The sequence below is a fragment of the Chanodichthys erythropterus genome, chromosome 16 (genome assembly GCF_024489055.1).
Source record: "Chanodichthys erythropterus isolate Z2021 chromosome 16, ASM2448905v1, whole genome shotgun sequence".
Classification (NCBI taxonomy): Eukaryota; Metazoa; Chordata; class Actinopteri; order Cypriniformes; family Xenocyprididae; genus Chanodichthys; species Chanodichthys erythropterus.
The window spans coordinates 625,313-769,190 of NC_090236.1; the positions used below are offsets into that span (position 1 = coordinate 625,313).

General features: G+C 36.9%; 5 protein-coding genes and 3 long non-coding RNA genes across 9 annotated transcripts; 4 read left to right on the forward strand and 4 right to left on the reverse strand.

The window, feature by feature from the left end:
* Positions 1-1,305: 1,305 nt before the first annotated feature.
* On the reverse strand, positions 1,306-54,593 carry LOC137003048 (zinc finger protein 678-like). Its single transcript, XM_067363065.1, has 3 exons — positions 54,509-54,593; positions 53,677-54,355; positions 1,306-1,906 (listed from the first exon to the last, which is right to left on the reverse strand). Exons 1-3 carry the CDS (start codon positions 54,591-54,593, stop codon positions 1,306-1,308), a joined length of 1,365 nt encoding a protein of 454 aa, XP_067219166.1.
* Positions 6,272-12,588, reverse strand: LOC137002519 (uncharacterized). The gene is made up of 4 exons (XR_010891884.1): positions 12,534-12,588; positions 7,817-7,865; positions 6,775-6,813; positions 6,272-6,680 (listed from the first exon to the last, which is right to left on the reverse strand). It is a non-coding gene; the product is annotated as an uncharacterized lncRNA (long non-coding RNA).
* On the forward strand, positions 32,910-36,846 carry LOC137002515 (uncharacterized). Of its 2 annotated transcripts, XR_010891881.1 has the most exons (5): positions 32,910-33,084; positions 33,186-33,249; positions 33,503-33,591; positions 33,907-33,981; positions 36,786-36,846. It is a non-coding gene; the product is annotated as an uncharacterized lncRNA (long non-coding RNA). The 2 variants fall into 2 exon arrangements; XR_010891880.1 differs by lacking the exon at positions 36,786-36,846 and having other exon boundaries at positions 33,503-34,156.
* Positions 39,452-41,200, forward strand: LOC137002518 (uncharacterized). Its single transcript, XR_010891883.1, has 3 exons — positions 39,452-39,509; positions 40,091-40,163; positions 40,579-41,200. It is a non-coding gene; the product is annotated as an uncharacterized lncRNA (long non-coding RNA).
* A 4,320-nt stretch (positions 54,594-58,913) lies between the features above and the next one.
* Positions 58,914-63,555, reverse strand: LOC137003049 (sterile alpha motif domain-containing protein 3-like). The gene is made up of 8 exons (XM_067363066.1): positions 62,355-63,555; positions 62,125-62,275; positions 61,059-61,268; positions 60,880-60,967; positions 59,617-59,775; positions 59,473-59,529; positions 59,195-59,392; positions 58,914-59,111 (listed from the first exon to the last, which is right to left on the reverse strand). Exons 2-8 carry the CDS (start codon positions 62,229-62,231, stop codon positions 58,914-58,916), a joined length of 1,017 nt encoding a protein of 338 aa, XP_067219167.1. The 5' UTR covers positions 62,232-62,275; positions 62,355-63,555.
* Positions 63,556-88,937: 25,382 nt separating this feature from the next.
* On the reverse strand, positions 88,938-101,900 carry LOC137003054 (zinc finger protein 665). The gene is made up of 3 exons (XM_067363070.1): positions 101,162-101,900; positions 100,004-100,957; positions 88,938-89,951 (listed from the first exon to the last, which is right to left on the reverse strand). Exons 1-3 carry the CDS (start codon positions 101,244-101,246, stop codon positions 89,014-89,016), a joined length of 1,977 nt encoding a protein of 658 aa, XP_067219171.1. The 5' UTR covers positions 101,247-101,900; the 3' UTR covers positions 88,938-89,013.
* An 8,818-nt stretch (positions 101,901-110,718) lies between these two features.
* On the forward strand, positions 110,719-114,588 carry zgc:113293 (uncharacterized protein LOC550593 homolog). Its single transcript, XM_067362214.1, has 5 exons — positions 110,719-110,750; positions 111,145-111,489; positions 112,256-112,558; positions 114,042-114,152; positions 114,490-114,588. Exons 1-5 carry the CDS (start codon positions 110,744-110,746, stop codon positions 114,504-114,506), a joined length of 783 nt encoding a protein of 260 aa, XP_067218315.1. The 5' UTR covers positions 110,719-110,743; the 3' UTR covers positions 114,507-114,588.
* A 2,076-nt stretch (positions 114,589-116,664) lies between these two features.
* On the forward strand, positions 116,665-142,707 carry dhx30 (DEAH (Asp-Glu-Ala-His) box helicase 30). Its single transcript, XM_067362183.1, has 20 exons — positions 116,665-116,854; positions 116,948-117,075; positions 117,764-117,874; positions 118,590-118,750; positions 119,397-119,505; positions 122,141-122,290; positions 123,139-123,291; positions 126,185-126,655; positions 127,834-128,217; positions 128,339-128,414; positions 132,548-132,652; positions 137,654-137,829; positions 138,125-138,331; positions 138,471-138,552; positions 139,023-139,216; positions 139,339-139,489; positions 139,806-139,963; positions 140,374-140,477; positions 141,510-141,649; positions 142,138-142,707. Exons 1-20 carry the CDS (start codon positions 116,680-116,682, stop codon positions 142,425-142,427), a joined length of 3,525 nt encoding a protein of 1,174 aa, XP_067218284.1. The 5' UTR covers positions 116,665-116,679; the 3' UTR covers positions 142,428-142,707.
* Positions 142,708-143,878: the final 1,171 nt, after the last annotated feature.

Below are 143,878 nucleotides of genomic sequence, written 5' to 3' on the forward strand. Positions count from 1 at the left end.
AAGTGGAAAAAAAAACCAATTCTTTCTGAAAAAAAAAAAAAAGAAAAAAAATTAGGGTTATGATCCTGTTCCTAAATTCCTTAATCTAACCTCCCTTTTAGTATTAAACATATATAACCAATGTTCTTCTTAGGCAAATCAGACATTATATCGTAGTTCAGTTGATGTTTTAATATTTTAACACAATAAATTGAAAAAAGAATAAGACATTACTTTCAAAATTAGCAAAAACCTTCACCTGATGGTGTTAAATACTGACGGAGTTGACAAAGGTCCAGATAGGGCCAAGTATACAGTATATGTAAATATAAACATGAAACAACATTATAAGAATTACCCATATGCAAAGAAAAAAAAACATTAAATCACATTATATAGACTTTTCGAGAGCAAACAAACCATCAGTCATAAAACCTGAAGGAGTTGACAAAATCTAATTTTTTTCCACCTTAAAGGGATAGTTCACCCAAAAATGAAAATTTGATGTTTATCTGCTTACCCCCGGCGCATCCAAGATGTAGATGACTTTGTTTCTTCAGTAGAACACAAATGATGATTTTTAACTGCAACCGTTGCCGTCTGTCAGTCAAATAATGCGAGTGAATGGGAACTCTATCAATAAGAGTCGGTGGCCTGTTACATCATAACTGATTTTATGGAGTATATCATGCACATTTGAGTTTTTATTAACCAATTAGCCTATAAAATGTAGATGTTTGAAAACTGCCGAACTGACCCCAAACCAGGCCAAATTTTGACCACCTGCCCAAACAAATTTTTCCCCGCACAATCAAATTCAAAACCTGCCTAATTTGGCATCAGTGAACACAACATAAAATCCAGGCCTGGTCACTCCTTTTATCCCTCTAGATCTCCTTCTGTAAGGCCTGTGTGATGCGCAGGTGACACTCAATAGCAATTGTGCCACCAGCCTCGTTCCATTGCCATGGCTCTCAGCCCTGCCCCGCTTGCCAAACACCTCGCCCCTCACAGGCTGGGGGTACCCTCGGGACTGCACTCTACTCCCCCTGCCCTTATATTTCCACCTTTAAACCATTTTAATGCATGATCATAAATGATTTTGTATTTTATATGAATAAAATTCACTCTCTGACAGTAGGTGATGCTTATAGAACTGCAGAAATAGAGCAGTTACCCCTGCCACAAAGCAGCACTGCACTTCCAAACATACTTTATTATAAATTTTATTCAGAATTATACAGAGGTATGAAGAAAACACCAGTCAATTCTCACATTTATAACACCCCCTCTCAAATAAAAATACTAAATATTATTATAAATTGCTTAAAATTGTATTGACATTCCATTTAATTTTGGGCAATGCTTCCTTCTGTGAATCTGTGTAGTTCTGAAACAGATGAATCTCTTTCCACATTGATGGCATTGATATGGCTTCTCTCCAGTGTGAATTCTCTCATGTCCTTGCAGGCCTCCTAACTGCTTGAAACTCTTTTCACAATATGAACACTTGTAAGGTTTTTCTCCGGTGTGGATCCTTCGGTGCACTTTTAACTGAGTGGCTGTAGTAAAGGCTTTACCACAATCGGAGCACAAATACTCTTTCACACCAGTGTGTATTTTCTCATGGTCTTTAAATTGGCCCAGCCATGAAAATGCCTTTCCACAAACAGAACACAAGTAAGGCTTCTCTTTTGTGTGAACTTTCATGTGGTCCTTTAGGTCCGATTCCTTAAAAAATTTCTTATCGCACTGATCACAGTCAAATGGCTTTTCTCCAGAGTGAATGAGCTTATGAACTCTGAGACTATTTGACCATTTGAAATTCTTTCCACACTGATCACATGTGAACGGCTTCTCTTCAGAGTGAATTTGCATGTGAATTTTAAGGTTTTTGTAGCTCTTTCCACATTGAGGGCAGGTAAAAGTCGTTTTGGCTTCTGCTCTTTGTAGTTCTTGTCCTTTTTTTTCTCCAGTTATGTCATCATGAAGTTTCTTCTCCATTTCATTCAATTCTTCACTTTCCTCTTGTACTTTCATTAAGTGTAAAATGAGAATATAATGCTTTCAGACATGATTTTCAAACATCACTTCTATTTGTCCTTGGCTTATTAACAACAATGCTATTTTTGCTTCTATGAATCTTTAACAACAGTCTACTATTCTGTTAATCTGTCAGGAACATTAGCTTCTTTCATTTTTTGAACAGTCATTAATGAAGAATCAAGAACAAACACCAACCTCTTTGTTCCTCAGTATCTTCATCTTTAACTCTGCATGCTTCTGAATTTCTCATATTGTCATTCTCTTCTTTAATAATCTCCATCTTTACAACAGCTTTCAGTTGGGAATGACTTGAATGAAGGTATGAGCAGCGAGGTATGAAAAAGGTGATTATGATATAGATTACTTCGTACAATGAATGCCACTTCAACCTTATTCAGTGATTCAACATAAATCAAACACATTTTAAAGTTTCTTAAATGAGACCACTGTGTCTGACGCTGGATACAAAAATAAAAGCTATGATAAAATAATTGTAACCTTTGGGTGTGTGATATGTATCTTCTTACATGATAAGGTAATTGTCACTTACATGATGAGATCGACCAATAGCAAACCACAACCATCCAATCAGTTCCCCATGGACAAAAATCAATATAATATAGTAATATAGTCGAGAGCTCGTGTGGCAGGGAGCAGATGAATTAAAGGGGTGGCACGCTGCCAAAATCAGTGTATAGTTAATGATGCCCCAAAATAGGCAGTTAAAAAAAAATGAATAAAAAAAAATCTATGGGGTATTTTGAGCTGAAACTTCACAGACACATTCAGGTGACACCTTAGACTTATATTACATGAAAAAGCATTCTTGGGCACCTTTAAAGCAATATCACACAACTATTTGTGCTGTTTTCCCTGAACATCAGCACGATTGAAACAACTCATTATATACAACAAATAATTGCTGCATTTTTCCAACTCATGCAAGTATGGTTATACATTTTGATCTGTTTTCTTTGTTATGTGTGTTCAAAATTTAATTGGTTATATGAATACAATCAAATGCTGGAAATGTGGGTAATTGAAGAGGTGAACACTTTACAATAAGGTTTATTTGTTAACATTAATTAATATATTAACTAACATGAACTAACCATGAGTTATACATTTGTTACTGTAGGCCCTATTTGTTAATCTTTGTTAACGTTAGTTAATAAAAATACAGCAGTTCATTGTTTGTTCGTGTTAGTTCACAGTGCATTAACTAATGTTAACAAGATTTTAATGTTGAAAAAACAAAGATCAATAAATGCTGTTGTTTTAAAGGTGCTAAAGAGGATCTTTTCGTCAACTGAGAAACCAGAGACTGTTAGTGAGTTTTTGAAATGAGCGCATGCGTAAGAACAACCCTCCTCCTTCACAGCTCATTTCGAGGGAACGCCTCCCAAAACTCGTGCACGAGTATTGGAACACGAGTGTTTACCACCGGCATTCGCTGTGTCGTGTTAGTGGATTCATTATGTCGGACTCACCGCAGGTAACTCATAATCTGCAGTTGTTACTCCTGTCTCCTGACAAAAACATTGCATGCAGCGCCTGTGGAGTGTGGAAAGTTACTGGAGCGTGCAGCCGCGCACGTCTCTCACAAGGAACGTCACGGCAGTGATTGACGAGCCAGAGGGCCAATTGTTTACGCGATGATTGCGTAAACGATTGGCTGATGTTTTTAAGGCCCTACCTCGTGCACAGATGATGTATATTAATATTATTCCGTTAAGTGCACCTAATAAATAGTCTTTTATCAGTTAGTAAAGACAGTTTTAAGTAATATTGCAAAAATGTATAAAACAAAACATCCTCTTTATCACCTTTAAGGAGATAAAAATGGCCCATATCAACCTTGATTGACATGGCAATAAAATTCTATCACATTATTTTGTCAGTTAAAGTTTTGGGCTGGACTTAAGGAAATGAAGCATTACTGAAAAGTATGGAACTCAACCAATGTGAAAAACATAATTTGCAGCATTGTTGCATTTCAGATGCTGAATGCTGATGTTTGTGAGTGTAAAAAAACACTGTCATTGTTAACTTTTTGTTTAAAACATAATTTGTGCCATTTATACACTCATAGACATCAACATTTGACTTATGAAACACAACAATGGTGACATGCTTCATGCCAGCATACAAAACATATTCATGGTTCCCAGCATGCATTGCAGCATGAATAAATTATGCAGCTGTTATTATTATTATTATTATTATTATTATTCCACCATTGTTGAGATTTGTATGATGAGTGCTGATATCTAAGTGTGTTGTATTTAATTTCTAAATAATTCTGGACAATCTTACATAAATAACTTCAGTGTTAAAAATTATTTTTTATCACATTTTAATTTAATACATCTCATATAACATTCCAAAAGTAAGCAAAAACTACAGAAAAAGTAGTTGTTTAAACCAGTTGTTTCCCCAGTGCAACTCATTTGACTGTTAAAACAGACATGTTGATCTGCTTTATCAATAAAGAAATGTTTTCTGAAAACACCTGCAATTGATGAAAAAAAAGCAACTCAAAAAAGTCAAGGGTCAAGAGCCCAACTAAACAAACACTCATCTCCATGATGGTGACCTGAACTGAAACATTTTAATAAGACATCAACATCCAAACCTCTGTTAATTCTCAATAAGAACTGCTAGACGTCTTACAGAAATAAAGTCAGTTTGATTAGTAATAAGTGAAGCTGGTAATCCTGTTTGTGGAGTTGTTTAATCAGATATTGAGATATTCCATCTCAATATCGATATTGAAGATGTTTCATCTTCAGTTCATCTAAGGCTGCACTGTTAACGATTTTCTTGTATTTTTACAGTACAGTACTGGCAGCAGGGTTGCCAGCAAGTTACTGTATTGTGATTTACAGTAATTGTACTGTAATTCAATTTACAGTACAAAAGAACAGTACTGTAATTCTACAAAACAGTACTGTACTGTATTTTTACTGCATTTTCTACTTTTAGTTTGCTTCTGCTGTAATTAATAATACAGTATTGTACTGTAATATCAATATTGATATATCACTGCTAAATATTACTGCAATTTTCAAAATAACTAATAATATTAATATTATAATTACATAATATGTAGTTATTACGGTATATAAACTTATAGGAAGTAATATGAATGATGACAGAATACCTGCAAATCAAAAGACAATCCAAACAATGTTCTTGTCAAAAATATGTTTTATTCAATCAAACTATTAAAACCATTGCATGTTCAGTGAATCAGCAATTAACAGGTATTAACGGCTGTTAAAGGGACAGTTTACCGAAAAATTGTCATAATTTACTCTCCCTTAAGTTGTTCCAAACCTATATGAAGTTCTTCCTTCTGCTAAACACAAAAGAAGATATTTTAAAGAATGTTGGTAACCAGACAGTTGATAGAAACCATTGACTTCCATAGTGGGGGGAAAAAAATACTATGGGAGTCAATGGGTGCGGTCAATTGTCTGGTTACCAACATTCTTTAAAATATCTTCGTTTGTGTTTAGCAGAATAAAGAAACCTATACAGGTTTGGAATAACTTGAAGGTGAGTAAATTATGACATAATTTTGATTTTTGGGTAAACTGTCCCCTTAAAGGGTTGGTTCACCCAAAAAGGAAAATTCTGTCATTTATTACTCACCCTCATGCAGTTCCACACCCGTAAGTCTATCATTAATCTTCAGAACACAAATTTAGATATTTTAGTTGAAATCCGATGGCTCAGTGAGGCCTCCATAGGGAGCAATGACATTTTTTTCTCTCAAGATCCATAAAGGTATTAAAAACATATTTAATTCAGTTCATGTGAGTATACAGTGGTTCAATATTAATATTATAAAGTGACAAGAATATTTTCGGTGTGCCAAAAAAACAAAATAATGACTTTTATAGTGATGGCCGATTTCAAAACACTGCTTCAGAAAGCTTCGGAGCTTTATGAATCTTTTGTGTCGAATTATGATTCGGATCACGTGTCAAACCACCAAACTGCTGAAATCACGTGACTTTGGCGCTCTGAACCGCTGATTCAATACACTTCGAATCTACCTGAAGCAGTGTTTTGAAATCGGCCATCACTATATAAGTCGTTATTTTGTTTTTTTGGCACACCAAAAATATTCTTGTGGCTTTATAATTTTAATATTGAACCACTGTACTCACATGAACAGATTTAAATATGTTTTTAGTACATTAATGGATCTTGAGAGAGGATATGTCATTGCTGGCTATGCAGGCCTCACTGAGCCATCAGATTTCATCAAAAATATCTTAATTTGTGTTCTGAAGATGAACGAAGGTCTTACGGGGCTGGAACGAAATGAGGGTAAGTAATAAATTACATTATTTTCATTTTTGGGTGAACTAACCTTTTAAGTGTGCACAAATGTAAAAAACAAAAACATACAAGAAAAGAGAACTTGAGGATTGGGTTGGGTAAATGAATGACAATTGAGCGAAAAAACAAAAAAAAACAAAAAAAAAAAAAAACAAGTGTGTGTGGGTGCAGGCATCATTTTGAAGTTTTGTGGGTTGATGGCTGTCACCTTCCTCTGCACCACCCTTTTGGTCCCCTTGCTGACTCCCTGTCTGGCACTTTGTCTTGCATTTCCATCTTCAGGGTTGATTCTGACCAGGAACCTGTTAGCAATATCATACCAGTTAATAAATATGCTTTTCATTTTTGGATGAACTAACCCGTCTAAAACATTGTATTAAAATGGCTAATACTTACAGAAAACGTATTCCCAGGCTGCAAAGACACACCGTAGAGCTGTAAGAAATCAAAATACATTTTATTCAGTTATGCGTTACTTGTTGAGGACGTATAAGCTAACACATCACTGTATTTCATACACTCCAACAATATATCTTTAGTAATAATAAAAAAAGCTTCTGCTTCTAAAAATTCTAAGTTGCTTTTTTTTTTTGGCATACATGGCATGTTGACTAATATATAAACTCTGATATATATATACATATATAAATACATACATATAAAAATACATATATATATATATATATATGATTTTTACCTTTATTCATACATAATTTAATTTAGGTGGAAGACTCAGTTAGCGTTGTGATTGTAATGACAAATAATGATTAAGTAAAATGCTAAACTGGTACCAACAGTCAATCTCTCTAAGCCCAAATCACCTATTTACATTGCAAAGGAAAGTTAAGTATTTTTAAGCCTTGTTTTCACGTGTTTTCCTGTCTAAACGACTTATTCAAATAGGTCCAGTGTTGACCGCGACAGCTGCAGCCGTCATCCGGGAAATAGACTGCAAATCCTAGCAGTTTAAGCCCTGTCAATGTACAAAACTAAAAGTTTTTGCTGACAGGGTCAGATCGGACATTATAAAAACGATCCCTAACGTTACAGAGATAACGTTAGACATTTTTGTTATCATATGATCATTCAAACTTAGACTCCATTAGCAAATGCAGTAAATTTACCTCACAGACCATCGTAAAACACAGTAAATTCAAATTCGACAGAAACAAAATAAAACTTACGAAAATCATCTTGATTTGTCTTTTCAGCGTTTCAACAATCACAGATCTGGTTTGGTCGAAATAAACCAGATGTAACGTAATTCACCGAGTTAGAATTTAAAATGTCGGGACAAGCGTGAAACAGACACCTAAGTTAACTCTATAACGGTGTTTTTGCAACGTTCGCTGGCTGAACTTTCACTGTCATTTTACAAGTTATGTACACTATAGCGTAAAATCCTAAAACCTAATTATAAAATGTAAAATTAACTTACCAAACTTCCAGATATCGACCGAGTGAAGCATCCAGATATCCATCGAGCACTGTAAAACTCAATAAGTTCAGAATACTCAAAACAACTCGGCGGGGCCGAGAGCCATGGAAGTGGAGCAATGCTAGTGTGGTGCACAGGTGTCTCTCATTAACAATCACATCACTGGCATTCCTTCGCTCCCACAGTTCTCAGCCTCGCCCTACTCAAGTACATATAGTTAATTTACATAAACATCACATTCAAATCTTGGTTAAATGTTAGTAAGCAAAAAACACATGCTATTATAATTATCAAAGAGACTGTCAATATATACTTGCATGTATATAATCAAACAACATACAGTATATGTGGTCTTAAAAGTTTTGCAGCCCATCCTCAACCTAACCACACGGTCTACTCTTCACCAGAATGGTAACCCTACAAAACTAACATAACAGAACCCCCTGTCAATCCCAACATAACACAACATTAAACACTAACTTATGTCTCCCTATGTTAATCTTATGCAAAAACACACAAAATAACACTTTATTTCAACATTTAGACAGTCTGATGCAAAGCATGCTGGGAATTAGAAATCTGCTGCAACTAAAACAGTTTAGTTTACTTGAAATATGTCAGTGCTGTGAACTCAAAAGTAAAAAAAAGTTTTAAATACTCATAACTGTTAATTTAACTGAACTAATTTGTTTAATTTAAGTTTGTCCTACTCAAACGAATTAAGTATTTTGAGCGTTAGGGTTTACAGTGAGTGAGTGAGCTGCCGTTGTGTTCTGACGTCAGTCGAGGGGCGCTGTTTACAGCAATCCTGTATTTTTGCCTGGCATATTACAGCCAAGTTACAGCTAGGTTACAGCAACACTAAAATATACTGTAAAATGTTCCCGCTCAAACTAAATTACCCAGAATGCAATACAAAATACAGTATTGTACTGTAGGTTTTTACAGTAATGTGCTGCTAAATCTACAGTGACATTTAACAGTGTGTGGCTGAAGAAAGTCGTAGTTTGTGTTTTTATTTCTCTTTCTTTCTGTGCTTGTTCACAGCATGTGTTTGAATGATTAAAAGAATGTTTCAGGAACATCATACATTTTAAAATATGACATTCTTCTAATGTCAAGAAAACTGGATATTTTTTACATTCCCAAAAGCAACACTGAATATTTGGAGAACATTCTTATAACAAAATTCTGTTAACCAAATAACCAGGAGAGAGAGAACCCAGTTATTTCTTAGGCAGTGTCAAAGAAGCCAGAGTCTCAGTTGTTGTAATTGTTGTATGCAATGGTATGATTCTTTGGATTAAAAAAAAGCAAAACATAAAATAAACAAAGTAAAGATGAATTTGACTGATAACATTGTTTTTTTTCCCCCCAGGATTTCTATAGATATTGTGATATCATTACCGTGAATTCTTTTGGCCACTAAAACTAGTGTGAAAAATCTGATATTGTGACAGCCTGGTTTCTCCCAAGATTTTTTTTTAATTTTTTATCCATTCTGTCACCTGATGGAGTTTGGATCCTGTCACTGTTGCCTCTAGCTTGCTTAGTTGGGGACAAATAATATAATATAATATAATATAATATAATATAATATAATATAATATAATATAATATAATATAATATAATATAATATTGATTTGACTGGACTGAGAACTGAACTGAGCTGGACAATGATGTCTATGTTTTCTGCAGAACTGCTTTATAGATGAAATTGTAGCGTATGCACACGTATCAGGATAATCAATAAACTTTGGAGTTTTCAGAACGCTTTTAACCTGATGAACTTTGTTTGTTAATCACTAACTCGGCTCCGGACGACTGTGACTTTCGGCAGGTTTGTGGACCTGAGAGAGTAAACAGAAAACGGCAACTTCCTCACTTTGCTGACTTCAAAAGGAGCACCCCCCCCCCCCCCCAGAGACTGACCAGATCCGCATTCCAACACCCCACACACACAGTGACACACAAAGACACACACACAGACACATATAGAAACACACAATCATACATTTTTGACTGTAAAATACAACTATGCTGAATATGTATTTTATGTATGTATTTCATCATGTATTTTAGGGCCTATGCATGTTTCCCAGTGTTTAAATGAGTGTATTTGTGCTAGTGTGTATTTTAACGATATAATTTTGTCTGTAAACCATAACTTGGTTTCTATGCCTTTCTGACCTATCGAGTTTGATCTCGTTTCAAAGCTCCGGACTCGAGCTATTCATTTAGACATGTCACCAAACGGACAAATGCATTTTTCTATGTGTTTAATGATCCTGTGAAGAACACACTCCATCTCGAAATCCGATCTGATGGGCATTAATGCAAATTCAGCTAGGATTCCAAACAAAAGAACTTTGCCCGCCAAATAGTGCTGCGCATCTGGTCGCTACAATTCAGGAGGTGTGTTAGCTTGAGTTACCATAAAAACAACAACACACACCTTCTCCTTTCTTCTTCGCTGCTCCTCTTCTTCTTTGTCTCCCGACTGACTCACGAGCACCTCGTGCACGGACGCCTCAGGTGACCGCGCTTCCCAACCACGCGCGCAGCTCGGGAGGACCACTTCCTAGACTCTCTCTCTCTTCGGCTAAGTTGCTTAAGCTTAAACCTCTTTTGAAAACCCCGCCGGAGAAACCCTCTCTGAAAGGACCAACCCAGCCAGGCGCATTGAAACTGCTACACACGGACTCGAACCAATAAGCAAGTATTATCATTTATCTGAATTCGTCTAAACTGATTTCTGTGCTGGCTCTCCCAAAAAGGTTTAACTGTGTAATTTGCCATTCTTCGATCATCTTTCTTTCCATGTCTTTTCTTCATTTTCACTCTTGTGTATATGTGTATACCTTCTGTATATAATTTAGACGTATAATCTCTGTATTCGTAGTTTGCATATATTAAAACGTTATTCATGCTCGATTGTTCTGTTTGTTCTTTCAGCTGAAAACCAAGTCACTTTAACGTTTTTTCGATCGCTTTATGCTTTGATGTTATAATAGCAAGTTATTTTCATGGCCAGATAATAACTCTTGTTTATAATATTCTGTGAGGGACTTAGTTTGCTGGACAAACGAACAGTTTCTCTAAATAATTATTAAACCAGAACTAATCATATATGTAATACATTATAATTCGTTGTAATTGATTCACAATATACGTTTAATTCCCCGTTGGGTCGATATATGAATCATAATTTATTCATAACCTTATGAATTATTATATTCATATTTCATCCATAAATTTATTAATAACCGCTACACATTTCGTTACAAAATGAACTAATTTAATAATTGATTATCTTTACAACCGAACTGAATCAACACTGAACAGACTTCAGCTGAACAGTGACACTTTACTTTTACTGTTTCTGTACAGCAAAAATGAACTCTTTGAATCACTGAATCATTGTCCTGTTATTACTGTAAAGCTGCTTTCAAACAATCTGTATTGTATAAAGTGCTATATAAATAAAGGTGACTTGACTAAGCAACACACATTCCTGAATGAACTTGAATCAACGTTTTAAATGAATTCAAGGCTTCATTGACACATACACTCTGCTGGCAAAATATACTTTTGACTGCCTATGTGGTAGAATGGCGAAAAAAATTGAAATCAATGCTACCTGACTAGAGAAAACACAGAAAAATGGCTGTTGTCTTCCCTTTTGCCAAATAGGTAAGAAATGTTCAACACCCATAATGCACTGGGCATGTTATGGATAGGCTTGACCAGAGTACCACCTTGTTTTAGTAGGAAATACTTCTTAGCAAACATTTAGGCACATGGTGATAACTTATATTGTTCACAGGTGCAAGAATTCAAAGAGTAAACATTTAGAGGGAGTGAGTTATTTTTGGTTTCCAGTGAAGGATCCAGAATGTTGTAGGCATGGCTTAAAGGGATAGTTCACCCAAAAATGAAAATTATCCCATGATTTACTCATCCTCAAGCCTTTCTAGGTGTATATGACCATCTTCTTTCAGACACACAATCAGATATAAAAAAAAATATCCTTAATCCTCAAAGGTTTATAATGGTTGTGAATGGGTGGCCATGTTTTAAAAAAAAAAATCCATCCATAATCAAAGTATTCCATATGGCTTCAGAGGGTTAATAAAGGCCTTTTGAAGCAAACGGATGCGTTTTTGTTAAATATCCGTATTTAAACCTTTATAAATTCTAGCTTATAGCTCTATAAATAACTAGCTTCATTCTACATAACTACCCACAAAATATTATGCTCACGGATACATTTATACAGGTTTATTCCAGTTGCTATAGTCATTGATGTATTCAATAAAGAATAACAACAAATAAAGTCACAGAATCCCAGTTTAAAAACATCGCAAAATACAAACAGTAGCACAACTGAAATCAATTTAGACAATAGTTGAAAGTTACACCAAGATGCCTGTCATTCAGTTATGTAGAACTGCACAAAATGAGCAATAAAATGTATAAACAGCAAAGAGAAGGTAAACATTTTCATTGCAAGCGGCGCAGAAACTATACCTAGCCCATATGAAATAATTCAGTTAACCTTCTGACTGAGATACAAGGAGCGCACATCTGGAAAACTCATGAATATGCGATTTCCAAGCTAACGTTACAGTGAATCCATTGATTTCAGTTACAGAGATAACTATAAGACATTAAAATTGAGAACAATAACTTAACTGATCTACAACCAGCACTTACCAAATGAACAAGACCACCAGAGGGCTAAAGAGTTGTTGTTGTTCTTCTGTTGTTATCGGCGGGTGGCAAAGAAACCTAGATGCATTACCGCCACCCACTGAAATGTATAGTGTGGAGCTTCAAAGCGTGCGTGGTAAAAAGAAATTGCTAGTGTTTATACATGATACAAGCGTTAATCTAATATAAATAAAAAAATAAAAAAGCAAATGATCACTTCGAGGGCAGGGGAAGATTTAGAGTGCATTTAAATCTACTTTAAGGTGTTATGAGATATCTGCTTTCCAGATGAAATGGGAAATAGATGCTTTCTCAAACCCTCAAAAGCACAAAGTAGGCTATCCATAATTTAAATGAGCACTACCTGTAGGCTATGGAAGGCCAGAAAAAAAAAAATTAACTAAACAAATTGGTGAAATGAGCTCTTTTCTATTTGTTTCCATTAAGACTGTGACACACAATTAATGACTGAGAGCAGGATGACCAAAATGATGCAAACAGAGGCATGCTACCTGAAAACCATACTTGAGTAAAAATACCTTACTGCAAAAATGGCTCCATTACAAGTTACAAGTCACCAACGACTTGAAAGTCTTATTTAACCTTCTTGAGTATTTTACTTTACTTTACTCAAAGCAGCACAGGTCCCCAACAAGATATATGTTGGTGAAAAACAAGTAACAGTTGATTTGTGAGGTTTTATTTCCTAAAACATAAATTAAACTGAACACTTCAATATTTCATCAAATCAAGATCAACACAACAGCCTCTTAAACGTGGCAGAATGAAACATGGACCAAACAAGTCAGTCTCAGTCAAACTCAAGTGTTCAAAAAAGGTAAAACCTTTTTTTCACTTGTAAGCTGTGAGGTCTCCTCCATATTTCCCTTTATGAAGTCAAGACCTACAATACTATACACATTTAGTAATATTTCTGCAACAATTTAAAAATTAATTAATTTTTTTTTTTAGTTAAAAATATAAAGCTTATATGTACTTATTTGTTTTAAAATATAATATTTATCTTATCATTCCAAAGTTCCAAAAATAACACACATTACTGATGAAAGTGTGTATAGAATATTGCCAATTTTTGCAAATTATGTAGTTATCATATGTGACCCTGGACCACAAAATCAGTCATAAGGGTACATTTTTTGAGATTTTGACAAATTTAGATTTATACATAATCTGAAAGCTGAATAAATAAGCTTTCCATTGATGTATGGTAGAGACAATATTTGGCAGAGATACAACTATTTGAAAATCTGGAATCTGAGGGTGCAAAATATTAAGAAAATCATCTTTAAAGTTGTTTAAAGTCCCTAGCAATGGATATCCACTCACAAAAATACATTTTTGATATATTTATGATAGGAAATTCACAAATTATCTTCAAGGAACATGATCTTTACTTAATATCCTAATGATTTTTGGCATAAAACAAAAATCGATAATTTTTGATAAAGTTTTGCAACTTATGACTGCTTTTGTGGTCCAGGGTCACACATACAAGAACACCCATTATTCCATCTAAAGGTTTTAGTTCTAAAATCAGTTTGTGATTTAAGAAAAAAAAAAAAAAACATAAATATGTACTAATTAGTATGTCCTTGCTTTTCATTTAGTTTTATATGCATATGTCCATGAACCGAGTTTGAGGATGGCTTTAAACTTTGGAGGATTGCAGCCGCAATCAGCTCAGGATCATTGAGCATGTCCCCGAAGGCCTTGTTGACACCCGTGAGGATTGCATCTACCAGGCTCTTGCAGAGTTCATGGATATCTTGGGTCGTATATGTTTGGAACCATGATTGTTGAGTGTTGGTACAAGCCAGCCCATGTGCATTGGTTCCACCCTGCAAGATATTAATCAACTAGGCAAAAGCCTTTTTGGGGAATACATTATGTCACTGATATGGCCTTATCTATGACATAATGTATCCCCAAAAAAAGGCTTTTTTTCTGCAGGAGTGAACCTATAAAAGAACAACCTCGTTTAAGACTGTATATAAAGTAGCTGATTACAAAAAAGATGCTACTGAATCAGTATATAAATGTTTCATCAGTAGATCAATTTGCATTAATTTGTAATGATTTGCTGCTACCCCTCCTGTTTCCCACTTTTAGAATGAATTACTAGTAAAAATATCCATTATTTCATCTGACAATTCAGGATGCCATGACGCCATACAAATAATCACTTTTGCTGGTGGAAAAAAAGGCATAAAGTCTCTGAGAAAATCTTTAAAAGAAAATGCATAGCATCCTTATATTTAGAATATTATAACATTATGCACATGGAGATTTTGAATCCCGCACAGAGATTCCGGAAAGGACTATCTCCTTTTTCCTTCATGATCTTCAGGATCCTCCCCACTGAAAGAAAGAGTTCCATTGAGTGGCATTTGAATGAATTAACTCCATACTACATTCCTCTTCCTCCATCTCTGCAGTTTTGGTGGACCAGCTACTCTTTTTCCACAAAGCCCAACATTTGGAGAAGGATGATCTTGATAACCTTTTGTAGGTTTCATCCGACTGAGCAGTTTCAACATCTATGGTGGAAACCAGGTTAAAAATGGCAAGCACAATGTTGATTCTTGGGCAAATGAAATTCAAGCTCATACTTGGCTAGAATATCAGCAACCTCAGCATATTCATTCTCCACATAATTCTCGTCATCTTGAGTGTCAGAGTCATCCTCATCCTCTGATGTTGTTGCTGTTGCATTTTCTGTATTGTTGCAGTTTTTGTTCTCACCTCCATAGACACGAAAGACTTAAAAAAAAAAAAAAAAAAATTAGATCCGTTGTCTTTTGTTATACTTTATATTGTTTTAGGTATTAAATGTTCAGCTCTTTTTATTATAAGAAAAAAAGTTATGACAACACTTTTTTTGCAACTTATTTCAATATTGTGATAATACTGTATATTGTCATAAAAGCTTCAGCAATTATTGCAACATGAAAATTTGGTATCGCCACATGCCTACACCCCACCATCAAGGACACATTTGACACTTATGCATGTTCCCATATGAAAAAAACCTGTATGTTTCATATACACCAACCATATATCTTCCTTACTCAAATCAGCCAGAATTTCCTTATGTTTCATATAAGTCTAATAAATGTCATATACAAAATCAGACCGATTATGGCCACTTTCATACTAAAAAGCACACATAAAACTTATATGGGATTTTTAGGTCATATATGAATACTGCAAAATTCTTATACGAGTTTTACATGACAACAGTATGTAATAGTAAATGATTTTAGTAGAAAATGTGTATGAATGTCAGTAAATTTCCTATACAAATCATTTAAAATTCTTGATTGAATCATATGCAAGTCATATAGGATTTATTTAAATTTTGCATCATTTGCTCATATGAATTTTATACAGATTTTATATGTTTCCACCTAATTCCTCATATCTCTACATATAATTATCTTACATGATTTCATAAAATATTACAATATCTCTGCATATACAAATCATATGATTTCAGTCAATTACTTGCACAAACTTACATTAGAAATACTTTTATTTCAACACAATCAACAAGACAATCAAATTATACTCCACAAGAGTAATTTAAAATTAAAACTTGATATCAAACTGAACTTTGTGAAGACAACACACACAAACCCCAACAACAACAACAACAACAACAACAAAATACCTTGAACACACTGTCATGGCTATCAATCATCAAACACCATTAAGGTTTTCAGATGTTTTTGTGTATTCTTCCCTCTAATTTCAGTAAGTTTGGCATTAATTGCTGTACCAATGCTGGCAGGCACCACATGAGGACACTTTCTGCAACATTGCTCCTGTGAGACAAACAAACAAAAGGCAAAACATTGCTGATGTTAGGAAGCAAAGTGGCCCACAGTCCATGACTACATATTAAGTTAGACAAATCAACAGCAGCATGTTTGGGGATCTGGACTTCCAAATAGAACCAAAAAGTTGTGAGTTTGACAGGAATTGCCACTATTGTGGCACTGAGCAAGACACTTAAAAGATTATTTCACTTTGAAATTAAAATTATCCCAAGCTTTACTCACCCTCAAGTCATCCTAGGTGTATATGACTTTATTCATTCTGATGAACATGATCTGAGAAATATTAATAAATATCCTGACGCATCCGAGCTTTATAATGGCAGTAATAGTGATCAATGACTATAAGGCTGAAGAAAGTGCTTCCATCCACATCCATCCATACTCCACACGACTCCAGGGGGTTAATAAAGGCCTTCTGAATCGAAGCTATACGTTTGTGTAAAAAAAATCCATATTTAAACAAGTTATGAAGTAAAATATCTAGCTTCTGCCTTCTTTATTCAACGTACAAAGAAAGTGTAAAACTCTTGCAGCTCACAAAGCTTACGCTACGTCCTACACCTTCCCTATTAAACTTACGGAAAAAGTGTAACTGACATGATCACAATTTACACTTTCTTCATAACTTGAATATGGATTGTGGTCTGGCGGAAGCTAAATATTTTACTTCATAACTTGTTAAATATATTTTTCTTACACAAACACATCGCTTCGCTTCAGAAGGTCTTTATTAACCCCCTGAGCCGCGTGGAGTACGTTTATGATGTATGGAAGCACTCTTTTCAGCTTATACTCATTGATCCCGTTCACTGCCATTATAAAGCTTGGATGCGTCAGAATATTTATTAATATTTCTCAGATTGTGTTCATCAGAAAGAAGAAAGTCATATACACCAAGAATGGCTTGAGGGTGAGTAAAGCTGGGGCTAATTTTCATTTCAAACTGAACTAATCCTTTAACCTAAACTTACTCCAACTGGATCACTTTGAATATAGTAATAATAACAACAGGGTTTCAGCACTTCATTGACTTGATAAACTAGTACACTACCTGTTCTGTTGGAAGGGCTCTGTAATTACTCTGTGGCAAATCCTGTCCCATCTTCCAAGTCATGTGACTGATGCTGACGAACACTGAGACTTCAGGGCCATCTTCACTTCATTTATCAGATTTGGTAGCTCTAGCAACAAAGATATAGCAAAATAAAATATGATAAAGCAATCTCTTACACCTATTTACCAACTCGACTGCCTCCTATGTGTACATATGGTCATCTAAGCTGATGAATTTAATGTTAGTGATGCATTTTCAAAGCCATCATGCTAGACATTAAAGGTTGGATAACTTTCAGGTTTCTTGTCATATACTTGATAATAATGCAATTAATTACCAATAATTATTAAGTTCTTTGTCTTAACTTTACATAGCAAGTTGAATAATAATATTGAAACAATAGCAGTTCTACAATAATTTAAAAGTTAAGTGTAAAGACAGAAAAAAAACTACTAAAATAAACCACCAAACAGTTTGATAGCTGGCTGCTGATTCACCAAACAGTAAAATAACTAATACGTGCATTTTTTTTTTTACTTTTTTGTTATCATTTCTCAATTTTTCTGTTTTCCTCCATTATTTCAGCCTCTTCCGAGTCTCTGTTGAGGTTGTGCTTGTACTCATCAACAGTCATTCATTTCTCTGTGGTTTGGGAATCACTGTCCTTTTCCTTTGGGTCTGTCAAGGAACAAGAAACAAGAGATGGAAATGATACGCATTCATTTTCTTAGATATTTGTCTTCTTACCTCAATAAATGTAAACAGATGAATATATAAAATGACTGTACCTGAAGGGGAGGGAGGCAGATGTTAATACGTTTTTAAGGGTCCACAATTATGCACATACACACTAGTAATTAATGATTAACTTAACATACAGGCTAGTAAGGGCATATTAGCCATTAATTAAGATTTATTAAACATTTGAAGGATCCACATTCATGCAAAAACAAACAAAAATAAGCTAGTAATTAATGATTAACTGAATGTACAGTAAACGCCCTTTAGTCATTATTTAGCAAACCATATATTATTTTTGATTCAGACATTACCATAAATCATATGAATATCTCAAATTGACAATCAAATTAAACATTAATAGGCAGTTATTAAACACACCGACACTCATATATCACTCTTTATCTCATTTCATGACAAAATTATCATGTTTACACGTGTTAGCTTTAGCCCATGTGCTAATCAGTTCAGCTCGCGCGGTGTGCACGCGGCCTACCGTAACTTACTCAAAACGGCTCAGAATTAATCATTTTAGAAACTTCGACATGTTATTTACATTATATTCGGATTAATATCTGAAATTTCGCTCACTAAAGCAGAACAGAATCATATCTTTATTCACACAAGGAAGATTACTCACAGTGCTTCAACACGCTGGGATCCGCTCCGTCTCTCTTTTCTGTCTCCGGCGACAACACTTCAGGCTGACGCATCGACTTCAAAAGCTCCACTTTCAGTGCATTCAATCACATTTCCAGTTAGATCAATTGATGTTCTGGAGAAACTGTCTGGTCCATCTGTGCTGATCTGCTCTCTCTCTCTCATCTGCTCACGCTGAAAGCAGCGCCGGCGCGACCAGTGGGCGGGACTTATGAATGCGCCGCTACTATTGGCTCTTAGGGGTGTCTCTCACTGCAGCACGATCAGTGATTGGATGAATCTCTTTTTTTTCTAGATTTTGTTTCTTTTTCTTAACTTTTTTCTCTTTGCTGGTAGCATAGGTTACCAGGGTTACACCAATTAACCAACTATTTTTTAAAAATTGCTATATGGCTAGCTTAAAATGAACCCAAAATAGTTGGGAAATTAAAAACCAGATGCAATTAGAGAATGAATGTTGATTAGTAAGCTTTAATATTTTATTAATATAAATTTAATAGTTTAATAGTTTATTAATATAAATGTATTAATAAGCAATTTAATAAATGTTTATTGTTTAATAATTATTCATTGAACATTAATAAATGTTCATTTCCAACATACTTTGGGTTAATTTTAATTAAGCAATACAGTAATTTTTAAACCATAGTTGAGTTAAATAAAACTTCTTCCTTGCTGTTTTTTTTCCTGCATAGTGGCTGAATTCTTGATTTTCTTGATATTTCACATTTGCAAAAACTTGCTCTGTTTTATAGTCACATTGGTGTAATGTGTCTGTTTTGCACTCTTGATATTTTAGAGCGTGACCCCTTCATTGCTGTGCACTTTTTCTGTACAATGGTTGATTTGTAGTTTGTACCACCAAAAGATTCTCAGAGTTTTTGTGTGTTTTCGTATTTCCCATTAATTTCCTATGGTGGTCATTTGGCCACAAAGGAGCCAAGTGTGACTTTTTCCCTGACCCTTTAAAATATCTGAATCATGTCCATGATTTTTGTGTTCACATAGGCTAGCTAATGCGACTAAAGTCACCAAGTGTCATCCCACGTTAAAATGTTAATTTAATTAATTAGTTTTGTAATTAAAATGTTAATTTTGTAATTAATATATGTGCTTGCGTCTAGTTTATATGTGTTTCATCTGAGATTGAAAGTCTATGATTATACATTATATGACTGTGATTGACAGGCGTAGGGCTCCACTTAGGACAAGATAAGAGCGAGGGCATGAGTGAAGTACAGCCTTATACTGATGCACTATTCATAGGCCTATTAAATTTGTATTATTTACCTGTTTTTACATCATGAAAATCTGTAAGACTTTAGTTATATCTTGGACATATATGACATATAGGATTGAAAATACATAAATATTATGCAATTTGTATATGCGTTTTTTGCAGCATATATGTCCCTTATAATATTCTGTTAGAACATATAAGAATCACAGATGTTTTTAACAAAACTTTTCCATATGGGTTCTCATGTAGACAACTGTGGAAAACAAAATAGGTAGGTGAAAAACTTAATATATATAGGTCTTGATTAAAACATTAATCCGCATTAGGGACCTTTCAAACAGAATTAGAGGGACACGTTTAACTGTTGCATTTGCATCAGCTTAAAGGAACACTCCACTTTTTTTGAAAATAGGCTAATTTTCCAACTCCCCTAGAGTTAAACAGTTGAGTTTTACCGTTTTCGAATCCATTCAGCCTGGCGGTACCACTTTTAGCATAGCTTAGCATAGTTCATTGAATCTGATTAGATCGTTAGCATCTCGCTCAAAAATGACCAGAGTTTCGATATTTTTCCTGTTTAAAAGTTGACTCTTCTGTAGTTACATTGTTTACTAAAACCGACGGAAAATGAAAAGTTGCAATTTTCTAGGCCGATATGGCTAGGAACTATACTCTCATTCAGGTGTAATAATCAAGGAACTTTGCTGCCGTACCATGGGTGCAGCAGGCACAATGATATTACGCAGCGTCTCTCACAAATGTTTGGTCCACATGATTGCAAGGCACGCTCCCTGTGCAAACAGGGTCACAGGTGCTGCATAATATCATTACGCCTGCTGCACCCATGGTACGGCAGCAAAGTTGCTTGATTATTACACCAGAATGAGAGAGTTCCAAGCCATATCGGCCTAGAAAACTTTTAATTTTCCATCGGCCTTACACTCTAAAAAATGCTGGGTTGTTTTTTTCAACCCAACCGCTGGGTTAATTCAACCCAATTTTGGGTTGAAGATCCCTTTTATTCTTAACCCAGCAGTGCTGGGTTGGGAACGCGGACGTGAAGGAGAGCATGCACGTTACGTTAACAGCACTGAGGACTCCGGTGCGAGAAGCCGCCATTTTCTCTGCGTCTTCGGATGGAATCGAGTGAAAGACGGTTTATGGTAAGTAAAGATAAATAATTAAAGATATTTTCACTTATTTCTGTCCAAAAGTATTTCGAGATGCATTTGAAGGCGAAAAAAATCAGAAAAGAACTTAGATGGAAAATTTCGCAGTTTTTGCCTCATTCGCCTCATGTCTCAACGGCCTCTTTTGTTCAATCAAAGAGACGTTTTTAAATATAGTGGGCTTCTTGTGTCATATTTACAAGTTTCCTGAAGTTTGTTAATGGAAGGTTATCAACAGATTCACGTTTTAATTCATTATTTAACTTTAATCTTCGTGGTTAACCCGAATGTAATGACCTAGTTTTCCTTAAGGAAATGAAACTACGATATGTGATAAAGGTTGGTTTATTTTGATGATATTGAAGCGATAATTGTTCAAATGAATGTTTTGCATGTAATATTTCTGACTTGTTGCGCTTTGTGTGTTCATTTGGACCGCACCAGGAGTAACGTTAACCGACAGGCGACTGCTGCGCGATCTTCTCGGCTAACGTACAGAAGGAGAGAGGGAAAGACGATTTATGGTAAGTAATTTAAAATTCCACGTCATTATCAGTTGTTTTTTGATAAAACCATGTTTGATTTCGTAGATCAAGCCAGAGACCTAGGCAAGGGCGTAGCAACCGGGGGGGACGGGGGGGACACGTCCCCCGCACTTTTAGAAACAGGTGATTCTGACCCCTGCTATTTTTTATTTTTTTGGATCCAGCGTGAATATTTCCGGCACCGGCAGTGTTCTCTGATTTGTTACTTAGATTTGAGTGAACTAACATTCAGCCAATCACAGAGCGAATCATCTCTTGGGCGCGTCTATGAGCTTCAAATCTCTTGTTGCTGTTGTGAGTTTTCGTTCGTTCATTCACTTTGCTATTAGGCCGTCTGGGATAAAATGCACCCCAGAAAAAAGCAAAGGGCGATTACATCCTTTTTTCAAACACACACTGTAAGTATGTTACAGTATGTCGCGATGACACGAATCACGCGATAAAGTTTTCATGTTATGATTTAAACTAACTGTTACTGTAACGTCAAAAGACAACAGAACCCGTATGGACCTCGTCAAGACGCGCCGGATTCAGTGTGTTAAATGCTGTCCTACTTGTCGCTTTGTATAAAAGCGTCTGCTAAATGAGACGTAACAAATTATTGGTTTCTTCTGTCTTTTGTTGCCAACGTGCTGCTCGCGGAGTAGAATTATCCTTTCACAATAAATCAAATTTGTTTTGCACCGAATATCTTAAAATACTTTATCAAATTTAAAATATATATATTTTTATACTTTATGTAAATATTCTACTTTATGTCCTAACTGGTCTGTAGGAAAGGCAGGCTGTGACGTCACTGACAGAGAGAGGGGACAGTTGCTCAACCTCTCCAGAATGTGTACAGGTGCGATTTGTATAAAAAGAGCAGATTGACTATTTTAAGGCAGTGTTTTCTTAATTGGAACTGCTTGCCAATATTTTAAGGAATTACACATCAATTTAATTCCTTAAAACAAAAGATCAACCATCAATCACCTTTATTTATATAGTGCTTTTAATAATACAGATTGTGTCAAAGCACTGAACAGTATCAAATAGGAGAATAGAGTAATTTATAATGACACGATTAAACACTGAATTTCCAGTTTAAGGCATTTTATTATTGAATGCAGAGACGTCATTGTCTAGGTCAGCTCAGTTTAAATAGGATCTGTGTAATCAAATCAACGATAATCGCTAGAAAAAAAAGATAACATTTTCTATTTTATGTTCAAACTGTTAAATAAAATTAGTTTTATGTATAAAGGCTGTGTGTTCCAATAGTGTTAACTACTGTATTAATTAATGTATAATTATAATTATATTAATTAATGTATATTAATGTATAATTCAGTTTGGAAGTTTTGTTTAAAAATCTCACTTCGATCTTGAAAATATTAAAAACTTGTAAATATATATATTTTTTTAGGTTTTATTGATATGTTTTCATAAAATGTATGCTGTATAAAATTACTGTAGATGTAATCTGTATACTCATTTAACACAACTATTAAGAAGTAAGAAAAGTTATTGTTCAAATGTAGTGTAACTGAAATATTTTAAATATCATAAAATATCTTTATCTAAATAAAGTATAGATGGTCTCACATTGGTCTTAAATTTTGAGGATGATTTCACAAAAATAGGTTCCTGTAAGCTATCATGGCATGTTCCCAAAATTGCCACTAGGGTGCTGTAAAATGCCAATTGGTATTCTATTTAGAATTTATTATTATGAATATCAGCTTTGGGTCACATCACCATACAGCTGTCCCCCCCACTTTTAAAATGGCTGCTACGCCCCTGCCTAGGAGTGCTCCATTCTTTTGAGTTTATGTGAGTTTATTGTTAGAAAATTAATGTTTCTGTTGTCTACTGCCTGTTTAACGTTAATTAAAATGTTTATGCAGTAACAGTATGATTTCTTGACATTTTTTAAAATAATTGATGTCCGTGTTGTTCATTGCAGAACTCAAACCAACTGGAGAGGAGCCCTTCTCCTTGGTCTTCCTTTCTTAAAGGAATAGTGCACACAAAAATAAAAATTGTCACCATTTACCCAACCTCATGTCTTTCCAAACCCATTAGACTTTTGTTCATCTATGAAACACAAATGAAGATACTTTTAATATTTTCATCTCTTTTATTTATTTTTTATCCATTTAGTCTAGATAATCAGTATTTTTAAGCTTCAAAAATTCAAAGTTATTGTAGTAGTCCATACCAATATTTATATGTGAATACAATTCTAAATTATATATGTTCATATCATGTAAGGCAATCATGTCTGTTCAGAACATTAAAAAATGTTGTACTCCCAGACTTGCAATGGATGGACAAACAATTGAGAGAATATTAAAAATATCTTCATTTGTGCTTCAATGATTAGCAAAAGTCTTATGGTTTTGGAACGACATGAGGAATGGTAAATTATGACAGTTTTCTTTTTTGGGTGAACTAATACTTTAAAGAGGAGCCCTCCAAGTTCATCAAAATGTGTGAGGTATGTCACGTCTGTTTTAATACTTGAAGAAAAAAGTAGTTATTTTTTTTAAAAGATTTTTTTGGCATGTTAACTGTTTAAAGGGTTAGTTCACCCAAAAATGAAATGAATGTAATTTATTACTCACCCTCATGTCTTTCCACACCCGTAAGACCTTCGTTAATCTTCAGAACACAAATTAAGATATTTTAGTTGAAATCCGATGGCTCAGTGAGGCCTCTATAGCCAGCAATGACATTTCCTCTCTCAAGATCCATTAATGTACTAAAAACATATTTAAATCAGTTCATGTGAGTACAGTGGTTCAAAATTAATATTATAAAGCCACAAGAATATTTTTGGTGCGCCAAAAAAAAACCAAAATAATGACTTATATAGTTGATGGCTGATTTCAAAACACTGCTTCATGAAGCATCGGAGCACAATGAATCAGCGTGTTGAATCATGGTTCGGATTGCGTGTCAAACCGCCAAACTGCTGAAATCATGTGACTTTGGCGCTCCAAACCGCTGATTCAACACAAAAGATTCATAATGCTCCGAAGCTTCCTGAAGCAGTGTTTTGAAATCGGCCATCACTAAATAATTTGTTATTTAGTTTTTTTTTTATAGCACCAAAAATATTTTCGTGGCTTTATAATATTGATATTGAACCACTGTACTCACATGAACTGATTTAAATATGTTTTCAGTACATTAATGAATCTTGAGAGAGGAAATGTCATTGCTGGCTATGCAGGCCTCACTGAGCCATCGGATTTCAAACATGGTTTTTGAATAGGGCCGGGCGTTAAACGATATCATGTCAAGATCACAATTAAATTTATGGCTAAAAAAGTAAGATCTGGACATTTTTAATTTATATGGATTAATCTAATCCATCTGCAGTCTCCCTGTATGAGGACAATCCACTTGAACTTCATCTCCAGAGCTGCTCTTGAGTCACTTCACAATGATGTGGATGCACCTGTCTGAAAATTATTCAGTTTTAATCATCAAATGTTTCAGGAATTTGTTTTGTGTTCCCTAGTAATTTTCTTTTTCCTCTTTTTAATCAATGATCAACAGGTGGTGACAAGGATGAATACTGGTCAAAAAAGAGAGTAACCTTCTCCAACGAAGATCACTGATGTGACCATGCTTTTAAAGGAGAAGATTGTCCTGGACAATTTAAAGGATATTGCATGCCTTTGCTGTGCTGACGGAGCTGCTTCATGACTGGACATCAGTTATCCTGGAGGTCATGAAAATTGGCCGTGATGCGTGTTCTGTATGTATTCATGGACTCAACGAACTTTTAGCATATAATCTGACAAATATTCAATGCTTGTTCATTGTTGTTTAGTGGAGAAATTCACACTCCCATTCAAACTCACATTCTTTCACATAATTTTCACAAATCATTTGTGTAGTGTTTTCGTTGCCAGTGGATATTATGCAAAAAAAGTCTTATTTGGTCTTAAATGCCAGTTATATTCATCAGTGTTCACTGAAATGTGAAAAACAATTTAATTTATCTGTACAAACTGTGGCTGTTGATTTTGCAATTCTTTTCTGATTTTTCTCACATGCATGTTACTTTTGACCATGTTTGCCCTTGTCCTTGTTTTAAACATTTTTTTTACCTTTTGATAGTCATTCTGTGTTTACAAGTGATTTTATAATGTCTAAGATTACTGGGTTTAATTAAAAACCCATTTGGGTTAATTAAAATACTGTAATGTAGTAATTTACACCAAAATTTAGGTTACAAAAAACAACCCAGCATGCTGGGTTAAATATTTAACCCAACTTGCTGGGTCAAAACAACCCAGCGCTGGGTTGCCAAAATAACCCAAATTGGGTTGTTTTTAACCCAGCATTTTTTAGAGTGTAGTACACGATGTAACTACAGAAGAGTCAACTTTTAAATAGGAAAAATATTGAAACACTTTGGTCATTTTTGACTGAGATGCTAATGGTCTAATCAGATTCAATGAACTATGCTGAGCTGCAGCTAAAAGTGGTAGGCCTACCGCCAGACCCAGAGATCGGGTGAATGGATTCAAAAACGGCAAAACTCAACTGTTTAACTCAACTGTTTAAGAGATATAAACAGATATGTATAGGCCTAGGCTGCACATCACTGAAAACACTAAAAGTACTCATTAATGTTATTCATACGTGAAAAATAGTTATTTTTGCATTTTTCAGAGCGATTTCTGACTTCCTGTTTGCAAAGCTATTAGTCGGAGCAACGTCACAAAATCTGACGTCATCGTGTGTTTTCGGCCAAGTATGGGCATGGTCGAATATGGTGACGTAGACTGTTTCTCGACATATATTCATGACAAAAAGCTCATTTAATCCAATCACTGCGCTGTAGTATGCATAAGATTATAATTTTGGTATGTATTAGGAAGTATCACAGCTCGCCTCGGTCTCTTGTCATTCAGAGACATATCGTTGGTGTTCGTTTCAGTGCTACAACACAATGTGTTTTCCTGAGACGCGACCAGAGCAGAGGTTTGTGTGCATGATGATTGTTTTGCTGTAATCTACCAGCACAAATGGAAAATATGTTTGCGTGAGATCGCATTACAGCGAGAATTCAAATGTCACTAAAGTGCAGTTCATTTACCTCTGCCTGCTCTAGCTGCGTTCAAAAACGCGAGCTGTATGTAGGCTATGTTTCCCTCAGCACAGTACGTGTGTTTGTATTTTGCTCGCGATGCGAGTTTGAATACGAACACATGAAAAATACGATTGTTTTTATGATATACAGGCGGAGCGCGCATATGCTCGGTTTCAGCGCGGAGCTCCGCGATGAGTGTAATAACACTATAGCCACGTGGCACTTAGCTCATACAGAATAAAGTATCCGTGTTTAAAATTTTTATTTCACACATTCTCCTGCACCAAACATTAACCAGCACGGCGAGTTATGCACACATATTTCATCAAGTCTTCTTCAAATGAATTATATGTGCAAACTGGACACTGATACAGTGTAGCCTATCTGAACGCGACGACACGATCATTCTAACAGACAAAAGAATGATTTTGAGACTGCAGTGCTCGTAAACGTAATCAAAGTAGCCTATATTAGCCCTATTAAATATTCTTTCGCATCTTTTCCTTGTGCTTGTGAGTTTGTCATTTTCTCCATGCTCATATTAATATTCATTATTCTGTATAATGAGTGTGTTGTATGTGAAAAATCTTGTGATTCTTTATCTAATTGCTAGTCCGGGTTCGGTTGAAGGCTACAGTTTGTCCGGTCAGAACAAGGATGTCTCACTCAGATTATAATCCAAATCTTGGTTTATTACATGTGCATAGATGTGTGGTTCAGTGAATACAAAATACAAATATAAATATTGATATAAACATATATAAAACAAACACAATATTAACAAGGCTTACTTAATAAAATACTGATCAATAATGGAAAAAATATAACACTATTACAATATCTATTATGAAATACTTGAATAAATGGAGTTTGTGTTCAATACAATGCAAACTGTGTGCGCTAACACTGGGCATGAGCTGTGCACGTGAACATGGCTGCTGCTGCCCGTGCGTGCTGTACTGCGGTCACGCCATCTGCGCTTCGGAGAAACGCGGTCACGCCATCTATGCTTTAAAATGTATTGCGCGTCTACATGAGGTGTGGTAGGTGTTTCGTGTCGGTAAAAATATTTTTAAAATTCATTAAAAAAATAGATAAAATAAAACTGTTTACTGCAAACTTCACATGATTCTTGTTATGCATGTTCCCACCACTGTGGTGATTTTCATGTTCTTTTACTGTTTTGTTATTCAATAATTACATGCCAAATTTATGACATATATGGTTTATGTTGCTATACGGTCCGTGTACCAATTCGTATAATTTGTTTTTTCGTTTTTGTCTTCTAAACGGAAAAAGGAAGAAAGCATTCATTTATCACATATTCGACCCTCCTCATGAGCATAAATAAACAAATCTCGAGTCGTTTTTTCATATTTTTATTTTCGTTTTAATCACACTTTGTTCTAATCCACCAAAAGGAAAAATAATAAAACCAAAATGGATAAACGGCTTGAATATGTACCAACAAGGTACAGGCAGAATCGTCGTCAGGGTGCAGGCAATGGTCAGGACAGGCAGCAACGGGTCAACAAACAGGATACAGGCAGGAACGGTAACACAGGACAGGCAGACAGGATATAACGCTTTGTAATGCAACACAGGGAAAACAAGGCGTAGCAGTGAGGTGGTGTGTGTATGAGTCTTTTATAGTCCGTGTAATGAGCTGCAGCTGGGTGTGGTGATTAGTGTGAAGTGTGTGCAGGTGAATGGCAGAGAGGATGATGGGAGATGTAGTCCGGGATGTGACAGGAACAGACGTGATCGTGACAAGAACATGAAAATCACCACAGTGGTTCTTGGGGAGATGTAGAACAAGAATCAGGTGGAATTTGCAGAAAACAAATTGATTTCATATTTTTATGAATTTTTAAAATGTGTCTGTATAGCAACGTAAACCATATTTGTCATAACTTTGGCATGTAATTATTAAATAATAAAACAGTAAAAGAACATGAAAATCACCACAGCGGTTCTTGGGGAGATGTAGAACAAGAATCAGGTGGAATTTGCAGAAAACAAATTGATTTCATATTTTTATGAATTTTTAAAATGTGTCTGTATAGCAACGTAAACCATATTTGTCATAACTTTGGCATGTAATTATTAAATAATAAAACAGTAAAATAACATGAAAATCACCACAGTGGTTCATGGGGAGATGTAGAACGAGAATCAGGTGGAGTTTGCAGAAAACAAATTGATTTCATATTTTTATGAATTTTTTAAATGTCTGTATAGCAACGTAAACCATATATGTCATAAATTTGGCATGTAATTATTAAATAATAAAACAGTAAAAGAACATGACAATCACCACAGCGGTTCTTGGGGAGATGTAGAACAAGAATCAGGTGAAGTTTGCAGTGAACAGTTTGATTTTATTTATTTTTTTAATGAATTTTTAAAATATTTTTACCGACACGAAACACCTACCGCGCAACCTCATGTAGACGCGCCATACATTTTAAAGCATAGATGGCGTGACCACGTTTCTCCGAAGCGCAGATGGCGTGACCCCAGTCAAACGCAGATGTAAACAAATTAGGAGTGCATGCGCGCTACCTGAAATGCGACCGTGCATATGAATTTATAAGTTACAAATATAACTAATACTGACAGCGAATGTAAACACCTATACAGGCTAAACAGCGTTTATCTTACATGCGCTCAGAATGCTCCGTAATGATTACTTAAGCCGAGTTCAGACTGCACGATTTTCAAAGCAGTCGGGTCACTGTTCTTTTCACACTGCATGACTATCTTGGCCAGCATTCAGTCGCTGCTGTGTTCAAACTGCACGATGGATCGGCGATAGAAGGTTTCACACTGCGTGACTTTACAATAGGAAGAATCGCCGACAACTCTGTCTGGCACGCAAACTACGTTTCACAACCAAACACACGCGAGACGTGACAAGGAAACAACGCGATATCACGCGTTCAAGACCGGAGTTCTCGTGCGAGACTGGCCCTGCGTTTCAATCAGCTCCCTAGCTCCCTAAGTAGTGAATCAGTATATGAAAGTGAATGTGGCTGATACCCTCATCAGTGCCCTGAATACTGAACTAGGGAGCTGATTGAGACACACGGTGGGATTATTATTAAAAATAGTAGTCCGCAAGAAGCTTGAAATATGAATTGCCTGTGCGCTGATTTGCAGCGAAAACAACATAAATAAAAGAAGAATATGGAGAAGGAAATGTTTGGGGAGACTGTGGATTGTGTGTTCTACAAAGACAGTTGGAACTAAACAAATAACTTTTCAATGTGCTGCTGTTGCGGATGGTCAAGCAAATGTTTGTGCTTTGTTTTTGTTTGATGTAATTGTAATGTTTATCTGAAACGAAGCCATGCTTGCTGATATTGTGGTCTATAACTCCTCCCCGAACTCCCCGCTGTTCTGTATTTGCTCTCTCATGTCGGTCATCGCCGATGTAGTTTTCAGTCAGAACACTTTTCACACAGCAGGATTTTGAATCGCCGACAGGTCCAGATATTTAGCATGCCAAATATCTCACGGGTGTCGGCGACTCGTCGGCGATTCTCTCATATCGCGTCTTTGCTCATTCACACTGCATGATTGTCACTCGCGTGAACGAGCACCGATTTGCCTGTGATTTCGGGCATTTGTCGGCGATTTCTCAAAACCTGTCGGCGAGCCAAAATCGGGGCTAAAATCGTGCAGTCTGAACTCGGCTTTACAGTGTGATGCAGGCACACGCACAATCAATAAAAACCTCCGATTTGGATTATAACTATTTACTTTAAACTACAACTATATGCAATATTCAGCCGATCTCCTTTTCCCATTATCAACCACCTGATCTCTTCTCCGTCACTTCGCGAACTCTAGTGGAAAGTTTTGGAATAGTCCATTTCGCGCTGAATGACAGGGTGTATGGAAGGCCGTTTCAGCATTAAAACGTTCCAGCGTTACTCGTCGTAATTATATTTTTACTAGTAACAATTAAATTAAAGAGCTCTATAATTTAATTTGTACTAGTAACAATTACAATTACAGAGCTCTTTAATTAAATTTTTACTAGTAACAATTATGATTGTAGAGCTCTCTAATTGAATTCTTACTAGTAACAATTATGATTATAGAGCTCTATAATTCAATTTTTACTAGTAACAATTATGATTATAGAGCTCTCTAATTGAATTGTTACTAGTAACAATTACAATTAGAGAGCTCTACAATTAATTTATTACTAGTCATATGTCTCCATTGACTTCCATTCATTTTTAATTATAGAGCTCTGTAATTGAATTGTTACTAGTAACAATTGGGATTAATAGAGCTCTCTAATTGAATTGTTACTAGTAACAATTACAATTATAGAGCTCTCTAATTCAATTTTTACTAGTAACAATTACAATTATAGAGCTCTCTAATTGAATTCTTACTAGTAACAATTACAATTATAGAGCTCTCTAATTGAATTCTTACTAGTAACAATTACAATTATAGAGCTCTCTAATTGAATTCTTACTAGTAACAATTTAATTACAGAGCTCTCTAATTGATTTATTACTAGTAAAAATACACATTAAAGATATGTGTAATTGCAGAGCTCTATAATTGAATTACAGAGCTCTCTAATTGTAATTGTTACTAGTAACAATTGAATTACAGAGCTCTCTAATCATAATTGTTACTAGTAACAATTGAATTAGAGAGCTCTGTAATTGAATTATAGAGCTCTATAATCAAATTGTTACTAGTAAGATTTCAATTGTAGAGCTCTCTAATTGCAATTCTTACTAGTAATAATTAAATTATAGAGCTCTCTAATTCAATTGTTACTAGTAAGAATTAAGTTACAGAGCTCTATAATTCAGTTCTTACTAGTAACAATTAGAATTAGAGAGCTCTGTAATTGCAATCTTACTAGTACAAATTGAATTACAGAGCTCTACAATAGCAATTCTTACTAGTAACAATTGCATTACAGAGCTCTGTATTCGGCGACATATCATTATGCTAATCGTGCCTTATGCATATTCAACTGGGGTCAGTGGCGTAACTTTGTTTTACAAAGTGGGTGGGACAAGAATGTGTATGGGTGGGTGTATGTTGTATTATTATTACAATAATAATATGATATTAAAATTATAAATGTGTTCAAATATTATAGTTTTCCTACATCTGCTATAATACCCCTTACAGAAAAAACACATGAACTTCACATGTGATCACATGTTTTCCACATGTGATCACATGTGAACTTATATGATCACATGTGAGCAACATGTCACCACATGTGAACAACATTTCACCACATGTGAACAACATGTCACCACATGTGAACAACATGTCACCACATGTGAACAACATGTCACCACATGTGAATCACCACATGTGAAAAACATGTCACCACATGTGAACAAAGTTTGAACATAATGGAGCAAGTGGCACATATGGAAAACATGTTACTAGCCTATAGGTTATAATGTGGAGCACATGTGGAATATATTTTCACATGTTGTAATTTTTTGGGCGGCACAAAGTCAGCGGCTTGAAACGGTCGGACCACCGTCGGCACACCATCGGCAAGCTGACCAATCTGAAAATGCCGTCAATCTGACAGCGTTTTTTGGGTGGCACATCACCAGCGGTTTGCCGCTGCTGGGTCACCGTTGGTACACCAGTGGCAAGCCGATAATCGGTCCAGTTTCTACTAAGCGCTTACAGGACATCTTTTTTGATAAGTGTGTATTTATTTTATATTATTTTTACAGTTAAAAAATCTGAAAGTCTGAATAAAAAATATTAAGACTGACTTAATATCTATATCAAAAACTTGGTATAAAATAAAATAACGTGGTTGAATGTTTGTAAAAAAAAAAAATAATAATTAAGTTATAAAAGTTACACACTTATTAAGTTATAAAAGTGCCACAATTGTCCCACTATGCTGGGGTGGCATTTTGCTCCTATAGGGTCATAAAACTACAAAATGAGTTTTAAATTCATGATTTAATATTAATGAGATTTTTTATGTAATGTTTTAATTCTAGATGTTTATTTATGTAAGTGCTGCATGACTGTGACGTGTTTTAATGCGTGTGCGCGCCGAACCGCTTTCAAACACTGGAGCGGCGCAGAGTTGCCATGGAAACGGAGAAACAACAACTGACAAGCAGCAAAAACAGCAGCCTCTCGCTGTTGTTTTCACTTCTTTCAGGTGAGTTTAGTCGCTAAAATCACACGAATAACACACACAACTGTTCTTGACACTTCTCTAACATGTAATTGACACACTTATGTTGAATATTTACTTTACAGAAACAGTTTAGTGTCTTCGAAAAACTCCGTTATCATCTCCGTTAGCATCCCGTTTTCAGAAGAGGTAGGCTAACTCTAACGATCGATTTGTTTATAATAGTTTAGGCTTTTAATCACATCTTTATGTGTAGATGATGTGTAGAGGTTTATGTGTAAAGGTTTTGCTGTCTATGGATGATTAGAAGCTGGCTAATTTATAAACGTAAATGTAGCCTACTGTTAATCGGTGACGTAACTTGCAGGGAGCACAAGTTTTCAAAAGCGTTTTGATCTCTCATGGTAAACAAATATTGATAAACATTGTTCTGTGATTTCAGCAGCGACAAAATAACCCCTCTACAACAGAGGGAAAGCTCAGAAGATTTCAGCATTTCTGAAGGAACCTGCTGACAGGAAGGAAACACAGGTGAAACTCACCAATTAACTCCATATCCATTTTTTCCACAATATTTTTTACCTATACCATGCATCTGTTATTTTCTTCTTTTATTTTCTCAAATTTACAGTTTTTATTTATTTAATTTGTTTTAAGAAGGCTTTGACATCCAAATGTAAGTGACACTGTATGAGCAATATTTAATGAATAAGTAAACAAAAAAACATAAATTCAGTTTATGTGTATTCTTCTTTTCCTGCTGTAACGTTAGCTTCTTTTCTTTTAATGAACCTGGCATTGAATAATAATATTGTTGGCTCTGTGACAAATTGTTTATGTTCCTAGATCCTTCCCTGTTGATGCCCTGCACCATAGCAGAGTTGGAGCGGATAAAAAAGTTCCTGTCGGACCAAATGACTAGTAAGTAAAGCCTCTTAAACATACACTAATGTTCAAAAGTGTGGGGTCGATAAGATTTTTAATGTTTTTAAAGTATCTTCTGTTCACAAAGGCTGCGTTCATTGGATCAACATACAGTAAAAACAATTCTGACTTTATAACTCGCAATTCTGACTTTATATCTCACAATTCTGACTTTATACCTCGCAATTCTGACTTTATACCTCGCAATTCTGACTTTATAACTCGCAATTCTGACTTTATATCTCACAATTCTGACTTTATATCTCGCAATTCTGACTTTATATCTCGCAATTCTGACTTTATATCTCGCAATTCTGACTTTATACCTCGCAATTCTGACTTTATATCTCGCAATTCTGACTTTATACCTCGCAATTCTGACTTTATATCTCGCAATTCTGACTTTATATCTCGCAATTCTGACTTTATACCTCGCAATTCTGACTTTATACCTCGCAATTCTGACTTTATAACTCGCAATTCTGACTTTATATCTCGCAATTCTGATTTTATACCTCGCAATTCTGACTTTATAACTCGCAATTCTGACTTTATAACTCGCAATTCTGACTTTATATCTCGCAATTCTGACTTTATAACTCACAATTCTGACTTTATATCTCGCAATTCTGATTTTATATCTCGCAATTCTGATTTTATACCTCGCAATTCTGACTTTATAACTCGCAATTCTGACTTTATATATCACAATTCTGACTGTATATCTCGCAATTCTGACTTTATATCTCGCAATTCTGACTTTATATCTCGCAATTCTGACTTTATATCTCGCAATTCTGACTTTATAACTCGCAATTCTGATTTTATACCTCGCAATTCTGACTTTATATCTCGCAATTCTGATTTTATACCTCGCAATTCTGACTTTATAACTCGCAATTCTGACTTTATAACTCGCAATTCTGACTTTATATCTCGCAATTCTGACTTTATAACTCACAATTCTGACTTTATATCTCGCAATTCTGATTTTATATCTCGCAATTCTGATTTTATACCTCGCAATTCTGACTTTATAACTCGCAATTCTGACTTTATTTCTCACAATTCTGACTTTATATCTCGCAATTCTGACTTTATTTCTCACAATTCTGACTTTATTTCTCACAATTCTGACTTTATTTCTCACAATTCTGACTTTATATCAAGCAATTCTGACTATAACTCGCAACTCAACAGAACAAAAAAAAAAAACATAAAATCCTTAATTTGATCACTTACAATGAATTATTGTTGAATTAATGTTTTATTGTAATTTGCTTGCTGAGCCAGATGACTGTTGTTTTTGTTAAAAAATTATTATTATTGTGTTAATGTTGTTTACTGAACAATATATTATTATTATTACATTAACTTATGTGTATTAATGAAAGCTTGTATTTTCATGATTTTCATCATAACAAAATTCAATGTAGTTGTAAATAGAATAAAATAAAACTGTATACCAGCACCAGCATCCCATTCCAGCAAGACCAGCATATGTTGTGTTTTGGTGCTGGTATGCTGATGACCAGCATACCAGCACCAGCATCCGGAAACGGAAAAGATTAGTTCATTTCTCGAGTCCTCAGGTCCGAGTCGTTCGTTCAAGTCCCCATAGGCTGAATACAGAAACCGAAATGATTAGTTCATCTCTCGAGTCTTCGGGTCCGAGTCTCGTTCTTTTGTCACGTGACCGCTTCCCGGTCCAGTGTCTCGCAAAATATACAACATTACATTCGGATTATAGACTGTATATTTTACTATATTTAAGAATTATCATAAAATTATCAAAATAAGTCTGCAATAAACATCTGAACAAAAAGAAAGTTCCATCTTGTTTGTGTAAGAATATTTTTATTGTTAAATGTGGTGTTGTTATTATTTAAATTATTTAAAATAAATATTATTACAAACGAGGACTCGAGAGATGAACTAATCATTTCTGTTTCTGTATTCAGCCTATGGGGATTTGAACGAACGACTCGGAGCCGAGGACTCGAGAGATGAACTAATCTTTTCTGTTTCCGCCAGTACAGACTGCATATCCGTGCCCTAATATGGAGCTGTGACTTGATGAACGAACGACTCGGACCCGCGGACTTGAGAAATGAACTAATCTTTTCTGTTTCCCGTAGTATGCTTATGAGATGTTGCGCATGCGCGGTCAACACAAAATGAACGAATCGCTCTCTGAGATGACTCGTTGTCCCGAGTCATATTTAAGACTCGTTCAAAATGAACGAATCGTTCATGAACGACACATCACTATTTTACGGTCTATGCTCGCAAAGCGGAGCCAGGCGAAAATATAAACGCGCCATTTTATTTCTCCATTTATTAAACAGATAGGTATTTGTTGTAAAAGAAATACAGTTACAATTTCAATGATTTTCAAGCACTTTATCCAAAATTCAAGCACTTTTCAAACCTGAAAACACATCATCAAAATTCAAGCACTTTCAAGGATTTCAAGCACCCGTACGAACCCTGCATATACGTAGACATAAATAGAATACTCTGAGTCAGATACAAATCTTTATATGCTATGTTTTTACCTCACTAGAAATCCTTAGAGTCATTAGAACTCCCATTTTGGATGGCTTCTAGAGGGCATGCTGTAGGTGCGCACAGGATATGATTGGCTACCAATATAACATATCATATACGATCCTGAAATCCATAAAGAAAAGAAATAAAACTTTACTTTATCAGGATAGTTTACTTTATTTATTAAGTTTACTTTATCAGGATAGATGTTTGCACTGCCCTAATCTGATTGTTTTACTATCCCAAAACAGGAAACCTGCTGAAGGAGACACAGAGGACTGAAACGACATTCCACACATTCAGAAACTCACAATTCATATTTTTATATTTGGTTTTGCTTTTTTTGTTTTAAAAATTCATATTCATATTTGTATTTCTAATGAAATTAAATAAAATAATTGTTTATAAATAAAGAATTGTAAATAAATTTGAATTGTTTGTTTTAATGTTGGGAAACATGGCTATAGGCCCTACATAAGAACATGCTATCATTTTCTGTTGTTGTTTTGTTAGAAATGATTGTTGATGGGTTTCAAATGTTATTCCAAGGATCGCACATGGGAATGTACATGTTTCACATGTGATCTCGTGGTTTCACATGGGAATATACATTTCACATGTGATTACATGGGTTTCACATGGGAATTTAAGGGTTTAACACGTGATCACATGGTTTTCACATGGGAATATGCGTTTCACATGTGATTACATGGGTTTCACATGGGAATATAAGGGTTTAACATGTGATCACATGGGAATATACATTTCACATGTGATTACTTGGGGTTCACATGAGACTTTATGGGTTTCACATTCCATCACATGGGTTTCACATGGGAATATACATTTCACGTGTGATTACATGGTTTTCACATGGGAATGTATGCGTTTCACATGGCTATTTTATACATGTTTCACATGTGATTTCATGGGTTTCACATGGGAATATACACATGTTTACATGGGTTTCACATGGGAAAACATGGGTTTCACATGGGAAAACATGTGTTTCACATGTGTAAATGTTCCAAAAGCACACATTTCCCATGTGAAAAACATGTGATCACATGTGAACACATGTGCTTTTCACATGTGATCACATGTTAAATTTCACATGTGCATTTTGTCACATGTGATCACATGTGCTTTTCACATGTTTTCACATGTTAAATTTCACATGTGCAAAAATCACATGTGCATGTGGTCACATGTGACCACATGTGTTTTTGCACATGTGAAGTTCATGTGTTTTTTCTGTAAGGGACAATATCGTTAGTCTCGAGAGTATGTACATTAGTTAATAAATACGACGATCCGCATTTAATAATTGAATGTCCTGATGGGCTAGTGGCAGTTTCTCCGTTTAGGGTGCAAGAGGTTCCCGGTTCTAATCCAACCATGTGTAAAAAAAATGTTCTCATTAAAACCAAAGATTTTCATCAGTGATTGTATATCAAGAGCAGGGATACGTTTATATGTATTTTGTTTTTTGTAATTTCAACGTATCGAATAGAGAGTCTCCGCAACAGCGATAGATTGAACTGCTAATCCGTGTGCACGAGCGCTGTGAACCCTGTTGCACGCGCCTCTGATAACAGTGACAACGAGCACTCAACAACATAATTTCAAAAACAACACATCCCAGCGCCAAATCGCCTATTATTAACACAAATTGATAATCAACTAGAGGTGTTTATTTTGTATTAGATATCCGCGATAATCATTCTATTATTGCATAACAATACTAAATATAGGGCATTTCACCCTATATTATGTCCAGTGATATGGAGTGTTCTTGGCTCTTAGCTTTACCAATATACAAAGGTGAATGAATATAACGACTAAATATAGGCTTTCATCTCAGGCATCATCTTAATTTTGCTTTAATGTGAACATGATTAATATGTTACCTAAGTCTGTAAAATATTTCAGGATACTTCAGAACCACGCTACAGGGCTTTTATTTTGAAACGCACCTTTGTAGGCGGGAAATCTGCAATCTGTTTTGCATCTCATGAATAGGAGTTTTTACTAGTAATAATACAATTATAGAGCTCTGTAATTAGAATTGTTACTAGTAAGAATTGAATTAAAGAGCTCTCTAATTCAGTTTTTACTAGTAACAATTACAATTAGAGAGCTCTATAATTCAGTTTTTACTAGTAACAATTGAATTAGAGAGCTCTCTAGTGGAATTGTAGAGCTCTGCAATTGGATTATTACTAGTAATAAATGAATTGTAGAGCTCTCTAATGGGAATTGTTACTAGTAAAAACTGAATTATAGAGCTCTACAATTCAGTTGTTACTAGTAAGAATACAATTGCAGAGCTCTATAATTCAATTAGAGAGCTCTACAATCATAATTGTTACTAGTAAAAATTGAATTATAGAGCTCTATAATTGTAATTGTTACTAGTACAAATTAAATTATAGAGCTCTTTAATTTAATTGTTACTAGTAAAAATATAATTACGACGAGTAATGCTGGAACGTTTTTATGCTGAAACGGCCTTCCATACAGGGTGACTGGGAGAGTCCATTTATCAAAGGGGGACACTTTCTACAGTATGGCTGCATCCGAAACCCCATACTTCTCTACTATATAGTAGGGGAAAAGCAGTAGGCGAGCGAAAAAGTATGTCCGAATCCGAAGTATTCATAAAAGAGTAGGCGAGAACTACCTGGGTGATGTCTAATTCTCGCGAGATTCGGACGTGCGTCTACTTAAAGTGCGTCCGAATATGCCTACTTATCTACTATATAGTAGGAGGAAAACAGTACGTGAAAGGAGTAGTATGTCCGAAATCCTCATTAATCATAAATGAGTAGTCTAGAAGTTCCCGGATGGCCTACTCCTCCCGCCCAGATTCTGAAGTGTTCATCCGATGGACACTCTTCTATCCCAGGAGGCCACGGGAGAGGATACGTCACACTCGAACACGGAGGAGAAAAGCGGCATGGATGTTTTCAAATGTGAGTATTAAAAACCAAAAACTTGGTTACTTGTGTTAAAATCGCATTTGTTGAACTACTGTAGAGGTGTAAAGACGCTAGTCAGTGTAGTATATTGTGATTTTGCAGTAAAAACACGTTTTATTGTGTACAGCTAAGAGGGGAGCTTCAATAAACACACGTTCGTCTCCAAAGTGGATTTACATTAATCCCAAACCATATACATCATAAAGTTGATTACTAAATGTTTATTTAACATCTGACAGGAAAATATTCAATAAGTAGCCTATTGCAGGTAATGAGTACATCACAATATGAAATATACATCTTGAGTGATGTGTGCTATTATGTAGAATTCACTGTCTGTTCCCAACACTTTACATGAATGGAAGTAAATGTACAGGAATGAATGTAAATAAACAAATGTACAAGTAACTAGATCTAAGTTATCTATTTTATTTGTCCGTTAGTACTGTTGGTAAATTATATACAGTTGGATAAGAAGTGAGTTAACACATCATAAACATGTAAATGTAGTATTAAACATGTAAATGTAGCACATAAATCTCAGAGGAAACATGAATCTTGTCTGGATGTTACAGGGACAGATGATCACACGTGTGTTTATCCAGTGGAGAGAGGCTGATGAAGGAATGATGGCGTCAATGGCTTTGAGTGAGTACACTACAGAAATTAATACAAATCTATTTAAATATTAACTTGTAGTTTATTTTAATTACTGCAATTTCAAACAGAGTTACTACAGCACTTCTGATTCTTGATGTCGGTATGTTTGCCTGCAAGGCAAGGTGATGGCAGCATTTGTGGGGGAAAGAAACCTGAATAATGACTGAATTTATATGTTTGGGTGAACTAACCCTTTAAGCCCCCAAATAGAAACTGTATGTATGCATTTATATTATGGTAGTACCTTGAAAAAGTAAACTTTAAGAAATAATCAGCTTTATTGAGTGTTTGTGCCCAAGACACTAACAAAAAAGGATTTACAAAAATCACATTTACATTTATTTACATGTTTGCTTTTGGCAGATGCTTTTATCAAAAGTGACATACAGTGCTCTTATTACAGGGATGATCCCCATGGAGTAACCTGGAGTAAAGTGTCTTGATTAAGGATGGTGACAGCTGCGGAGATCAAACCCGGAGATTTAGCCCACTACACCACTAAAATAATAAAGCTGAAACAAAAAAATAGCACGTAATTGTAAAAATATTGAATGAAATATGTCAGGAAACAGAATTCTGACATGAATTATTAAACGTTTCAATCAGTTTAAATGTTTTACATGTAGTCTTGTTCATGGAGAGCACATGAATGTTTGGAGCAGACACAGCAGCAGTCAGATTGTCCCACACATCTTCTCCCACTCCAGCTTCAAGGTTGTGGGGTTCAGGGGTCCATCATCATCTTCCTCATCCTCCGGATCAAAGATGTCCCCATTGAGAGGAGCAGCAGTGAGGGACATTATAGATGGCAAAGACAGGTGAAGGTGCAGAATTGGCACAGCTGTGTGAGATGGCAGATATGCTGAAATATGCGATTGTAAGAACAAGTTTGAATAAAGCTTTGATTCATGTGTTGTTGACTTGTATATGTATTTATTTATTGTGATGATTACTTTTATTCATTCTATAACTAATTTATGTTTCCTATTGTCCGTAAATAAAATATATTTATTTTATTCATGCATTAATTCATTGCTTGACTGTAAATTGAGATGTGTTCACCTTGGTTGTATTTGTCTAGTGTTTATTCATGCATAGCTATGTCATATGACAAAACATTACAATTTGCTTGTTTTAATAATACATTATTTTCTGTAAAAAATTAATATGATTAAGTATTGGTCAGCATTTATTATTAAGTGTTAGGGTGGTCTAGCAATTCTGTTCATTCTGGGGTAATCTTTAGTAGTAATACATCGGTCTTCTCCAAAGGTGAGATCTTCAAGCAGCTGTCCGACATCTCCTTTGTGCAGATATTGCAAATGCTGATGAAAACCGTACAAGGTATCGTTGTCAAGTTACTGGTGCTGTGAGGTGTTAGTGCACCTGTCACTCATATCTTTTTTATTATATTATTATTGCAGAACTAACAATGAGCAATCATAATGACAAAAAAAAAAAATAGATTATATGCACAGAAAAAAGCACAATGACAAGGTTAAATATCAGAATAATTCAACATAAGGCTTCTATATATATATATATATATATATATATATATATATTTTTTTATAAGCCTAAGGGATGAAACGACAGTTAAATTCAATGAGAAAAAGGAAAACAGGAGATTTAAGCCACTTTTGCTTGTGGATAAAATTGTATGCATATAAAATAAAGAAATTAACAACATATTCAAGAGATCGCGATTTTGGGTTTTCATCATATATATATATATATATATATATATATATATATATATATATATATATATATATATATATAGCCTATCTTTAAGGATAAAACTGTGGGTCAGATTAGTAGGGTTAAAAAAATTCAAGATATTTACAGATATGAATTAAACCTGTTGTAAAGTTGTTGCGCTTGTGATAACGTCGTAGGTCACATGATAACGTCAACATGGCGGATTATATCCGGATCACATTCATACTCAACGAGATTAGTACCTACTCTTTTAGGCTCGAAAAGTAAGTACTTACTGAAATTAAGTACCTACTCAGCGAGTAGGCGATTTCGGATGCAGCCTATGTCTCTGTTGTATTGGTTGTTCTATCCCTTCTCTCCCTTCTCCCCCCTCTAAACTCCCACTTTTCCAGAGCTTTACACGCCCATTTTCACAGAGTTTTTTCAAGTCATAGGTGTGAACGACCAGTGTAAAACAGGGGGGGTTCATGACCCTTTAAGTAACTCTTATGCCTGGCTCACACTACAGGAGTTTTAGGCCGATTTATGGCCGATTTTCCCCTCCCGAGAATCTGAGAAAAAAATCTTGTCCACGACCTCGATCGGTTCTGATGTTCGGCGCAGATTATCTGGTAATGTGAGACGTTCACAGATAAAATCTTGCACCTCCTGATCTGATCTCACACAAATCGGCTCACCCCGATCATATCAAATATGTTTGATATTTATCGGGATTACCAAGATTGTAATAAAATCAGTACTGTCACAATAGCCAATAGGAAACAAGTATACGACGCGACGGAAGTGACAGACATTTCGAAATGGCGACCGAACCATTTTTTCATCCACACTCGTTTATTCTTCCGCTTTTGTGTTTTCTCACAACAAACGGTTATTATTGCTACAGCAAGTTTCCGTGTTTCAGTAGCCTATCCATTTTGTTTACATCCGCTTTCGATCTGCTGCGTAGATCACGTGACGCGCTTCCTCTGGCAGATAATCTTAATAACATTTTGTAGTGTGTGATGCTCCGCGAATTTCAAATCTTGTAGTGTGAGCATGTTTAAGATTTGAGGGAAGAAAATCTGCAAAGATTTTCCTGAAGTGTGTGCTGCAACCAGATTTTACAATTGGATAGGATTTTAAAACTCCTGTAGTGTGAGCCAGGCATTAGTCTAAAGCCGAGTTTAGACTGCACGATTTTAGCCCCGATTTTGGCTCGCCGACAGGTTTTGAGAAATCGCCGACAAATGCCCAAAATCACAGGCAAATCGGTGCTCGTTCACGCGAGTGACAATCACGCAGTGGATATGAGAGAATCGCCGACGAGTCGCCGACACCCGTGAGATATTTGGCATGCTAAATATCTGGACCTGTCGGCGATTCAAAATCATGCAGTGTGAAAAGTGTTCTGACTGAAAACTACATCGGCAATGACCGACAGCCAATGAGAGAGCAAATACAGAACAGCGGGGAGTTCAGGGAGGAGTTATAGACCACAATATCAGCAAGCATGTCTTCGTTTCAGATAAACATTACAATTACATCAAACAAAAACAAAGCACAAACATTTGCTTGACCATCCGCAACAGCAGCACATTGAAAAGTTATTTATTTAGTTCCAACTGTCTTTGTAGAACACACAATCCACAGTCTCCCCAAACATTTCCTTCTCCATATTCTTTTATTTATGTTGTTTTCGCTGCAAATCAGCGCACAGGCAATTCATATTTCAAGCTTCTTGCGGACTACTATATTTAATAATAATCCCACCGTGTGTCTCAATCAGCTCCCTAGTTCAGTAGTCAGGGCACTGATGAGGGTATCAGCCACATTCACTTTCATATACTGATTCTACTTAGGGAGCTAGGGAGCTGATTGAAACGCAGGGCCAGTCTCGCACGAGAACTCCGGTCTTGAACGCGTGATATCGCGTTGTTTCCTTGTCACGTCTCGCGTGTGTTTGGTTGTGAAACGTAGTTTGCGTGCCAGACAGAGTTGTCGGCGATTTTTCCTATCGGTCTTTGTCAGGTGACGTCACACTCGTGAAAACCGAAGTGCATTATGGGTGTCGTCGCCATTTCTGAGGTATCCAAACAATCTCTGTATCAGTGCAGAGTTGTTTCTTCTTTGGCTACTTTTCATTGTAAAAATGGCACACTTTTGTTGTGTGAAAAGCTGCAATAATATGTCCCACGATAGAAAATGTCAAAAACTTTACTACGAGATTAGATTTAGTCGGTTTCCTACTTGAAAAAAGGCTGTACGGAGAGTATGTAACGTTAGAGGCAATAACAGAGGCGCCGGATCTCACGGGTTGCCGCGGTGAGACGCAAAACATCACTTTCGTCAAGATATCTCCATTCAAGTATGTTTGCTTTCTACATTTCACAAAGGTAAGTTAGAGGTTTCTGTTTTCTAAAGTAGAAAACGTTATAGCAACGCATTGTTTTGGATTGTATGTGCTATGAAACAAGTCAATTTAAACTGAATCCCTTTACTTGAATATGTCTACATTTTATTTTTCTTAATTTTGCTACAGCATTTTTATACTTAAGGTACGACATTTTTGCTCTGTATCTATATACTGATTCTAATTTTCTGACTACTTTTTACAGCTGTGGTCTGTGGACCTTTTCATTTCATTGCAGATCAGCCTGCTTAATGATTATGGAGACTGACCCCAACTGGACACCATCCCTCCCTACATTAAGGCCACATCAGCATTAAACACAGGCTGTGTCTCAATCAGCTCCCTAGTTCATTAGTTAGGGCACTGATCAGGACGGTCTCAGTCACAAAATTTATATACACAATATACTGATTCAAGAGCTCAGAGCTGATTGAGATGCACACACAGACACTAAGGAAAAACAATCCAGTCAGCTACTTGGGTAAAGTTGGTTTTATATTTGCACATTCAGACTTCTGATAAATTCAGACTTTCCAATAAATATGCAATAAATTAATGTTTGTGAATTTTAAGCAGCGACATGATATTGACGACCAACGATTGTCAACTTATAACATTTTTCACAGTCGATCAAAATAGGCAAGTATTGTTTAATGGCATATTTACTTGTGAATGTCCACTGAATGTCCAATGTAGTGTGATTAACAAGGCTATTGAATACGGATGTGCGAATATAAAACCAACTTTACCCAAGTCAGTCAGCTGACACTATGGTCCATCAGGCTGGAGAAAGTGATCATCTTCACACTGAGAAGATGCAGGAGGCTGGAGGAGATGGTGATCTGCATGTGCAGAAGTAAACCGACTTGATATGTACAGGATGTCTGATGTTTGTTTTGGAGATGATGTTAATGTACTATACGGGTCTGCCAAACCTGGGAACCTTTATGGCGTTACAATTTTTTTTTTTTTTTTTTTGTGCCTCTGATTCCAGACGCAACAAATACAAATTTCAAATGCTTCTGTGAACCTTAATATACCTCAGATTTGATCTGCCTGCACAACACTTCTAATGTTTCCCCTGAGACGGTATACAGAACATTCAATGAAACTGTGTCATATCTATGCAAACCTGAAGCTTTCAGCTGTATGGGCTGACAGAGATGATTTGCACAGAAATATGTCTCCTTTGTTTAAATACAGAGTAGCAGAGATTACTGACTGTTTTGAGATTTTCACAGAGAAACCATCCAATCAGCGCATGTTTGAATCTTTTGTAGAATTGTAGTGTAAAAATGTGCTGATGCTTTATCCAGTCTTGCATGAACAATAAAGCATGTATAATTAAATTTTTCAGGGTGATTTGTAGATTTATGTTATATGCACTTATAGTATTAACAGGATAATTAATAATATACACAATCTGTAAATCAGATATTTAACTTGCATGACATATCTTTGTTTTTATTATTATTAAGGCCTTTGGACAAAAAAAAGAAAAAAAAAAGACTCATAATGTCATTGACCCAGACAACACAGAGGTAGGTCTAAAAGGTATACTATATCAGAATGTACTGTAATAAAATACACTATTAAATTCTACATACATCTCTGATGATGCCTTGTTTATTGGAACAATGTTTATTGTGTTATACATTGGTTTATGTACTTAATGCAATAAAGAAAAAAATGCATGAAAAAAGGGTAGTATTAGTTCAAAATTCTTCCTGATAATACTAAACCATCCTTAATCATGCACTTGTTATATAGTTAACACGACATCATTATCGTTACTATACTGTGTTATCGCAGTCCTTCCTTCAGAACATAAATAAATCCTGCACCCATTAGTGAAATATCTGTGATCTTCGAGGGATTTATAGTTTTTAAATTGTTCACTATGCGTTTATGCCATAAACAAGACAGTTAACAATATTTAAGTATGATGATTTAGGTAGCAATGCGGGGTCAGTAGCACTCCAACTTACTGCAGTCAGCTCGTACAGATCTATGTTATGAATGGATGAAAAATTCTCCAAATAACGGTCCCTGGCATCTTTGGTGAGTTTATCGCGATATGAAATTTTAACTTTGTTCTTGTGCTTCTTCATATTTGCGAGTTATTTGCTTGTTATCTCAACTCGTGTAATCTCTTTCATTCTCACAGTCAGCAGGGATACCACAAATATGGCGCCGCGGTGACGTCACACACAACAAAATCACGTGTCTGACAAAGACCGATTGTAAAGTCACGCAGTGTGAAACCTTCTATCGCCGATCCATCGTGCAGTTTGAACACAGCAGCGACTGAATGCTGGCCAAGATAGTCATGCAGTGTGAAAAGAACAGTGACCCGACTGCTTTGAAAATCGTGCAGTCTGAACTCGGCTTAAAAGAATGAGAGCCATGAACGCAACGTGCTCGTGGTCATATTCTCAAATTGAGGATGAACCATCCAAGAACGATGCCTTCCCAGCTAACCAAAATACGTGACTGTTACGTAACTGCAACGTAATTTGGTGACCAAACTTTCGTCTTGGCGACGTAACTAGTTACGTCGTGGCAACCGGAAAAGTGAAAGGTGCCTATACGTCGCCACAACGTAACTTTGTGACGTTGCCAGTTAGTAACTGCGACGTCGTGGCAACGTTGTGTATCAATAGTTGTGTGTTGGTCATCAGTTGGTAATTCTTATTTTTATTTATTTTTCTATGGGCGGACATGCAGTAGTTTAACCTAATTTATGTCCTCATTTGCCCAAACTAATGTAAAGGCTATTCCAACAGCTGTGAACGATGAATGCAGACTCGAAATTAATTCAATTCATTTATTTTGAAAAACACACAGAACATGAATAAAACTCCAAATAAAAATAATGAAATACACTCAAACTATAAATAAAAACATATAGCCTACAGCGAAACATAAAATAAAAGCATTCAAGACGTTTTGCTCTCAGAATCATTAAAAACATATGCTATGCTAATGTAACATTTTGCATAACATATATTTCAGACGATCAAGGAAATCACAAAGGTAAAAATATTAACAAAAGTACTTAAAGTAGACTGTGGGTAATGTTACTTAACCAATCTGACGCAGTTGTTGAACTTTATTGCTATAAAACTGACGAGAAACACGGAGAAACGTCGACGCTGTCCTCTCCAGCAGCTTGAATGTTTTCCCGGTTGCCATGGCAACTCTAACCGTCACCTGCACTAACGTAAACATAACAATAAAAAAAGGTTTTGCGTCTTTCCAAAGTTAACTTTATACATTTTTATAAAAGCCATTTATTCGTTGTCACCTCGGAAAAATAAATTCTTCTCTCAGAAAAATTAACTTTACACTCTTATCAACATACTGTGGGCACGCGCGCACTACATTTGTGGAGGCGCGCGCTGTATGTCACGTCACTATATATAAAAAACAGTCATCCATACTCTGATTTGGTGAAAAGAAACCTTTTTTTTCTTAAGGGGACATTTCAGTCTTGTGTCTGACATTTAATTACACGTTTTATATTGCAAATTCTGGTAATAATAACATATAAAGAATGTGTAAATGATGGTAATGAAATTACGAGCACATGACGTTGCTGCTACGTTGCCAGTAAGTCATGGAATGACCATTATATTACGAATAGAGGACGTATCTGGAACCAGGGACGTGCACAGACATTTTGGGGGGCAGGGGCTCAAGTGGAAAAAAGGGCACTTCTCATAATTATTTATTTAAAAAATAATGAACCCTTAAATATATTAAGACAACTTTGACTTCCCTGATACTCACTCAATTGTTTTATACTCCACAGATTTCTACAAAATAATCAGTTCACACAGAGACCATGGTCTTCTTCACTAGGTTTATCACAAGAGAAGTCAACACCAACTATTTTCAAGTAGATATATATTTAGAATAAATTACTGGACCAAGGAGAGGGACATAGTTTCACTAATAATTTGTTTATTTTGCACAAATCAATAAATCGTTGTAATTTTTTGGTGTTATTGGAATACTTCTTTCATGAAGTGGACAATTTTAAGATTTTACAATTTTACAATGTTAAGGTCCATTTTTGCTGCCATGTCTTTTACTCTAATGGAAAGAAAACTTAACCCTAGCCCTACACATTTAGATGGTGTTTGTTTTAAGCCTACTACCCTCCGTCTGTTTGCATCTGTAGATTTCTTCTAAATTAACCAAAACAAGCTAATCTGCATATATTTAAGCACATCAAGAGGTTTTTTTTTTTTTTTTTTTTCCTGAACTGTTAATACGTTATATATTATAACAAATGCCTGCAGAGGACGACAAAAGCCTGCTGATTTTTGTTGTTAGACAGCACAGCACGATCAAAGCCACCATGATTAAAAATATGTTATTAGCTAAATAATAATATTCGGCCACTTCTTTGTGATAGAAATGCTACAGCCACTGTAATTTCTTCAACAAGAATATATGGACAGAGCGAGGGTTTAAACTTTTATTGATGTATTATCCTGTGTAAGTGTAGATGTAAGAATAGCATTATGTAGCTGATGCTGTATTTTGATTTTAAAAAGTTTAAATAAACCATGCATCTTTAGAAAACTGTCTAAAAATGTGGTTCATGAATGTGCGTCCATGGAATGATCCTCTTCTTGTATTGACAGCCCAACCAATATCTTTACCATGGTTCAAAACGCAATGCATAGCACAATAAAATGATTGAAATTATAATATGACATAAATTTCATTAGTATCAAATCAGGCAGATGTGTTGATTGTGGACAAACTATTAATGCAGCGTTAAATGTATAAATAACCCTTAAATAGACAAAACTTTCAGGTTTGTGAACATAGGCTAGCCTACCTGAAAGAAATGCACGGGATGCATCCATCTAGGGCTTTTTTCTTTTTCGCTTCTCATCGCCAGACAGCAGTTGCATTTTTTTTTTTTTTTTTTGCGGGAATAGTTGTCACAAGTTATCAACCAGCAGCAAACTCGAGGTGAAGTGGGGCATGGCGCGCGAGCGCGAGCGTGCGGGCATGAATGGCGTGTCGCGGAGCGAGGGATCTGAACTCGACAAAGCCGACCTGATATAGTATTTTTTTATTATTATTTGTTTTACACAGTAAATATATTTGTTTGACAGGGAAGCTAAGCGCAAACAGGAATATATATTCATTTATTTAAAAAAAAAAAAAAAGCACCCCAGAAAAAAGGGCACTTTCTCTCGAGGAAGAAAAAGGGCAGGGGCTCAAGCCCCTTTTTTGTCTATGTGTGCACGTGCCTGTCTGGAACGTCCTTGGTAATCTTGTAACGTTTGGAGAACGTACTGACGACGTTGTGATATGGTAATTTGATGGTAATATTATTACGGGCATACAACGTTGTAGTTACGTTACTAGTAAGTCATGGAATTACCAATATATTACGAATAGAGGACGTATCTGGAACGTTCTTGGTAATCTTATAACGTTAGGAGAACGTACTGACGACGTTGTGAGATGGTAATCTGAAGGTAATGAAATTACTGGCATGCGACGTCGTAGTTACGTTGTCAGTTAGTAAGTCATGACATTACCAAAAAGTACGAATACATTACGTAACTGTTACGTCGTGTGTTAGCTGGGTTGGCATGAGTGCAGCCCAAACACTGAAGGCAAAGCTTGTGGCCGTCCGAGAGAGACATGAAACAAACACATTTAGAAGAACACAAACAGAAAGGCATGTTGGAAATACACACCCTCTTTTTTTACCTGGTGGTCCATGTCCAGACATGCACATTTCACTTGCCAATTCCATTGGCCTTTTCTGAAAACATCATGATGATTTGGGGCTCTCAAAAGTGACCCCCTAATGGCGGTATTTCGACACCACGTCAGAAAGTGACCGACAGAAAGTGAAAGATTAGGCTTGTTTGAGATGAGCAAATTCTGCGCAGAACCGATCACCGCGAGATGCATGCCGGTTAGAAATGTGTCCGAGGGTGGTCCGCCTTGCTCTGATGTCATGCTGATGTATGTTAAAAACCTCTCGCGAGGGCGAGGCGGCCTCATCGGATTCTGCAGTCGAGCGCAGTTGCTCTCCACCGACTGCGCTGACCAAAAGCAGGATGGGAAACGACTTGATGACGACACAGCTTAAAGCTTATTGGTTTAAACAACCGTGATGTATTGATCTCTTTTAAAATGTTTGATTTTGAAACACTAATACCATGATTTTATGCGTATAAATTATGTGTGAATATTCCAAAAGTCTCTGAGAGTGCGATCTCTCTGTGGGTTATGTGATTGTTATCATATTTATAAAAATATATAAAGACATGTCTGTAATTAAAATAAAAATGATTGATACACACATCCTTCGAATGGAAATAAATATCAAGTACTTTGGGTGTATTGTTCATTATGTTTATTTTAATTTAAAAGCAACAGAACGTTAATTACATCCAGTTTATCAGCAACACAGCGCACGAGTGTGAATCCCGCGATATTTGATCTCGCAGGTGTCTGATGCACTCCGACAACGGAGAATTGCCATCTTGCCTGCACTTTTTTCACTCCTCCCCTCACTGCAGCCGCCTACTCTCGGCTGAACTTAAGGCGAGGCTAGGCGCATCTCAAACAAGCCTACTGTTTCAGTCCCACCACCGCCACCAGTGCAATTAACTGCAGCCACCACTAAGGGGCACTTGTGAGCTTTGTTTATCATGGGCTTTAGGGTGTTTTCACACCTATGGATCACTTGTTTTGTTCCGAAACAGGGACTAAATTTGTTACAATGTTGCATTTTCTTCTTGGTTCGTTTCGCTTTCACATGGCAACATTTCAAAGCGTACCAAAATGCATTCAGGCAAGTCACATGCGAGTACAACTGTCCTCTTATTGGTCAGAGTTTTCGCTGCGTCATCCATCAAAATAATGATTGACAAGCTAGCTCCATGAGCTTATTGTGGCTTTATTTGTAACTGTCGAGACACACACAAACACTTTATAAATGTAGCCGTCTCTCCCACAGTTAATTCATATTTGCTGCAGCAAATTCAAACCCGCGCTCTTTCTCTCTCTCTCCATCTCTGGATTTCCCAGCGCTGTCTAGTAGGCGACCTGTTGTCCATGTGTCTGTCGAGAGAGACCATTTGAATTTTACAATGAAGCAGGGCGGGAATTGAGACTTCGTCGGGACAGCATTCTCGCACGGAGAAGTGTAATTAGTACACACCAGAGGCGCTCATTGGCTTTCAGATATTGTAAATAATGTGCTCACTCACAGAATCAGACATTACTGATTTTTGTATCATATTTTCCGTTATGAAAATGATATAATTTGGTTCGTTGGTCCGTTAACTGGGTCGATTGCTTTCACATCTCAAGCAAACCGCTCCAGAGTTCGTTTGAAAGCGTACCGAGACCACCTCTTCAAGCAGGTCTCGGTAAGCTTGTTTGTTCCGCTTTTGGTGCGCACCCGAGTGCGATTGCTGCTTTCCCACCTGCCCAAACGAACCGCACCAAAGGGGCAAACGAACTCTGGTACGATTCAACCGAACTAAATGATGCAGGTGTGAAAGCACCCTTAGAGCAGGTGTACCAAAAATAGACTTCATTAACAATAATAGCAGCTCAGCGGCACTTAGGGTGTTTTCACACCTATGGATCGCTTGTTTTGTTCCGAAACAGGGACTAAATTTGTTACAATGTTGCTTTTTTTTCTTGGTTCGGTTCGCTTTCACATGGCAATTTCAAAGCGTACCAAAATGCGTTAAGGTAAGTCACATGGGAGTAAAACTGTCCTCTTATTGGTCAGAATTTTCTCTGCGTCATCCATCAAAATAATGATTGACAAGTTCGCTCCATGAGTTTATTGTGGCTTTATTTGTAACTGTCGAGACACACACAAACACTTTATAAATGTAGCTCTCTCCCGCAGTTAATTCATATTTGCTGCGGCAAATTCAAACGCGCGCTCTTTCTCTCTCTCCATCTCTGGATTTCCCAGCGCTGTCTAGTAGGCGACCTGTTGTCCGTGTGTCTGTCGAGGGAGACCATTTGAATTTTATAATGAAGCAGAGCGGGAATTGAGACTTCGTCGGGACAGCATTCTCGCACGGAGAAGTGTAATTACACACCAGAGGCGATCGTTGGCTTTCAGATAATGTAAATAATGTGCTCACTCACAGAGTCAGACATTACTGATTTTTATATCATATTTTCCGTAAAATGATATAATTTGGTTCGTTGGTCCGTTAACTGGGTCGATTGCTTTCACATCTCAAGCGAACCGCTCCAGAGTTCGTTTGAAAGCGTACCGAGACCACCTCTTCAAGCAGGTCTCGGTACGCTTGTTTGGTCCGCTTTTGGTGCGCACCCGAGTGCGATTGCTGCTTTCACACCTGCCCAAACGAACCGCACCAAAGGGGCAAACGAACTCTGGTACGATTCAACCGAACTAAATGAGGCAGGTGTGAAAGCACCCTTATACTTTGTAACCTCAATTAAATAGCTTACAGTGGTTATCCTATTTCATTATAAAGTGCACACAAAATAATAACCTAGTACACATTTAAAATTCACAAGTGTTTATGTAATATCTGGCACAATTCATAGTGCCAGATATTACATATACAGCACACTTCATAAAGACATCTCCTAATGTAAACCAAATGCACATGAACCCACCATGCTGAATTTAAAATAGATAACCAGATGGAGGAATAGATTATACACTTGAGCCAAATCATTATGACCAGTCACATCTCCTAACAAGGCCACATATTAAGGCCTGGGTAGATTAGATGGTAAACAATCAGTTCTCGAAAAAGTAGTCGTCAAACTGTGTCGTCAAAATTACCCAAATTGGGTTGTGTTTAAGCCAGCTTCTTTTAAAGTGATTGTAACATCATATGACCATGAAAATATGATTCACATTTCTGCCGTTGAACCATTTAAGCAAAGGCATGATCATATAATATAATATAATATATATATATATATATATATATATATATATATATATATATATATATATATATATTTTTTTTTTTTTTTTTTTTTGTTTAGGAAAAAAACAGCAGATGGACTGAATGAAAATTCACTGACACTCAGTGATGCTTATGGAACAGCAGAAATAGAGCAGTTACCCCTGACACAAAGCAGCACTGCACTTATAAACATACTTTATTATAAACTTTATTCAGCATTATACAGAGGTATTAAGAAAACACCAATGAAACATTTCCCACATCTATAACACCCCCTCCCAAATAATACTAAATTATAATAATTTAAAAAAAGCTTTATAAATGTGCAGACATTCCATTTAATTTTGGGCAATGCTTCCTTCTGTGAATCTGTGTAGTTCTGAAACAGATGAATCTCTTTCCACATTGATGGCATTGATATGGCTTCTCTCCAGTGTGAATTCTCTCATGTCCTTGCAGGCCTCCTAACTGCTTGAAACTCTTTTCACAATATGAACACTTGTAAGGTTTTTCTCCGGTGTGGATCCTTTGGTGCACTTTTAACTGAGTGGCTGTAGTAAAGGCTTTACCACAATCGGAGCACAAATACTCTTTCACACCAGCGTGTATTTTCTCATGATCTTTAAAGCGTCCCAGCCATGAAAATGCCTTTCCACAAACAGAACACAAGTAAGGCTTTTCTTTTGTGTGAACTTTCATGTGGCCCTTTAGGTCCGATTCCTTAAAAAAATTCTTATCACACTGTTTACAATCAAATGGCTTTTCTCCAGAGTGAATGAGCTTATGAACTCTGAGACTATTTGACCATTTGAAACTCTTTCCACACTGATCACATGTGAACGGCTTCTCTTCAGTGTGAATTTGCATGTGACTACTAAGGTTTCCTTTATTTTGGAAACTCTTTCCACACTGAGGGCATGTGAATGGCTTCTCACCAGTGTGACATCTTGTGTGAATAATAAAGCTTGAATTACACGTGAAGCTCTTTCCACATTGAGGGCAGGTAAAAGACTTTTTGGCTTCTGAATCTGAATCCTGAATCTGATGTTTCTTCTGCATTTCATTCAGTTCTTCACTTTCCTCTTGCACTTTCATCAAGTCTATAATAAAAATATACATTTTTAGTTGTGATTTTCAAACACGCTTCTATGAATCTTTAACAGCTGTCTACAATTCTGTTAAATCTGTCAGGAAATGTGTTTCATTCATGTTTTTCAACAGTAATTAATGAAGAATCAAGAACAGACACCAACCTATTTGTTCCTCAGTATCTTCATCTTTCACTCTGCATGCTTCTGAATTTCTGATATCATCATTGTCTCCCTTAATAATCTCCATCTTCACAACAGCATTTAGTTGTGAATGGCTTGTATGAAGGTGTGAGCAGTGATTGCTTGATTGCTTGCTTGCTTGATTGATCTGAAAAAAAAAAAAAAATAGATTACTCTATAGATTACTTCATACAATTAATTCCACTTCAACTTTATTCATTCAATGATTCAACAAGTGAAATACATTTTAAATCTTAAATGAAACCACTGTGTCTGACACTGGATACAAAAAGAAGAGCTATTATTAAGTAACAGTAACCTAGGGGGTGTGCAATTTGCATCTTCTACTATAATATGGTAATTGTTGTTTTAACAAGGTGAAAGCTGACATTATCAAGTAAGTCACACACTTTGCAACAAACAAAACACGTTTTGAGAGTCCTATTAGAATATAATAGAAAGTTAAGATGCCCTCAAAATTCAAGGTATGGGTGCAAAAATGCTCTTGAATGTGTTTTTGTCTATGTAATATACTTAGTCACTATGAAATCAAAATGGACAATCTTATTTTTTTATAGAAAATTGAGGTATTTATCATAAATTATTTATTTGTGCACATCATTATTTTTTAAATAATGAGGATGTGCCTCATAATCAAAAATAACTTCCCCTCCCTCTTGCAGCGACATCTCTAATGATGATGCGTTTACTGGTGTGAGGGCGGGGCAACCCGTCACTCACATGAGATCAACCAATAGCAAACCAAAAACTTCTAATAAATTCCCCATGGACAAAATCAAACATCGCCCTACATTTGTTTATGTTTGAGAAGCCTTTCTATTTGGACATACAGTATATAGGGAAGAAAAATATATCACAACATCTGCTTCATGCTAGCTATAAGCAATATGTGACCCTGGACCACAAAACCATTCATAAGTCGCACAGGTATACTTGTAACAATAGCCAACAATACATTGTATGGGTCAAAATTATCGATTTTTCTTTTATGCCAAAGATCATTAGTATATTAAGTAAAGATCATACCATAAATATATCAAAAAAATGTATTTTTATATATATATATATATATATATATATATATATATATATATATATATATATATATATATATATATATATATACACAGCTATGGAAAAAATTAAGAGACCACTCCAAGTTCAGAAATCAATGTTAAGTGGTCTCTTAATTTTTTCCATAGCTGTATATTATATATTATTATATATATTATATATTATTTTTGTGAGTGGATATGCATTGCTAAGGACTTCATTTGGACAACTTTAAAGGTGATTTTCTGCACCCTCAGATTCCAGATTTGCAAATACTTGTATCTCGACCAAATATTGTCCTATCCTAACAAACCATACATCAATGGAAAGCCTATTTATTCAACTTTCAGATGATGTATAAATCTCAATTTCAAAAAATTTACTGGTTTTGTGGTCCAGGGTCACATATCACAAAACTAACATTTTGTTCCTTAATATCCGCACTATTGGAAATGTGATAATGATTTTATACATGACACTGGAATTTTTAACTTCCATACGATACCTTGGAAAATATCTATGTTTGATACCATATATAATGCAGTTTAGATGGGTTTTTTTTTTTTTTTTTAGTATTATATCATAATTTTTTGTCTATCCATTTATATTGTCTATCAATTTAAATTATATTAAATCAATATTTTCAAGATTCAAAAAGTGTCACATGTGACAGTAATCCATATGAATCAAGTGGTTTAATCAAAGTCACAGATGAGACATGATCTTTTTACAATAACTCATCTAAATGTTTGCTCACTCAATGTATGTGTTTTTTGACAATGAGGTAATTTTGTTGCAAAAGCTTCCACACAGCACAAGCTTGATTTCAAAGTTTGAATTGAATTAGTAAACAATCAGTAATAAAATCTGAATAAATAAACAGTTACAAATGATAGTAGTGTTGCATGACATACACTCTAAGAAGGAAAGGTTCAAAAATGAACCTTTTGAGGTTCCTGGATATTGCAACTGTGGGGGAACCTTAAAGGTTCATTTTTGAACCTTTTTGAAAAGGTTCAAATTGGAACCTTCCCTAAAAGGTGCATTAATGCCCAGCATTGGTTCCATTTTGAACCTTTTTAGACATCATCATCATCATCATCATTATTATTATTATTATTATTAATATTATACATTACTACTTTAATCCCAATTCACAACACAGACACAACCTATTATTCTTCATGAATTATTTATTTCATAAAGGCATATACAAATTTGAGCACAGGACACAAAGTACAAATTAAGGCTTATTGAAACTAATATAGAATTTTCTCTTTCATGAAAAAACTGATTATTCACAATATTTAGGGGGAAAAATATTATTAACCCATTTCCCCACAATACATTCAGTCAAACAAAAAACTGGCCAACTGTGGGTGGTATTTTGGTTATATATTTATATATATTTAGAATATTTTGGAAAGAAATTAATGTTCACAACAACCCATTCCAGGTATTTACATCATGAATTTATCCCCCCACCGCCCCCCCCCCCCCCCACCACCCCCACACACGTACATTTAATCAAACAAAAAATGGCCATTTTAATCACTGTGGGTGGTATTTTGGTTATATATTTATATATATTTAGAATATTTTGGAAAGAAATTAATGTTCACAACAACCAATTCCAGGTATTTACATCATGAATTTACACCCACCCATACACACACTCAAATATGTACATTTAATCAAACAAAAAATTGGCCATTTTAATCACTGTGGGTGGTATTTTGGTTTCTGCGAAATGGCACATTAAAAACCTTTCAACAAATTTCAGGGTGTTTCTCATCTTTGCAGCATATTCTATGTTGAATATGAAGTGTATTGCCATCAGAACAACAAGAGCCATGGTCAGATCATCCACTTCACAGACCTTCTCCCCTTCCATCAATATTTCTAGAAGAGACTCATCATCCAAGGCACTTCCCTTTATGTACAGCACAGGGTTGGGTGTACGGGGTTCCTAAACAAAGAACAGATAATGTAAGGTATAATGATATATAGCAGTTAAAATACCATTCATGATTATTATTTTTTCCAAACATTTAAAAAAAATTATAACTCGCAAAATTTGGCAAATGTTAGGATGTTTTTTTGTCAAAATATAGTCATAAAACTAATAATGAATGTTTTGGTGGCAAGAATCCTATTATAAGTGGATCTCAGTGAGAAAAATATAATTATAAATTTAAATTATAAAGAAATTTGCCATTAAAGGAAAGGTTCCCCCAAAATTCTGCCATCATTTATTCCCTCCATGTTGTTGCTGCTGATATAGAGTGGTGCAGGTATGACATCAGAACCCAGAATAGTAATTTTATAAGGGGGGTTTTCAAAATATGTGACCCTGGATCAAACATAAGCCACAGGGGTATGTTTGTAGCAATAGCCAACAATACATTGTATGGGTCAAAATGATCGATTTTTCTTTTATGCCAAAAATCATTAGGATTTTAAGTAAAGATCATGTTCCATGAAGATATTTTGCAAATTTCCTACTGTAAATATATCAAAAATTTATTTTTGTGAGTAGATATACATTGCTAGACTTCATTTGGACAACTTTAAAGATGATTTTCTCAATATTTTAATTTTTTTGCACCCTCAGATTCCAGATTTTCAAATAGTTGTATCCCGGACAAATATTGTCCTATCCTACAAACCATACATCAATGGACAGATTATTTATTCAGCTTTCAGATCTCAATTTCAAAAAATGGACCCTTATGACTGGTATTGTGGTACAGGGTCACATTCACATATGAGTAAAATAAAGCCTGTGGTAAACATGGTGACTCAAACGTGAAGATACTTTGACGTTTTTTCTGCATTGTAAATTACACATGCACACTGTTTCATATAGTAACTTAGAAACATACTTTTCCAAAAATGTTGCTTCAAAATTCACATTTTCGGTATAGGTGACAAAATGTCAATGTCGTCAAGTTATGTTTACCACAGGCTCTATTTTAGTAATAAATAATAATAATAATAATAATAAAAAAAACAATATAAAATCCCATTGGAAAATCTTTTGGGGTTTTGATGTCATACCTGCACCACTCTATAGTGGAACTTGCACACATTTAAAAAGAAGGCGCTAAAAAACAAATTTTATAAGTTTACTATACCTCATTGATAAGATATAGAGATCTCGGATTCTCCTTGAATAAAAGTGGAAGCAGCAGGATAGCAGCAGTCATTGAGAGACCTTAAATGTAAAATTGTGAAAATATCCATGAATATTATACTATATGTTAGTGTTAATTGTGAATTGTATATTTATTATCCATAAAACAGAGATTAATTACATTTTCATTCTATGCATTACCTTTGTGTGCCAAATCAACATAAGTTTTTTTGCTTCGCCCAACTCAGCACAAATTTCCACTCCAACTTCTCTTCTCTGGCACTCATTAATAACTTTCTGTGCCACCAGGTCCAGATTTTTCAGGATGTTGTTTTCAATGTTTCCATCAAGTATGCTTTCAAACTCATATACAAGCTATTAAAAAATATACATATTAAAAAAAAAAGTTCAAATATTCATTGCTTTGAAGTCATAATTTGGAATACAATTCTACTCACAACTGAGGGGATTTTAAGGGCTGGATATCGTAACAGTATTTCTTTTGTGGAGTGATTTTTCATGTAGTCTGCTCTCTCATTCCTTGTCCGTTCCATGCAGTCTTGTAAAAGGCGGATATTTGGTGTCTTCTTCAAGCATTCTGTTCTTATTTTCTCCAAGTGGATCCCTATGCTGTATTTATCTTCTCCTGATACACTCTATTCACAAAAACACATGCACTTATTTTATAACAGTATACTTTGACCTATTCTTAAATCCTGAAGATGAATCTACTTACCTCTTCAGACCTTTGTCTCTTTTGGGACATGTCTTGGATTACAGATAGATCCTCGGTCTAAAAAAACAAAAAAACAATAAAAATAAGAAATAAAGATATCCATTACTGTAAATATCCATTAAGGTGTCATATCATTTGGCTTACTTCTTTATTAGTTGCCTTCTTGGTGTCAGATGCTTGGATGCTTGGAGCATGCTTCTTTACTCTGCTAAATCTGCTTCGAATACTGTTAATCTCCTCAATATCAACCAAGGGTGATCTTTCTTTTTTGAACTTGTTCTTTAGAACCTCATGCCATGACTCCTTAAATGGAAAAATAACACTATTAATTAAACATGTATCACCTTCAAGATAATATCTGTCACAGTTCCCTCGTCTCCAGGACTCCATTTCCCATGATCCTCGTGTTTCCACCCCTGCACTCACTTCCCTCGTCTTCTCCTCATCATCACGGATCACCTGCACCTGGACTTCTTCATCAGCACTCCCTTTATAATGGACTCACTCCCTTCACTCCTTGTCTGTCCTTATTGTTAATCTAATGTGTGATGGTGTTATGTTTGCTCCTTTGTTCAGTAAAAGAACTGTTATTGTGGCTATCCATGTATTGCCTCATCTCTACTACACTACACCGTAACAGAAGGACAGACCTAACTGCCGGAAATCCACAATGAAAATGGATTTGCCTTTCCTCCTCGCTGAGGCTCCTGCTCCTCCCGTGCCTCCCACACCAATGTCAGCAGCGGATTGTCTCATTGGGCTCTGCTCCAGCCGCCGCCGAGCCTGCATCTTCAGCCTCCGCCGAATCTGCAGCCCCAGCCTGTCAAGAGCCCACTGAAGGCCCTCCTAAAACTCCCCAAGTATTTTTTGGGGGGGGGCCCCAGTACCTGTGGGTGGGGATCTCCTGGGCGGGGTTTCGGGGTCAGCAGGGCCGCCCACAGCCTCTGACCCTCCATGGCTGTCCACAGCCTCTGATCCGCCCTGGAAACCTCAGTGTCCAGGGCGCCCACCCCCCTCCCGGTTGTTCTATCTACGGCGCGAGGACGCGCCTACCAGGCGGGGGAGGTACTGTCACAGTTCCCTCGTCTCCAGGACTCCATTTTCCATGATCCTCGTGTTTCCACACCTGCACTCACTTCCCTCGTCTTCTCCTCATCATCACGGATCACCTGCACCTGGACTTCTTCATCAGCACTCCCTTTATAATGGACTCACTCCCTTCACTCCTTGTCTGTCCTTATTGTTAATCTAATGTGTGATGGTGTTATGTTTGCTCCTTTTGTTCAGTAAAAGAACCGTTGTTGTGGATATCCGTGTAATGCATCATCTCTACTACACTACACCGTAACAATATCAAGGAAGTATTTAAGGGTTTATAAAATTGAAAAAATCTTGTCATGTTCTTACATATCCCCTTCCTGTCCTGTCTCTCAAGAATTGGTACTTTGCAACCAGGGCTGAACACACCTTGTTGTACTGTTCACTTGTTGGATACCTGGGGAAAAAAAGAGAGAAAAAAATGGGCCTCAATCATGCTCTAAAGTTAAGCTATTAAAATTATGCTATTAATTATGCTATACAATTACCATGTATATGTGCACATCTGATCAAACAGAGTTTGAATTACTTTCGATCTCCATTTGTTCCGTCCTGTTGAAGAAAAAAAATCTCTGCTCTCCTCATCAAGTTTTTTTTGTATTGCCAATGGAAATTTGGGCAGCTGATAATTTGCTGGCCACACTGTTTGGGCAATGTTGTGTTTTAATATTGGGCCATGTGAAATATCAACTGAAGTCCTACAGAAAAAAGATTTCAGAGAAGTGTTTATCACAACACAGGAGAGGAGACACAAAGGTAAAAGTAACAGTTCTTTATTAAAGCGTTGGTATGCAAAAGGTCATGTTTAAGCTGATTTATTACATTATAATAGTTGTATAGCATTCTGTTCAAGTGTTGCGTCTACCGAGCAGGCATGGTTCAATCTCTGAAATCTCGTTTGGGGAAACTAACACACGATTTGATATGGCAATGTAAAGAAGAAGGTAGAAATGTGGTGTGCATTTTTGAAAATAATTGAGTCAAAGTGGGTTACTGTCAACCAACTGTATCTTCGGCATATTGCTCAGATTGAGACTGTATGGTTGGACAATGTTGTGTGATTGGAGCATGTTGAGATTGTATGGTGAATTCCACTGTGTGCATCATTGCACACTGTAAGTGTTTAATTATTCAGTCTAACCAGCATTATCTGGTACAATATTAAATGTACAAATAAGATATTTCTTCAGTTGTAAAATTTTATGTGTTCGCAATGTTTCACAACAGTGTGCTTATAGGTGGTGCTTCATGAGGGTGTAACAGGTGTGGCAGTTCAGTTCTCAGTGATTGGGAATGAGTGGGAAGAGCTGAAGGACCTGGTGCTGAGGGTGTGTTGGTTGAATCTGTGACAATGTTACAGCGAGGTGCATGTTACATACACCAAAATAGGTTTTTTTTTTTTTTTTTTTTGATATTGTAAAGATTTGATTTGGTAGTAATGCATATATATACTGGGATTAAACCTCATTGGTTGTGTCTGAAAATCTTGTACTGAGAAATTAGTAGGGCTTGTCTACATACTTTGTACTTAAAATATAGATGTAACATACTTACTCATGATTGGTGTGTGTGGTCTTAGAGGGCATCTCCGTCTTTAGGCTTTGTTGTAATCTTATAAATCTAACTTGATCCTTCATTTTCGGAAATATTTTTGATATCATATTTTCAGTTAGGTTCACAAAAGTGTCCCCATCAATTTCATTCTCTGTAAAAACAAGAAGAGTCAATAGGAGTACAACATTTTCCACCAAACTGCATTAGGAATTGTGTATAAATGCACATACACATTCTAATATTTAGTAATCCAATGTCGCAAGGGGATCAAAAGAGTTCCTTCCAGGTTTTTATAAGTGTCCAGTCCATGGAAAGCTAACTCTTTCCCTACTTCAAGGGCACACCAAGATGTTTCGGTAACTTTGTATGCATGGAGATGACTGTCAAATTTGAATGGAATGAGTATTTTTCCAAACATGTACCATGAACCACTGTGTCCATATATTGCTTTGATCTTGAGAAATAATGGAATCTCTTCAGTGTGTACAGTGTCAATCACTTTGCATTCTCCAGTTTTATAAGCTGTATTGTTAACTGTGATGGAATTTGTTTTTTGTAGGACTTCATTTGACAGAGGTCTTCCAATCTGTGATTCCAGTGTGGCCAATACTAAAGAAGGCAGGGTGTTTGATGGTACATCACAAGCTCCTGAGGCATGGCACACTTCATATCCAATGCTTTTCTTCTGAGCTTGCTCCCAGCACTGTCTCAGCTGATGCCTTCTAGCAAGTGATTTGGTGATGTTCTTGAAGTTGCAAACAACAGTAGACACTTTCTTGAAATACTGATGTTTTGCCTCAAACCGCATACAAGACAAATGAATTAATGGCCCATATTTCAGCATAAGTGAAGGATAGTGCACTAAAAAATGCATTTTTGGAATGACACCATCAGGGAAGAGTTCATGAAATGTTGCCAAAAACTCTGTGATTTTCTCCTCAAGATAGGGTATCCAAGATCTTCTAACCACTGGGGCCATGATCAAATCTACCACTTCGCGCAGTAAAATGTAGCAGTTCCAATACTTGTTTGGAGGTACATAAGATCCGACCATTAGTGGTAGTAGTCGAAACAATGTCCAGGTTTCTGAAGCTTTACCAGAGAGTTGACCTTTTCTTCGTAACATTCTTTCCGTCAAGATTTGTGGCTTAGATGTTTTGTCATTTACAGAATATGATAAATTTTCAATTTCAAAGTTTAGTTGATCTAGGGTGAAGTGTTTATCCTGGATTAACTGATGAAGAATCCATCTGAGAGCATTAGGAATAACTCCCTGCAAAATATCGTGCATCACATCAGGTGGAAACAAGTGAGTTATCACTGTAGGAGCATGGTTAAGAGATGAGAAACAGCACTCTCTCTGCACACCATAAACAGACCCATTATCAGGATTTTCACAGACAGCCTGTAGGTGATATCTGTAGTTAACACTGTCTCTTAGAGTGAAGTCCTCTTCTTTGAATTTGGTAGTGATGTCTTCTTTTGTGGCCATGCAAAAACGACATATTCTCCCATGTGAAAAATTTCTTTTCAGCCCAATCAAAGAATGAGCTGAAAGATTGTCAGCTGAGATGGTGACTACTGTGCCATAGAATCTTCTGCTTTCCCCATTACATGACAGAGTCACTCCCTCTGTCTCAAGACATATCACTTCTTCAATCAAAGGCTGAAACAGATTGTTATAGTTGGTAAGATCTTCTTCAATATACCGATGTCTGATTAATGATGAAAGGTAAATATTCTCAAGTTTTGATGTATATTTCTTATCAATGTTTCCAAGTTTAAAATACACAGCTGTCAGTTTATGTTTTCCCTTTTTAGAGCCTAAAGGGTTAACAATCTCAAATTCATCGATGTAGAAATGTAGACGTACATTCGGAAAGGAAGAAAGCACACAACTTTTGAACTGGTCTCCATCAGTGTAGTCCTCCATAACATCCTGATGTTTGGGTGTTTTCTCTTGGTTAAGCATTGCCCACACATCCTCATTCTGAGCAACCTTTCTTAGCAGAGCCTTGAGAGGTATGTACTGGAAATGTGCACCATGTTCTGTTTGATCCAGCGGAATTTGTACAGGTGCAATGTATTCAAGTTCATCTTCACAATAGTGCTCAAGCATCCATTCACTACTGATCTGTCGAAGGCATTCATCAAACACATTTTGCTTATTAAGTAGTTCAGATAAATCGTCATCAGCATCAGTATCAATTTGATGTTGTTGTTGAAGATGAAATCTTATAATCTCAGCATAATGAGTGGTGAACTCCTGAAAGATGACTCGCAGGTTCTCCACAATACTGAACTGAACTGTGGCAGCAATACAGTGCTTCTCTCTTAATTTCAAAATGAAAAGACAAAGATTGCGCTTGAGGTTTGCAAGTAAATCTTCTGTTCTAAACTCTCTGCAGTTAGCAATGTCCTCCACATTAGTGTTAGGCAACTCCTCGTCAAGACCATGAAAGTCCTCCGTATGTTCCTCTGAGTTACAGCGCTCATCATCACAAACTTCCCCTTCTTCACTGACCAATGAAAGAAGGTCTCTATGTTTGCGATAAGTATGTGATCTATAGGAACTAAAGGTTTTGTTGACTTTGCCACAACCGTTCAATCCACATGTGAATTCAAATTTTGGTTCATTTTGATGATAAAGGCCAATATGTCGAATCTGTTTAATTAGGGAGAATGTTTGTTTGCTGCATAGTGGACAGTTAAAGAGAGTGGGCATTTCTGTAAGATTAACCTTGAAATGTAGGGATAAATTCCTGGAAACTGTTTGCAGTCAACCAATTAGCCACATCTTGGATTGTCCACTGAATCACCTCTGTGCCCATCTTTGTTTCAGTCTGTATACAGAAAAGTGTTAAAATTTAGAGAACAATGTGTTGATATCATATAAGATTTCTTTGATATGGGGATAAACAATTAATCGTGATCAAAATCTATGGATAGAGGAAATGTTATATAGCAGTGAAACATTATATGGAGTTATATAGCAGTGGTTCTCAACCTTTAGTTAGGGGTCCAAGCACTTGTAGGTGCTGGAAGCCTATATGTTTGTACTGATTTTTGTGACGAGACTGCAAATTCTCAAAGCTGTGTACTCTTTTGAGCTTATAGTATTTACATTTTCTTTTTTAAAAGGGACAGTGAACTCGAAAATAAAAATTCTGTCATCATTTACTCGACCTCGAGTTGTTCCAAACCTGTATGAATTTCTTTATTCTGCTGAACACAAAGAAAGATATTTTGAAGAATGTTAATAAGAGATCTGGGGCACCATTAACCACCATAGTATTATTTTATTCCTATACGGAAGTCAATGGTGCCCCAGATCTGCTTGGTTTTATATATATATATAATATATAGGCTATGGTGTTAAGTCATAGGATTTTACTTTATCATTAACCAATTTTTTATATTTTCAGTTACTTTGACGTTCATAAAAACAACAGCTGCATATATTAACATGTTTACCTTTGTAAACATAAAAAATATAATGTTCAGTCTCTGAAGTCGTCAGTAAACTTGCCACGATAAATGTCAATGCGCTCAAGTTTCCTGCGTTCAAAGCGGTTATACTGGTATGCTTGGACGTTAGATGGCGCTATGGGGTAGTTTTCCCTGCACAATTGCGCAAAAATAACCCTAGGGAGTTTTAAATCTTTTTGGTTTTATACATTTCTTTATTTTAACTAAAACTTAAAAGGAAACTGAATAAAGTAAATTAGCAAGAATTAGTAATGAATTTTAGTTGAGAACCACTGATGTTGATAATTAAAAAGATTGTATCTAAAGGCCTGCAGACAGTTATATCCATATAGCCAACGAATCATAAACACTCTTAGAGATAAAAGAGAATAAAGAAAGAGATAAAAACAAACAAATATAACAAATAACACAAGTTATAACAAATAACAAATTTGCTTAGGCCTACCTTTTTTAAAAGTTCTGAATCCAATCAAATTTGCGATCTTACTGCCAATAAAAAGAGTCGCAATGAGCTCCAACCTTATGGCACTACACTCATTATATTATCACAGATATCAAGAAGGTTTATAACTATTTTGACATTTTATTTTGTCTTACCTAAAATATTCCCGTCGATCCTCTAGTCTAGTCCATCTGCTGACGTCTTGCGCAACAAAGTAACGGTTTAAACGGTTTTTGCGCGAGACAGACCATTGAAGATTCCGTGATTTACGTGTCTTACGAAGACAGAGTAAAATTATTTAATTCACAAAATGAAAATAGCATGAATTTAATATGGATTATTTACACATTTACACCACTTAAGTGAAATAAAATTGCTAATGAATTGTTAATAGACAGCAGGCCTGTTAGCCTAAATAAATGTTATTGAGTACTATGTGATCTGATTATTTATGGAAACAAAAATACATTGTTAATAATAATAATAATAGATATAGGCTACACATTACTATTACTATGAAAAAAAATGAAAAAATTTAACTGTATTTTTGTTTCTGCAAGTAATCAGAACAGTAGGCCTACTGTTGTTATGAATAATAAAATAATAATAATTGATATAATTATTATTATTATTATTATTAATACTATTTCTTGGATGGCATTTTTACTATAAGAATCCAAGAGGAATTAATTAATGGCCTGATTGTTATAACCCAAGAGTGTTATGAGGGGAAAGACATAACACTGATGTTTCAATAGACTAGACCTTCATAAAACAAAAGAAAGAAATGAAATGAATAATATATAATTAAAACAAACTAATTAGAGAAAAGGTTTGTAGTTCACTTTACAATTTACAGTTAAATTCTTTTTTTTTTGAAGATTTACTGATTTATAATTTATTGACTTCTCTATAAAAAATGATGTATTTATCAACCTGAAAGCAGGAGGTATTTCAGGGCTGTAGTTTTGCTTATAATTGTATGTCTTTTTAAACTAACAGGTGAACAATTATGGAATGTCTTTAATTATTCAAGTGCTTCAAGGCAATTTTTTGAATCTGTAAAAATGAAAAAGTTCAATTCTTGTGCATGTTCAGTATGTTCAGGGGCTAAAAGCAAAGCAAGGGCCCCAGCTAATAACAAAAAGTTAAATTTTTACAGTCCATCTTATAAGGTTCATAAAGGAACCTTGACAACAGACCAGGTCCTTATCTGAACCCTTCTGCCACAACAAAGGTTCTAAAATGAACTGCACAACATGTGCCAAATAATCAATGGATCATTATAGAACCTATAGGTTCAACTTTGAACCTTTATTATAGGTAGAAGTTCATATTTGTACTTTAAAGTTCTGTTTTGAACTGCAAAGGTTCAATCTCTTCTAAGAGTGTACTAGTACTAGTATGAGATATATTGCCAAAAAATGATGTGTAGAAAAATAATTTGTTTAGATTTAGAGCATTTTAATACAAATAAGCACAAGTCAAGCTACGATACCAAACAGAACCACAGGGAGGTGGCAAAAGACCACTAAACCAGCTGCCTTGCATTGACTGTACATTGCTATTACTAAACCTGACCCTTGCATACTCTTCTTTGGCCAGCATCCATTATGTGAATTGACAGGGTTTTCTCTGCATTAGTGCAATTTTAATCTGACTGCTTAATTTGAGCAAGTACATAACCAGTCATTGTTCAAAACTATCTCCTTACTCAGAATAATAAGCTTGTAATAATGTTTTCTAATAAGAGCGGTACTGGTGGGTTTCCACAGGAAATTCGAGCATGCAGCCGTTCGTCTTTGCATCATTATGTCTGTTTACATAAAGATGGAGTCCCAGCTAGTAGGCTATATGGCATGTGAGGATGCTGCAGGTGGTGGATAATTTATAGCCTTTTCTCACAGCAGCTGCAATAATTCAATGTATCATTTTAATGGCGGATTGTAATCCGGAAAGGTCCAAATGACAATCATCAGTGACATCTGGAGATTCACCCGTAGTCAAAAGCAAAAGTCTTCGGGCTGCGGAGTGGCTACAGAAATTGTATCTACAGATAACGCTAATACACACTAAATACACAGTCAAGCAAAGCTGATGTTGTTAACATTAACAATTTGAGAACAAATTATAACAATAATAATAATTTGCGTGGTTTGACGTGATCCAAGCCAAGCGATTGTTAGATTTAATCACCACTGGCAGCACAATTTATTGTAATGCTTTTTTCCCCCCTCAGTTGATCAGAACAAAAGTGGCAGACATGTTACATAGGCTACTTGTTCAGATGACATTTTCCAGTGAAAATTCTTATTTTGGTCATACTTCCAAGAAGTACAGTATCCACAATAATGTGGTGACTGACAGCAAACATTAGATTCATCTGCACTGAGGAGCCGTGCCAATGCACAACCCAAGTAAAGATAATTCTGCAAATATTTGCAATTGCAGGTTTCAAACAGAGATGACAACAAAGAGGCAAAACTTATGGACTGCAGCTTAAGTTGTTTCTACATTTATTTGGAGAGTAGCCCAACTGTGAAATTACTACAATATAAAAATGATTAAAAACTACAATGTTTTTATCACAATTAATCGTGATTAATTACAGAAAAATGTGCAATTAGTTAATTTTTTTAATCGACTGACAGCACTAGTTTAAATTTTATTTACAATATTATTGCCAGTTTTCAGTCATTGTATTTCATTAGGTACATCCCAATTTGCATATTTATGCACTATTCTATGACATTTTTAAGTATAAATAGTGTGAGTAGTGCAAAAGTGCACTTTAAATACCCGGATGATGCACTAAATTAACAGAAAAAAACTAAGTGTGGAATGTTGGACACTTCATGCACTCAACTGTCAAAGTTTTAATTACGTTGTGGAGAGGGGATCAGACTCCAATGTTGAATAACAAATGAATGAACAAAAACTTATAAAATTCATACACTACATGGATGAGTACATAGTGCATTTAAATAATGTAGTGTATAAGTGCACAGTGTGTGTCATTTGGGATGCAACTATTGTCTTTATGAATGGGTCAATTAATCACTTTATCAAACGATTTCAGAAAACACCACTGAGTGTTGCTAAAAAACGTTTTACTCCTCCCAGATAGCAAATGACATCTGGCCCAGTTGTGGCCTACATCTCCCATATCTTCTGGCCCACATACCGCATGGAATGATTTCAATGATTCAACCTGAGTGTGGCTGGCAATAGCATACATATCCGGGCCAACTATGGCACATATGGCCTAGTTCTGGCAGCAGTAAAGGTCACATGGGCCACATCTCACATATCGCCCATATGACAAGTATGACCATATAACCTTTGCCACTGCCAGAACTGAGCCACATGTGCCATAGTTGGCCCTGATGAGGCCCGGATATGTATGCTGTCTGTTTGGAATTATTTTTGTAGGTGAAACAAACAATATTTTTTTCTTATAATAACTTATTTAGTGAACTGTTGCAGAAAATCAGAATCACATTTGCCTGTATCACAATTTGTTGTACAGACTAGTGTTTTGAACACGAGGTGCAAGCAAATGTGATGCACGCCACAGTGCACCACGTCAGTTTCTCATTATGACTTATTACTACAAAAAACATTGTGTCATGGAGATGCAATAAGTTTCAATATTTCTAAAACAAAATTAAAATACATATTTTACATATTGATTTGCTACTCTGTCTTGGGCCAAAGCTGTCATGCATGCATGTTGTGTCATACATGCTGCATTGCTGTGTCCACCCCTTGCAAATACTGCATCAAAATTATTAGTTTGCAAGAATAAATATTATCAAGGTTGTAGCTACATTTATTCGCAGAAAACATTTGAGCTCACTTCTGCAACCGCCAACACAAGACAGGGGCTGCTTCTCAATATCCCTCCTCGTTTCCTCGCCCCTCTGTCCTCCATCCTATGACCCGGAAACCGATCAAGCTCAGCCAACTTGAAGGACATCTCAATTCCCCCTAATTGCATCGTGAGGAGGCAAGGAGCGAGGAGGCTTCCTGAGGAGTCATGAGTGAGGATACAGAGGTGCATCCTTTGCGAAAGTCTTTCTTGTCGAGAAACCTTACGCACGCATAAATTCTCCTCCCCCTTTATATCCGTCACAATAACTTAAATGTATGCTTTACTTTTACAGATTAAATAAACTGTATATCTTATATATTTCAACTGGGCATCTTGCTTCATTAATATTTATTATATATTTTTTTTAAAAATCAACTTTAACAACATGTGGGTAGATCCCTTGAGTGCAGCTGATGACGCTTTGAAGTGACGCTAAAGGGAGCGAGGATATCATTTCACTTGATTCAATTCCTCCGTCCTCTTGTCTTTTCCTTGCGTCCTTCCCTCGCATCCTGCATGGGTGGAGCTAAGACGCGAGGAAAGGAAGCAAGGAAAGGAAAAGAGGATGCACAAATAAGAATTGTGAAGCACCCAGGGTCACTACCTCACAGAGAAAGAATACTTCTCTCACGTGTCAAAACTCAGCGTCCCAGAACTTTGCGCTCTCTGCTGTTTCGGAGCAATTGTAAACTGTTTGTTCTTCATTAACATGACGGCACATGCTAAAATATTCTTGTTCAGTCTAAAAATTGTTACAGGTGCTTGTGGGGGAACTGTAGTATGCCTACAGAGCTAAAGAACAGAGATAAGAGCAGGTATTGTTTTGTTTTGCTGTATGGAGATAGAGCAGGTATTGTTTTGTTTAATTACGGTTATAATTTACAAACGTCTGTCGGTGTTTGTCTGTAAAAACACCGACAAAAAAATAAAGTGCATAATGTGCGTTTATGCGGTGAGCGTTTTCGGGATAAAGCGACATCTGTGAATGCAGTCAGAGATAATGGAAACTTTAGCCACATTAGCCTTACTACATTATAACAAGCTCATTCATAATAGAAATGTGGAAACATTCACAAAATATGAAGTGCCATACTTACTTGTTCTGGATATGAAGTTAGAACACGAACCGTTGGTACTGACCCTTCTTTCAGACATAACTTTTTTGCAAATCCAGCGTTGAACTGACCTTTGTTTGTGAAGCAGTCCGGCGTAAAATGATTTGCGCAAATATATAACACTTTACTCACTTTCTCTGGCACATTTCCTTCATAAATAAAATTCATCCACTGTGTCCTCAGTTGCTCGGATGCTTGGAGTCTATGGATACTCTTATGTTCATCAATACATCCAATAACAGAACATCTGTAATGTTTTTTTGGCACAGACATTGTATCTGCTGCTACAGCGAGGAAACAGAAATGGCGGACTGTCGCGGCTTATGGCAAGCAGTTTTAGCATAACCCTGGCTGTAATAGTCATAATTTATTGGACTAATATATTGGAATTAAGATATCTAAAATGTGATTGACTACTGTTTTTGTCTAGTCATATGCTATTCTTCCATTGACTTCCAATTTGAAAACATATTCTGATATCTACAATAAGTTTTGACTAGTTTAAATTGTAATTAACAATATCAATAATTGATTTTTGTACTTGGCATTATTCTAACTAGAGATCTCAAATTACAATCTTACTAGTGATAATTAAATTAGAGATATCTCTTACTGAATTAACACTAAAAATTATAATATAGATCTCTGTTGTCCCACTTTTATGTTTGTTTTTGGATCCAGAGATGCTGTACTATTTCATAAGATGAATAACAATGCCTTCTACAGTATAACAGTGATCCATGTTCTGCCTGGTTTCATGAGAGCTGTGGTGAAGAGAATGGTATCTATGATGATGATGGTTTCATTTGCAAAGATTGTATTTGAAAAATGTTTTCATCACACACACGCACTAGGGATATCAGTTTTCAATTTTGAATGTGAAAATCAGTTATCAATTTTGAAAGTGAATTTGCACATTTTGTTCTAAATGTGTTGTACACACACACACACACACACACATGTTTGTTTTTGTGAATTGTGGGGACTTTCCATAGACTTCAATGCATTTTACACTGAACAAACTGTACATTCTATCCCCCTACCCTGCCCCTACCCCTAAACCTAACCCTCACAGGAAACTGTGCAAACTTTTACTTTTTCACAAAAACTCATTCTATATGATTTATAAACCCATTTACATTGTGGGGACCGCTGGCTGGTCCCCACAATGTAGGTGAACTCAGGTTTATATTACATCATGGGGACATTTGGTCCCCACAATGTAATATAAACAAAAGCACACACACACACACACACACACACACACACACACACACACACACACACACACACACACACACCACTGACATCAGTTCACTGATCTATGCTGTTCCAAAATATACTTTTTTAATTGCACATTTGAACATGTGGGTTTGCACCCAAAATGTGTGTGTGTGTTTTTTTGTTTTTTTTTAATGGCTCATATGAATATGTTTGTTTAATGTAGTTTAAATGTTATGTGGCTGAAAAAGCAATTGTGTTTTAAAATTAAAATTGATGATAAATTACTATTTCCCTTTGCAGTGTGACTGGCCCATTTTACCTGAAAATGCTCATGCAAAAAAAAGTTGGCACAGCTGATGTTTCAAGAACTGTAGGGCCTAAATAATTATATTTTATTACATAATTTTAACACAGAATTATTAAAAACAGTCATTATTAATCATAAAAACACATGGAAAAGGCATATATGGGACTGTATTATTGTCCCAAGCGTTTTACCAAAAAGTGGCCCAATTTAGCTGATATCACCCTACTAGTAGTAAAATTACAATTGTAGATATCTTGAATTGGAATTCATTTAGAGATATCTGCTATTTAATTATGGATAGGCTATGTCCAGGGGCGTAAATCGCGGGGGGGACGGGGGGGACATGACCCCCCCTATCTGAGTGCTGTCCCCCCAAAAAAATATAATTAAAAACCACTCTAAGTATTGTAAATAAATGATATATCCTTAAAATAATTGTGTAAGAAGTAAAGCAATACAAACGCAAACAGACGTTTTAAGTTTAGAAACATTTTGAGTCACCTCTCCCTTGCCTCACAGTGGTTTGGTCCACCGCGCACGTCACACTCGTGCGTGTAGAAATCCGGCGGGAGAGAAGACAGACGGTAGTTGAGAGGAGCTCTAGTAAGTAGGCTGTTTAGGCTATTTTATTCAAAAACATCGGATGAAGTGGTTATTTTTGCCTTAATGCTGCCGACGCTGAGTAATTAGTCATAACAAAAAAAAAGCAAGATGATAACATGATTTTTTTTCCGTGAGTCCGCTATTTTAGCAATTATAATGTTACCTAGCGTGTTTGGTAGCTTGTTTACAATTGCTTGTTGGATACTATGTCACCCACACCAACAACAGTTAACAGGTTTCAGGCTTTCGAGGAGTGCACATGTGTATGCAAAGCCTACAAAATCTTATCAACTGACAAACTAAAAATAAGTCGACACTCTTATCAACTGACAAACTAAAAATAAGTCGACACATGAACACTAAAATGCAGATCAAAATCATTCTAGATGTTGGCAGTGTGCAAAGCTACATCTGATAACAAAGTCTTTCTGTAGGCCTAAAGGAGAGCATATCAATACAAAATACAGGGTATTGATATTTACCCCAAGGGCATTTTTTCCCCTAATCTTATTACATGCTTCATCTTTTATTTCTTTCTTTTTTTTTTACATTTGATCAATAAATTCAATAAGAAAAATAAAGCAGGACTGTTATGAATCAAATTAAATAATTTACACTGAAAAATTACAACTGCATTAAATAATGTTATGATAGTCTTTAAATATTTTTGAATATACAAATAAGAAATGTTGGGAAAATTTAAACATGAAACTGAACTGGCAGTAGGTGGTGGCAAGTGACTGTCCTAGTCATTCATTCAAACGACTGATTCATTCAAGAATGAGGCAGGTGTTTTGGAATAGGCTATTACTGATTCTTGACTCAACCGATTCGTTCAAAACGCTGAATCATTCATTAATAAAATATTTATTATTAAATATTTATATTATCCATTATCAATCGCCACTTACACTAAATGTAATAGAATCATGCTTGCGTTTTGGTGATTCCCTAACTATTTTTGTTGTTTTAATCAGGACAAGTAAAGCTCTCTTTCTCTTGGCCCTTCAAGAAATTAAGCGTTAATGTCGAGCCCCGGACAGCCCCGGCCCAATTTAACCCCTGCATATATCCTTTATAAGTAAAACTTTGGCTGTATTATTTGTGTCCCCTTCAAAAATTGCTCTTGAGAAATGTTATGTTTATTGTCCCCCCCTACTGTCCGATGAAATTTACGCCCCTGGCTATGTCAATCAGATTTTTCAATACACTGGCCCTCATCACTGAACACAGCAGAATATCACCAACACTGATCTCTTTTTATAATTCAATACAATACTCCAACCTTATGGTTTATTACCTTATGACACGAGTAAGCCTGCATCAACACAGAAGGCACAATACATAGGCTGCATAACGTAATGTACTAATCAATGTCATCAATGCAAGTTAGACTTATTAACTTGTAATCTTTTTAAAATCAGCCATCACCCTTTTTGACTGCATGAGTCTGCCTTGATTCTGAAGCATTATTCTTGTCCATCACATGTTTATTTGTGCTGTTTTTCACATTTTTGGTGTATAATTTCATTGTTCGTCACTCATGTCTTTTTAAAATATATAATAAATAAATTCAGACAAGCAGTTTGCGGTTCTCTGTCTTTATTGAACATTACACTCCAGTTGGCCTGTTTTGCAACATGATTCAATTAAAATCACAGTGCTATTAGGCTAAATGCATGCTGGAGACCTTTTACAATATGAACGCATCCAGATATCATTTAATAATTCTTAAATAATTTATCCAGTAGCTTTTCTCTCAGTGACAACAAAAGCAGAATACTGTTGTTAGCAGTTAGCACTAAGCATTAGGCAGGGAGGGGCTCTGGTGTGGGGGAGGAGCTGAGTAAATTCAGTCTCACATCACACAACAGCAGGTTCAATCCAGAGGTCTTAAATTATAATTGTGACTAGTCGAAACTGAATTAAGCTGCATTTACACTAGACTTTGAGCATGCGAAATTCATTGTGAACAGTCGTGATATGACGTCATGCTCTGCAACGTCTTTTTTATATATGTGAATTCAACAATGTAACAAATAGTAATACATTCAAAATATAAAAATATACAATCTACTTGACTTTACTGCAAAAAATATGCTTTTTTAAATTCAGCAAAGAGGTCACGCCATGAAGTATCGATCTTCTACTGGTCACGTCTTCACATGATACAAATTCGCAGCTCAGAGTTCAAACTTGAAATTTGTAATGCAGCAGAATGCGAAACTTTTTGCATGAGCTTGCGTTTTGCAATCTCATTCACATGTATAGATGTTTACCCAAATATAACAACATCTGCTTCTGAGAAACTCAGAAATGTGAAAAGGGTTAATAGGGCGGATCATCACCAGTCATGGGCAGGGCTTCCCCCTACTCTTATGTAAGACCCTGTTTACACCTGGTATTAAGATGTGTTTTGGTTGATCAGACCACAAGCAGACGAGGGAGACGCTTTTCCCATTTACCGTTTACACCTGGTGTAATATAATCCGTCTCTTTTGTCCACTTTCGACCACTTCTGTCCTGATTTCTTCGAGAGGAGAGTCTATGGGTGGATAAATGCATGGTTTCTTTTTTCAGATCTTTTTACATACGAATGCACATGGAGATGACAGAAAAAAACACATGGAGAGCATCAGCGTTCGTTTCTACTCTGACAAGCGCAAAACCACTCCGAATGTGGTGAGTGCATGTTAGAAATAAGGAATGGTGAGCGAACATTATGCTTGGTATGTTTTTCATCTTCAAACCAAACTTGGGTCTTCGGCCAACAAAGATTTAATCCCTTCTAGCTAGTGCGCTTCCTGTGCAGTGTGGGTCTTACAAAGCCGTCTTGGCTTATGATAGCATGAATACAGGTATATTTCTACATCAACGGATTTCGGGTTTGGGTTAAACTATAATAATACTTGTCAGGTAATGTTCTCGGGTACGGGCCAGCTTCAGGCCCGTTGAAAGCCTGTGCAGACCTCTATCATGGTTTTTGAAATTTGAAGATAGAGGCAGAAGAGAAGACAATCATGATGCTGGTGGAGGAAAAGACTGCTCCAGAGTCCACAGCGGATCTGGTGAAGTTGAAAACCATGAGGCAGAGCTGGATGAGCTGGAGAACCCCAGGGTGTAGGGCCCAAGCACAGCCAAATGCCCGGAAATCTGTGGTGGAGCCAGGGGGATGACAGACCAAGGTGGAATCAGAGGGACGAAGGAGCCTGATCGAGCCAGAGGGATGACAGACCACGGGGAGTGTTGGGATCGGAGGTCTTAGGCGAGAAGGAAGGACCAAGGAATTGGACAGAACCAGAGTTCAACAGGCCAGACAAGACTGGCAGCAGAAGAAGGATGGACAGGTTGATGAGTAGATTTCAGCACTGGTTACTAATACAATGTGGTCTGATCTTAATTTCCACAATCTGACTAAACTTATAACAGACAGTTGTACTTTTTGCATTTATGTTAAATACCATATAAGTCACAATGCATGGTGGAGAAATTAAGTGAACGTTTGAATGTAGTAAGATGTAGACCCTCCTTCCAGCAGAAAAACCTCCACCAAACATTTTTCTGTAGCTGATTATTCGACTTTTGGTCAATTTTGGACTATCCCATTAGTTAATCAATATTTCCAGGTTGTGTTGATGTTAAAGTTTTCTTTAGGTTAGCCCAGCGGTCTGACCTGCAAAGTTTCTGCAGGGCAGTGGGTCCCAAGGAACAGGGTTGAAAATCTCTGGGTTAGCCAATGCCAGTGCAACATCTCATTTGGCTTAAGGTCAGAACTCAGGAAAATACATGTTTTTCAATCATTTATTCAGTCACTTCTTTTTAATCATTAGTTGATTTACTTTGTATTTGCTGATGAGATGCCTCTCGCTGCCTGTGAGGTGGTACTGAAGCCACCAAAGTACCATACCTGTGGAGCCCAGTGCAGAAAGACGCAGCCTCCTGCGGTAACTTTAACTGCTTTTGACGCTGTTGGACAGTGTCAGGTTTGTTAGCTCCCAGAAACATCTCCAGCTCAAAAAAAAAAAAAAAAAAAACGTGGTTAGTGTACAGTGTGTGCAGGTGACAGGCAGGGAGGATTATGGGAATTGGATTCCGGGAAGTGACAGGAATCGTTACACCTGCATCCAATCAAAGTTGACAGCTGCTGGATTCTAAGTGCCTTCAAATAACCATTTATATTTTATTTATTCTGCTTAATCTAATTTATTTTGCTAGACTACTTTATATGTAGTGTGAGCATATTTAATTATTTAATCTATATTTTATAGGCTACTTTTTACATTTACTGAATCTTTTTATACATATTTTAGCAAATTTAATTATTTTACTGTAACACAGTTCGTAAATATGGGAAGAAGGAGGCGGGAACCGGCGAACGTTCAACAAAACTTTAATTCAAAATAAACAAAGAACAAAACGAAAGTAATGCCGGCAGACCCTTGCGGACGTCTGCCGGCCACACAAACATAATAAAACATAAAATAAAGTCCAGGCCTGGTCCTCTCTCATCCTTCACTGTAGTCGCTCCTCCTTTTATGCCTCCGGAGCTCCTCCGTGAGAGACTCGAGGCCGGCACGCCTCACAGGTGACGCTCATTATCACTCGCGTCACCGGCCTCGCGCCGCTCCCTCACGGCTCTCGCCCGCCCTGCTCGTCACATTTACTTTCTCTGATTTTAATTTTGGATTTTATCAAGCAATTAATTTTGCATGATAAATTGTTTAAAATGAGCTATATATGAACAGTGACAACATTTATAAGCTAGTTTTTGCCATAAAACATATTGTCCTTTCATTTCCCCAATTTTTTTTTTTTTTTTTTTTTTTTCATACAATGAGATTAATAATAAGTCATTGCTTTTACTCTTCCCCTCTCCATTTTCACTCTCAATTTCGGCCACTGTCCTGCAGAGTTTAGCTCAAACCCTGACAAAAACTCAACCGCCAGTAGTTTTCTAGTTATGAATCTTGGAGACATTAGTTATGTTTCCATCCACTTATTATTATGTGCGTTTTGGGTGGAAACACCAAGATGTGCATAAAAAAGTGGATAATTTTTCATCCCATAAGAAAACCTGCCACATAAATTGGAAAAACATTTACAGAATAAATTCCTTGATGCACATATTACTGATGGCATAACTGGAGTAACCAGTGGGCCAATCTTGTTGCTCAGCATCTGAAATCTTGTTTTGGTCATTCTGAAATGGCTTAGCCAAAGTCTGTCGTTCATTAGAACTGTCTTACACGACTGCGTTCTGAAAACAAGATAACATGACCGGGTTTATTGCATTTAGTTTACATGCTCTGAGGTGCAAGTAAATTATCACATGAGATAAAAAGACCCACAGTGGCTTCTCCTACTGCAGCAAATTACATTTTTTCTTAGTGATATTTAGCACCAGTTTGAAGTGACAATTTTCACGTAAACTCTAGTTTGTAAAGTTTTTACTTTTGCCTATATGTTTATTTCATGGATGTTCTTACTTATCCATATTTTTTTTACTTTTCTCCTGTGTTGTTACTTTAGTAAGATTGTGTGTTAAAGTGATGCTAATTGCCAACCAATTTTTTAGTTAATTTTAACCCAGCAGTATAGTAACTACATAGTAATATAGCCCAGCTGTTACACTTGTTCAGGTAGTTTCATTATCACAGCCTTTTAGTTCCCTTTCGATACTTCACTCGTACTGCGTATGGGGAAAGGTCTCCCTTTTTCCCCGCTGCTGAAGCCTTTTTCAATAACGCAGTGTAACTGCACCGTCATTGGTTCACTCATAGACAAGTTGTTGAACCAATGACGGCACGGCATAGCTGCGCGGCCTATGGCGACAAAGCGCGCGAATATTCCCGCCGAAATGGGCGGGGTTAAGGGCTATATAAGCAGGCGTTTCGCCATAGGATTTCAGTGTTTTCTCCTTCAGCGACGACCTCATCATCTCCTCGCTGATCTCCGCCTGAAGCCGAGAAGCTCGCCTCCTTCCTGACTGCTCTCGCCGCCGTCTGAAGAGGCTCCCGCAGCGGACTCGCCTGGACTCGCCGGACTGAGGACAGCGCCGGCGCCCTCTCCGACTGCAGCGTCAGCGCCGTCGCCGAGTCGCCGCCTCCCGCTTCCCGCTCCCGGCCGCTTCCTGTGTGTCCCCTGCCGCCATCCGGCGCGCCGTCTTGAGAGCTTCACCGCGGCTTAACGCCGCTCTAAAAGAGCGTATTTCAGCGGTTTTCACCGCTTCTAGAGCTTCCGCGGCCCTCGCCGCTCTAAAAGAGCCACCCAAGTGCCGTTTTCACGGCAACGGCGTCTTCTCAGATGCCCCGCCACTCGTGTGGCACGTGCAGGGCCCCCCTGCACGACGGTGATGGTCACAGCGAGTGCGTCGCTTGCCTGGGCAAGCCCCATGCAGACGGCGCGCTCGCTGGGGACTCATGCCCGCACTGCGAGTGCATGAGTCTCAGTTCCCTGCGCTCGCGGGTCGCCTTCTTCACAGAGGGTGATCTCGCCGCTCGCGCCCTCCCGTCTCCTTCCTCCCGCGAGCCGGCTAGGAAGAGACAGCGGGGCAGAGCGACCCAGCGCCAGGAGATAGGCGAGCTCACGCCGGCCCAGCTCCCGCGTGCCTCGCCCTCTCCTCCGAGGGAACCCTCTCCCGTCCTGTTCTCTCGGCCTGAGCAGCGTCCCTCTGCGGAAGCGAGTGACCTCGTCTCATTCGGTGGAACAGACGACGAGCAGGACGACTCCATGTCTCTTGCGGCTTCCGAAGCAGAAGTGTGGGCTGGCGAATCGGACGATCCTGCCCCCCCCGCCTACCTTGGAGCCCATTGAACATGGCCAGGGCATGGATGCCGAGCTTTTCCGCATCCTATCCAGAGCCGTAGAAGAGCTGGACCTCGACTGGGCCCCACCTGAGGAGCCGTCGCACAGTCGCCTTGACGAGTGGTTCCTGCCTGGCCGCCGCCAAGCCCCTCGCCAGCGAGCAGCGCCCTTTTTTCCCGAGGTCCACGAGGAGCTGACGAAGTCGTGGCGCGCTCCGTACTCCGCCCGCCTTCATACCACGCACCGCTCCGCCCTCACTGCCGTCGACGGCGCCGAGGAAAAGGGATACGAGCACCTGCCACCCCTTGACGAAGCAGTGGCTGCTCACCTCTGCCCTCCCGCGGCTGTGGGATGGAAAGCTAAGAGGTCTCTCCCTTCCAAGCCCTGCCGGACTACTTCCACCTTAGCTGGTCGAGCTTACACTTCGACAGGACAGGCCGCTTCTGCGCTACACTCCATGGCCATATTCCAAGTCTTCCTGGCCAAACTCCTCCGCTCTCTGGACGAGTCTGGGATTGACGCGCCGGCTTTCAAGGACCTTCGCAGCGCTACTGACCTTGCCCTGCGAGCCACGAAGGCTACGGCTCAGGCCATCGGCCGTTCCATGGCCAGCCTGGTAGTGTTGGAGCGCCACCTGTGGCTTAACTTGACGGAGATCAAGGACAATGACAAGACGGCCTTCTTAGACGCCCCGGTCTCTCCCTCTGGTCTCTTCGGCCCTGCAGTGGATGGCTTCACTGAACGCTTCACAGCGGCACAGAAATCGTCTCAGGCCATGAGACATTTCCTGCCCAAGCGCTCCAGCTCTGCTTCCAGCCGCCCCAGGACTGCGTCGGCTCAGCAGCACAAGCCCGCTCCACCTGCAGCACCGCAGTCAGCGCCACCTAAGGAGCAACGCCAGCGCTCGCGCTCTGCCAAGCGCCATCCCTTCCCGAGACGCCAGGGACCCCGGCCCAAGATTGTGCTGGACCCGGTGCCTCCGAAGTCATCCTGATCTGCCAGGAAGGAAGAGGATGGGGAATCGTCCCGTCGCGACCGGACCACCCCAAAAGCTCCCACGAACATTTTCCCCTCCGCCTCGTTTAAATCCGGGCGTGGGAAACATGTTTCAAGTGACAACTGGGCCCACAACTGTTGCGCCCACTCCAAACGCCGTTTTCACAGCGAACAAATTTTTATATCATCTAAAAGGGAGCAAATTTCCTCTTCCGCTACTCTCGGTGTACAACCCCCTCAGCGGCGGTCTGTCACACGATATCATTCAACCCCTTGCCACTCGGGCCGAGGCTTGGCAGGCCATCCCCGATGTGTCAGATTGGGTCATGGGGATCGTAACTCAGGGTTACTCGCTCCAGTTTGCACGCCGGCCCCCTCGCTTCGGCGGGGTGCTTCAAACTTTGGTCAATCCGGACGACGCCCATGTCCTCCGAGCCGAAGTCATGACGTTGCTAAGAAAAGGAGCTGTGGAAATAGTTCCCCCCGCGGAAAGCGAGTCAGGCTTCTACAGCCGCTATTTTCTGGTCCCCAAGAAAGATGGTGGTCTCAGACCCATCCTGGATCTCAGACTTTTGAATCATTCCCTCATGAGACGGAAGTTCAAAATGCTGACACTGAAACAGATCCTCGCGCACATCTGCCCCGAGGACTGGTTCTGCTCGCTGGACCTGAAGGATGCGTATTTCCACATCCAGATAGCCCCTCGTCACAGACGATTCTTGAGATTCGCATACGAGGGAGTGGCATACCAATATACGGTCCTGCCCTTCAGGCTGTCTCTGGCTCCTCGCACTTTCACCAAGTGCATGGACGCGGCACTTTCCCCTCTCAGACAGGCGGGAATCCGAGTCCTGAATTATCTCGACGACTGGCTCATTCTAGCCCGTTCGCGAGTCGAGCTGGAACACCACAGATCCGTGCTCCTCAGCCATTTACAATGCCTGGGTCTCAGGGTCAACGCAACCAAGAGCTTGCTGTGCCCCACTCAACGAATATCGTTTCTGGGAGCAGTTTTCGACTCAGTCCATATGACGGCAGTAGTCTCGCCAGAGCGCGCTCTGACGATTCAGCAGCTCACAGCCTCAGTCAAGAACAGAGCCTGCCTCCCTCTGAAGTTTTTTCAGAGGCTGCTAGGGCTAATGGCTTCCGCCTCTCCGGTACTACAGCTTGGCCTTCTTCGGATGCGGCCTCTTCAGTACTGGTTGAAGTTCCGGGTTCCTCCCAGCGCTTGGCGGCACGGCCGCCTTCGCCTCAAGGTCAATCAGGCCTGTCTTCTAGCCCTGAAACCTTGGACGAACCCTGTATGGTTCAAGCGTGGAGTGCCCTTACAGGCGGTCTCACGAAGGACGGTGCTAGCAACAGACGCCTCCAACTCGGGTTGGGGCGCTGTGTGCGACGGCAGACCGGCCTTCGGCTCATGGAGCCAAGAGGAAAGCCTTCTGCACATCAACTGTCTAGAGATGCTAGCAGTGATGAAGGCCCTTCAGTTCTTTCAGGCTCATTTGACAGGGCGTCACGTTCTAGTCCAATCGGACAGTATGACAGTGGTGTCATATTTAAACCACCAGGGCGGTCTCTCGTCCAGCCGCTTATGCGCTCTGGCGAAACGTCTACTGGAATGGGCTCTTCCGAGGCTTCAGTCGCTCAGAGCGACTCATGTTCCTGGCAGGAACAATCTGGGTGCAGATATGCTGTCACGGAGCAACGTCCCCTCCGACGAGTGGACGCTCCATCCCCAAGTTGTCCTCAGGATTTGGGAGCTCTTCGGGAAGGCAAAGATAGACCTCTTCGCCTCAGAAGACAACTCTCATTGCCCAACATTTTTCTCGCAGGAGGTCGATGCTCTGGCCCATTCATGGCCCAGCACGCTCATTTACGCTTTTCCTCCGATCGCCCTGATCCCTCAGGTCATCAGGCGCATCAGAGAAGACCAACACAGAGTCCTTCTAGTGGCCCCGCTCTGGAGGAACCAGATTTGGTCCTCGGAGCTGTTCAAGCTCTCTCTGAGAGCCCCGTGGCCGATCCCCCTGAGACGGGACCTCCTCTCTCAGGCGAACAGGGCAATCTGGCACCCACAGCCGGAGCTCTGGGCTCTGCACCTCTGGTCCCTCGATGGGAGCCTACTAACCTCCCCAGGGACGTCCTAAATACCATTTCTCAGGCTAGAGCGCCGTCCATGAGACGCCTCTACGACCAGAAATGGGCGGTCTTTGCTGACTGGTGTTCGTCACGCAACATAGACCCAATGGAGAGTGACGTATCTTCTATACTGTCTTTCCTCCAAGAACGCTTGGAAATGGGGCGCACCCCTTCCACTCTCAAGGTTTACGTAGCAGCCATTGCAGCGTTCCATGCTCCTATTGCTGGCCAATCAGTGGGACGAAACGGACTTGTCATCCGTTTCCTGAGGGGCGCTAGGCGATTGAATCCTCCTCGCCCCCTCACCGTTCCCTCCTGGGACCTGTCTTTGGTCCTCAGGGCCTTAAAAGGAGCCCCATTTGAACCAATGGGCTCAGTCGACCTCAGGCCATTGACCCTAAAAACCGCCTTGCTGTTAGCACTGGCCTCGGTTAAGCGTGTTGGCGATTTGCAGGCCCTCTCTGTGAGCCCTGCATGCCTCGAATTCGGGCCTGGAGACTCTAAGGTCGTTCTGAAACCCAGGCATGGCTACGTCCCTGTTACGTGCTTAAAGTTGTTCAGTGGAATGACCGCAACATTTAAATGAGATACAGCTGTTGAGGCGTGGGGAGGAACAAACCAAACAACAAGGGAAACAATTAATATCCGATATTTATTAACACGGTAGAGATAAGTCAACAAGTAAGACATAAACAAAGTAAAAGTAAGGAAAAAACGAGGATGTCGCCAAAGAAAAGAAATAATCAGAACAAAACCCACTAACTAGCGCCCACGCCCCTAAACTAACTACCAAAAATAAAATGTAAAAACAAAACCGAAAACTTCGGCGCGGCGCCTTAACTAAACTCCACTAAATAAATAAACAAAAATACAGGGAAGGCGAGCACCCGCATTATAACTAACATTATTTGCTAGCTGACACGCACTATGCGGAATTCACCGTGGTCAGTGAGGTTGATGTTATCTCTGAGCTGTCCGCAGCAAAAGGTTTCATTATCGGTCAACCCCTCGGTTGACAGATAATGACTTCACGCCAGAATTCGAATGCGTTCAAACATTTCACACGAGAGACTTGTCTGCAGGAGAAGGGTTTCATTATTTGTCAACCACTCGATTGACAGATAATGACTTCACGCCAGATTTCGAGTGGACTCAAACATTTAACAGGAGACTTGTATCACTCTCTAATGCCGTCAGCTTAACTATTACACAGAAACAAACAACCAGATACTGTCTCAATGAACCACAGACTAAATAAACAGTTCGCAAACACAAAGAATGACTGGCTCTGGCTCGACAAGCGTGAGTGAGGTCCAAGCCCAAACGCTCACTGCAGGTGGAATGCCGCCGAAGCCTTTTAAATGATCAGCCACCTGCAGATTGGCAGAACGCTGGTTGGGACGTCAGAGCGTCATGACGTCACCAAGATGAGCCCCGCTTTACCGTCAACCTAAAACTCGACAGACAGATGAGAGAGCGAGAGAAAAAAAACAAAAACAAAATACAAAAACATACGTGGAACATAACAGTCCCTAAGGTGCTCTCAACGCCGTTTAGAGCTCAGGTCATCTCGCTCTCTGCTCTGCCCCCTTCGACGGAAGAGCAAGGGCTGGAGTTACTCTGCCCTGTCAGGGCATTGAGGACCTACATAGAGCGATCGCAGTCTTTCAGACAGTCAGATCAGCTCTTTGTCTGTTTTGGAGGCCGCACCAAAGGATCTCCGGTCTCAAAACAGCGCATTTCTCGTTGGATAGTGGACGCTATTACGCTGTGCTACTCCTCACTGGGAGCCAAATGCCCCATAGGAGTCAGAGCCCACTCCACTAGAGGGATGGCCTCCTCATGGGCTTGGTCCAACGGAGTTTCCATCCAAGACATCTGTGTGGCGGCCGGCTGGTCTTCGCCGTCCACCTTTGTCAGGTTTTACCATCTCGATGTCCCGACCTTACAGGCTCGAGTCCTTTCAGTGTGATTAGCGGCCTCAGATGAGCTCCGCCTCACGCTATCATGGAAATAAATTTCCTCTAAGTGTAACGCAAGGGTTCGGTAAGGGCTTGCCCTCTCGCTTGTCTTTTTGGCCCCCTCTCAGGTGTCCAAACTTCAAGCTATATCGTTCCCAGCCGTGGCACGGCGTGGTTGAATTCGTTCCCCATACGCAGTACGAGTGAAGTATCGAAAGGGAACGTACTCGGTTACTAACGTAACCTCGGTTCCCTGAGATACGGAACGAGTACTGCGATACTTGCCGTGCCACGAGGCTGCGGCTCAGGGTCGTCGCTTCAGTCGAATGACACTGAAATCCTATGGCGAAACGCCTGCTTATATAGCCCTTAACCCCGCCCATTTCGGCGGGAATATTCGCGCGCTTTGTCGCCATAGGCCGCGCAGCTATGCCGCGCCGTCATTGGTTCAACAACTTGTCTATGAGTGAACCAATGACGGTGCAGTTACACTGCGTTATTGACAAAGGCTTCAGCAGCGGGGAAAAAGGGAGACCTTTCCCCATACGCAGTACTCGTTCCGTATCTCAGGGAACCGAGGTTACGTTAGTAACCGAGTACGTTTTATTTTCATCAGTCATGCATTCTTTTTCTGTTTCCCGCCACTCCTCTGTTTCCATGGACACTAATCATCACAGCTGTTTGTCATATGTAGTTCATTACCATGCTATTTTAGTTCACATTCACTCTGTGTTTGTCAGTTGTTTATGTGTGCTAGTGCTAAGCTTATATATATTACTGTTAAGCCTATCTGCCTTACGCCATGTCAGCAACAAGGCTATTTTCATGGCGAAACAGAATAAACAACAAAAGTGATACAATAAAAAATATATATATATATATTTCATATTAATACAAGATATAAATTCTAATACATTCAGGTGATACTTTTTCAGTTAAACATCCCTTTGTTTTAAAAAAACTTGCACACCGTTACACCGGTCTGCCTTTTGTTTAAATAAAACCGTTATATATGTGGATTGTGAATTTTGCCAAGAGATGAGAAGTTTGCATGAATATTTGTGGAATAATTGTTTTAATATAAAGTCCATCTCTGCCAGTGTATGTTTTAACAGGACCGGAATCTCATTTGGTTCCTTTTCAGTTAAAGTCCCCATAAAATCAAAATTTAAGTTTTTTGGCTTTTAGTATAAATATGTTAGCCTTAAACGATTAGTTCACTTTCAAATGAAAATTAGCCCAAGCTTTACTCACCCTCAAGCCATCCTAGGTGTATATGACACTTTTCTTTCTGATGAAAACAATCTGAGAAATATTAATAAATATCCTGATGAATCCGAGCTTTATAATGGCAGTGAATAAGGGTCACTAGTATGTGAAAGTGCTTCCATCTACATCCATTCATCATAAATATGTGCTCCAAATGGGTCCGGGGGGTTAATAAAGGTCTTCTGAAGCGAAACGATGCGTTTGTGTAAAAATTATCCATATTTAAACAAGTTATGAAGTCAAGTATTGAGCTTACGACTTACATATTCAAGTTACGAAGGAGTCATGGAGTCATGTCAGTTACACTTTTTCCGTAAGTTGAATAGGGAAGGCGTAGGACGTAGCATAAGCTTTGTGAACTGCAAGAGTTTAACACTTCCTTCATACATTGAATACAGAAGGCGGCTCATGTGGAAGCTTGATATTTGACTTCATAACTTGTTTAAATATGGGTATTTTTTACACAAATGCATCGTTTCACTTCAGAAGGCCTTTATTAACCCCCCAGAGCCATGTGGAGCACACATTTATGATTGATGGATGTGGATGGAAGCACTTTCTTCAGCTCATGCTAGTGACCCCCATTCACTGCCATGATAAAGCTCGGATGTGTCAGGATATTTATTAATATTTCTCAGATTGTTTTCATCAGAAAGAAGAGAGTCATATACACCTAGGATGACTTGAGGGTGAGTAAAGCTTAAGGTAATTTTCATTTGAAAGTGAACTAATCCTTTAAGATTATCTATAAGCTAGTGTGCTCCAAAAAATTGACAAAATTCACATTTAGAAGATGTAAGCATTCAAAACTTCACTTTGACAAATATGGATTAAAGATTTTGATGACATCACTCTGCACTTCTACTTCTCATCAGATTTTCTGTCCAATCAAATGCTCTCTAGAAATCTAGCCATCCCACCCTCTTCACTATAAATGGACGCTGAAGCTGTGACTAAAATCAGTCACTTGTTCACACAATTACTGTTCTATATGGTGAATGGCACATAGTGCAGTATATTGGGCATAGGGAATGATTCAGAGTGTAACTAGTCTCAGCCTCAAACATCACGCCCACTGACAGTTGGCTGAATGTCTGATACATAGGGCAAACACTTCAGGATTTTGAAAGTCGTCATCTGGTTGGTTGAATTCTACAGGATGTCCAGGATACGTGTGTCGCGTTCTTTAATGGTCCAACTGGAAACAAATGCAGTGATGCCAAACCCTCTCGTGGAAGAAGAACAGCATGTTTACAACTGTGACAATGAGCGCTTATCAGGATCAACTAAACACTGGATTTTCAAAAGTATGTCAAGTTCACGGCTTCAGTGTTGCTGTAACTTGTACAACGTTCTTGAATTAATCATTTATTGGATGCACGCTGGTCTGTTATTGTTGGGACATCACCCCTAATTATGACACGGAACAAAACTAATTGAACGGTTGTGGTACATGTCAGTCAAACATCCTTCTGCCATCAGTCTGAAGGTCTGGCTACATGAGGATAGTGTAAACATGCTTTCCAGTGTGGGGAATGAAGTCTGGTTTTTACTTTAGTGTCACACGAACTGCCACAGTACGCACACAAGTCGGCTCCGGTCCAGAGACACGAGAGCACAGAGCGGATGATCTGAGTTAACGCAGACCACAAAACATATCGAACCCATTTAAATTCTACACAGAATTTTAAAGTGAAATGGAGGAGATTAGGAGAAACAGTTAGATGGACTCGGCTTTAGAAACAGCACTGAGGAGTAGAAAAGAAAACGCCGGTGCCATGCACCAAAATAAATTACACACTTTTTACACATACTCAGCATGATTGTTCACTGTTTTTGCTTTAGCAACAGTTTCATATTAAATCTAAAAGGTGAATCTATTAGACTACAGCTGTCAACTGTCAACTATACCAAGCTCAACGGCTCTGGCTGAGCTGTGTTATAAACAAAACTCTATTGTCTATTTTTAAAAAAGGGGAGGAGCCGCTCAATATGTCCGAGCCTGTCTTCCTGTCTCAGTGGAAATTACATCAACACTGAATAACGCTGCACATTTTAAGGCACTTCAGTGGGCCTTTAATTATTTCACTGCTGCTTAAATGGGTCAGCGAACTCTTAAGCCCGGAACACACCAAGCCGATGCCAACGAACTAGTGGCGGGGTTGGCTCACGTCGGCAGCATCTGGGTCCAAAGTTGCCCTGACACACCAAACCGACGCTTGACATCTGACGGCCAACTAGCACATCCATTCTGCACCTGCGTAAGAAGAAATGCCTTTCCGTACCAGCAGGTGGTATTAGCTGAACAGCCAATCAGAATGATCAGATGGCCCGACTGGCCGACGAGCTCCAATGCCGATTTAACATCAAATCGTCTGAAAAAAAGCCAACGAGGACCAACTACAGCTGACGGTGCGAAACACACTGAGAAAACTTAATTGAATTGTGTGTTCGGGGCTTCAGAAACATGTGACTCAGCAGTGCAACAATAAACATCCAGATAATTACAGTAATGCAAGTCTATGAAAAATCACAAATGAAGATTTGAAACTTTATCACATTCAGTAAATGTCTGAATGCTCCAATTTGGCATGTTGGGATTTTTTTCACATTTTGAATCACAAATAACAGGAAAAAATAAAACAAGGGCAAAAATTCAGCACTTATTAATATCTGCTATGGTCTTGTATCTCCAATTGTACTGACATTCCATTTAATTTTGGGCAATGCTTCTTTCTGTGAATCTGTGCAGTTCTGGAGTGGCCGAATCTCTTTCCACATTGATGGCATTGATATGGCTTCTCTCCAGTGTGAATTCTCTCATGTCCTTGCAGGCCTCCTAACTGCTTGAAACTCTTTTCACAATATGAACACTTGTAAGGTCTTTCTCCGGTGTGGATCCTTCGGTGCACTTTCAACTCAGTGGCTGTAGTAAAGGCTTTACCACAATCGGAGCACAAATACTCTTTTAGACCAGTGTGTATTTTCTGATGGTCTTTAAAACGGCCCAACCATGAAAACGCCTTTCCACAAACAGAACACAAGTAAGGCTTTTCTTTTGTGTGAACTTTCATGTGGCCCTTTAAATCTGATTCCTTGACAAACTTTTTATCACACTGATCACAATCAAATGGCTTTTCTCCAGAGTGAGTGAGCTTATGAACTTTAAGACTTCTTGACCATTTAAAACTCTTTCCACACTGATCACATGTGAACGGCTTCTCTTCAGTGTGAATTCTTATATGAATCTTAAAGGCTCCTTTCTGTGTGAAACTCTTTCCACACTGAGGGCATGTAAATGGCTTCTCACCAGTGTGAAGTCTTGTGTGAATCCGAATGGTTGTTTTATATTTGAAACTCTTTCCACATTGAAGGCATGTGAAAGGTTTCTCTCCAGTGTGAACTCTTATGTGATCCTTGAGGCTTTCTTTACGTGAGACGCTCTTTCCACATTGAGGGCAAGTATAAGTCTTTTTGGCTTCTGCTCTTTGAGAATTTTTTTGTTCTTGTATTCCCCCAGATATGGCATCATGAAGTTCCTGATACTGGCGTTTTTTCTCCATTACATTCAATTCTTCACTTTTCTCTTGCATGCTCATCATGTCTAAAAATAAATAAATAAAAAAATAATAAATAATTATTATATTATATTATATTATATTATATTATATTATTACTATTATTATATTTTTTTTACATGTGATTTTTAAATTTCACTTCTATTTGTCCTTGGCCAATTGTTAAAACTATGCTATATTTTGCTTCTATAAATATGTAAAAACCTACGATTCTATTAATCAGTCAGAAAATTTGTTTCTGACACCAACCTCTTTATTCCTCAGAATCTTCGTGTTTCACTCAGCATGCTTCTGAATTTCCCATGTTGTCATTCTCCTCTTTAATAAACTCCTTATTTACAGCATCACAGCTCATTGCTGTGGTATGGAGGACCAGATCTGAAAAGTGATTATGCAGTACATACAATTAATTCATTCATTAATTCATACAATTAAATACACTTTATATTAAATGCATTTTAAATTTTAAACGAGACCACTATGTCTGACACTGGATACAAAAAGAAGAGCTATAATAGAGTAATTGTAAGGGGTGTGTGATATTTATGTTTGACGATAACATGATAATTGTTATTTTAACAACGTGGAAGCTGACATTATCGAGTATGTCACTCACTTTGCAAACAAAAACACACCATGATGAGTCATAGAAAGCAGTTAAAATGCCCCCAAAATTCAAGATATGGGGGCAAAAATGCCCCTATATGAGTTTTTGGCATACATTTCTATATGATGCAGTTAAACAGAATCATACAAACAAGAGTGCTGTTCTCATTCCTGAATATCAGCACGACTGCAATTATTGAATTGTTGATATTGATTTTATACAACAGTTCCTATGATGCTATTTTATTGTTTGTAACAGAATAGGTTAACGTGCTTTTAATGCTCAAAAAACACATTATTTTTCACATACTGTACAATAGTGCAGTATGTCTATTCCCAGTCTGTCTGAAATGCACTGATTTCTACAAAGCCCCTGCTTCTGAAAAGCTCAGAGTGCTCTGATTGGCCAGCTGACCCAGTGCATTGTTATTGGCCTAAAACCTCAAGCAAGTGTCTGAAATGTAACGCTCCTTACCATAATCGCAATCTTCAGCTTGCAAGGTTTCTAAAGCAATTGTAAACGCATTTAATGTTGTATTTACTTATCAGTTTAAGCTTAAGAAATTCTGAAAATGCGAGTGATCAAGCAGATTGGAAACAATATTGCTAGCACGACTTGAGCAGAATGTTTCACAGTGGTAATTTTTTATTTTGTTACACTTTGTTTATTTTTGTTACACACACCTTTTAGACAGATAGATGTACTGTTAGATAGAATAAATCCTTTTGTATACATGCACAAACAAATAAATTACACTAAAGGAAAACATTAAAATGATTTTGGCCGATAACTGATACCAATATACATTTTTTCCTTTGTTTGGAAACATCAAGTCTCTCTTCTGTGCAAGAATTATAAATTAATTATTTTCTATTTCAGTTAATATTGATAGAAACTTTTTTTTTTTTCATTCCAGTTTAATTCCAGCTCTGAGGTCTCCTTACTTAAAGGTTACTTGTTTGAGCTAAATAACAGTTTTTTGTTTTTTTTATTAATAAGATTACATTAAAAGCACTGAAACTAACAATAAAAAAGTCAATCACTGCTTTGTTTGTTTTTGTTTTTTTCAGACAGATGCAGTTGTAACCTAAATATTTTATTTTCGGATTTAAAAGGGTGATGAGTTGAGAAATCTAGATAGGTAATGCCTGATCTGATATGTAATGTTTCATGTGCAGTCAGATATGCTTTGTCTGTGTCAGTAAATCAAACCAGTGACTAAATGGTCAACTTCACATTGTTTCTGTAGGATGAATATAATCTGCTATTTAAACAGTGATTAAATTATATTTAGAAAGTGATCAAAGAACGCTCCCTTTACAATTGCTGGAGCTGTCAATCAAACAGTGCAAGTTTATCAGTAACTGAGTTCTGGACTCAGACCAAAACTCCCGTTTTATTCAACAAATCTCTTATCGCGTTTGCACTGATAGTTAAGATGAAAGCATTCGTTAGTGTGCAGAAACTGAGTTGCAATGATGAGATCACTGCTTTCATGTGCTCAACAAAATGTCTGTGATCGGCCACAATGTTCATCACTGCAACCTTTCATGTCACAATCTAAATATAATGCCATACAGTGCATGCATAATTATTATGCATGCAAGTTGATTTTCTGATCATATTTTTTTCTAGGAACATTTTACCAATTCCAAACCACATCAAACTAAGTAACTACTAATAATTTTGCATTTAATCATTTATAAGTGATATATAATTGTTCATGAAGGCTAGAAATGAAAAATGTTCATTATATTCAAGTGTGCATAATTATTGGGCAGGTTTACTTTTACAAGCAAAATGAGCCAAAAACAGATTTAACTCAGACTGAAAAGTCAAAAATGATTACATGCTCATGAGAAAGAACATTGGACAGTGAAATGCTCATTGGGTCAGCCAAAAACAGTTGGAGAAGAAAAGACATATTAACTGCAAAATAATTTAGAATTAAGGAAAATAATTAAGTTTGAAACCATCAGGAACCATTTATGGTCTCCAGTACCACCATTTTCCAGAACCACAACCAACCTGGAGTCTCCAGAAGTGCAAGGTGTCAACCTGTTTAATTGACAGCTCCAGCTCGTGCTGTTTGATTGACAGCTCTAGCGATTGTAAAGGGAGCGTTCTTTGATTGCTTTCTATATGCAATTTAAATAACAGCTTATTTTATACTACTAAAAGAAACAATGTGAAGATGAACATTAAGTCACTGGTTTGATTTACTGACACATAGACAAAGAACATCCCACTGTACATGAAACATTACATATCAGATCAGGCATTAGAATGAACAGTTACTTACATGTTGTTGCATCACTTTCGAGTCCATACTGTAAAAGTCTGTTTGCAAAGCCTACACTGAAATGTGACTGATTTACCAAAGAATCCACAGTGAAATCTACCATATTCCTAGCATTAGGATGCTTTGAAAGGTAATGTTACTTTTGTCCTGTAATGCTCTTTTCTCCTTCTCATCTCACTAACACGCCAGTGGGCCGGGCTATCGTTGCAATGTCGATTTCTTCTGCAGAGGCCGCATCTCACCTATCTATGATAGGCACATTCCAGGATCAGTTGTTCGCTGGGCCGGGTGTCAATAAAAGCTTTTATTGAACTAATAAGGAAGTTTCAGTTCTGAAACTTACAGGATATTCTTATAGTATGATGACCTCTTTATATATATGTATATATATATATATATATATATATATATATATATATATATATAAAGCTAAATCAAAAGTTGATTTCTCAATTCATGACCCCTTTAAGGCCTTTAAAACCTCTGCTCCCAACCACTAGAATATGGACATAATTTTTACTGTATCTTCTGATCACATGGCAAAAAAAATATTTTTGGTGTTTTCAGTATTTTTGTCTTGTTTTCCAGTAAAACGATTCTTAAATCAAGACACATTTATATGAGAAGAAAATGATATAAGATAAGAAGTCTTATTTTCAGTGAAACTGATCAAAATGAAGTGGGGTTTAAAACAAGAATAAATATCTGCCAATGGGCTCAGAAAAACCAACTTAATTAAAAATTCTAGTTTTCATTGCCCACTAACCGGTATTTGTTTTTGTTTAAAGTGTAAACTCCCTTTTTTCTTTTTCTCAGAAAACAAAACATCACATCGTCATTTTGCATTTTAAGAAAATATATTTGAGAATCTTTAGATAGTCTGTTTGTACTAGGGAAAAAAAGAAAGAATTTATTTTTGCAGTGCATGCAACATTTAAAGCCACAACTTTATGAGACTTCCTGCTTTGATTTAAGACTTTTTAAAAGCTTAATTTGTGGAAGAGTGAAATAAGACTTTTTAAGACCCACAGAAACTCTGATAAAATGTAAAAATCCATTTAAACTTATTGGATATGTTCACAGAATATGAAAAATATCAAAATCTCAGCTGTCCATGTTGAAGTCCTAAACCTACAAAGGCAACAACACAATAAAAAAAAATAGTCAAAAAAGTCATTTTTTTCATGCTGTTAAGTGGACCAACAGTAACGTGCAAACTGCAAAGATTCGGGAGTGAATAATGCATTTAAATGCGGGAGTGAATCCACTAAACTACGAGTCACTGAAAAGATTGAGATTGAATGAAAACATTCTCAAATGCTCTCTGACTCCAGGTTCCCTCAATGAATCTATGCAATTTCCAGACAGCACTGAGTCCACTTCAGTTACAGAAAGTCAAATATAAGACATTAAAATTACTCCCATTATCAAGAAGAAACGATAAGAACAATAACTTAATTGAACTAGAACCAGCACTTACCAAATGCTCCATAAACAAGACCAGAGAGCTGAAGAGTTTGAGTTGTTGTTGCTGTTCTTCATGTATTGTTATTGGTGGGTGGCAAAGAAACTTAGATGAATTACCGCCACCTACTGAACTGTAGTGAGCTTGATGCGTGGGGGAAAGGGTATAAAGTGTTGCAAAACCAAATTTTGAGACAAAGCATAAATAAACACTCCAAGGACAGGGAAATATTAAGAATGCATTTAAATCTACTTTAAGGTGTTTATAAGCTGCTTTCTAGATGAACTAATTAGATTTTTTAGCATTAGCATTAGTTTTTCTTTAGAACATAATAAGGCCTATGTAAGAAAGGACCTCATTATTAGTTTAATTCCAGACACATGTGCAAATTATTGAACTGAAAATTAAACTTGAAACCTCAAATGCCACAGTATCTTTTTACCTTCATTTTGTATTATAGGATGCACTTCCGGTTTGGGGAAGTTCCACGAAAAAAAAAAAAAAACGAAACAAGTCATTTGAAATCATAATGTTACACTACAAATAATCCTTATCTAACAGTTTGACTGAATGAGTTTCAAATTTTCCTTTATGTTCTATTTTCAGATGTCAGGAGAATAACTTGGTATTTTAATGTCACATGATATAACAAGAACATCTACGGCATGAGCTCTTTTCAATCGCTGCATTATTTTCCTCTAGATTATTTTTTTCTCTCCTTTGTTTTCTGCTGTAACAGTATGAAAAAATACATAGGCCTAGCTACTTCGCATTTGTGGTCTGCTCTCCTGAGTCCTGATTTATCTTATATATTCCATGAAAAATTAACTGGAATGCACTAAGAATCTCTTGTTTTTCTACCCTAATCCTTACGTCTCTTTCCAAGTTTGTTTTCGCACAAATGTATTTGTCTCCCATTTTCATTATTAGTAGTGTTTACTGGAATGTTTCTAAAGCAGGTAATGTTTTTGTCTGTCAAAATGATGGAAATAACATTGAAATATTCAGCTGATCACTAATACAGACATATATTATATTGTGATATTAAATATTAAAGGGTTAGTTCACCCAAAAAATTTTTGTTCTTTGGAACGCAAATTAAGATATTTTAGTTGAAATCCGATGGCTCAGTGAGGCCTTCATAGGGAGCAATGACATTTCCTCTCTCAAGATCCATAAAGGTACTAAAAACATATTTAAACCGGTTCATGTAAGTACAGTGGTTCAATATTAATATTATAAAGTGATGAGAATATTTGTGGAGCGCCAAAAAAAAAAAAAAAATAACGACTTATATAGTGATGGCCGATTTCAAAACAATGTTTCATGAAGCATCAAATCATGATTCAGATCTCATGTCAAACTGTCAACTGCTGAAATCACATGACTTTGGCACTCCGAACCGCTGATACGATACGCTGATTTATTATGCTCCGATGCTTCCTGAAGAAGTGTTTTGAAATCGGCCATCACTATATGAGTCGTTATTTTGTTTTTTTTTTGGCGCTCCACGAATATTCTCATCACTTTATAATATTAATATTGAACCACTGTATTCACATGAACTGATTTAAATATGCTTTTAGTACCTTTATGTGTCTTGAGAGAGGAAATGTCATTGCTCCCTATGAAGGCCTCACGGAGCCATCGGATTTCAACTAAAATATCTTAATTTGTGTTCTGAAGATTAACAAAGGTCTTACGGGTGTGGAACGGCATGAGGGTAAGTAAAAAATGACAGAATTTAAATTTTTGGGTGAACTAACCCTTTAAGTGTCTCAGAGGGCCACTATCCTGCTCCAACTTGCCTCTATACCTCCCTGGAAGTTTCTAGTATGACTAGTCAGACCATGAATAGCTGGTTCAGGTGTGTTTAATTGGGGATGGAGCTAAACTTTGCAGTGGTCCTCCAGGAGCAGGATTGGACACCCCTGGTTTAGCCAGTTGAGCTTTGAGTTGAACAGAAAGACAGCGATACCACACACATATTCCAACACTCTGCATTAGAGATTGATAACATATTTACTTTCTTAGGAGATTAAGGTCCTATACTTGGAATTTTTCCTTTGCATTTTACCCATCCAAGTTAGTGAACACACATTAGGATTAGTTAGTGAACACAAACACCCAAAGCAGTGGGCAGCCATTTTGCTACAGCAATTGGGGACTTTGCTCAAGAGCACCTCAGTCATTTCCTGCCGGTATTGAGAATCGAACCTGCAACCTTTGGGTTACCAGTCTGACTCTCTTCTATTACTTCACATGCTGTCATTAATTTTTTTTCTTTCTATCATCTTTCAAAGTAAAACAGCTTTAATATAAAACAATAATATAAAACAGAAAGAGATCAAATAATTTTTTTTTAACAATAATTCTGTAATTTGTCAAATTTTAACTATAAAGGCTACAAAGGTTATATTACCTGCACTTTTTTTTTTTTTTTTAATTCAGTAACAATTAAATTGTATAAATCAGCCTACAATAACATGTTAAATAGCTAACACACATATTTAGTTACTCATTGAATTTATTCACAAAATATAAAAAGGAACATTATTGGGGTAAACCTCATGTTGTTCCATTTGTCTGTTGAACACAAAGGGAGACAATACACTGAATCTTACCTTTAGTTATACCATTCACTGTTAATAACTAGTCCCAAGTTAATACCATCCCTATAGTTACTATGAGAGGAAACACGTATTTAAGTCTAAAATAAGAAAGTTCTGTTGCACAATATTTAGCAGAATCATGCAGTAAACAACACTGAGATACAATGATTTGCATATGTATCAAGCGCAATGCGCCATGACATACTATGTCATGACTCATGTCATGTGTACTACATCACAGAAGTTAACGCTTTTTGGACGTACATCGAATACATATGGCTATCCTGCCAGAAGCTCATTATTTTACTTTATATAGATTTAAATAAGGATATTTGTCTTAAAGCACTCAGCACTGCATCAAGCTCCTCTCAACCACTCAGGTATTCAACCATTCAAGTATACTTGGTTTTTCACCTGGGTAATCTGACTAGCTTTCAAACAGATGAATTTGAATGTTCAGCAGGACTCCACACTGAAACCAGTTTTCCTGCCAGTTTGATTAAATTGTTTAGCGAATGAATGAAACAACTAAGTAACAAAAATTGATATAGGTGATAAATGCAAGCATGCAAACTCTCAGTCACCACTCACTAGTATGTAGTGGTGACAAGAGTTAATAAGAAACATGGTCCTCACATCAAGGGTAGTAACAAATTTATCGTGCAATAACAGCATTGAGATGTGGTTTTCATAATGTTTAACTATTAGTAGTGTTAGTAACCTACACAAGTCCCCAAAAGAGGACAATCGTAGACACTTTGTTACTGCAGTGGTTTTGAAGTTTATTACATGTATCTGAAACCTCATGTTTTTTTTTTTTTTTTTTCTAGTCGGCATTGTGTAAAAAGATCCTTGACAGTAATGACAGAGTTTATGTATTTTTCTATATATGCTGATAAACACTGACATTAAAATCCTCATTTTGTGGTGTTTTTGCGGTAGCATAAGGCTTAATGTGGTAAAGGGGTATCTAAATGTTTCAGAAATGTGAACTGTAAGAAAAGCTATAACAACCAAGCTTGACTGATGTTTGCAAACAAAGTACACAAAACATAGAAAATGTACTTTATCAACAAGAGTTTCTAAAGGTGAACAAGCATTAAACATTTATTCAGTTTGCATTCAATGCATTCAATGTACATTCTATCAACAATTGTGTTACTTGAAAATCAAACTGATTTTGGCACTGATAGTGTCATGTTCTACCATGTTCTGGTTAATCACCAAAACCTTACTGATCTCACTGCAGTTATTTCTCTTTAGTTCTCCACTAATTGACAGAAAGGCACAGTTAACGCTGAAATGAGAATTTGTCACAATCTAGTGTCCAATGTTGCTCAAAACTTTTTTTCTTCTTCCATGGAAAACAAAGGGATTTTAGAAAGAGTCTGCATTTATTGTACTTGGCGCTTGACAGTCAGAATTGCACATTTGTGTGGAAAAGAGCAGGGTATAAACAAAGAGCTTGGATATACTGTAAGGCTTAAAGGGATAGTTCACCAAAAAACGAAATTGAAGGATTTAATTTTCGAACTACATGTTGTTCTCAAGCGCCAACCTCCCTCAGTTTCTCTTGAAGCCAATACGGAAATGACTTAAATTGCATTTCAACGATTGGCTGCTATGGACAACTCTGAGGGGGGTGAATTTTTTATAACTCATCCCTTTAAATTATATTAAGCCTTAAAATTCTGCATAATTAAGGGTGTGGCCACTTGAATGCCAGGTGGATTTCCGTTGCTGTCTGTGAGCCATCACGTTACCTCAGCCGCTGAACTTGGTATCTCTACCGTGTTTGTGCTTTTTTCATACAATTAATTAATAAGAGACAGATGTATGTCTGTGTACATGTGCACACATGCGGAAGATAAACAGAACATGTTGTTGGATCGTCTTAGCATTGGCTAAAAGTTTTGTTCGTGAGATTTACTATGACAAATGACTGGAGAATATGCCTCTCAAGACACCACAAAATTCGACAGCACTGCTTGGATATTATAACTAAAACTGCTGCACTGTTTTGAAAAATTATACGTTGGACGCAGGCTCATTTGTTAGTGAGAGTCTAATATATACGATCGTATACAGTTTTACAACATAAACACTGTTCAGATTGCATAATTTCTTGAAGATTGATGATGGAGAGCAGATCATTCAGAAGAAATGTGATGCGAACAATGGACAATATATCAATATTTGGTAACGATGGCAACGGCCACTTTTTGGCTTAAAAAATGCTCTTCAGAAATCTATGGGTGGCATTATAGACACTATGCCCATATTTATTTTTAAAGTCTACGGCTGTTTGTCATGGCATTGTGTACTATGTCATGGAAGTTAATGCTTTTTGGACGTACGTCGAATGCGTATGGCTGTCGTGCCAGAAGCTCGTTATTTTACTTTATAAAGTTTTAAATAAGGATACTTGTCTTACACAAATGCATTGATCCACTTCAGAAGGCCTTTATTAACCCCCTGGAGTTTGTCTTTAGGATTTGGGGTACCACTCACAACCATTATAAACCTTGGAGGACCTGGATATTTTTTAAATATATCTCTGATTGCGTTCATCTGAAATTAGATAGACAAATAGGATGCTTTGAGGGTGAGTAAATCATGGAATCATTTTTGGGTTAACTATCCCTTTAAATGTCTCCTTTTGTGTTCAGCAGAAAGAAATCATAGAGGTTTGGAGGAACATGCAAGAGAGAGGATGACAAATTTCATTTCTGAGTGAACCATCCCACATCAATATACTTTTTTTTTCTTTCTACTTCTACTTCAACATAAGAAAAACACCTCTAAGAACTCATGGTACTTCACAGCAACCTACTACTCTACTAAGTCTCATCATTCCAAGTAATGTATTTTAAAAAGTTACCCACTTTGATGATGTTTGATGATGTCAGCTTCTATGGATATATATTATGAAATCCAGGTTATGTAAAGCTAGATACAGTAACAGATACAGTAATATATTGACCTTTAATCCTTCAATTTCAAGTCATCCCAGATGACTAGAAACATCAGTCCATCTTTGTAGATAAAACTGCTATTTTGGGAGTCTTTGATTCAACAGAATTACTATGTACTTGAAAGTGTTGCACCTGGGGATGAACTTTGCTCATCTTGGGGCCTGAAGATGAACTGTGACAACTTTGGACAGTTTTGCTGTTTTAAATGTCTCAGTAGATGGCTGAATTGGCTGAAACCCCTCCCGCATGAAGGGCACTGGTACGGCTTCTCTCCAGTGTGCACTCGCTCATGTTTTTTCAGGTTTCCAGATTCAGCGAAACTCTTTCCACAATATGAGCACTTGTACGGTTTTTCTCCAGTATGGATTCTTTGGTGCATTTTCAATTCACTGGCTCTAGTAAAAGCACTCCCACACTCAGAGCACACATGAGCTTTCACTCCGGTGTGTTTTTTCTGGTGGTCTTTAAAATAGCAGAGCCATAAAAAACTCTTCCCACAAAAAGAACACACATAGGGCCTCTCGTTCGTGTGGATTTTAAGGTGTCTTTTTAAGTGTGCCGCTAAAATGAATTTTTGACCACACTGTTCACAGTTAAATGGCCTTTCTCCAGAGTGAGTGAGCAGGTGAGTTTTGAGACTTGTTGCATGTGTGAAACTCCTTCCGCACTGTGAGCATGTGAAAGGCTTCTCTCCAGTATGAATCCTTATGTGATCTGTAAGGTTTGCTTTATGCGTGAATCTTTTTCCACACTGCTGACATGCGAATCGCCTCTCTCCAGAGTGAATTCTCATGTGATCCTTAAGGTTTCCTTTATGTGTGAAACTCTTTCCACATTGAAGGCATGTGTAAGGCTTCTCTCCAGTGTGAGTCCTTATGTGATCATCAAGGTGTCCTCTTTGTTTAAAACACTTTCCACAATGAGGGCAGATGAGAGCGGTTTTCTGTGTACATTTATTTTCAGTCTGTGAGCAAAGATTTTCACTAGTTATGAATGCATGAGGTTCCTCAAACTGACATTTCTCCTTCACTTCATTCAACTCTTGACTTTCCTCTTTCACCTCCAACAGGTCTAAAATGAACACAAAATAAACAAGACATTTTTTTTTTCCCACACTCGCTGAATTGCTGCAGTGATTATGCACATTTTTCCTTAAAAATTAATTTGTGAATGAAGGGATATTACTTCAATATGATGTAACATTAACAAGTCATATGATTTACATAAATAAGTAGACCCTGCAATCACCATAAGTTGATAAAACCGGGGACCAACCTTTTTGTTCCTCGCAGTCATCCTTTAATATTTTGAATGGTTCTGGATCACTCACGTCCCCAATCACCACTCTGACAAATTCCATCTTTTCAATAGTGTGTTAAGCAGGATTAGTTGTTACGCCAGAATTATTCCTGCTTGTTTGAATCCATGTGGCCTCTTCACTCGTAGAATGACTGAAATATTGCCATCTCTGGTAGCAGCTTCACTTTGATGTGGTATGGAGGTCCAGATCTGCCAAATCAAATTTAAGTAATGATTTAATCCAGAGGTCTTAAACACTTCTCTTGTAGACCCACTGTCCTGAAAAGTTTATTTCCAACTAGCTTCAGCATGCCTGTCTGTGATTCCAAAGCTATCCTGACCATTATCAGCTGTGTTTGATTAGTGGATCCCTAGGAGAAGGATTTAAGACCTCTGATATAATCAGTACATTTTCTAGTAATACTGCAAAATTACTGCAATACAGTTAATATTATTCAATCATATTAAACATTTACTTTTGCTTTTTATGGGAAACATGAAAAAAAAAAAGTTTCCTACACATTTTCCATTTCAAATTCCATACTTTTCCAGACTCAAATTTCCAAACCTCTCTCAAAGTCTGATTTAGATGATTGTTTGCTGTTCATTTAGTGAAGTTCAAAAAGATTTACATAATAAAAACGTGCACCATCAATTCATTCAGTTGTTCAACAACCACTAAATTATCACTTTTTCCATGAAAACACTCTGCTTGTATGATTATATATATATATATATATATATATATATATATATATATATATATATATATATATATATATATATATATTTAGAAATTCTAAATTTTATATTTTAGAATGCTGAATAGGGTCAATAGTCTGGAAACAAAAATATTTTTCCATACTCTGCTTTCTTTTTCAATACTTATCCAGACCTGGAAATTATTCAAATCAAATCCCATACTTTTCCAAACTGCGTAGGAACCCTGTGAAAATAAAAAGGATAAAGACTTGAATTGAACGGGTGAAAATAATGTCACAATGCAAAAACTCTAAAATATGGCTTTAACCTCTTTAACTAAAATATAACGCACTATTTCTATCACTATTGTATTTTGGATAAAAGCGTCTGCCAAATGCATAAATGAGATACAATATGACCTTTACATGTTTCAATTGTATCCAGCAAAATCCATTTCAATCGTTCACTAGTAATAAAAACCCCCAAAACACGACACACTTAAAAAAAAAAAAAAAAAATTAATAAAACACATAACACCCTAAGATTTCACTAGCTTTATGCAGTGATAGTGACACAGGAATAGAGTACAACGACTTTATAGTATACTGCACGAGATAATAAATGCATCTTCTGTAATAAAATGTACCTAGATAAAATATAACTAACGTATATTAAACATTCCAATTTTGTTCGTTTTTACTTCTAGTTGATTTGAACAGGCCTCACGCCATTACAATTGCATTCAGCAATAATCCACATTTGTTTTACATTACTAACGCAAAATGCTTTCAATATTAATACCGTCGTCGGGAGCACTACCGTCTTATAACGCTTTAAACACATTAAACACTGAAACGCTGAAAACACATACTTTCCCTCGGCAGAATAACAACAGACACAACATCCATGTTCTTCTTCTTCTTTTTGTTTTACGGCGGTTCGTAAACACATAAGTGCATTACCGCCACCTACCACCCTAATGGACCATAGAGAGCCTACTACTTGCACTCACTAGGGCTGAAGCTTCTCCCGGCCCTTCGTGTTCAACTCCCCGTTTCCACTTTCAGCAGCCGTGGTCGTGGATGTATATATATATATATATATATATATATATATATATATATATATATATATATATATATATATATATATATATAACTAAACTTATAAACGTTTATTTAAACCTGTACTTAACAGATATCTCAATACTAAGGAAGTTACACTCCTACCTTTGAATTAAGATTTTTAATTGTGAACTGCTGACCCTTTTCCATTATTTTATAAATCAAGTCATTCTCTTCAGAATTATATTCCATACAATACATTATAACATGCTCAACTGTTTCTTTAACACCACATACCTTACCTATAAATGCATTGTAGCCTACTGTTCAGCCTTCTATTACTATAGTTATGTTCTCCTCTTATCTATTCCCGCATGATGGCGTTCCCTTGCTCACTACTGGATTAATAAAATAGCCTATCGATTATGGATTAATAAGAAAAAGTAGGCCTACCTTTATTTTGCGTGACTGAATATAAATGATGAATAATTTCTGTTATCATGTCTTGTCTTTTGATTTCTTCTCACTTAAAATAATGCTGAATTAGAATTTGAACATATAGCCTTTGGAATTTTAATCTAATTTATCCATCTTATTGCCATAATTATCGCAAACATCTCCCTAGAATACACTGATAGAAAGTTTGATAACCTACAACTTTATACATACTTTTAACTTTGGAATAGTAAATGCTGCACCTGACCTGATTTTGGATTTTCAAAGCATCTGCATAAAATCACTAGGCCTTTAACCCAATCCCATATACTCCGAGTCCATTACCGGAAACACTTCAGCTTCATATGGACCTTTCTTTTGTCTTCACTCTAATAAATATAGATCAACCTCTGGATAGGGCATGATCCACATTGATGCTGGAGATCAAGGTCAAGGTCAAATTTTATTTAGCCATTTCAACAATACAGTTGATAGGAATTTGCCTTGGTATGCTCACATGGTTAACAATAATGCACCAACACAAACACACACATATACACAGACAAAACAACACATATCACATATTAGGTGTGTCAGCTGGTTAGCGGCCAGACCATGAAGTGCTTAGTACAAGCCACACAGTCAGAAAGCAGTCCACAAGTTATGACCTAAGTCAAACATTCAAGCATCAAACCGTGTTTAAGTATCGTATAGCTTGAAGGTAAGTGCTGTCTCTGAAACGTGATGTTCTGCTGGTGATGCTTCTGTACGTTTTCCCTGATGGCAGAAAAGTGAACAAGTGATGTGCTGGATGGCAGAGGTCATTGGTGATGTTCCTGGCCTTCCTAATAATTCTGGTGACGTAATGTGAGGCTATGGTAGGCAGACTACAGCCAATGATCTTGGAGGCTCTGCACACTTTCTCCAACTGGTGCTTATCCTGACTGGATGCATTCCCATACCAGGACAGGATAGAGAAGGTTAGCACGCTTTCTATAACGGCTCGATAGAAATGAGTCATGCCTTCCTGGCTAACCCCAAATTTCCTCAACTGACGGAGGAAAAAGGAGTCTCTGATGAGCTTTACTTACAATAAGACTAATGTTCAGGTCCCATGAGAGGGACTGATGTATGGTAGTGTCCAAGAAGCAGAAGGAGGAGACCCTCTCAACAACCTGACCATTGATGGAGAGAGGAAGATACTGGACTGTCTTCTATATAATATATAAATCTAGATAATGGAACTATTGAGGCAACTCTAAATTCTTCCAGCTTCATATCTTTAACTAACTTACCCACAGTCTAACCAAAACTATTACACTTTCTTTTACCATATTCTAGTCTTTAACACCTTTTTGTTAGGATGACTTGCATTCTGACCTTTTAGATTAACCCAATAAGTTGCCATTAATAGTAGTCTTCTCTTCTGCAAAGGCATTTCACCCATCTCTACTTGAGCTGTAACTGGAGATTAATCTACTATCAAACCATACTCCAAGAAATCTAATTATACACATTCTAAATCTTGTTTATATAATTTTGAATTTGACATCCACATTCCTTCTCATATTTGTAAAGAGTATTATTTTAGTTTTTTTCTACTGAAAACTTGAAGCCACTTTTCCACCTCATTTAAAGCACTTTGCATTTTTTAAAAAATATATTTTTCCCTTTAAACCAAAGAGCCCCATCATCATCAAATAGTGATTTACCCACAGATTCATGTATTCTTCATGTAGAAACATCATTGATCATAATGATAAATAATATGGATTGATTACACTGCCCTAAGGTGTACCATTCTCAATTTCTCCACTAGCAGAAATAGCATCACCAATCTTCACTCTAATTCTTCTTCCAATTAAAAACTTCAATCCAGTTATACATTCTCCCTTCTATACCCATATTTCCCCTATACCCATAACTTAAACTTACCCATAATTAAAAGCCCTTCCGAATATATCAGTGGTTCTCAACTCCAGTCCTCGGGACCCACTGCTCTGCACATTTTGTATGTCTCTCTTATCTGACACACTCAATTCAGTTCATGCAGACTCTCCTAATGAGCTGATGATCTAAATCAGGTGTGTTAAATAAGGGATACATACAAAATGTGCAGAGCAGTGGGTCCCGAGGATTGGAGTTGAGAAACACTGGAATATATGCTTTTCTATATCAAAGACGACAGCAGTAACACTTTCCTTATTATAAAAACCTTTCCTTTTATCTGTTTTTAAAGATTCTATTGAATCCAGGATTCCTCTACCATTCCTAAATCCACTTTGGTGAGAAAAAAAAAACATCCCTTTTCCAAATAATATGACAATCTGTCAGTTATCATTCTCTCCATTACCTTGCATAAATGAGAAGTAAAAGCTATTGCACGATAATTAGTTGAAACACTTGGATCTTTCCCTGGCTTTTAAATAAGTATAATTAAAGGTACAATATGTAAAATATTTGCAGTAAAATGTCCAAAAACCACTAGGCTATTGTTATATATTTTGTCCAGCTGATTACAAACAATATCTCTAATGTTATCAACTACTTGTAAATCATGAGAAAGTTCCCATTCTAAACAGTGACACGGGGCAGTGCAGTCGCCTGTCAATGACGTCAGTTAACTTTGTTACCGCCTTTACTGACGTAGAAACCACATGACAACAGTGCCGTGGACAAATGCGGAAGTAGTGTCTAGCGTCTAGCAAACCACTAGCTTGCTTCAAGCAGTTCCTTATTTACTTCTTGCACGTTTTATGGTGGATTGTGTTACTTATTTATGGAACATAATTACTGTTTACCATCTGCCGCTGGTTCTGTCGACAAGGACAGCTCCCGTAAACTCATGACCGGAAAAGCGGAAGCGGCGCCGGCGACTGTGTCACAATAAAAGTCCCGCTGCTCGTGAGGCGTGTGTTGATCAATCGCTCCAGTTCCTCGTTCAGCTCCCGCAACACTCGGTCCTGCTCTGCTTCATACTACAGTAAAATTAATAATCGCATCCACGAACATGAGTTCTTCCAGATTCCAATCCCTATTCTTTTGCACCGTCTGTTGAGATCAGTGCCCAAGGAAGTCGACCGGAAGTTGAAGTCGGCCGTCTTGTAGCAGAACTTCACTTGCGTTAGCATCCCCATTGACTCCCATTCATTTTGGCGTCACTTTGACAGTGAATAACTTTACATCTGAGGCGTTTAAAGACTCCATTTGTCCATTATTTATTTCCAAAGATACATGACAATGTATAAAGGGCTCCATTACCTACTATGTTACATTATGGCCCCGTAGAAACAGTTTTTGTAAAAATAAGCTAACGATTGCGTCATAACCACTCGACTCTCTGTCGCGCAGTAGAGAAATTACCGTACAGACAGGAGGAGAAGCTCGCAGGCAATCGGGGAGATTATCTTAATATGGCGTACTGGCGTTACATTTTAAAATACTAAACAAACTAATTAATCAGAATACTTACTCCTGCTCACTCACGCCAAAGAACTCCCCGCTCAAGCTCGCCGCCTCTGCAAGATTAACGATGGCAGTTTGCTCGCACAGCTACTAGAAGATTTACATCTGTCAGACAGGTTGCGGACGTCATCAAGCTTAGTGTGAGTCTGCGCGTCAGAAAGGGAAGTGCTAAAAATCACTAAAAATGGGCTTCACTTGACTCAATTGAGTTCCAATGGGGTCGCTGTGTTCATTTCTTTTACTGTCTATGGTTGAGATGGAGACCAGTTCCGCTCTAAAACTTGGCGTCATCAAACTGCGCCTTTGTTTTGAATAGGCTTCTAGCGACCTCTAGCGAAAAAAAATATCACAAATTGTACCTTTAAAGGATTAGTTCACTTTCAAATGAAAATTACCCCAAGCTTTACTCACCCTTAAGCCGGTGTGTATGACTGTCTTCTTTCTGAACACAATTGGAGATATATTATTAAATATCCTGATTCCTGACACATCCAACATTTATAATGGCAGTGAGCGAGACCAATGAGTATGAAGCTGAAAAAACTGCATTCATCCACATCCACAAGTTTGGTCTTGTTTTAAAGAAGACACATAGCAACATTGCTGAAGTGAAAGCACTTGAAAAAATTAAAGTCTGAAAAAATTATGGAAGTTTAAATTTACTTTAAATCAAATGTACTGTACTAAGCATTTTTTTATTTTAAATAAAATTAATATTTTATCAAATATATTTTACTCTAAAATGGCTATCAAATGAAAGCCATATGTTATGTTCCAAATTTGAAGTTGATATCACAAAAATTTTATTTCCTATGAGATTTAGTTTAGGCGCTGTACCAAAAAATGGACACCGGGTGTAACCGGCATTCTATTGATTTTTTTAAAGCAATCTTCTGTTACAAATTGATAAATTTCTGTCCAAATATCACTTCTATCACAAAACAGTTGGCAAATATGGAACCGTGAGACTTTGTCAAGATTAGAAAAGGTTTTGACTATAAAGTAGCTAAAATAACTATTGAATATTGCTGCGTCCCAATTCGCATACTATCCGTCCTAAATAGTATTCGAAAAAAGAATTAGTATGTCCCAAATCGTAGTATGTTGAAATGAGTATTCCAAAGATACCCGGATGGTCTACTTTTTCCTGTTAGAATTCGAAGTGCAGATCCGTGCACACTTCTAACGGCTAATATTGCCCATAACACATTGCGCTGTGGACGAGGATTCGATTAGAACTACAAATATGAGTACAAAGTGGTAAAAAACTACAAACATGACGGATGTGCGAGACCGACGGTTAAGCAGAGCGGTTAAGATAAAGGGGCTTGAGTGATTAATAATCAGTATCTAACCTGACGAAAAGATATTTATTAAATGTTATCTACATTATATTTCATCTGCAACAGCATTGTGAACTTTTATAAAAATGCGTTTGGTCATTAACTTCTAAATGCATCATTATGCAAAGATGAGGAGAGTTATTCCATGAAAAACCCATGACTGGCAGAACAACATTTCTCTCCGAAACGGTAGGAAATTAAATTTAATTGAATGTGGAGGATTTTAACTGTGACAAGATGATTGACAGGGTAGTTTAAACAGTTACAGGTTGCGTAACTAAGCGACAGAACGTCCGTTAAAGACGCAATTATGACGAGGTAGTATGTCCCAAAGCTTGCATACTCTTCTGCTACACACTCAAAAGTATGCACTTTTTCTTTACAAAAACAGTACATACTTTTAGGACGTAGTACAAGTAGGCGAATTGGGACGCAGCGTATGAAACCTGACACCACCCACTAGGGGCAGAGCTCACTAGAAGAAATTAGTATTGTTTCCATGGTAACACAACATCCGATTTCAAAACGGTTTTCACAGGCTGAATCTCGAATTTGTAAGCTTTCGAATGATACCTAATTTATGATAATTACTAAAATATGAATATATAAAAAGAGTGCCAAGCTCTGAAAGGGATAGTTCACCCAAAAACAAAAATTCTGTCATCGTTTACTCACATTTATAAATTTTCTTTGTACTGCTGAATGCAAAGGAAGATATTTTGAGGAAAGTTTGTAACCAGGCTGCTTTGGGCCACCATTGACTTCCATAGTAAGAAAAGAAAAAAAAAAAACTATGGAAGCCAATGGTGGCCTAAACCAGTTACAAACCTTTTTAAAAAAATATCTTTCTTTGTTTTTAACAGATCAAAGAAATTTATACAGTTTTGGAACAACCTTAATATGAGTAAATGATGACAGAATTTTCATTTTTGGGTGAACTATCCCTTTAAGATTTAAATTAAGATCTTAAATATACACTCAGCCACTTTTCAACAAGGCATTCTTTAGAGATTTTGGTTCACATTGACATGAGGCTATCACGCTGTTGCTGCATATTTATCAGCTGCACATCCATGATGCAAATCTCTTGTTCCACCACATCCCAAAGGTGCTGTGTTGGATTGAGATATGGTGACTGTGGAGGCCATTAGAGTATAGTGAACTTATTGTCATGTTCAAGAAACCCGTTTGAGCTTTGTGACATATCACACTATCCTGCTGAAAGTAACCATCAGAAGATGAGTACACTGTGGTCATAAGGGATAGACATGGTCAGCAGCAATTCTCATGTGTTTAAATAATGCTGTGTTTAAATAATGCTCAGTTGGTACTAAGTGGCTCAAAGTGTGCCAAGAATATACCCACACCATTACACCTCCACCAGCAGCCTGAACTGTTGATACAAGGCAGGATGGGTCATGTTGTTTAAGCCCAAATTCTGACCCCACCATCTGAATGTTGCAGCAGAAATCAAGACTCATCAGACCGGGCAACGTTTTCCAATCTTCTATTGTCCAATTTTGGTGAGCCTGTGTGAATTGTAGCCTCAGTTTCCTGTTCTTCGCTGACAGGAGTGGCACCCGGTGTGATCTTCTGCTGCTATAGCCCATCTGCTTCAAGGCTGGTCGTGTTGAGTGTTCAGAGATGCTCTTCTGCAAACCTCAGTTAACGAGTGCTTATTTGAGTTACTGTTTCCTTTCTATGTTGGGTGTCCACCTTAGAGATAATCACCATATTTATAATGAAACCATCACATAAAAAAAAGAAAATAAATTATATTAATCATATCAAATAATAAAATATATTTATTGTTACTACTGTAAAGCTATATTAAATTATGCGATCTCATTCAATGCTTTCAGAATCTTTACTTTTTAAAATAATGTTGTTTCTGTATTTTTAAAATAAACATATTTTAATATTTATTGAACAAAAATTATTTTTTTATTTATCAAAATAAACAGAAAATAGTACAAACATTGCTAAAGTGATTGTTTTGAACAAGTATTAATATTATTAAAAACATATTATTTTAGCTAAAGTATTTGTATCAACACTGAGCAGCCCCATTCTGGCCCACCTTGCCACCTCATATACATTTATAATTTAAAAAACAAAACAAACCAAACTACTTTTATGATTTATTTTCACAAAATCTGTTAATCCATCAATGTTCAATAAAACACGCGCACACACACACATTATATATATATATATACAATCGTACTAGTAATGAAAAGCTCATTTCTCCGAGTGTGAGGTATAAGATAAAAATCTGCAGGTCGGAGTAATTCGGAACGAAAGGTAATGGGCGTGCCGACCATGGGTGTATTGATTCATCACACCTTTTACGCACGACAATCATAGTCTATCGCTTTAAACAATATTCATTTGGCTCGATCGATGAGCCACATTTCGACAAGCGGTAGGCCTATACCAGCTCTAGTGAGTGTGGAGCAGTTCTTAACGCAAAGATTACCTCAGTTTTCAGAGACTGTTTGGAGTTGCGAAGGCCAATGTGTTTCAAGACTATATTTATCTTGTATTTAATGGTCGGTAAGTTAAAAAGTTTCATAACTTTAAAGTGTTCTTTCTCTCTGTGTTACCTATTTGAAACTGTTCATCGTTTCTGTCGTTTTTAATTGCATCAAACATCAGTTAACCAAACTGCTATAGGCCTACTCCAAATTATATTATTGTTGAAGCTTAATATTAGGAAGTTTCCTCAGCAAAATTCCTCAGCTGGGATTTAGTAGTAATTCCCTGCTGAAAAAAACACTTGTATGCTGGTTTATGGTGGTCAAGTGCTAGTCCTGGACCAGCATAAACCAGCTCAAACCAGCATACCAGGCCAGCTTCAAAACCTAAATTAACCAGCATATGCTGTTTTTTTTGATGACAACATGATTTCATACCAAGCTAACTGATTTTGCTGTTTGTGCTTCTCCAGGTGTGTTTGGTGCAGAGACAGATAATACTGAAACAGTGTCAGTTATGATGGGAGATTCAGTCACTCTGGACACTGATATTGAAACAATTAAGAGAAATGATGACATATTGTGGATGTTTGGACCTGACAGTCCAGACACACTGATAGCTGAAATCATCAAATGGTCCTACATGTTCTCTGTATATGTAAATGGACAAGTGCCATTTAAAGACAGTCTGAAACTGGACCATCATACTGGATCGCTGACCATTAAGAACATCAGATATGAACACTCTGGAGTTTATAAATTAACTATTATCAACAACAGAAAGACTTCCCACAAGAGTTTCAGTGTTAAAGTCTATGGTGAGACATAAATATTTTAGATGTTCACAACTGTAATGATAATACATTTTATTATTTTTGAAAGTCACTGGATATGTAAGTCTCTGATGTATTTTTTTTTCTGAGATCATTATGTTTATTGGTAACAATAAGGTTCCGTTTATTAAAGGATTAGTCCACTTTCAAATAAAAATTTCCTGATAATTTACTCACCCCCATGTCATCCAAGATGTTCATGTCTTTCTTTCTTCAGTTAAAAAAAAATTAAGGTTTTTGATGAAAACATTCCAGGATTATTCTCCTTATAGTGAACTTCAATGGCCTCCAAACGGTTGAAGTACAAAATTACAGTTTCAGTGCAGCTTCAAAGGGCTTTAAAACGATACCAGACGAGGAATAAAGGGTCTTATTTAGAGAAACGATCGGTCATTTTCAGAAAAAATGTAAATGTATATGCTTTATATAAAGGCGATCATTTGTTTGTAAAAGCATATACATTTACATTTTTTTGACCTTCAACCGTTTGGAGGCCATTGAAGTCCACTATAAGGAGAATAATCCTGGAATGTTTTCATCAAAAACCTTAATTTCTTTTCGACTGAAGAAAGAAAGACATGAACATCTTGGATGACATGGGGGTGAGTAAATTATCAGGAAAAGTTTATTTGAAAGTGGACTAATCCTTAAACATTAGTTAGCTAAATACATTTGTTAAAGGTGAACTAACAATGTAAAATATACTTCTACTATTAATTTGTTACTTATTTATTCTCTCATTCTTTTCCAGCTCCTCTGCCCACTCCCATCATCAGCAGTGTCTCTGTACAGAACTCGACAGCATCAGAAAGATCTCTAGGTCCAGCGTGTGCCTTGATGTGTTTTGTGAAGAATGTGACACGGGCGACGCTTTCCTTGTACAAAGGCAAGGATTTAGTCTCCAGCGTCAGTGGTTCTGATTTAAGCAGCGACCTGTCTTTACCTCTGGATATGGAATATTATGATGAAAACACCTACAGCTGTGTGGTGAGCAATCCCTTCAGCAACCATACAACACTGCTTAACGTTACAGAGCTCTGCCAGCCACCTTCAGGTATGTCAGCAGTGTTTTATTCAGAACCTTTTCTTTTCTCTTACATGACTAACTCTTCTCAGTCTAGACTGTACTGTACTTTATTGTAACTGAAAGCTTAGAAGAGACATTTGTACTGTTGTGCATGCCATTTAAAGGGTTACACTCTTAAAAATAAAGGTTCTTTATTGGCATTGATGGTTCCATGAAGAACCTTTAACATCCAATTATCCTTTGCATTCCAAAAATGTAATTTCTTTTAGAGTATTAGTTCTTCACACTAAGAAAAAACAAGGTTCTTTGAACTGTTCACTGAAAGGTTCTCTGCAGAACCAGTAATGTTTCTTCAATGGCATCTCTATGAAAAACCCCTTTTGAAACCATTATTTTTAAGAGAGCAGTTCACCCAAACATGAAAATTCTGTTATCATTTTCTCACCGTCATGCTGTTCTTTACCCATATGATTGCGAAACACAAAAGAAGGTATTTCAAAAATGTTTCAAGTATTTTTGTCTGTACAATCCAGCTTATTTTTCAATGCAGAAATAAGCTATTTTTGAATGTGCGAGACTTCTAATTCATTAGCTGCTATAGGTAAATAGCTAGAATAACAAAGTGCAGTAAACGTTAAAACTATGTGCATGGCAAACCAGCATGTTTATGATTAGGATAATAAATTAAAATATGATAACAAATGCCAGTTTGCAACATTAAAGGGTTAGTTCACCCAAAAATGAAAATAATGTCATTAATTACTCACCCTCATGCTGTTCCACACCCGTAAGACATTCATTCATCTTCAGAACACAAATTAAGACTTTTTTGTTGATATCCGATGGCTCAGTGAGGCCTGCATAGCCAGCAATGACATTTCCTCTCTCAAGATCCATTAATGTACTAAAAACATAAATCATGTGAGTACAGTGGTTCAATATTAAAATTATAAAGAGACGATTAATATTTGATATTGAAACACTGTACTCACATGAACTGATTTGAATATGTTTTTAGTACATTAATGGATCTCGAGAGAGGAAGTGTCATTGCTGGCTATGCAGGCCTCACTGAGCCATCGGATTTCAACAAAAATATCTTAATTTCTGTTCCGAAGATTAATGAAGGTCTTACGGGTGTGGAACGGCATGAAGGTGAGTAATAAATGACAAAAATTTTCATATTTGGGTGAACTAACCCTTTAAGCTGCATTACATAGTGTTTTTGTTAGAAGCGAATGTCACCGGAAGCCTCACACATTCAGGGTACAAATGTCTGAGCCTGATCTTACATTAAATAAGGTGGATAATAGTTCATGTGTTTCAAAATTAAACTCCATTCGTTCATCAACACATGTATAGAACCCAATTTTTGAATTCTTCAAAAATCTTCTGTTGTGTTTTGCAGAAGAAAGAAAATCGCATGAGTACAGGGTGAGAAAATGGCAGAATTGCAATGGCTTTGGTGGACCTATTACTGTGCTTGACTTTAAGCTGTTTATCATTTCAGACAACATATTGCTCTACTGTTTGTTGCTCCTGGTGCTGATTCCTGTAGTTCTCACAGTGACCATTGTAATATTTTGTGTCAGTCGAAAACATGGAAAAACAGAACAAAAGAGTAAGTATCACATTCAGTAAACATCACTACCGCTCAAAAGTAAGATTTTTTCAGTATAATACAGTATACAATAAAACGGTAATATTGTGAAATATTATAATTTTTAATAACTGTTTTCTATTTTAATATATTATGTAATTTATTCCTGTGATGTAAAGCTACATTTTCAGCATCATTACTCCAGTCTTCAGTGTCACATGATCCTTCACAAATCATTCTAATATGCTGATTTGATACTCAAGAAACATTTCTGATTATTATCAATGTTTAAAACAGAAAATGCTTTGTAAAATGTTATTTTTTTTATCTTTTAACATTTTTTGTTTGTTTTAACCAGCTGATGAAAATTGCTAAAGTGAACTGTTAGGATGAAATACAGAATGTTTGCAGAAAGACGGGATGAAGAGACTATATTATTGCACACACTGAAGCTCTCTGGTTAGTGTGATTATGAACTGTGTTTTTAGTAGAATATTTAAAATGAAGTCTGTTCATGAGTGTTTTGTCATCATTACTCAGAATGTCCGTCCAGACATGATGAAAATGGTGGTCTGATGCAGACAGTTTCAGTTGATCTTAACTTATGTGCTTCCAATGCCACTGATTGAACAGTTAAAGTGATGTGATTTGTTTTATTTCACTTTTGTGATGAGAAACTTGATGTTTTAATCCTCATTTAAACAGATCAACTTCTTCGTTTGTAGATATTTTTTATTAAGATTCTAGCAGTTTCAGTAGCTACTCTACTTCTGCTTTTGTTCTAAAGGAAAAACATATGTTTATACTTCTCAGTACCTATGTCTATATTTTCGTTGTAAGCTTGAGTTTGTTTTAAATAAATTATTATTTTTTTTAAAACATTTTGAGTTTTGTCATTTGATGACGTGATACTGTGACCTGCATGGAAGTGTGCTTCGTTTTTACCTCCAAAATTGGATTCACCAAAGCAACATAACTTTGTATAATTATCCTTGTAACCCGTTTCAGTCAATGGAATTCTCTTCTGTGTTATATTTTGATTAATCACTGCTCTCTTGCCTATAGCTGAATCTGATTAATATTTACATTACAAATTAACCTGCCTTTGAACACCACTGCATTCATTTAAGTCATCATCTGATTTAGAAAAGAAAAAAAAAGATTGAGTATCTGTGGATAAAATAGACTTTGATTGACTTGAGGTTACAGGGTACAGCAAACCTCAGAGTGAGATCAGATCAAAATTTTAGTCAAGGTCATTTTCTCTGGTTAAACCCCATATTCAGATTTTGTTGACCTATACATACTTGAGTTTATGCTACTGTACTAAGGTGCATAATGCAACCGTGTAGTATGCTTTCTGTAACAACTGATCCTCATTATTATAGATAATATTTGAGTACATTGTATTGGAGCAATAGGCCTACTTTGTTTGGCAGTATACAAAAAAAACAAAACAACACAACACAGTTGCATTTATTTGTGGATCTTGTTTTATGTATTTGTATATAATTCCACATTTGAACAACATTAAAGGGATAGTTCACCCAGAAATTAAAATTATCCCATGATTTACTCACCCTCAAGCCATCCTAGGTTTATATGACAATCTTCTTTCAGACAAACACAATCTGAGATATATTTAAAAATATCCTTAGTCCTCCAAGGTTTATAATGGTTGTGAATGCTAACCCACATTCTGAAGACAGAAAAAATGCATCCATCCATAAAAAAAGTAATCCATACAGCTCCAGGGGGTTAATAAAGGTATTTTGAAGCGAAGGGATGTGTTTTTGTAAGAAAAATATCCATATATAAAACTTTATAAATTCGCATAACGAGCTTCCGGTAGACGACCGTGCACAGAATGTGCAAGTTGACTTGCGCCAAAATGAGTAACCCGTGACGCAATGTATCTATGACGCAGGATGTAGGAGTATCGTAAGCTCTCTCACGGTTCAAACAAATACGGCTGGGCAACAAACTCAAGCTCCTCCGACATTTCTCTTTAAAATTTCTTGTTTTTAGACTTCTAATTTGTGACCAGTGTTTTGTTTTGCTCTCTCTTCTTCGCCTTCACATTCGTAATTGCGTCCGGGTCAAAGGTTGCTCTTCTGCCCAACTGACGTGCACAATATGCGTACGGTCGTCTGACGGAAGCACGTATATTTGAATTTATAAAGTTTTATATATGGATATTTTTCTTACAAAAACACATTCCTTTGCTTCAAAATACATTTATTAACCCCCTGGAACCATATGGATTACTTTTTTTTATGGATGGATGCATTTTTTCTGTCTTCAGAATGTGGGTTACCATTCACAACCACTGGAGGACTAAGCTTATTTTTAAATTTATCTCGGATTGTGTTCGTCTGAAAGAAGATTGTCATATAAACCTAGGATGGCTTGAGGATGAGTAAATCATGGGATAATTTTCATTTTTGGGTGAACTATCCCTTTAATTTTCAACTTCGCTCATTCCCGTATGGGTGGCGCTAATCGCCAGTAGGTTTCGCGTAAAAAGCGACGAAGAAGACATTTAGACATGGCGATGTCCCGTACAGTACTCATGCCGGTTCGGGCACTCATCGCTTTGAGGAGAAATACTCTTGAAATTAATAAAGACATCTGGTCAAACTGGACTTTTGTAAGTTCGTATAGGACTAAAACCGGTGTCATCCATAAACATCGCCATTCTCCGCCGGAAACACTTCATAAAGGTAAGATGTATGAGAACATCATGCAGAAGATTCTCATTACGAGCTTTTTTTTTATTATTATTATTTCTGACAGTGTCGCAAATTTGTGTACAGGTCGTCCTGATCTTCTCCGAGAGTTTCCTCAACCAAAGAACCTCCTGTACGCCACACTGTCCAAATCCCTGGGTCTATCTGACCTGTCCCAGTACATCCAGTACAGCTGCACTGATGGAGAAGTCAAGGTTAGACGCAGCTTTCGCACCCTTGGCCAGCAGGGGCTAGTTGCGTAAACATTGTCTTTATCTTAAGACTGTGTTTTAAGAAATAGTATGAGCAATTAACAGTTAGTTTGGGTAATCCGTCTTACTTTTCGGTATCAGATTAGACCAATCTACGTAACTGACTTTTCAAACGTTATATGAACAGTCTTAAAGAAAAAAGAATTGATGACTAACTTGTAAGACTCTTAGAATGAATGCATGTTGGAATGCCCCGGGTTTTTTAAACGGGGGTGCGGGGAAATGTTTAGAGGGAAAAATGTAAAAATAATATTATTAAAATTTAATAAAAAAAACAAATTAAAAGACAAATTTATATTAAAATAAATAAATAATTGCTCAGAATAAAATTTGATATTAGTAAATGTATAAAATAATAATAATAAAAAAAGTTTTTTTAAAAAATTATAAAAGTTGAAAAAAAAAAATCTCTCTCTCTTTCTCTTGGAAGTCTGTAACTATATATGATCATTCCACCTTAACCAATGGAATACATTTGGGGTCTGTGTCATCCAAAAGATTGAAAATCTCTGGTCTGGACAGCTCATTCAAATGAAGCCACACATTCTGTTTGATAAAATGCTACTGTGTGATGATTATGGTAATACCATTGTATTTTTTGTACACTTGCACATTATACAATGTTTTTTAGAGAGCAACCGTAACTCTTCATTGGCCCATGAGGATGGAGGCTGAGGGCTTTGGGTCTCGTAAACTGGAAGCAGAGCGTCAAGCAGCAGCTGCAGCTCTTTGTAAACTCAGAGTAAGTATGAGCTGTATTCTTCTTTAGTACTTCTTAAGATAATCTTAACATCTTAGTGAGTTGTGTGGACTCCTCTTTTATTGTGCTTTTGCTTCATTTTTGAAGCTCGAAAGCTGTCTTCATTCATTGTAATTTCACAAAAAGAGCATGGAAAACAGTATTCAAATTTATAATGAATGAAGAAATTCATAACGAACCCATAATGAAGGTTTTTGATGAAGAGTTGCTTGCTGCAACTCTGAGTAGGGCTGCACAATTATTAATCGCGATTAATTGTATGCAAAATAAAAGTCTATGTTTACATAATATATGTGTGTGTTATGTGTGTAATAATTAAGTATATATAAATACACACACATACATACATGTATATATTTAAGAAAATATAAATAAATATAAATATATACTTATTTATACATGCATATATTTCTTAAATATATACATGTATGTATGTGTGTGTATTTTAAATATGCATAATTATACACATAACACACACATATATTGCGTAAACATAGACTTTTATTTTGCACACGATTAATTGTGATTAATAATTGTGCAGCCCTAACTCTGAGTATAACATTTAGCATTATTAACCATTAATATGTGAAAATAATTTTACAAATAAGGTTTGTTTCCTGTGCTGTTTACAAAAAAAGATGATTACAGCACTATTTGTAGGTTTAGTAATCTTGACAATTGAGCATTATGTATTTAGGAGCTGGGAGTACTTGGTCAAGGAAAGCAACCATCCGTAACAAGTAAGACAAGACAGAAAGGGAGGCAGACAACTGTCTGGGAAGATGAAGAAGAGGATGTGTCTGTCCGTGAGCATCTTGAACCTTTCCCGAAGAAAACATTGAAGGAAAGAGCCCAAGGGTAGTCTAATACTCTTCCTGAATACTGCACCTGAGTTTATCATTTCACGTTTGTCATTCCAGTCATATTCAAGTATATATAGATGAATGAAACACATTAAAACATACAAGTGAGTTAGTAGTTACCAAATCATAAAATACTTTGACTTGTACAGGTCTACTTTGGAAGTACAAACAGGGCACAGATGATGTAAACAGTAAATACAATGTGTTAAGTATTAAATGACAATAAATATGTAGTGCAATCTAATGCGGTTTACATTGGAATACATCACTAACAGAAAATGCAAGGATGGGCACTCTTTAGTTATGTAGTAAGCAAAAACAATGTGCCTAATATATATGTCCGAGTGATTTTTCTGTATTTCAAAAAGTGAATGGGGCCAAACAGAGATCCCTAAGGTACCCCATTTTGTTAGTGATTTGAGCCCTGTTTGGAGGGTAATTGTTTCTCATGGGGATGTAAGGTATTTTCAACATTAACAGAGATTTTTATTGCCATCAGGCTCATTAATGCAGGAATGTGGACAGGGATGATTCAATATACCACACTCACATAAATTTGACACACTATTATATCTAGTTGTTGTACATGTCTGTGCATTTGGTATGATCTCCATCTGTATCTGATATTTGATATGTTATAGGCCAATAGAAGAGGATCCAACAGTGACTGAGGCACTCTCCATATTTCCAAAGCCGAGGGCACTTCTTGGTAGTGTCATTCAGGTGGCCACATCATCCACTAGAGTCCGAGTGAGTTAGAAACTGTTGTTGACCAGCACACACATCTGACAAATAGACAAAATAAGCATGTTTACATACAGTCCCAAAAATCTGTTTATTGAATTAACCAGTTGTTCCGGTTTATATTTAAACCAGTAACCCTGCAAAACAAGTAAACCGCATTTATAAGACTTTATTAAAGGGGGTCATGAACTGCGTTGTTTTATTTAGTAATATTTCCTGGGGTGCACTTATAATGTTGGCATGCTTTTTACATCAAATATTGTCATAATTTAGAAATAAAAGGCATTTTTCATACCCCGATTTTAGCCCTCTTATTTGAACGCTCTCTTTTAAGGGGCGTGTCTGCTGTGAGACTTCAGTGTAAACACCAGCTGTTGAATAACAGTGTGCAGGGCTAACGTTGCAATGTTGAAGTAGGCGTTGATTTCTTCTGTGGAAGCGGGGTTTCACCTATAGGCACATTCGTGGGGAAATTCGTTTAATAGGACGGGTGTCAATAAAAGCTTTTTTTTTTTAACTAACAAGGAAGTTTTCAGTTCTGAAAGGATATTCTTACAGTATGATGACCTCTTATTTATCAAAAGCTCAAGAAAAAGTTGATTTCTCATTTCATGACCCTTTTAAAAAATCAAGTTATTCCCTGGTAGTGACATTAAAACCTAATAATTTGTGTATCACAATAATTCCATGTGTTATGTGAGATGTGATGTTAAAAAGTAAGCAGTATTTTGACTGAACCACTACTTCCGATGAAGGACAACGGGTTAACACGTTTACATGACCCCATGCAACGTCAATGTGAGCATAATCAGGTTAAGAACCAGGGCCGGATTAACATAAGGGCTAGGTGGGGCTGAAGCCCCAGGGCCCGCGGGTAGAGGGGGCCCGTGATTGGCTGGAGGAAATGAGATTGACAAGTCAAAGGTGGTTGATTTGTGTCTAATAAATAACAAGAAAAAATGATTGGAAAATGTGCCTGACTGATAAATCACTGTCCAATCAAAATCACTTTACAATTCGCGACATGACACCGGGAAACGCCTCTTTGCATTATGCTATCGCATCGCATGTAGACTAGAAAATTGGCCTTTATTGCTTGTTCAGCCTCGCTGGTGTTCAAAATGATTAAAAAAAGTGATAGTGTTGCGCAAAAAATGAAAAATAAGCTTGAAAGGGAGAAAAGGGATGCTAATCTTACAGCAAAAATTACAAAACTAACTGCTTCGGTTCACATAAAACATCCGAGCCAGTGGAAGACCCCGCGTGCAGCGGCAGCTCACAATTATCTTCACCCGACACCGTCGCCGATCTGCGTGCTTTACACGTTGAAAAAGGTGAGATAGCAGCTGCATCAAGTTATTATTTTTATTACGAGTTAAGCCCTATTCGGATGGTAATTGTTTCTCATTAAAACGTAAGGTGTTTTCAACATTTACAGGGACGAGTCGGTTGATTTTATTGCCGTTTGAATTCAGAATGTCAGTGTTTTTCTCTCATCATCATCACCCGTGTAAAAATCCCGAATTAACTTTCCTACTGTTTTTTTGACGAACACCAATGTCGTGTGACTTGTCTCCACTTTCTGCCTTTGAAGTACATTTTATCAGTTGCAGTTCTGGTGCCGCATCCGTACATCTCGACCTCGACACATTCACATCACACGTTAACACAGCGGTAGAGTTACTCACGGGACACTGCACTTATTCGCAATCACAAGTTCTTTATTTGCATGTGCTTTAAAAGCCAGTTAAACCTGTCATTCGTGTGCTGTTCTGAGATGCGCTTTTTCTGACCCCAACCCCATACACCCGAAGCGTGCACACACACTTAAGCCTGTCAAACAGCACCTGACTACTGGACTTCATCTTTCGCGTCTGATTGCGCTATAATACTGTCAAATACACAAAAGGTTTACATAAACACAGTTGGTTATGTCTGAAGTGAGTTGAGAAAATCGGACGCGTGCAGGTCTTAAAGTGACAGCATCCTAATAGCATGCGGACCCTTGTGCTTAAAGGGATAGTTCACCCCAAAAATTAAAATCCTGTCATCACATACTCACTTTCAAGTTGTTTTAAACCTGAATGAGTTTCTTTCTTCTGTTGAACACAAAAGAAAATATTTTAAAGAATGTGGGTAACCAAACAGTTGCTGGTCCCCATTCATTTCCATAGTAGGAAAAAAAAAATATAATGTGGAAATCACTGGGGACCATCAACGGTTTGGTTACCCACATTCTTCAAAATAGTTTATTTTGTGTTAATCAGAGGAAAGAATTATTGTGTCAGCAATATATGCAATATAATTTTAAAATATGTTAAATATTTTATATGTTAAATATTTTTTAAAATATGTTAATAGCATGGAATATTTAGTGTGCTTATATAAAATGATTTGATAAAAGGAATTTTTAAAAAATATAAAAATAATAATAATTAAAAAAAAAATTCTTGTGGTACAAGACACTGTGGCATGGCAATCATATGAAAGGGGGCCCTTAGTGTTGCTATAGCCCCAGGGCCCAATGTGTTCTTAATCCGGGCCTGTTAAGAACGTGTATGTAAACTCACTCATAGATTTTTCTTTTTCTCCTCTTTTTTTCTTTGCTCCGTTTCCTGTGTCTCTGTTTTTCTGCGTGAAGGAGCTGCTTCAGTACAGAACTACTGGTGGGAAGGTAAAGACATGTGAGTTGACATTACACTGGCCGGAGGAGATGACCTTTACAGCCCATGGCCGTCGTAGACTGGAAGCGGAGTCAAAAGCAGCAGCACTGGCTTGTCTCCGGTTTAAGGTTGGTGTGTAGGGCAAACACTCAGCAGATTATTGTGGAAGTGAAAGCAGCTTCAAAAAATTAATGTGTAAAAATGTTATAGAAGTTAAAGTTTACTTTACTATAAAAAAAACATTTATTTTATACAAAATACATATTATACAAAATTATTTGTACTCTAAAATTGTTAGAAAATTAAAGCCATATGTCTATCCATGCTGTGTTCCAAATTTAAAGTTCGTATCACAAAAACTTGAGCCGTTTAAAGGTTTTAAGTGCAATTTCCATAGTAATGCAATGTCAAATTTCAAACCATTTTCTCAGGATGTAAAAGCCGTTTTTAGTGTTAAAGCGTTCACATGATACCTGATTAATGATATGACAGGGGAAAAGGGAATAAAAAAGGAGGCCAAGTGCCTCGCTACCGGCTGACAGTTAAAAGGCTATGGAACCCGCTCACGAGTCATTTGTTCATGAATCAGACTGCACATGTCGCACTGTGTGTTTATTTTTGTGTGCCGTCGCTGCAGAAAATGCTGCTCTGATCTGTGCTACACTTGTGCTGCATCTTGTCAGAAATATATAAATACAAATTATGTCCAACAAACAAACTTGTTAATTGAATTTAAGAACTTATAAGTTTCATATTTCTGAGATGGCATTAATAATGCTCTACCATTCTCAGAAGTGCAGCTTCGAACATTTCCTTATAATAATACCATTTAGCATTTTTAAGTAGCAAATCAGTTTCCATAGTTGTGAAGTAATTACTGATAACCCTTACTTCCTGTTTCAAAAGGAAGTAGTGTGCTTGTGATCTAGCACCAGTACTGATATTCACTACTTGACTGATATAATTATGCCCACAGGAACTGAAGCTTCTGGATGAGCAGAACAACCCTCTGACTCACGCCAGGTACCATCAGGAGGAAGTGCGTGAAGCTGGTGAGAGGCACAGACGACCCTGCCGTATTGAAATACCCAAGGATATAGAACAGAGGATTCAAGAGTACCTCTCACAGGTGACATGCATAAGAATTCACATTGGACAGATGCTTTGGTGAATTGATATTTCACTTAGTACCAGGTACATAATGGATAAACATTTCACAGTTCTGTGTGTTAGAACAAGAGGGAGAAAACTAAACATAAAATTGCTTTTCTTTTTTATTAGACAGTGGTTTACTGAACAAATTATGTCTCTGTCATTAAATAATTCAATTATAATTAAAATTTTCTTAAGGATAAAAAAGCTATCTCTGCTAATGCTGTAAACTATATATACAGGAAGCCCTTTCTCTGTAATACTAAAGGTTACAATTAACAACAGAGCCCAAATTATTAAATTATTTGCTGTTTATTTTTAGATATAATGATCAACACTCTCATAAAAATTTATGCAAATATGTAAATTTCATATAAGGCAGTTTTTGCATTAACTTAACTAAATCTGTTTCTACTCCAATTTGATGTTAAAATATATTCATTTTCACAGTGGCCGTCATAACTTGTTTTCATGACAGATTTATTTAAACCATACATTAAACATATACATTAAATAATTAAGACTATAATGAATATATAGTCTAATATAGTGCATATATGTAGCGAAAAAGTTCATTTCTCTTGCGAACTAACAAGTTGTGGACACTGAATGGCATCTGAGGTAAATGCTACGTGACAATGTTTACAAGCTGTTTCATTGATGTCTTTTCACAGTTGAAACACTGAGCGATTACTCTAGATACATTTCAGTAAGTTGTACTGTATCTTTCAACATACCTTCAGATGTTCATTCATGTTTTTTCTGTAACTAGTATTAAAGAGATGATTCCGTTCACACGCGCTCCGCACTGCCGCTTGAACTGAGGCTCCTGTATAGCGATCTGTCACGCCACATCAAAGAGTGACAAAACAGCATTTAGTGTTTGAATTGCTTGATAAAATGGACAGATTTTGTGGGATGAGACTTTGTTTCTCATATAAAGTAACAAAATACAGAGCTTATTGCGATTATTGGTGGTTAAAATGGTTAATGGGCTACGACTCTGTATTCGTCGGTACAAATGTGTACCGAACCGAAAGATGCGTACCGAAGATTTTCGAATCAATATTGCCTATAATGGTTATATTTTAGAGCTGCCAGGTGTTTTCCTCATATCCATAAATAAAGGAAAGAAGGTCAGGCTTCTGCTGTATGGATTGAAAGGTGTCGCAGAAGCTTGAAGCCACAACAAATGAACCTCAAGCAAAATTTGTTAGCAAGCAAAAGGTGAAAGCGACAGTACCTGTAATGAAACAAGAATCAACACTGGCTTTTCAGAAATGTTTAGTTTGCATAGCATCACATTTGGTGTGCATTGACTAGGTTCACATAACAGTGTTTTTTGTTGGTAACAGTGCCCTGTAACACTAGGTCTCTAAACCAGTGGCTTAAACTGACTATAAACAACCTACAAGCCAAGTTATAATAGTTTCCACTATTTTACCTTATCTGATATAAATAACAATCATTATGTCTATAATTAAGTAGATGTTGTTCACGGGCAGCCAATGAAGAACATAGGTGGGCATAAGGCAAATGTGTTACTCAGTGATGTGCAGCTATCATGGAAGTGGGATTCCAATTCCTGACTGGTTTAGGCTGTTCAGAGTCCTTTTTTTTTTTTTTTTGAGAGACAATTACTTTATTTATCATCAATATCATACACTTTCGGCTTCACAACTTTGCAGATCATTCACGGACAGCAATATCACACATTGCATGAAAGGTAATATTAGAAAAAGCATAATAGGGGCACTTTAAAGGTGTCATCGAACATTTTTTTACAAGATGTAATATAAGTCTAAGGTGTCCCCTGAATGTGTCTGAAGTTTCGGCTCAAAATACCCCATAGATTTTTTTTAATACATTTTTTTAACTGCCTATTTTGGGGAATAATTAGAAATGCGCCGATTCAGGTTGCGGCCCCTTTAAATGCTCACACTCCCCACCCACGGAGCTCGCGCTTGCCTTAAACAGCGCATAAACAAAGTTCACACAGCTATTATAACCCTCAAATGGATCTTTACAAAGTGTTCGTCATACATACTGCATGCATGCGTCGGATTATGTGAGTATTGTATTTTTTTGTATGTTTACATTTGATTCTGAATGAATTTGAGGCTGTGATCTGTGGCTAACGGCTAATGCTACACTGTTGGAGAGATTCATAAAGAATGCAGTTGTGTTTATGAATTATACAGACTGCAAGTGTTTAAATAATGAAAATAATGACGGCTCTTGTCTCCGTGAATACAATAAGAAACAATGGTAACTTTAACCACATTTAACAGTACATTAGCAACATGCTAACGAAACATTTAGAAAGACAATTTACAAATATCACTAAAAATATCATGTTGTCATGGATCATGTCAGTTATTATTGCTCCATCTGCCATTTTTCGTTGTTCTTGCTTGCTTACCTAGTCTGTTGATTCAGTTGTGCACATCCAGACATTAATACTGGCTGCCCTTGTGTAATTCCTTGAACATGGGCTGGCATATGCAAATATTGGGGGCGTACACCCCGACTGTTAGTCTGTGTTATGTTGAGATTTGCCTGTTCTTCGGAGGTCTTTTAAACAAATGAGATTTATATGCCAAGATAAGTTAAATTTTTAATTCTAGGGCACCTTTAAGTAAAAAAAAAAAATTATATTTTTTATGAACTGAAAAATCAAGAATAATGTTAAAATGTTTAGTAAAATGGTCCAGAAATGAACAAGAAAGAAAAGGGGACCTAGCTGATAAACAGAAGTTTAAAACAAGTAAAAAAGATATATATATATATATATATATATATATATTTTTTTTTTTTTCATATTATTTTAAAAATTTTGTAGCGTTATAACTTTTTGATATCTGTTTTAGTATCCAGTGGAGGCTGAAGTTCAAAAATTATGGGATGAAGAGGAGCAGCTATCAGTTCAATCGTCTTCCATCAGTACAGATGATGATGACGACGACCTCATTACAGATGCTATTACGAATAAGCCATACCGCACTTTGCGCCCTGAGGAGGCAGACAGTCTCAGCGACCACCTCCTCAGCCTGTGGATGGGGGCAGGGCCTGGACGAGGGGTGGAGCTTCCCGTGGACTCCTATAAACAGAGTGTGCTTGCAGCAGTGAAATCATCACAAGTCGTTGTGATTGCCGGAGAAACGGGCTGCGGTAAGACCACACGAATCCCACGGTTCTTGTTGGAGGGGTGCGTTCGGAGTGGAGAGGGGGCGAAATGCAACGTCCTGGTCACACAGCCTCGTCGGATCAGTGCTGTGTCTGTGGCACACCGTGTAGCGCAGGAGATGGGACCTGCTCTCCGCCACTGTGTGGGATACCAGGCAAGAACATAATAAAGATTTAAGCCCCTTCAGTCTGTTTAGATATGTGTTTTTTTTCTTTAATTCAAATGATCTATTTTTTAAATGTGTTTGTTTTATTATGCGATTATGCTATTATTATATGAGATGTATTGTTATAATTTGTTGACCTTGAATTTTTAACTGGATCTTCCAGTGTAATGACTTCTATCTGATGATGTATGCAGGACGTCTCCAATTATTTAGTCGGCTTAAACCCCGCACCTTTCGTACTATTGACACCTCCATTTTTAAGGGCAACACCCACATCTCAACATCAAATCAACAATTGATAGATAGAACCAAGTTCCTGCCCATTCTTTCTTTTTTATTAACCCGTTTCATGCATATGTACACCATAATACTTCAGTTTCACTGAGAAATTAGTTATTCTTCAGACAAACAGAAGAATGTCCAAACATAAGCAAAAAACATTTTTTGTTTTTTTTTTATTATTTCTCCTTTCACAAATACAACAAGGGCTGCTGAACATCTCAAAATAATTCTTTTAACCATATTAAAGGGTTAGTTCACCCAAAAATGAAAATGTCGTCCCAAACCCGTAAGACTATATAACTCGTATATTTTTGATGAAATCCAAGGGTATCTGATCCACACATAGACAGCAATGTCATTGCACCTTTTAAGGTCCTGAAAGGTATTAAAGACCGATAAAATAGTCAACGTGTCTAAAGTGTGTGTGTGTATATATATATATATATATATATATATATATATATATATATATATATATATATATATATATATATATATATATTATATATATATTATTTTATATATATATATATATATATATATATATATATATATATATATATATATATATATATATATATATATATATATAAATAATATATATTATTTATATATATATATATATATATATATATATATATATATATATATATATATATATATATATATATATATATATATATATATATATATACAGTATATAATATAATTTTTTATTTTTTTTTTTAATGGTTTTAATTTTAGTTAACTATTATAACCCTGCCATAGAGCATATTATTTTATTAGCCCACCACATTAATGTTTGTGGTTAGGATAGAAAAGTCACCTGTCCCTGAAATGAAGCATTTTCTTGAGACTCAAACGGATGTCTCTTTTGTTTACAGGTGCGTCTTGAATCACGTCCACCTGAGCGCAGCGGTGGCGCTCTGCTCTTCCTCACTGTTGGCGTCCTCCTGCGGAAACTGCAGTCCAACCCCAGTCTCCAGGGCATCAGCCATGTAGTAGTTGATGAGGTCCATGAGAGAGACGTCAACACTGACTTGCTTCTGGCCCTGCTGCTCTCAGTCCTGAAAGAGAATCCAGAGCTGCGAGTGGTTCTGATGAGCGCGACGGGCGACACTCAGCGGCTGTCTCAGTATTTCGGCGGCTGCCCAGTGGTGCGTGTGCCTGGATTCATGCATCCAGTGCAGGCGAGGTACATGGAGGAGGTGATTACAGAGATGGGTCGACCGTTACTGGAGAAGAGCAGGGAGAAGAGAAACGGGCTGGTAAGTTCAAATGAAGGCTAAAATAAATGCTCAGGTTTGGTTGTATGGTTCATGTTTGTGAGAATTTTAAATTGTGTACAGACCACGGCTAAATAGGTTTGCTTTTATTTTTTGTCTTAAGGAAGAAAATGACGTCGCTCCTGATCTTGATCTGGTGGCTGATGTGATAGACCATATTCACAGATCTGGAGAGCCAGGTAAAAATGATTTCAAGGGTGCGCACATCAGAACGTTTTAGGCTGATGGTGATAATCATTGGGCCTACAGTATCAGCTTTTGATCAGATAGCAGGGTTCCTACGCGGTTTGGAAAAGTATGGAAAAGTATGGAATTTGATTTGATTTCTTTTTTCCATACTTTTCCAGACCTGGAAAAAACTCAGAGTATGGAAAAATATTTGTGTTTCCAGACTATTGCCTCTATTCAGTTTTCTAATTTATTATACCTGCAAACTAGTCACTTTGTGGCGAAATTAGCAGTTTTGAATCAAAATACATCATTTATGTGAATCGTTTACATCCGAAGAGTTATTTTTTGACTGTGTGACACAAGATTCTCATAAGAATTGCAAATGGGGTTACTATTTTTCCATAGACTGGAGTTAGTCATGATCTTTCTTGGCGCTCTGTGGCGTGACAGATTGCTGTAGCGCTCGTGAACCAGCCATCTCTTTGACTAGTTACAACACAAAATGATTGAACATCTGAAGGCATGTTGAAAGATACAGTACAAATTACCAAAATCTGTCATGTCACAAGCAATCGATTAATCAGCGTTTCAACCGCAGAAAGGCGTCAATAAAACAGCTTGTAAAAATGTCACATTTAGCCTACCTCAGAAAAGTCTTACATTGTCCAATAACTCATCATTTAGCTACAAAAATGAACTTTGAGAGGAGCATTTTGCTAAATATATGCTCTATAGGCTATTACATATTCATTGTATTTGTACTTAACATGTGCTTCTATATTGAATACATAAATCTGTTTTATGACACACCATTTAAATGTTTAGGCCTACATAAAAAGAGTAGAAAAATAATTGTCACTTTTATTATAACGTTATTATAAAAACTTCCTTATGTGTAAGTTAGCCTATATGTAAGTAACTTACGATCAATTTAACCTAATATTATAATGACGTACCAGCTGTGGTTCCCTGTATTGTTTACAGCATTAGTTGAGAGATTTTTTTCTTTGAGGAAATTTGCCATGTACTGTACCTGATAGGCCCAAATTAATCAATACTGAATCAAAGGTAATCAAATCGCAAGCTTCTGAATCAAAATCGCATTCAATTGTGAAATTTGTCAATGCTCAGCCCCGGTGCCAAAATGTTTTATTTTTTATTTTTTACTTGAAGCAAATGTTGTTTTTTCCATTTATGTTCTTTTCAGAGTGCACCAGAATGCTTCCTTTACATGTTAAAATCACAAAAATATTCTCCTGGGGGAGGATGCCCCCAGACCCCCTACAACTATCTACTTTCTACATGTCACCTTTTTCACCTCTCTTCACTTTGCAATTATGTTTATAGAGTTACGAATTTCTAATATATTACGGAAACTGCTTGTGCTACTCATACTTGTAGGCTACTCTATAAAAATACTTTGATACATATAATATATGAAACATATAATGTTTCATATATTATATGTATATATGATATATGATAATATATGATACATATAATGTCGAGAACAGAGCAGATGGATAAATCACAGAAGGATCTCTATAAAGGAAATGTATCGAATTAATAGACAAATTAAATATTCACGCCTATGTAGCGAGTGGTATGGCCGGAAAGGGAAACAAACTAAGTCATGACAACTTGTTAAACGGAATATATTAGTACTTGTAGATTTTATCCCCAACAAAAGTTACACAGGTATGTGGTTTTTAAGAAGAGAAGGGCCTAGACATGAATACTAAATACAAAACTTTATTTCAACAATCAGACACTAATTTAAAAATCACTAAAAGACTGTAGGACCCGGACTACAAACATGAAGCAGTGACATTTCCTCTCTCAAGATCCATTAATCAGTTCATGTACATGTACAGTGGTTCAATATTAATATTATAAAGCGGCGAGAATATTTTTGGTGTGCCAAAAAACATAGAAAAGGAGACCGAGGCTCACCAATGGCAGAAATCGTTTGGAAGGAGGTCTGGAAATTTGAGTATGGAAAAGTATGGAATTTTGAAATGGAAAATGTGTAGGAACCCTGAGATAGCTATACGATTATGAAAAGGCCAGCAGTAAATGCATTTTAAGATGGATTTGTCCTTGATATTGAGATCAGCTGAAATAAAATTAAGTGCATATCTGCTGCTTTTGATGACATGAACTCTTGAATTTAATTTCGATTGGCTATTTTATTAATGAAATTGTCTTGATTACTTTGGAAATTGCGTAGTGGATTTCCAGTTTCCTTCATGCTTTTCAGGATAATATAATGAATAAATGTTAAAAATAAGTGTTATTTTATTTGTTTTTTAGTCAAGAGAAAGACCTGTTAGTGTTTAATGCTGTTATGTTTGGCATTTAAAAGTTTCTGTAATGTTGAAGTTTTTGTGGTTATTGGGCTGAATAGACTTTGTGAAGGTAAACACTACATTGACTCTATAATCAATGACTGCTGCATAATGCTAATGACAATTCATGTCTTACTTGTTTATTTACATTACAAGATAAATAAGTTACATTTAACGTGCTATGATAGCTTTGGATTTTAACTAAAATAGAAAAAAATAATTTCTTTCAGGGCTACAACTCAAGTAGTTGGAGCAACTTTTTTTGAGTAATAAACTTAAAATTTTGTATTTATTACAAATTATTAAGTTAATCTAACTCTGTGTAGTTTATTGGCTGAACATAATTTAATTCAAAGTTGTCATAACTCAAAAGATGCAAACTGTTGCATTTTATTTTATTTTTTTGAGCCAAAATATTTTTAGTGTATGTTTACACAAGCTCTGCAGTTTGGCACTCCAGTGAAATCATGTCACTTTTAGGATGTACAATCACTAGGCACATTTGTCTTGTACCGAGCCCAAGCATGTTTCCCCCCCCACTGGCCTGCAATCACATAACATACGTCAGTAAGATGGAACTTTTTGTTTTGAAGAAAACAGGAAGACAAACACTTTCGCTAATAGACTGTCTTATAGATTTATCACTTATGCAGTGCAGCGATTTTTCACTTAATTGAACTGCACATATCAGAAGGTTATTATCGAGGCAGCTGAGGCTGATGTTGGAATTTGCAGCTTTACTTGGAAACTACAATTCATGTTCATCAATAAGGTGAGAGCCAGACCCATTATAAACCTAAATATACTCAAATGAAGTGAAAAGTGTACCATCCAAGTAAAAGATGTTTGTTGACGTAATGATGATGGTAGCGCACACAAGAGTAGTAGCTGTTCCATGCTCCGGCGCGGTTAGCGTTCACACTACATGTGTACCGCACCAGGGCACGGTACAGAGCGATCACACTAGTCAAACGGATCAGACCAATGGTAGTTTCAAGGTATTTACCATCCATAACAAACTTTTCCTGAAAGTTCGCTTTGGCAAGCTGTTTCGCATGATTTTTTTTTTCCTGAAATTACATCACACTAGTTCGTTCTCCGATTTTGAATATATCAGGGGTATATCAAGGCTTTTATTTGTTCTTCCTAACCTGCTACACAAGTTGCTACATTATTTTAACTTTGCCACAGTAAGTTTGGCATTTATGTGCAGGGATATATGCAAATAAAATCAGATGAAGTGGAATTCATATTTTATATCTTTTGTCATTTGCATTACACTCTAACCACATCTGTCAGATAATATGACTAAGTTTAGTGCCTCTTTTTTCCCCATTAATTATATCAGTAGTAATTAAAAGGGACACAAATGGCAGAGTTTCCTTTAAACACACTATTAGAGGAAAAGGTTCTACATAGAACTTTAAAGGGTTCTTTCTGTTAGGCGCTTCATAAATAGAACCTTTTAGTGGTTCCCATCGTGGGATCATTTTTATGGATTTAGTTTTAATTGATTATTGTTGTTTTAATTCATTTAATTCAGAAATGACCAATTAAACATGAAATTATTATGCAGTCATTTATGGCATTTCACCTTTATATTGAACCTTTTTGGCAGAGGGAGTTCTTTAAAATTGAGTCAAGAACCCATGGTTCTATACAGAACCCCATAGAACCTTTTTTCTAAGAATACACATTCCTTCATATCAGATGTTAAATGGCTGTGTCTGCTTAAGCTTTTGCTCTTCTCTCTGGTCTTATATACTGACTAACTTTGTTTGCTCTGTTCCCAGGTGCTGTGTTGTGTTTCCTCCCAGGATGGCAAGACATTAAAGTTGTACAACAGAAACTGGAAGAAAAAGCTGCTTACAGATCAGGCTCACAGATGATTCTACCGTGTAAGCACTTTATCTTGCATTAGATCCTGGGACCTTTCTAGATCACACCACACAAATTAGCGGTAGACCTGCTTGTGCTTTTCAGCATCCAGTGCTGAAAGAGCAGGGTGGATGACTGATGTAATGCCTTAATTTTATAAAATCCAATGTAATGATGGCAAATACAGTGATATTCTCAAAATTCACTGACATTTTTTTAAGCTTAGGAGCTAACATTTCTTTTAATCAGTCAAGAGGACACCATTTACTGGCCAATACAGAAAGTTGTTAGAGTGCAAAAAGAGTGCTGCAGCGATGAAGTATTTTTATAGGCCAGTCCATAATTCAGGATCAGCTTGGTTCTCTCGACGAAAACCCAATAGGTTTTTTTCTATTGGATTTTGGTTTATTGCAGAAAATAAGGTAGGTGAGTAATGCCGGGTTCAGACTGCACAGTATTTTTTTTGTGATAGTCACTGCGACTCCTGAGTTCTTGCCGTGTTGTGGACAAGAAACGTTAGAGTATATGTTGCTTCCCGACCAATCATTGCTTGCCATCTTTAATGACGTGCATGATGTCATAGAGAAGGCAGAATTAGTGACTGACTTCTGGAAGAAAGCGCATAAACAAACTACTGAAGTAGCGTGTTATTTTAATGCTAATTCCAGTACTCTTTGGGTTTCTGAAGCACCTCCACTATCATTCGCCAACATTTCTCCTTTTTAACTCTGGCATGGTAGTCTCTCAAGGAAATAAAGGCAGTATTGGCAATATAAAGGATCATAAAGGCAGTATTGTTGCCAAAGAACCATGAACCAAAAAGTCTTTATTTAAAATTTACAAGTTGCAAAGTTAAATGTAGAATACTTTGCAAGAGCACAATTTAATTTAATTTCTGTCATTTATTACTCACCCTCATGTAGTTCCAAACCTGTAAGACCTTCATTCATCTTCAGAATACAAATTTAAGATGCTTTGTTGAAATCCGATAAGTTTTTTTATCCTCCATTGAAAGCAACAAAATTACCACATTTTATTGTCCAGAAAAGTAGTAAAAATATTTTTAAAATAGTCAACGTGACTAAAGTGGTTCAACCTTAATGTTACGAAGCGACGAGAATACTTTTTGTTTGCAAAAACAAAACAAAAATAACCACTTTATTCAACAATTTTTTTATTTTCCGTATTTTACGCAGTTGGTGCAGTGCTGCGTTTCCGTGTTTACGTCCGAACACTAGCTCATTATTGGCTTGCTTCTGCAAAAGCATCACACATGCCTCGTGCTGCTTACGTGAAGAGGCTGCTCACTGAGCTGCCATTCGGACATAGAACCTGGAAGCTGCAACGAAAATAGCGTAGCAGAGGAGAGACGAGGAGAGATTAATTTGTTGAATAAAGTCGTTATTTTTGTTTTGTTTTGCGCACAAAAAGTATTCTCGTCGCTTCATAACATTAAAGGTGCCCTAGAGGTGCCTTTTCAAAAGATGTAATATAAGTCTAAGGTGTCCCCTGAACGTGTCTGTGAAGTTTCAGCTCAAAATACCCCATAGATTTTTTTTTTTAATTAATTTTTTTTACTGCCTATTTTGAGCCATTATTACATATGCACCGATTAAGCGTGCGGCCCCTTTAAATCTCCCTCTCCCCCACCCCCGCGAGCTCTCAACTGCCTTAAACAGCAAACACAAAGTTCATACAGCTAATATAACCCTCAAAATGGATCTTTACAAAGTGTTCATCATGCATACTTCGATTTGTTGGGGATAAACAGTTTAGGACCCTTGAAACCAGATATGTTGAATAAAGACCCGGAGTCAAAGTTTAAAAAAAATAATAAATTGAAGAAAAATTTAATGAAGAATAGTTTGCAGTTTGCAGCTTCAAGTCTCACAAGGAGTTCGTAGGCCGCTCTGCGTACATTCATATTTCCACAACAATTATACTCTAACAGAGTCCACTAACTACGTCATTACTTCAGGTTGGATGATTCTGATTGGCTAAGGAAAATAGACAAGGTTAGAAATTTTCCACACGTGGACAGATAGTAAGAAGCATATCTCCCTTCGTCACGGTGATGACGAGGGGGACCTTAGATTTAGGTACCGGATGTCCTTTTGGGGTCATGATGTGGCGTCTGCTGGTCTCGAGCAGAATGCCAGTTGTCCAGTACAAAGGGACCTGCACAAAACACTTAGCGCACATACACAGATACACATGATTCACAGCTTCTTCAAGGCTGAAGTTGATCTGAGCTCTGCTCTAAGCAGGAAACTTTCCCCAAAACATACTGATAACATGTTCTTTTCTCTCAGTGAGATGTACAGAGGAAAATAGATCCTTTAACATACATTGAAGAAGTCAAATAATTTAACAGAAAAATAAATGTTGATTTATAACTTAAAAGATATATATTGAAGCGGCAGTGGATTCCAGAATCCACCCCTTCAGATTCCTGTGAGTATAGTATTTATTTGGATGTTTACATTTGTTTATGAATGAGTTTGATAGTGCTCCGTGGCTAACTGCTAATGCTACACTGTTGGAGAGATTTATAAAGAATGAAGTTGTTTATGCATTATACAGACTGCAAGTGTTTAAAAATGAAAATAGCGATGGCTCTCGTCTCCGTGAATACAGTAAGAAACAATGGTAACTTTACCCACATTTAACAGTACATTAGCAACATGCTAATGAAACATTTAGAAAGACAATTTACAAATATCACTAAAAATATCATGTTATCATGAATCATGTCAGTTATTATTGCTCCATCTGCCATTTTTCGCTATTGTTCTTGCTTGCTTACCTAGTCTGTGCACAGATCCAGACATTCTGCCCTTGTGTAATGCCTTGAACATGGGCTGGCATATGCAAATATTGGGGGCGTACACCCCGACTGTTACGTAACAGTTGGTGTTATGTTGAGATCCTCCTGTTCTTTGGAGGTTGTTTAAACAAATGAGATTTATATAAGAAGGAGGAAACAGTGGAGTTTGAGACTCTCTGTATGTCATTTCCATGTACTGAACTCTTGTTATTCAACTATGCCAACGTAAATTCAATTTTTTAATCTAGGGCACCTTTAAGGTTGAACCACTGTGGTCACGTTGACTATTTAAACAATGTTTTTATTACTTTTCTGGACACTGAATGTGGTAATTTCATTGCTTTCAATGGAGGATAAAAAAAAGTCTCAGATTTCATCAAAATATCTTACTTTGTGTTCCAAAGATGCACTGCAAAAAATGCTGTTCTTACTTAGAGTTTTTGTCTTGTTTCAAGGCAAAATATCTTACCGTTCTTAAATCAAGAAGCATTTTCTTGACAAGTAAAAATTATTTTCTTGTTTTCAGGAAAACTAAGTCAAAATTAAGTAAATTTTTCCTTAAAACAAGCAAAATAATCTGCCAATGGGGTAAGAAAAATAATCTTATTTCAAACCAAGAATAAGCTATATAATCTTGTTTTCAGTTTGGACTAAGATTATTTTGCTTACCCCATTGGCAGATTATTTTGCTTGTTTTAAGGAAAAATGTACTTAATTTTGACTTAGTTTTCCTGAAAACAAGAAAATAATTTTTACTTGTCAAGAAAATGCTTCTTGATTTAAGAACGGTAAGATATTTTGCCTTGAAACAAGACAAAAACTCTAAGTAAGAACAGCATTTTTTGCAGTGTGAACAAAGGTCTTACAGGTTTGGAACGGCATGAGAGTGAGTAATTAATGACAGCAATTTCATTTTTGGGTGAACTAACCCTTTAATTTACTGTTATTATTACAGTAAGTACATGTAATTTGTAACAAAGTAAAATAATGTTACCAAATACATCATCTCTACAGCACTCTCTATGGTTATGTTCAGACTGCCAGCAAAAATCAGATTTTTTTGCATATCCAGATTTTATCTAGATGGGATTTTGAAAAATTTGAAAACACATGAATTTCTTTCTTTCTTTTTTTTTTTTTCTTCTATTTAAAATCTGATTCAGACCACACTTGGAAGTGGTTTGAAATGCAATTCCAATCATATTTTTACAGATGCAGTTCAGTCTGGACACTCTGGCTACACAAATTTGATTTCAAATTGTGACTCTTAACGCAACACACAACGATAATGTCAAAACTGGTGACAGAAATGCAGCAAGTGTTCATACGGTATCAAAGTCCCTTTCAAGGAAAGTTTGTTCACTCAGCGGCCATATTTGCAACACCTCCAGGCAGCTATTTCATGCATCCAAGACCAAGTCCTATCTATTTGAATGGGGGAATCCTTAAATCTCAAAAACTGCTTGGAGATCTCACAATTTAATAACATATTTCAAATCAGCAACAAAATCTGACATGAACTGACCGATAAATGTTGTTTCTTATGCTCAATTAGCGTTAAAAAAGCTTATTTATCAGGCTAGAAAAGCCTATGCACATGTTTAATCCTATGCGCGAGTCTCAGGTTTCTGTGGGAACCAGAGCTTCTAACAGCAGCTACAGTGACGCAATGACTTTATCAATCAGCGATTGGCTCTTTTACTTAGAACGCGGGACGTATTCCGCCATACTGCACATGTGTGTGTATATATAAATATATGTCTTTGACAGTATTCACAATATATACCAGTTTCCTGTAACCAAGGAGCTCAGCACCATGACTATACAGGGCTCTTATTTGGAAAGCGAGATATTTGGAATGCAGCTCAATATTTCCTGAATCCATTTTAAAAGCCTTGTTACATACGTGGGCATGCCTAAGCAACCCATGCAGATAGGTTGGTTATGTCTGGACACACAAATCTTATTTGTTCATCACTTGCAGTTAATAGGTCAGACAGTCTGACTGAAAAGATCTAGTTTGCCTGCAGTCTGAACATAGCCACAATTGTCTGATTAATTGCCATAGCTGGTATATTGGTTGATCACTATCAAATCTTTACTTAATATGTGTATTTTGACTCCTCCTCACTCATCTGTTTATGAAATACCTGCCAATCATTTTGAGGACATGCTTTCACTGTTTCTTCTGCAGTGCATTCCAGTATGGCTGTAACAGAGCAGCAAGCTGTGTTCCAGCACCCTCCAAAGGGACTGCGAAAGATCGTGCTGGCCACCAACATCGCTGAGACGTCCATCACCATAGATGACATTGTACATGTGGTGGATGCCGGCTCTCAGAAAGAACAGAACTACGACCCCAGAACAAAGGTCATTCCCCCTGCTTTAAAGTTGATATGAAATGGAAGACATAAAGCTGAGTGAAACAGCTACTCTAGCAAAAACAAATGTAGGGCAGGACTTGATTTTGTCCATGGGGAATTGATTGGATAGTTGTGGTTTGCTGTTGGTGGATCTCATGTGAGTGACAGGTTGCATCAGAGAAATACTGTAGTATTCCATAAAAAAACAAGAATTTGATTTCATGGTGACTTTAAAGTTCTAAGAAACTCCCATAGCACTAAGAGTAAAGCCATTTAAAGATGATTCTGTGTTGTGTTCTCAGGTCTCTGGTCTAAACACGGTCTGGATTTCACAAGCAAACGTTACTCAGCGAAGAGGAAGGGCAGGCCGCTGCCAACCTGGACATGCCTACCACCTTTTCCCACGAAAACAGCTTGACAGCATGGACACATTTCCCATCCCTGAAATCCTGCGCACCCCTCTGGAGAGCGTGGTCATTCAAGCCAAGATTCACTGTCCAGATAGCAAAGTGAGGGGGCAAACAATGTTAAAATCTACTTGCTTTAAAATTCAGAAAAGAGGCTTAATTTTGTCAGTCCTCTGCATAGGGTGTGTCAAGATCAGTTTATTGGATTGGATTGAAAACATTGTTATTCTTCCTCATGTAGGCTGTGGACTTCCTGTCACAAGTGCTTGACTCCCCAGACAGACAAGCAGTGAAAGTTGCTGTGAAGAACTTAATGGAAATTGGTAAATGTTTAATTTTTTTTTCAGTAAAAGATGGTGAAAACCCCTTTATGTTAGTTACATCATGAGATATATATATATATATATATATATATATATATATATATATATATATATATATATATATATATATATATATATATATATATATATATATATATATATATATATTATTTTTCTTTAATGTTTACTTTATTTCGAGTAAAGGTTTTTTTTTTTTTTTTTTCATGGCTTTAGTTTAGGTTTTAGTTAACAATAATAACCTTGCTTGAAATGCATGTTAAAACCATGAATCACAGTGCTATAATTGATACACACACACACATACGGTTCACCAACCCATCACAATTGCATGATTGTTGATCTGAACAGATGTTATTTGCAGTACTTTTCTTTTGGGACTATAAACCATAAGTTTTTACATGTCGCTGTTCTGTCATGTGTAGAAACTCTTGCTGTTCTCTCACACTCAGGCGTGCTGGACGGCTCAGAGAATCTGACTCCACTGGGACAGCGCGTGGCCTGCATGTCGTGTGACCCACGGTTGGGGAAAGTCTTGGTTCTCTCGGCTCTGTTTTCTTGTGTTCTTCCAATTTTGTCTGTGGCAGCCTGTTTGACTCGAGATCCCTTTTATAACAGTATGCAGAACCGGGCCCTTGTCTCAAAGGTTAGTAAGCCACTTGAAGAATTTGTTCTGTTTGTCTGTAGTAGCATTCACTCATATATCCATTTTTTTCTGCATGAGTTCATTAACTTTTTGCTGCTAATATATACTGTTCCTCTCTGTAGGCCAAGACAGCTCTGAGTGGTTCCAGCTGCAGTGATTATCTGGTCTTCAGTCATGTTGTTCAGAGCTGGAAAGGGCAACAAGGCAAGGAGAGTAAACAGGAGTTTCTGGACAAATATACACTGTCTGGAGCCAGTCTGCGGTTTATACATGGTGAGACATGCACAATCGCACATAATTAATGTACAGTTGTGCTCAAAAGTTCACATACCTTTTGTAGAATCTGGAAATGGAAATGGGTCCATAAAATAAAAATGAAAAACCATTCTAGAAAACAAAACTGTAATGTAAAATTAATCTTGCATGTCTTTAAAGTTCAGACGGAGAACGCATTTACATTTCTTCACTGCCTTTTATAAATTGTGCAGTGGCCATAAATTACATATTTGAAGGTTGTGTAAAAATTCAGTTTGATGCTGTTTTAGTCATTTTTAGCCATAGTAAAAAGAAAACTTTGTCTCTTAAACAGGCCTGATGCAGCAGTTCAGTGAAAATTTGGCTGATGCTGGACTGGTGGATCATTCTGCTGAATGTCTGCGTCTCTCCTCTCATCTGAACCAGCACAGTCAGCAAGAGCAGCTCCTTAAAGCAGTGCTGGTTGCGGGCCTTTATCCTAACCTCATACAGGTGCCACTCACATTTCATATATACACTTTCAGATACTGTATACAGTATGCAGAACACACACATAGTATCAGGCAATTATATGATTCTTATTTTCTAAGAAGATAATTTCAGACGTTTTTGTATGTTGTTGTAAAGATTCAAATTGATTCATGAAAAGTATTGTGTGAAAAGTACTGCATTAACTAAAAAACTATCGCACTAGTCAATTTTGTTTTGATGCTTGGTTTCATGGGAACAAACCCGAAGCATATAGTTTCACTGTGTAAATTCTCTTTCCTTATAAAACAGGCAAAGCAGTGCAGATTTGTAATTATTGGTCACAACACAAAAAAATACCAACTGCCTATCTGCATCAGGCACAATTTCTGTCTAGGTGCATATCCATTAATAAAATATCTGAACTTTACCAGGTGAAAAGAGGCACAGTGACAAAAGGTGGAAGATTTCGGCCAGAAAATCTTTCCTACCGTACAGAAAGCACCCCTGTGCTGCTGCACCGCTCTTCTGTCAACAGGTAAATGTATAGAGTCAGATAGAGATATTAATAAAACTGCTGATCTAAATGGGTAGATTGACATTCCTGTTTTATTGTTTGTATTGTTGTAATATGAATTTCTACAGGAAATTTCTTTTCTTTTTTTTTTTTTTAAGGCATGGCACATTCAGCATTACAGCAGAGATTTATTCTGTATTTTAAGTCCTATCCTGAATCCTGACTCTATTCCACTCTGGTTTTTTTGCTACTGTATCTGTACAATGATCTGTTATGATTAATTTACCTCTTCACGTAAGAAACGAGTAAAGGCCTGTTCACACCAAAGACGATAACTTATAAAGATAACAATAAATTTTAAAGTTTTAAAATTCGTTCTAAATTTAAAAGAATAGCAGAGTCCACACCACAACTATAACAATAAAAAAAAACTAATGATCTCTTTGGTACCATTTTCTGTTTTGTTTTGTTTTTTTTTTCCTCCAGCTGATTAATGAGAAAATGATAGCAGCCAATCAGAATCCATCCTGCTTTAAATAGCTCAAGCATTTAAGGCAGCAGGCAACAAGCATGTGCTTAGAAGAAACAGAACGATATAGTCCGCTATTGTAGACTCTAATGTAGTTATCATTCTAGGTGTGAACAGGCCTTAACAGTCAGTGCTTGCTTATGGGTTGTGATTTTGGGGTCTGAGTCCCATCTTTCCGTGACAGCAGCTTCTTTGTAAAGCCTTCATTACAGTGTGAACGGTTCACAAAATAGTCTGTGCTGAAATGTGGCGCCCAACATTTGGCAGACTTTGCCCACATTTTACTCATCGCTAATTAAAATCAAACAGAAATACAGAATCTTCCTTTTCTGTCAATTAGGAATAAAGGTATCTGACTTCCTCATTACGTCACCACCTTGACTGTGCTGGTGAAAATTAATATCTTTCACAATCTTCATTGCAGATTAATTTGACTGAGTTTAAGAAACGTGATTATTTTTTTTTTTTTTTTTTTTTTTTTTTTTGTTCTGTTGAGTTGAAGTCATGTTTTCTGTGTCATTTAGGGGAAATCAGAATCTCTCGAGTCGCTGGCTCACATTCTTCTCTGCTATGAAATCAAATGGTCAAGTCTTCATTAGAGACTCTTCAGTGGTTCATCCACTCGCTTTGTTGCTCCTGACAGACTGTGACCTCAGCGAAAGAGGTAATGCAATGCCTGCCATCACCAGACAGTTGGATCTAGGATTCTGATAATTCTATGGAAGCTTGTTCCCGCCACAGGAAAAAAAAAAGCGTAATTGCGACTTATCTTTCTAACCTTTTTTTCTTGCAGTCGCAAGTTTATATCTCACAATTCTAACTCTCAATTCCATGTTTATATTTAACAATTTTGAGCAAAAAGTCAGAATTGCGATAAATAGTCAGAATGTATGTTCATATCTCACAGTTGACATTTTTTCCCTCAGACTTGTAAGATAAAAACTTGCAATTCTTACTATTTCTCACTCTTATGACTTTTTTTTTTTTTCCTCAGAATTGTGAGATAAAAAGTCTATATTTTTATTCCGTGACGGAAACAAGCTCCCATATTCACTTTATACTGAAATCTAATGTAAGCTCTTTTATCAATGCATGTTTGCTTTGAAAAGTTTTGTGGATACAGTGGTAATAATTTTATTTTATTTTTTTAAGTTCTTGGAGATCGTGTAGAGGTGGCATTACCAGGTCATACACTCATACGATGGGAGTTTTCTCCTCACGTCTGGGAGTTACTGTGGGACCTGCGCACTTCCCTACAGGCCATGATCCACCGCAATCTTCGATCGTCTGAATGTGAATCCAACTCCAGCTCAGACAGCTGGAAGGACAGTGAGCTTATTGGCTTATTAGTTGACCTTCTGAATAACACAGATTCAGAAGTTAGCGGTGATCAGGATGATTTCAACAACAGCACAGACAATGTTAAGGCTGATGGTTTTTAAATTCATTGATGTTTTTTTTATTTCAGCCAAACAGCTGTGAAGACAGTCTGGGTAAAGGTTGTGTAGTATGGATCAAACTCTCTCCTGTCTGAACACAGTCATACATGCCTGGGGCATGTTGACTCAAACTGCTTAAATTGCACTAATTAAAGTAATTTATTTATGTTAAAAGAAAAGTGATATTTTTCACTAGTGTACTATGTAAAACATTTTTGCACAAGCATATTTCATGGAGAATAAAATCTGAATGTTTGAGAGACAAATACTTGTACAAGAATTGTGTCTAAGGGTGTATGAAAAATACTTTGCTTGATGTCAGTTAAAGCAATGAAAGATGTAAAGTACAACAGGGCAAAAGACGCATTTGACTTTATTTTCCTCTTAACCACTAGATGGCACAAAAACTTGCCATAGCACCTTCCAAAACATCCACTTTTCATTATGCATGTGGAAATGTGGGTGATCGTTGACGTGATCGCGGGCAGCAGCACAAAGTTGCTGCTATGCTAATTTGATTTTTTTTTTTTTTTTTTTTTTTTTTTTAATGTTGCAGATTTAAGTAGCAAATGAGAATCGCTAAAATGTATTGAATATATGTTGAGACAAAGGTCTTGGTTATTTTCAGTTTTGTTCAAGGTGTTAAAGCAACAGTTTTCCAATAACAGAAGAATATGTAAATGTATGGTATTTGAGGTAATAAGCGCATCTGCTGTTGGGGCTAAAGGCACAATAATTAACATAAGTAGGCTAACTGATTTTTCCATTTATTGACATGACATTGTTAGATTCAGATGGTAAATATCATATTAGGTTGGGTGTCCACCTTAGAGATAATCACCATATTTATAATGAAACAATCATATTTAAAAATATATCATATCATATACAATAAAATATACTTTATTGCATGGTGGAGACCATGCTTTTTCTGTTGAGGCTCCTGCACTCTGGAATGTGTTGCCATTATCTATAAAATCCTCATCAATCATGGACATTTTTAAAAAGGACTTGGTCCATTCTAATGGTTTTTAAAGTGATTTATAAATAAATGTTGATCCGCAACTAAGGAAGTCAGAGGCAACAGTGGCAAGGAACCTACACTCCATTGGTGACACAAAAATCCTTGGGAGAAACCAGGTTCAGTCAGGGGGTCAGTTCTCCTCTGGTCAATAAGCGAACATGGTGTGATTATGATTCCAGGCTGCATCACAAGTCAGATTGTGGATTGTTATCATTCAGAATGTTTCATCTATCTGCTTGAATATTGGGATACATCACACCAGCATATTGAGGGAGGAGGAATTGAAGCATAGGGGTCTGTGCTGAACAATGACACTATTTTTAGAACTGCTTTACAACAGAATTGAACTCTGTTTGTATCATTAGGGCCCGAGCACTGATGGTGTGAGGACCCTATTGTAATTGCTCGGCCAATTCTTCTTCTTCTCAGA

Excerpts from the sequence above, each read along its gene's own strand:
- dhx30 (XM_067362183.1), top strand. The coding sequence starts at position 116,680 with ATGGCGATGTCCCGTACAGTACTCATGCCGGTTCGGGCACTCATCGCT. Across the intron at positions 137,830-138,124 it reads ACTACGACCCCAGAACAAAG|GTCTCTGGTCTAAACACGGT; the intron begins GTCATTCCCCCT and ends TTGTGTTCTCAG. Across the intron at positions 139,490-139,805 it reads CAGTCTGCGGTTTATACATG|GCCTGATGCAGCAGTTCAGT; the intron begins GTGAGACATGCA and ends TCTCTTAAACAG.
- LOC137003049 (XM_067363066.1), bottom strand. The coding sequence starts at position 62,231 with ATGATATCAAAAATATTTCCGAAAATGAAGGATCAAGTTAGATTTATA. Across the intron at positions 59,530-59,616 it reads AGAAGGCAACTAATAAAGAA|ACCGAGGATCTATCTGTAAT; the intron begins GTAAGCCAAATG and ends TTGTTTTTTTAG. Across the intron at positions 59,112-59,194 it reads CCCTTAAAATCCCCTCAGTT|CTTGTATATGAGTTTGAAAG; the intron begins GTGAGTAGAATT and ends ATTTTTTAATAG.
- LOC137003048 (XM_067363065.1), bottom strand. The coding sequence starts at position 54,593 with ATGGAGATTATTAAGGGAGACAATGATGATATCAGAAATTCAGAAGCA. Across the intron at positions 54,356-54,508 it reads AGATACTGAGGAACAAATAG|ACTTGATGAAAGTGCAAGAG; the intron begins GTTGGTGTCTGT and ends TTTTTATTATAG. Across the intron at positions 1,907-53,676 it reads ATTCACACTGGAGAGAAGCC|TTTTACCTGCCCTCAATGTG; the intron begins ATATCAATGCCA and ends AGCCAAAACGAC.
- LOC137003054 (XM_067363070.1), bottom strand. The coding sequence starts at position 101,246 with ATGGAATTTGTCAGAGTGGTGATTGGGGACGTGAGTGATCCAGAACCA. Across the intron at positions 100,958-101,161 it reads TGACTGCGAGGAACAAAAAG|ACCTGTTGGAGGTGAAAGAG; the intron begins GTTGGTCCCCGG and ends TGTTCATTTTAG. Across the intron at positions 89,952-100,003 it reads CCCAGGTGCAACACTTTCAA|ACATGATGAGCATGCAAGAG; the intron begins GTACATAGTAAT and ends ATTTATTTTTAG.
- zgc:113293 (XM_067362214.1), top strand. Across the intron at positions 111,490-112,255 it reads TTTCAGTGTTAAAGTCTATG|CTCCTCTGCCCACTCCCATC; the intron begins GTGAGACATAAA and ends ATTCTTTTCCAG. Across the intron at positions 112,559-114,041 it reads GCTCTGCCAGCCACCTTCAG|ACAACATATTGCTCTACTGT; the intron begins GTATGTCAGCAG and ends TTATCATTTCAG.